General features: G+C 38.8%; 8 protein-coding genes across 13 annotated transcripts; 5 read left to right on the forward strand and 3 right to left on the reverse strand.

Annotated features, from left to right (window-relative positions):
• The first annotated feature begins 1,605 nt into the window (after positions 1–1,605).
• Positions 1,606–19,789, forward strand: adamtsl5 (ADAMTS like 5). Of its 3 annotated transcripts, XM_060859123.1 has the most exons (15): positions 1,607–1,746; positions 2,001–2,542; positions 5,627–5,699; positions 6,532–6,598; positions 8,251–8,396; positions 8,537–8,597; positions 9,450–9,555; positions 9,660–9,787; positions 13,368–13,491; positions 14,208–14,291; positions 15,396–15,559; positions 15,709–15,901; positions 17,228–17,338; positions 17,447–17,518; positions 18,057–19,789. In XM_060859123.1, exons 5-15 carry the CDS (start codon positions 8,296–8,298, stop codon positions 18,383–18,385), a joined length of 1,473 nt encoding a protein of 490 aa, XP_060715106.1. In that variant the 5' UTR covers positions 1,607–1,746; positions 2,001–2,542; positions 5,627–5,699; positions 6,532–6,598; positions 8,251–8,295; the 3' UTR covers positions 18,386–19,789. The 3 variants fall into 3 exon arrangements, with proteins under 3 accessions (XP_060715104.1, XP_060715106.1, XP_060715105.1); XM_060859121.1 differs by lacking the exon at positions 6,532–6,598 and having other exon boundaries at positions 1,606–1,746; XM_060859122.1 differs by lacking the exons at positions 1,607–1,746; positions 2,001–2,542; positions 6,532–6,598 and adding an exon at positions 4,182–4,308.
• Positions 19,790–21,153: 1,364 nt separating this feature from the next.
• On the reverse strand, positions 21,154–36,411 carry serinc4 (serine incorporator 4). The gene is made up of 12 exons (XM_060859786.1): positions 36,140–36,411; positions 32,267–32,434; positions 31,939–32,117; positions 30,150–30,229; positions 28,319–28,412; positions 27,819–28,030; positions 25,608–25,703; positions 23,838–23,964; positions 23,688–23,760; positions 22,427–22,466; positions 22,191–22,344; positions 21,154–22,045 (listed from the first exon to the last, which is right to left on the reverse strand). Exons 1-12 carry the CDS (start codon positions 36,206–36,208, stop codon positions 21,835–21,837), a joined length of 1,503 nt encoding a protein of 500 aa, XP_060715769.1. The 5' UTR covers positions 36,209–36,411; the 3' UTR covers positions 21,154–21,834.
• A 3,186-nt stretch (positions 36,412–39,597) lies between these two features.
• Positions 39,598–43,789, forward strand: hypk (huntingtin interacting protein K). Its single transcript, XM_060859158.1, has 4 exons — positions 39,598–39,800; positions 43,066–43,121; positions 43,199–43,250; positions 43,344–43,789. Exons 1-4 carry the CDS (start codon positions 39,621–39,623, stop codon positions 43,437–43,439), a joined length of 384 nt encoding a protein of 127 aa, XP_060715141.1. The 5' UTR covers positions 39,598–39,620; the 3' UTR covers positions 43,440–43,789.
• On the reverse strand, positions 43,667–47,446 carry mfap1 (microfibril associated protein 1). Its single transcript, XM_060859157.1, has 8 exons — positions 47,258–47,446; positions 46,551–46,767; positions 46,318–46,465; positions 45,797–45,984; positions 45,102–45,371; positions 44,851–45,010; positions 44,680–44,769; positions 43,667–44,097 (listed from the first exon to the last, which is right to left on the reverse strand). The coding sequence occupies exons 1-8, from the start codon at positions 47,337–47,339 to the stop codon at positions 43,918–43,920; spliced, it is 1,335 nt and encodes a 444-aa protein (XP_060715140.1). The 5' UTR covers positions 47,340–47,446; the 3' UTR covers positions 43,667–43,917.
• A 412-nt stretch (positions 47,447–47,858) lies between these two features.
• hddc3 (HD domain containing 3) lies at positions 47,859–50,841 on the reverse strand. Of its 2 annotated transcripts, none has more exons than XM_060859381.1 (5): positions 50,713–50,841; positions 50,492–50,605; positions 50,358–50,413; positions 48,485–48,725; positions 47,859–48,370 (listed from the first exon to the last, which is right to left on the reverse strand). In XM_060859381.1, exons 2-5 carry the CDS (start codon positions 50,601–50,603, stop codon positions 48,240–48,242), a joined length of 540 nt encoding a protein of 179 aa, XP_060715364.1. In that variant the 5' UTR covers positions 50,604–50,605; positions 50,713–50,841; the 3' UTR covers positions 47,859–48,239. The 2 variants fall into 2 exon arrangements, with proteins under 2 accessions (XP_060715364.1, XP_060715365.1); XM_060859382.1 differs by having other exon boundaries at positions 50,687–50,779.
• Positions 50,842–51,002: 161 nt separating this feature from the next.
• vps33b (VPS33B late endosome and lysosome associated) lies at positions 51,003–61,194 on the forward strand. Its single transcript, XM_060859380.1, has 24 exons — positions 51,003–51,065; positions 51,933–52,055; positions 52,166–52,246; positions 52,904–52,965; positions 53,049–53,098; positions 53,202–53,269; positions 53,404–53,449; positions 53,529–53,623; positions 54,459–54,563; positions 54,644–54,734; positions 54,845–54,922; positions 56,427–56,500; positions 56,587–56,673; positions 56,795–56,885; positions 56,989–57,063; positions 57,168–57,232; positions 57,356–57,410; positions 58,293–58,339; positions 58,470–58,602; positions 59,038–59,111; positions 59,201–59,302; positions 59,422–59,497; positions 60,606–60,728; positions 60,810–61,194. The coding sequence occupies exons 2-24, from the start codon at positions 51,960–51,962 to the stop codon at positions 60,887–60,889; spliced, it is 1,854 nt and encodes a 617-aa protein (XP_060715363.1). The 5' UTR covers positions 51,003–51,065; positions 51,933–51,959; the 3' UTR covers positions 60,890–61,194.
• A 12,312-nt stretch (positions 61,195–73,506) lies between these two features.
• Positions 73,507–81,696, forward strand: prc1b (protein regulator of cytokinesis 1b). 3 transcript variants are annotated; one of them, XM_060859175.1, is made up of 15 exons: positions 73,507–73,618; positions 73,959–74,091; positions 76,031–76,153; positions 76,452–76,685; positions 76,773–76,943; positions 77,031–77,180; positions 77,273–77,420; positions 77,498–77,634; positions 77,763–77,858; positions 77,967–78,113; positions 78,952–79,062; positions 79,233–79,346; positions 79,446–79,619; positions 80,465–80,496; positions 81,030–81,695. In XM_060859175.1, exons 1-15 carry the CDS (start codon positions 73,608–73,610, stop codon positions 81,076–81,078), a joined length of 1,830 nt encoding a protein of 609 aa, XP_060715158.1. In that variant the 5' UTR covers positions 73,507–73,607; the 3' UTR covers positions 81,079–81,695. The 3 variants fall into 3 exon arrangements, with proteins under 3 accessions (XP_060715158.1, XP_060715160.1, XP_060715159.1); XM_060859177.1 differs by lacking the exon at positions 79,233–79,346 and having other exon boundaries at positions 81,030–81,696; XM_060859176.1 differs by lacking the exon at positions 80,465–80,496 and having other exon boundaries at positions 81,030–81,691.
• Positions 81,175–101,448, forward strand: ttc17 (tetratricopeptide repeat domain 17). The gene is made up of 26 exons (XM_060858829.1): positions 81,175–81,212; positions 82,373–82,622; positions 83,162–83,251; positions 84,510–84,679; positions 84,780–84,891; positions 85,285–85,416; positions 85,784–85,893; positions 86,578–86,725; positions 86,826–86,965; positions 87,634–87,794; positions 87,976–88,088; positions 88,815–88,961; positions 89,123–89,238; positions 89,618–89,771; positions 90,359–90,430; positions 90,656–90,880; positions 92,934–93,120; positions 94,315–94,440; positions 94,583–94,836; positions 95,044–95,200; positions 95,292–95,412; positions 97,295–97,454; positions 97,567–97,650; positions 98,213–98,332; positions 99,640–99,783; positions 99,871–101,448. Exons 1-26 carry the CDS (start codon positions 81,175–81,177, stop codon positions 100,000–100,002), a joined length of 3,663 nt encoding a protein of 1,220 aa, XP_060714812.1. The 3' UTR covers positions 100,003–101,448.
• Positions 101,449–104,083: the final 2,635 nt, after the last annotated feature.

Below are 104,083 nucleotides of genomic sequence, written 5' to 3' on the forward strand. Positions count from 1 at the left end.
CTGTGAATTCTGTTGATAAGAATCATATTAGTCTGAATGCGTGCTCGTTGAGGAGCCTAAAGATGTTATACACTTGCTACAGAAAACGTCTGTGCAAGCTGGAACAGGCCAGAGGAGGCCCGGGTGTCTCAGCAATCACTCTCTAGTGAAATGCTTCAAGCACTTAACCTTGTTTTTGGAAAAAAAGGGCTTTCTGAGGATTGACGTGACAATGCTCATTGTGCAGTTGATGGTGAATTAAGGCTGATATGGTCTATTTTAGGAATGGTTTCCATGGCTGGAGATCAGGCATGTCTGAGGATTTGCTGGAACAGCTGCCAAACACTGCCCACTGGCCGGGCCATTGTTGTGGTGTTTACAGTCAGAAGTGAAATATATCAGCCAGGCGTGTCACTGATTTCTACTAATAGCTACTGACTATCTAGGAAAAACACTGATTCATAATAGTGCCTCTCCTTTGTCCTTTACCAGATTAAACTTTCTGGGAAGTACAGAATGTTATCTTGTGTGTCAGATTCACTCTTTAGTTCACATGCAGCAAAAAAAAAAAAAAAAAAACAGTGCTGAGCTAACACAGTGTTCAGCATGAGACAAATAACCATAACAATAAACTGTAAATAAATAAAATAAGTACAATAATTAGTGGCTTCTGATCACGTGCTTAAAAAAGGCCACTATGTTCAACAGTTTCTGTAATACTGAGGTTTTACTTTAATATATGGAATTAATTTATTACATCATAATTGTTCGAGTGTTCAGTACTGAAGTGTCGTTTGGATTATTTTGGACTCTTGTACGACCCAAAACTCCATAAAAACATATGATAAGTAGAATGGATAAACACAACACACCTCGTTTCTCTCGTTAAACAATACCGTTTAAACGGGGCGTGCTTAGTATCGCCGAGGTTGCCAGATTGATATGTTTCCTCTTGATTTGGAATATGTTTAATCACTTGTTGAAAAAGACTGGAGACTTGTCTGTTCTGTCCGTACTTCAGAGGTGTTATCCAGGTGCTCCAGTTTCCTCCGTTAGTCTCCGCTGGACATGCGCTGTGGGCACATTGGCATCTCCAAATAGTCTGCAGTCTCTCTCTCTCTCTCTCTCTCTCTCTCTCTCTCTCTCTCTCTCTGTGTGTGTGTGTGTGTGTGTGTGTGTGTGTTTGCGCGCGCTCGCGCACTGTTCACCCTGTCTGAATGGATGGATGAATGGAAAAGACTCATCTCTGACTGGTAGTCTCTCTCTCTCTCTCTCTCTCTCTCTCTCTCTCTCTCTCTCTCTCTCTCTCTCTCTCTCTCTGTGTACACTGTTCATCCTGTTTAAATGGATGGATGAATTTAAAAAAGACTCATTTCTGACTGGTACAGATTCATTTGTTAATTTATATCATGACAACACTGGCTTCTCCACCTACCTGTATGGGAGATAAGAGAAACCTGGATGAAATGTATACAGACACATGGAAATCCTACACACAAAACATCAGATCCATAAATATAAACATAAATTAATGAATAAAATGTCATTCCTCCCCAAGCTCGCCTTTTAGTTCCTGTGTTTTACTTCTCTTCTAATTTTAACTAAAAAACTATCGCGACTAATGACCTAATCTGTGGTTTGCACTGTTTGTGTCTCTCATAAGGTGAAACTTTTGATATCTGGCAACCCTGAGTCGAGCAGAGTGGAAGTGAGCGGAGTCTCAGGTGAGGAGCAGCGGCGCAACAAACCGCGTGTCACAAGCTGCAGGTAAACTTGTACAGATTAAGCGTTTACAAATGACTTTGTCAGAACTTTCATTGCTTTATTTCTATTATTAACTCCTGTTGAACTCTTTTAAAGCATTTTTGTTAATGATTTTATACGAAGTTTCTTCCAGTTCCTCATTAATTCCATACATCTCTAAAATATCTCTAATATTTCTATGTGTAAATAAATGTGTTACTGGATTTTTAATTGTGCTGTTGTTGTTGTTGTTGTTGTTAACGTCTCATTTCCACAAGTGATATCCATAAGCCAGTCCCAATGAGCATTATAAAGAGAATCAGCTTCTTCAAAGCACCACCAGATCCATGTGGTGATCACCAGGAGATCCACTGGTGATGATGGAAAGAGATCTGGTCGTGCTCCATTTAAAGTCAATGTGCCATCGGATTTCTATAAATCACCTGCTTGTTGTCAGTTGAAGGTGGAATTTAGAGTTGTACTGCCTGGATAAAGAGCATCTGGAACCCCTAACCAAAAAAAAAAAAAAAAAACCCACAAGGATGGTTTCCTTCTAAACACTTTCAGCATAGACCCTTGTACTGGATTTTACACATTTCTGTGCACCCCAGATGTGCGAAGATGTTGGACTTTGGGTCTAGACCATAACCATACAGAAATAAAAGTATTTCACCTCTAATGGGTCTGTTATGGATGTAATGAAGAACACTTTGTGCTTGAGAATAAACACCACTGGGGGATTCCTAATTCAGATGTGTGGACGTTTAGTGACTTTGTGATTAACCCGACGAGGAGCTAGGATGCCAAAGCAGCACCGCAGGTAAGTGTATTAAAAAGCACTTGGGATTTGATTGTACTTTAATTAAATTGCTTTGAGTGCATAGTGAATAGAGGTGGAGCACCGAGCATCAATCCAGGTGTCAAGATAATCTTTGTCAGGCCAGCACATGTGCCTTCTGTTGTACCGTACATTTTATGAATTGAATTTATTCCTCCAGTGAAGGTCACAGAAAGTGTAAATGGAATTTTTTTGTTGTTGTTCCACGTCTATATTTTCCATCCTCGCCTCAATAGTAGTGTGTTCTCAAATTGGACAGACTTTATTTTTTTTTTTTTTGGAAAAGATCAAAACTCCATGAAGTAGCTCATGTATGTAGATATTCAAGCTACTTAAAGAAACCAGGCAACTTTTAATTCCTGAAGTTTCCCTTAACAACACACATTAGGTCCAACCTGACATTGTGTAATTGTGGTTGAGTTTCCGAAGCACTTATGATTTATATTAAATGCGTTCCTGTTAAGTCACCAGTCAAAACAGCTAATAACTGTAAGAACTCAGAAATAAGTATAATAACTTTAATAACACTGGGTTATTGATTTCAACTACTATAACAAAATGTTTAAAAAGCACAAAATATTTTTTTGAAAATACTTGGACCTCATTTCCACATGCATCACACAGTTGATTGTCTGTTGTAAAAATGCTTGATCATTTGTAGGATGCTGATGTTTATTCCCAAAAAGCTGGAACAAGTTACTTCTCTCAGTCGTGCAATGTATTTAAACCAAATGAACATTTATGAAGTGGCAATATAGACAGACAATGCACACGGTATTAGACTGATCAGAGATTTCACTATAGAGTTCTACAGGTTCGAGCGAGTGCAGAGGTCACGTATTCACCTGCTCTCAGCATGTTTGAACAATGCACTCTATGTTAACCTCCGTGGTTTATGACTTAAACCTCGTCATAGCCATTTAGCGTCGGGCCTCTTGACCCCAGGAAGCCTTTGACCTCAATCCAGTTCAAATATGCAGGATGTTTCTCTGCGTGCTGCTATGTGCTGCCTTTCGTCTTGAACAGAACATGCTGTGACCTTCTTTGGGTGCCTGGTGCACTTCCACCAATTAACTGTTGTGTAAAGAAATCAGTGGAAATCTGCAGTACCGATTTATTGCTATGAACATAATCCCAAAATGTAAATAATAGGCTTATTATTTAAACGTAATAATATAACAGTATGCTACTAAATGTTCCACAGAACACAATACTATTAAAATTATCGTTAGATATTAGATTTAAATCATTGAGGTATGGATCAAGCCCATTCAATTAAAGTGTCCTTTCAATAACTATAAGTAATAAATATAATAACTGAATATGTTGGCTTGTAATTTCCACTACTCTTTAACAAAAAATCCAGGCCCCTTGGCTATGTTTCACAGACCCTTGGGCGTCCCCGGGCCCCGTGTCAAGAATCGTAGAGTTTGAAAAAATGATTTGAAAAATCATGTATTCCCCAAACACTCTGAAAGTGTGGATAAACAGCGACTACTCAGATTAGCGTCTGATCACTAGAGTGTGTGAGGGAGATATGGATCGTGGGTGGCTCCCGTTCTGGTACACAGCCATAATGAACCGGTACAGACTGTCTGAAATGATAAAAAAAGATAAGCACAAGATGTGAGCATAAAGACTCTTCCACAGAGAATAAGCTGTGATCAGTCTCCTGAGACTTAAAATCAACTATTTCTTTAGTAAGAGCACAACATTGCCAGGAAGAAGGACAGAAGTTTCCCCACACGGTGAGGCGTTCATGTGGAGATCTTAATTCAGTGAGTCAGGCTTAGGAATTACAGCATCACACTGAATCCGGATATGGTTTCAGAAGGACTCGTGCTTAGGAAAAGATTGATAGAGTCTTTTAGATCTATATATGTTCACAATTCAAATTAAATCCACACCGGTTGGATTTATAGACAGTGTGTAATGTATAATGGCAGGAAAGTGTGCAGATGCTCTGAGAATCAGTCTTCTCTCTGAATGCAGAAGTTAATGAGCATTCTTATAGAGTATAAGCAGGAATTCCTGTCCTTGGATCCTTTACACATGGGACATCATTGTCATGGCAGGTCAGACAGAATCATTTGCTGTTATTAATGGTGTCTCTGTGACCCAGGGTCAAAAGGCCATTGTTAGTGACGCTTAAAGATTCTCATCTATTTTGAATTGATTTTGCCTTCTAGCAGTTGCAGCGTCCAATACGAGACAACACAAAAATGTGCCATTGACAATCACTTTTATCTGTTTAATAATTAAGCAGGAAGCATTTACTTGCAGCAGTAATGAAATCTTTACTAACCATATTTTCACTAGATGTGCTTCATTTTTTCATGGCATGCTGTCATTAGTAAAGCAACATGTTTGGTACAATATGTACATTAACCACATTGTTGGGCGAAGTGTAAACATTTAGATTATTGCTTTGATTTTGCTTGAACAGCCATTAATCGAATATCAACAATTATAAATTTATTATGCAGTTATTATTAAAAAAAAAAAAAAAAAAAAGAAAGAAACATTATTGGGGGAAATGTGGTAACACATTACAGGATGTTATAGAAGGCTAAAAAATTCTATCATATTGTAGCAATTTCAGTTGTATTACTAAATATCGAAATATCGAATGTCCCGAAAACATGTTGTCTACCATTGAAGCCTGAGGTTTATACTCCTACTAAAACGAGTTGTTTTATATCCCATGAAATATGTATTAGAGACGTTTTACACCAAAATATTGCTTTATTTTTAAATGACGTAGCAATCTGCTTTGGTTTCTAAAAGCTCAAAGCCTAATAAAGTATAAAGTGTATATATATAGCTGATAAATGGAAAAAAGTTTCCAATAGTTTTATAAATAAATGTACTAAAGGAGGTCTATTCATTCACCGAGAGCTCATTCGGTTTTCTATATAAAACTCAGCAGTGTAATGATGAGCACTTATGATTACTTGGATTACGGTGTTAAGAGGTTTCAGTCCAGCATGCCTGGTTATTAATTCTCCATAATCAAGGGCTGAATTGTTGTAAAAGGCTTACACTGTTTGTTTGGTCTGTCTCTAGGAAACTGTCTCTGTTCCAGGCACTCACCCTTGTTATGCTGTTGACGTCCCCGGATTGCCTGTCATCCCAGCAAGTAAGACAACACCGGTTCCTCTTTTCCGTCATACGCTTCCTTGGTTAGGAACGCCAGTCATGTCATGGTGCAGTATGACACTGAACAACAGCTCTATTCCATGCCAGCACAGTTTATCCCCAGACTGCACAATTACTCTAAATTACACTTCATCCCTGATCTTGTCTCATTTACAATAATTGGGTCCAGCATGTAAATCTGGTTCCTTCAGAAAGCCTCAGTCGGGACAGTTTTTATGATGACGTTTTAAAGTTAAGCCAACAGGACTGCGGGTGTAGTGCTATGTGCGGTAATAGTATATTCTGACTGCCAAGTTTCCCTGATAGAACTGTAGTGTAATACTTCATCAAGGCATCACTGCCGTCTTTCATCACTGATTGTGGCTGTCAGAGTCAGGGATCTGCTGCAGAGAAAAAAAGATTCTGCTTGATTGTCAGCAGGAACGTACAGGAGGAGTTTAAAAGATTGACTCTTTTTTAAATTCTTTGTTCTTGAGGTTTAAGTGGCAGGTGTGGGACTGTCCGCCTGTTGAGGGTTGAATTTATTGCCCTTCCCTTGTTGTCCTCTGGCCCCCACACACATTTTCTCCTCTCAGGCCTTTTTAAGCTTTAAGTACCAGACATATTTGACTTGTTCTTAATAAACACTAATGTGCACATTCTGCTTGTTATGGATTTACTGTATAATCGGTAATATAAAACAAAACTAAACCTGAAGTTAAGTCGTGTATATGTATGAATCACTTCTTAAAAAAAATCACACACATTAATCATAAAATAACCATAAAATTAATTTCTTACCAGACCTTGGTCACATTCAAATTCCTTCTCAGCAGATCCAATCCAAAGTCAGGATGCCTCCAGCTACATTGTCCCAGGGGGAAAGCAACCATTCTGAAGGTTAAAGGTCGATTTCATTAATCCAGCTTGCCCACTGGCCCCATGGCGGTTTGTTATCAACACTAATTTGAGTCTTTGGCACTTTAATGAGGCCATTCGCAGGTCACTCTTCAATAGGAAGTCACTGAATGCAGTTATAAATCTCAGTGCTGGTTGTGGTAATGCAGTTTCATGTCATTACCTGCTTTCCCAGAGAAGGCTATGTGCTTAAATCACTCGTTATCAGTGTATTATACTTCACTGATTAATATCTAGTTTAGATCATTGAATCATCCTTTAAAAGATTTAGTTTTAGACTCCACCTACCTTTGGCATATTATTTAGTCATGTCATGGGGTTATTGATAGATTTTTTGGGTGTGAATAATTGAAATGTTAATATATAACGTGATTGAGCATGTGTGAACATCTGCATAAAACTCTGCACTGACGTATGACGGTGCCCAAATTTTAGATACGTCGCCATTGCTGCCTTTTTATACTACATTCCACACAGTTCTCAACATTCTTCATATTAGATTTATGAAGCTTTCTGTATTATTTATAGTGAGAAACCAACTGCTGTGTGTGAGATTTTTGAGATTTTGGTTTTAATTGACAGACGTAGCAGGGTGTGCACTCCTGACTTTCACACTCTTCTCACGTTAACACACACAAATATGCACGTGTGATAGATTCAGAGTGGCCCCAGGGACCTGATGAAAGCTGCTGTCTCGTCTCGCTCTCCCTCGTTGCCTGTTTGTCTCGGATCCAAGCCAGAGACGGATCTGAGAATGGCACTGTAACGTTATCCAACAGGACGATTAATTCACCTCTCCAGAGAGACGCAAGAGCAGTACTACGTAACTAATTACACAGGATGACACAATAGCTAGCTGTCAGTGTGGCTTGCTTTGTCTAGTGCTAAGAAAATATGTAGATGTCAGAGATCCTCGAGCTATGCAAATGAATTGGAAATGATTAATGATTTCTGCCTGATACTCGATATCCTGCATACTATTGTACCATGTTCCAGTATAAATTGACGCACATATTAGCCTACATTTCAGAAATTCTTGGTACACTTAAAGACCATTCATAAAAACTAGTTTAGAAGGAAAATATCTTGCTTGGCCTAAATATTATTTGGAAGAAATAATTCCTCGATGTATAAAGTTCATCTCAAGCACTTTGCTCAGCTGCGGTGGGTCTGTTAATTCCTGACGATCAATTGCAAAATTACACATAAACTGTGGAATACCTTTTCTCCTTAAATCAGTCCAATTCCCTCCCATCAGCCAGCGCTCCTCTATCGTATATCAGCTATCAGGCAAACACATTCTTTCTGAATGTCGGCCAAGCGACAGCTTCTCGTCAAACTGCTGCTCACGCTCCATCACATGGCAGTGTAACGCACTCATAAGAAACTGCAGTCTGCCATCTTCCACACACAGGAGTTCACAGATAACCATGATTGGCTAGAGTCACTGTGACTAGCAAGACCGAGAGTATGTCCCCACTACCAACCCAAAAAGCTCAACCAATTTTGCAATATCCTTAATGTTTAGTTTTGACCTTTCTATAGATTTTAGATGTATGCAGAGTGCACTGTATTTGACTCGGATGCTGTTTCATCCAAGTCTTACACCCAGCACCGGTGTCTCTGTTTGACAGACTTGGGGCAGACTTGTTGGTCGTTCATCTCGAGTGCCACGGCAGATGTTTTATAAGAACGAATGGGCTTCTTGGGGAGTATGGTCTGAGTGCTCTCGCTCCTGTGGAGGAGGAGCGTCCATCCGCAGACGGACCTGCATCTACAGGTACGGCTCTGGTCTTGCAAGAATCACAGATATATGATATGTAGCAGTATTTTAAATTCATTTAAAATAAAGAAGCAATCATAGAAGTCTAATAGATGCAATGTGTAAAGCAAAAAGTTTTCTGCTGCTTTTTTGTTCAGGAACCCAGTAGGAGGGCCATGTTTAGGAGATCCCAGGCAGTATAAGATCTGCAACAGTAAGGTACAGAAAATGCTAATAAAATGTGGTGCTTTCCCTTATTGATGAATTATCCTGTAGGGCATTAGCTCTTAAACAGCGAAGCAGATGTCTGGTGGTCTGGATGAAAACTCTTCATATTTAGACATTTGCACTGGAAGACAAGCAATGCACTGTTTATCAGCCTAACGTGATCTATACAGAAATCCTGAAATTAATAGAATTATTTTTATTGTTTTAGTAAAATATATATCCAATTTCTTAAAATAGAGATCTTAAAGTATGTTATAGGCAGGAGAATACAATCGTATTCGAAACTTTTGCCTGTGAATTCAGCCACAATGTCTTCTGAAGGGTTTTCCCAGTTTGCCACACAAATAGTTAAAAGCCTTGTAAGGAAAATATTAAACAATCGATTTCCATAGAATTAATTTGCTTTTGAAAGCTAAGCTAACTTTCACACACAGCTATTTTAGCACAATTTGCAAGATTGTTATAGTCATTGATTAAAATAATTAATTTAAAAGAATTCAATGTCCAGAATCTTTAGTTAAGTGTTAGATTATACTTCAGCTGTGGGGCGTTGAGTTGAGTGTAGAAGGAGTGTAGATAATAGATCACGCAAAATGTCAACTGTGTATAGAAATAGGCTTGGAGATTAGAAAGTTTTAAAGTTGTCCTCTGAGCTTTCACAAATCACAGACTGTGTGTCCTTCATTAGAAAGTCTGTCTGCATGGTGACTCAGTATGAAAGATGGAGAAACAGTTGATAGAGCAGGGCTTAGCTAGTTCTTAGCATGTACAGACAGGCAGGCTGGCTGTGTGTGTGTGTGTGTTGCCCCTAGCTTTCAAACACCTCTGGGCCTTCTCCATCAGGGGTGTCCTCCTGGATCTTTAGACTTCAGAGAACTACAATGCAAAGCTTTTGATGACCAGCCCCTGGTTGCTGGTAGCAGTTACCAGTGGACTACTTTTCATGGAGGTCAGTGAGACAAGCATGAAAACGTGTGTGATGTGTACATTTTCCCCTCGAGCTGGACTTAAAGTGACCTCATCAATGTACTTTGGATTGTTCCCCTGTCCCAGGCTCTGACCCCTGTGAGCTCAGCTGTTTAGCCCTGGGGCACAATTTCTACTACAATTTTGGGCGAGTCCTGGATGGCACACCCTGCCCAACCGATCCCGGGGCCATATGTGTGAACGGGAAATGCCTGGTGAGGAATGACCTGCACTTTAATACATCTATTTCTTTACTTCTTTTCTTTTTTAGCATTTATTCTCTTTGATAATGCAGAATCATTTGCAGTTTTATGAGTGCATTAGTGACGGACTCAGTCCAGAGATTAGTCTGAGGTTCCACAGCTGTGCTGTGCCATGTGGAAAACCTCGGCTCTTCACGTGCACCCAGTTAATCTCTGTAACATAACATTTTCATGATCATGAGAGTGTTATACCTTTTAAGTTCAAATATTAAGTGCTTTAATTTTCCTCCACGATCCCAAGCCCCCACTTCTGGACTGTCCCATGTGGAGAACAGATTTAAACAGCAGAAACTCTTTAGTTTTGCCCATCTCTCTTCTACGTGTTTTATTTAAAGCATGCTTCAGGTATATTTAACGTTTGTGTGCATGAGTCCAAAGCGGCAAGTGACAGTACGGCTTCTCAAGCAGACACCAAGTTTTATTTTTATTTATTTTATTTCCTTAAGTATTTCAAACAGCGTGAATCAGGTTTTGGCCTAAATTTTTTGTTCTGCCTGTAGCTATAAATTGACACCACAGTAGTTCAGTTTACAGTCACGCACAGGCTGTTAAACTGTCTGTAATGCTTCTGCTTTACAGTTGATACTTTTCTGCTATTATATTCTATGTTTAAATGCATATTTCTTAGTTTTTAGTTTTGGGCTAAATATTGTTAAATGCAATAACTTTATTTGTGGTTGAGATACATGTAGAAGAGAAACGTAGAGTGTTTCAGGTCAGGAAAGCCTTTAGTTTTCAGAATTTTGTAAAGTAGAAAATTCAGACATTTTGTGTCATCTGGGATGCAACACATTTATGGTAACAGAGTAACAGATACAGAAAAGCCAGCCCTATGCTTGGGGATTCACCTAATGACAAATGGGTGTGCAGGTGGAAGTTTAAGTGTAAGAGAGAAAGGGAATTTAGTGCCGTTATCTGAAGACTATATAAACGCGTAGTGTGTTCGGTTTGCTACTTATAGTACCGCCTGAACACATAAATAAAAAAGAATTATTGCATGTATTTTATGCAGATTTTTCTTTTCCATCCCCTGAACTGGAGAACTAGAGAATCTGGTCACTTTTTTTTTTTTGCATAGATTTTTTTTTAAATAACATTTTAATGTTTACATTTACAGCATTTGGCATTGTGTGCTTTAACTCTCTTCATTTGAATATATTGTCTTCTGGTAAAGTAGGTTCCTGACTTTTGTATACTATCTGCTTAACTCACTTTGTTCTAGAGTTGTGTGATTTGAATTTTGTTATATTCTATAACATTGTTGATCTTATAGTGTTGGTCTTTCTTTGTTGATCTCTCAGCTGATTAATCAGGAGTAGTTTCAGTCTCCCTTGAGGTGTGAATTGTGGGCAGGGCTTACTCATTTCAATTTTAATGTTAATTATGAAAGATGTGCTGATGTAATGAACACGGAACAGAGCGGACCCAAACAGGAACAGGAAAAAAACAGGAACACAGACTCGAGACGGGACTAAACAGAACTAAGACCACAGTAGATGCCGCGCTGCACGAGGCAACGCGGCACAGTTAAATACAAAAAAGGACAATGACACAATAAGGATCAGGTGTGATGACAGGGAGGAGCAGACGAAGGCGGGGCAGATACGTGACGAGAAACGTAAACAAACGCACGTGGCCAGAGTCCGGGCAGAGTCCTTACAGCTGATCACATGAAGAAAAAATTCTTTCCATTTTTTTTTCTCCCAATTGCACATCCTCTCTACTAACCCTTTAAAATGTCCCATGTGAAGAAGATTTCTCCTCAGCAGAACCCCATCACCTGTAAGGTTGTGTCTCTTACATTTTTTCTCACTTACACCATAATTCAAGCGTTCAATTCCTTTTGTGTGAATGAGGCCAAGATCTTACGTCTCAGCGTGGCTTTTCCAGCAGACCCCAAATTCAGGCTTTGCTTTTAAAAAAAAAAACAAAAAAAAAAACGTTTTCTAAAGATTCTTTGACATGGCACATTTTACATACATGTGAAGGTGAATTTATGGGCTGTGAGATGAGAAGTGTGTGAGTGTTTTAGGTAGTTGGACTGAATAAAGAAGAAGCAGGTGGTCTAATGGTGCAGGATAGATTGAGTCCAGATTAGAATGTGAAAAGAAAAAGGCGAGTATACCTTGATGTGTATTTAAGGTATATACCCGAACGGCCCCAGACGAAGGTGTGGAGCGTTTGTGGATGGAAGGTGTGTGTGAAAAAGGAATGAAAGATCAGCTTTCTGACTACTGTTCTCTTTGAGTTTATACACAAGTGCGTGACAAGCTTGGTGTGAAACAGAAAGCGAGGTTTAATTATAGGCCAATGGAGTTGCTAGGGAGAGTCTGTTGTAAATACCTCCCTATGGATTTGATAATCCCCCTCTTCTAATTTTCCTGAGCCCCTCCTCCTGACTCGCCCTTGCTGAGCCTGTGAACTTTACTCACAGTGTTTTTCCCAGCCTCATTTGATTCTGATATAAACCGAGGTCATGCTGCAGACCAGCTCTTGTTGCATGACCATGAAAAAAACCTCAGGTCTTTAAACATGATCAGGTGCTTATGGTTTGCTCCATAAGGTCCACATCAATCCTGAAGGTTTTGTTCCTAATAATGGATGTTACGGTTTGAGGTCATAATAGATATATATATATATTTGCTCTTCTGGATACTTTCCCAATTTTGTGCAGGATTTAGTATTTTAAATGTATCTCCTGTTGCAATGCATTTTCTCTAACAGACTCCAGGTTTTAATGTTTATGTCTAAACCGTATATATAATCGTTAAAATCTTTACTAAGTTAAATAAAGATTTTTTATTTTCTCATCTTATCTTATTTTCATCTAAATAAGTGTTTTAACACGTTTACAGCCATTTGTAACATCGCTTTATTTAAAAAAAATCGACATAGAAGCACGAGTTACATGAATATGGTTTATAAAAAACTATTTTATAGTCAACAAAGAATTGTTTTTAGCTTTGCTACAAATTTAGAGTGAAAAATTGCAAAAAAAAAAAAAAAAGTTCAGTTTATGTTCAAGAAATTTTGTAGTTTAAGGACAAAGTGTGTTTTGTGTACTTTGGACTCTTCTTTTATAAAGAAGTCATAGAACTGATCATGTGTCAGGAAAGGACCTACCTTGTGGGGCAATTTGTAGTTCTTCTCCCTGCATGCTTTTTGAGGAACCCGGAGAACCCAGACAGAAACCTGAGATCAAGATCGACAAGTGATCCTAGAGCTGTGAGGTGGAAATGCTACCGGTTGCATCATCGTTCAACATAAAAACACACTATTAAAGAATTATTTATTTGGGAAATAACCTCTCATGGAAAAAGCAGTGTGCTTGTATTTTTTAAACCTGACATTTGTTTACGAATATGAATACACTGGTACCCTATAAAATGCTTTGTTAGTGTAAACCTGTGGGGTTGTTTTATGAGTGTTCTATGTCCTGCTGCTAAAGTGGTGTGTCCTGATAAGAGGGGATGGTTGGGTTTCTAATCATTTGTGTTTGTGTGTGTGTGTGTGTGTGTGTGTGTGTGTGTAGAAACCAGGGTGTGACCTGATCTTTGGCTCCCAGCAGCAGGAAGATGCCTGCATGGTGTGTGGAGGCCAGAACACCACCTGCCTTCATCACCGCAGTGTGTATCGGAATAACGGGCAGGAGATCGGTCAGTAGCGACTCGGATATCTGTGATAGTCATATAAACCTTCAGTTTGTATGTACAGTAGGTGGTTACAGTACTAGGAAAATATCTGTTGAAAGCTAAGATACATTTATGGTGGTTGCCGTTCAAACCTCTGAATAAAAGCAGCCGTTGTTCTGCCTCACTTCAGACCGACTTTAATTGTTGAAAGTTTGAACAGCTGCAAATTGTTCCTGTAGGACAAACTAAGTGTTTACAGGACACATAAGCTTTAATATCACAGATACATCGTTATCACAAAGACCGCCCCACAAATACAGAATACCTAATACTAATACCTTAGACATTGAGTTCCACCTGTTGGAAAAAACATCCTCATGCTGGTAAAGTGAAAATGAAGAAGGCAGCACTTGGAAAAATGGAAGGAAAAATAATACCAGCTTTGTCCTCTTGGATTTGCATTTGGATTTCTGCGAGTATGTGAACAGCTCAGAAACCACCACTGTGCTGCTTTTGATGGCGAGGTCACCGGCTAGCAGAGAGGAGAAAGTCATAATTCTCTCGCTTTATTCCACATGCAGAAACTGCAAAACAAGTGTACAGCATGGCTACAGGAAGTCAGGCTCAGGCACACACAAATAGTGTACATCGAGTGTGTGTTCTAATGATAAATGTGGACTCAGCATGGTGCTCATATTCCTGCAGTGTTAAAACTTTTCCCCTTCTTATCTCTCCTTAAGGGGCGTTTGGGTACAATGAGGTCACCATGATCCCAGCCGGAGCCACCCACATCAGAGTGACTGATAACAGCAAAAACTATTTAGGTTTGAGCAAGGCCATTTTTCCTGTTCGCTTCAAGATAAATGTCTTTTTCTTTAAAAAGTAACTTACATAATTGTTGTTACGAAATAACTTAAAAATAGCAAGAGTTAAGCAATTAAGGCTTGTTCTCTTTATACCTTGTGTGGATTTAAAGTCTTAAAGAGGTATTTAAATACTTATATTTTTACATAACTAGTGTGTTTGCTTTAAATCATTGTTTTTCCCTCACTAGATTTTTCATTTGCCAGTTTGCTTTCACTTAGTTTGTTCTTATTTGTCCTTTATCTCATTTGTTTATTTCAACTCACTAGTTTGCTTTTTTGTTTTACGTACTGTGATTACTTCTGCTTCCAGTTTTTGCTTTCGCTCACCAGTTTGCATTCGCTCATGTCTCTGGTTAGTGCAGCGGGTTTAGATTTTATTTGAACGATTTGTATGATCAAATATTGTGAAATCAAACCAATTAAATTCAAATATAAATAAATTAAATAAATTACATTTTTAAAATATCTCTGGTAGATACAAATAAACTGAAAGAGGGCAAGTGGAATTAAAATACAGAGCTCATGCACACGTCTATCCATAAGAACATTAACTCAGAAACCAACCATAGGTTTTTGCTCCAAACAATGCAGACACTCCCTCCAGGATTAGGAGATCTTGTGATTGTAGAAATGAATGCAAAATCAAGCAAACTCCACAATATTCGGAGGAGATTGCAAACTTTCAGAATTGCCACAGAGTTTCTTAAGATTTGGACCAAGACGCATCGAGACATCATCAAAATGCACATTCAGCCAAAGTCCTGAGTACAGCTATCGTCAAAAGTCATTACGTATGTGTCTTCACTGAAGAATCCTGTGCTTGTGTATTCAAGCAGGGATCTTCAAAAAAGGCACAAAAAATTATGTTATTTTAATTATATTATTCTAATTATATTTTGGTTGCAACAATCACAAAAAAGTCCAGAAATTCCTGGCTGGACTGATTTGAGTATTCAGTCAAGATATCATTTAATAAAAATTCACAGTTGAAAAAGATTTTTCTCCTATTTTTTTATTACAAAAAAAAATTTGCGTAAAAATGTTCTAATTTGAATGAACCAGCTCTTCAGAATGGACGTTCCCAGTTTGTAATTAACGGCAACTGGAAGATCAGTGTTCCAGGGGAATATAACGTGGCCGGGACCAAACTGTTGTACCGTCGCTCTGCTGATACATGGGAAAGCTTTGAGGTACAAGGGCCAACACAGGAGGACTTGCACATTATGGTGAGTGATTCAATCCATCAATATTATTAAAGCTAGTAACAAATAAGACTACTAGGTGAACACTTTACACAGAAATTTGAACATCCTTCAATCCAGCAGTCCAATTATCTGACAGATCCTGTTGACTGAATCCTGTTTTGTGTTTGCAGGTTCTGTCCACTGATAAGAATTCTGGGATAGAGTATGAGTACTGGCTGCCTCCTGAGCTCTACGCCCTGCATCATGGAAGGCAAAATCCTTATCGGCATCACCACACATCAAACTTCCTGCCCTGGGATGTGCCAGCTACCACCACCACCACCACCACCACAAGACCTCCTGCTATCACACAGCCTTCATGGGGTGAAAACCAGTTACTGTTATTAAACTGTTGAACTTGTATAAAGTCCAGGCTCTCGATCATAAAAATCACATCAAGGTCAGTGACAGACCTGGAAAAGGAAGAGTTTGCGTTTTATATGAAATTTAACAGGAAGCTAATGTAGCTGATGAATTTTTGGAATATAAATTTACAGAATACTTTTATATCTTTCGTGTGCTGTGGTTGAATTTCCTAAGTGCAGGGGTAGGGCAACATGGCAGGCACATGCGGATTAATTGCCCCCAGTGAATTGAGTCTCACCGCATCAATCCGACCTCAAGTCTCTGAGCCTGTGCCCAATGTAGCCTCGGCTATCGGCCTGTTTTTTTTCCTGACAGGAGTGAAATTTGATGTGGTCTTCTGCTGCTGGAGTTCATCTTGTTGAGCCAACCATGTTGTGCGCTCTGAAATGATTTTCTGCTCACCACGGTGGTGAAAAGTGTTAATTTAAGTTAACATAATCTTTTATACTTCCCGCTTCTGCAAAGTTTTCTTTTTGTGTGTGAACTCTAGAAATCAGAAGTTTCCAAAATACTCAAACCAGCTCACATGTCACCGACAACCACTGAGGTCACACTTTTTGTTCTGATGTCTGTTGTGAACAGTAACTTAATATTTTGACCCGTATCAGTATGATTTCACTAATTTGGTTTTTTGGCTAACTGCATGAATGAGCAGTAAATGTATAGCAGAAGATAGAAAATTTGGTGATTAAACTCGTTAAAGCTCCTCTTCACACCATGCTTAGAAGTCCAAGACACACCGCTAATTGCTTATATCTGCTGGATCAATACTGTTCTGATGATTCATTAGTATATCTGGTGACTAAATGCTGCTTTACCTACAGTTCATTTTGCACTTTACATTAAATTGCATTATATTAACCTGAAACCAGCCGCTGCATTTTCTCTCAGGTTAAATGATTGATGAGCTGTGTACAGAATGATCCCAATACATAAAAGTACATTCCTTTCTAAACAGGCATGGAAATGGTTTTCTGTGTCATCCTGAAGCATATATCTGTACATACATGCCTGACGGGACACTGGAATGCATGCAAGCCGCTCCCTTCTCCTCCAGCATCAAATGCATTATGTGATGTAATGCGAAGCTGAGGTCGTCTGGTGTTCGTGCCTCGGGACGATTTACGGAGCATTTTATTAATCTAATTTGCATTCGACAACGCATGACGGGAAATCTAAATGCCTTTATAAGGAGGTGCACTGCAAAAAAACGTAAACGTTAGTTTTCTTGATTTAAGGAAAATGTTTACAGGTTTATGACTTAAAGCGGCTGCTTTATGTCAGGTCCTGCAGGTGGACGAAGACCTCCTATGAGCCCTCCCTTTCAGCAGCAGCCTCTGCCTCGTCTGGAACGAGATGAGAAGAGTAACTACCTGCCCCGTACACACAGCACAGGTCAGCACACGTTAATCATCACCGCTGAACACTGTGTCTGTGAACACGATTCTGACTCATCACATCGTCAAAGTTTGAATTGGAAACACGGCTCTGATTTTCTTACAGGTTACTGCGGTAAATGCAGGAGGGTGAAGGGACGAGGCGAACGGCAGAGGCAGTACTGCCAGAAGGATTACGGTGAGCTAAAAACAGTACAGCAAGCAACTGAGAAGAGGGTTTTAAATTGCAATTTGAGATTTATTTTATTTAGTATTATTTTTCATTATAACATTATTTTTTTTGTATATTGCTGCAACTTGCTGTAAATCTGTGGATTGACACCATCCATTGTTAAAAATACTATCAAAATTTAATTGGATTAAACTGAAATAACAGCAAAACAATCAATATTTTATAATAAAATATGAGTTCATTTATTTCGATTTTTTTTAAACATTTGGTATTATATTTATAACAAAGTCCATTTTTCCATTTTCTCACTTTAGATCCAGAAGTGCAAACTTAAAGGAATATTTTTGTGTTTCTAATTTTCGGTTAAAGGGATGCAAACCTTTGCATTGACCCATGAGCATGAAACATTGTCATATCAATACGCTTTAATGCAAACAAATAATAATCGTCTGTGAAATGAACAGCTTCTTGACAACATGATTTATTGTTTATCCACACTTCCTTAATAACATATTTATTTATTTATTTGTTTTTCCTTCGACAGTCTTCAGAGCCAAAATCTTGGGGAAGGTCTACATTGGCGAGGAGACACGGTACGACGTGCAAATAATCCACACGTATCGCAACCGCTTCCGTCTGGAACGACGGGAATATCTGTGGGCCCCGAACCGGTGCGACTGTCCTGCACTGGAGGATGGCTATCAGTATGTGCTAATGGTCAGGCGGCATGTCAACCATGAACAGACACTCGATCGCATTCTACTGGAAGAGGACAGCTACGCGCAGCTTTACCGCCCGCGTGAGGACAGCCTACTGCGCCCCATGGAGGATCTTTGCAGTAACAGGGGCCTAAGAACTCACCAGAGAGGATAGAGAATGTGGACTAGGACCCTGTTTGGCTGAGTTCATTGTGCACTTATTATATTTAATCTTGCTTCCAAAAAATACAAACGACAAGAAAAACTACCTGCAGCTGGCTTTAAAATGTATCTGTGGATATTACAGAAACCCTTGGGAAGAAAACAAGCCCACGAGTTCCAGAGCTATAGAGTTATACCAAAGCTACTCAGTAAATGAAGCACTTTAGGTGGATGTTATAGCCTACCTTTAAAAATGCATATACCAAAGAAGAACATACTTTTTGTATTATTATCAGACTTAAATAAACATAAATATATATATTACAAACACACACACAACCACACACACATACACTCACTGGCCATTTTATTAGGAACACCTGTGCAGCTATCCAATCAGTGAATCATGTGGCAGGTGAAGAGCTTCAGTTAATGACTATATATAAAAATAAAGAAAAAAGTGATAATCGTGACAATATATTGTGGCTGGTTTGTAAAACTGCTGATCTTAGATTTTCACATGCATCAGTCTCTAGAGTTTACGCAGACTGGTGCGAAAAACATAGTGAGTGAGATTTCTGAGAGTGGAAACACCTTGTTGATCTGAGAAGACAGAGGAAATGACCAGATTGTTCAAGCTGCCAAATAAGCACTATTACAACCAAGCAGAAAAGTAAAAATAGCAAACCTTCAGTTGAATAGGTTCCTCCCAAGAACAGAAAGCGTGTGTGATGTTTCCCAGAAGTGACTAAAGCTCCTGATCTGCATACGTCTGCTTCTGCTATACATTATGCTGCTGTCACATGTTTGACTAATAGGTGTTCCTGTTAAAGTAATCGGTGAGTGTAATATATATATATATATATATATATATATATATATATATATATATATATATATATATATATATATATATATACACACAAATGTATATAATATGTCAAAATGTATCTCATTTCTGCTATTGTTTTTTTTTACAATTATTGTTTTTTAAATATATTTATGATATTAGTACACATAGAAAATATACCTACATTTATGTATGTTTTTTGCATTTTGCAATTTTTTTTTTAAAATATATATTATTTCTAACAGTTTATTTCTTGCCAGTGATGCAAAAGGTTTCTTGAATACCTCAAGCAGAAGAATGACTTGATTGTTGTCAAAGTGTTTCACTGAGATGATCCGTTTGAGAGTGAAACATTTCAGGATGAGATAACGATGCTGTGTCCTGAACCCTGACCTTAAATCTTTTCCACTGTATAATCAAACTCACTGATGTATTTAATAACAGCTTTCTTACACCATCCGTTATATTATTTATCCAGAATGCACTCCACAATGCACATGTTTCACACACGCCAGTAATTTTACCAACACTGTGTTTAATTTTCAGATAAATTAATGACTGAATGTGCGTCCCTGTCAGTGAAGCATGGGGGCACAACACCGTTCAATAAAAACTTATTATAAGACAATGGGACCCTGAAGAAACAGTTTTTTTTTTTGCTTATCTATGAGTATGATTAGCTGAACACTTTGCTCTGCTTCTCTGTAGAGTTTTAACTAAACACTAAATACCGACTGCACCCGATTAAATCCAAATGTAGTGCATCCAATTCTAAAAAGTATTTTAAACAGCCCATGTCTGTAGAGAACGTTGTTACGGCTGGCTCTGGGCCATGTTCGATTGTTATATTTAATATCTGGCACCAAGGTGGCAAAGACTCAGATCAAATCAGGTTCAAATTCATGTCACAGCTAAAGCCTATATATAAAACCCTATGATTTTTTTCCTAAATGAATGTTCCACAATGCTGTATTATGCTCATGGTACAGTATTTATGAGCAAACTATTCCTACTATTCATCACTATTCTTGTCTCTGCTTGCACTCTACATGCAATGTACTGTGCATTGGTCTTAACTATTATGTGATCAGAAGCATATCTAATATTCTCTCTCGCTCTCTCTCTCTCTCTCGCTCTCTCTCTCTCTGGATCACTCAAGGTTTCATCATCATATCATTTAAATTCGCCATGTATATTCACAGTAACACTCATGAACGCAGTAATGGTAAACTTTCTTTACTAAAGTGTGGTTCTTTGTATGGAATGCAACCTCCAAGTGCTGCTCAGAGCTGTGACTGGACAGTGATTGTATTTCAGTGGGGCATTACTACAACACACTGATTAAAGTGTAATGCAATGCAACATGGATTTACATTCAGTCAACATTTACCAAAAAAAAAAATCCGATGCTGAATGTTTTTTCAGTGAAGAGATAAGAATAGCAATGTAAGAGGAGTACAATACGGGTTTTGCTTTTTTGTTGTTTTGCCAAGTTGTTCTTACATCACTAATGAAAATCCTATGACAGATTCCAGCTGGCATGCAGTCTCCATATTTTATGACCACCTTCTTGGTTAAACCATCTATTGACATGTTTGTTCGTATCTTCATTGGTTAACTTGGAAGGCAACTGGGTTCTAACAGCGCACATGCCCAGTATGTGTCTGGAATCTGCTGACAAGATCATTGACCTGAATTTAGCACAAATCTGTATTACTGATGTGACTGGCAGGAATCTTTCATGACTGCCATGGTCATCTGGGCCAAACACGATGGTGTTAGATAAAGCAACTGCAGCAAAAATGATGGGCTCGTTTGGTAAAACAGAATCTGAGTATCTGTTGTACAGGTCATGTGTCTTCATACAATAAAAATGATGTGAACTGACATTTAGACAGAGAGCAACACAGCTTATGGACTTTATAAGAATTATTTTTTCCTATAAAGGCATTTCCATGAATAACTTCACAAAAACAGCTTATTATGTGTGGTTTGTTAGAAATATATTTACAAAAATAGCTTGTTTTTCATGACAGTGACATAAAATGCTCCAAATTAAACCTGTAATTAGGGTTAGGTTGGTCTAGTAAAATGATTACAGTTCAAAGCTTGCATTCACACTACATCCAGGAACCGGATGGACCTATTGCCTGCAGCATATGGCTGCCTTATGTGCCAGAAACAGATCACTGAGCAATAACGATAGCAAGTAACAGAACAAATAACATAATCCACATAAATAGTTATTCAAAGTTTTTGTTAAGAAAACTATATAAAGTTCTCGTGAACAGATCAGGGCCAGTTATTGTCTGATGTCTTCTAAACAACAGTCCACTAGACGAGGTGTAGAAAGTGGACATTATTCCTATCTGAAAAAGGGACAGGTATCTTGTTCACCTTTGTAATTCCTTTTGGCAAAACCGGCGACTGCTCGGTCGTCGTAATCGTAAACATATAGATTGTTCTAGCCTCATCTTAATGCTCGATAGAGTCCAGTTATTTTTCTGAAGCATCAGAATGCTTGTAGTAAAATTCTGGACGTGCACATTTCTTGCTAAGATAAAGGCTCTTTCTAAGCTGCACCCTGTGACACCGTGAGATCTGAGGAAAGCTCACACACTGACGCTCACATGGCACTGGGAAGCCATCCGTCTTTTGATCCGTGAGCGTTGTGGCTGTTTGGGATCAGAGCGGCAGTGGCACAGAGGGCCCAAGAGGAGCCAGAGGTAGAGCAGCACGCAAGCCCAGCATGAGGACAGCTTCACATAGAAGGTAGAGTAGCTGCCATGTGTGAATGTGGTCTCCAACACCGCTGTCTCATAGCTGCAGGAGGAGGTAATAGATCATAGTATGTTAACCTTCATTTAGCTCTAACAACAATCACAATTCCTTCCCACTCTAATCCAGATATTAATTCTCCTTAAAACTAATTGATATCTAATCCGACTTTAAGATCTTTACCGCCCACCTGAACCAATTGGTGAGGGTCATCATGACGTACAAGGAGGCGAGGAAGAACACAAAATGGAAGAAGAAGTAGCTGTAGGCCACACGGTGACTCTCGTTATGGATCACTTTCTGGCAGCCTTTGGTCTCGTTGTCAACTACAAACTCTTCCTTTGCTGAAAATGCAAATGGGTCCGGAATTTATTGGACCTCGAATTTATTATTAGGTAGTAATTGTGAAATATGTTCTGTTTTTACCTTCCTCTTGTTCGAGGCAGCAGAAACAACACGTGGCTTTCTGTAAATTCAGACACAAATTATTGACATTGTGGGACTGTAGTATTATGGGTTTGTGTATACCATAAACCAGGATGTTAAATTGACCTTTTATGCCAATTTAGAGGCAGAACACAGTGACACTCACAGTGAATTTGTTTAGTGCTTCAAATATCTGGCTTTATTCCTTAAATAAAATTTCCAGAAGTAGAAATTCCACAGTCTTAGGTACTCTGTCTTAGCTACATCACTCAAGAGACACTGTATTTAATCTCACTTATACAGTGATTATTTAGTTTACACACGCCCATGTTAGTTGGGTGTATTTCCTAAAATATAAACAAACTACTATCTTAATTTAAATTCTGCAAACATGAACAGCCAGTCAGGTTTTCGTTTGAGTCTCATATCTGACCAAGTCACACGTGTTGCAAGTCACACTGTAAGTCACACGTGCAAGTCACAAGTAAGTCTCAAGTCATGAATGTCAAGACATGTTAAATCTGACTCGAGTCGAGTCCCCCATCTCTGAATCATTTAACTCAAGTCCCAGTCAAGTCTCAAGTCATAAATGTCAAGTCAAAGTCAAGTCAAGTCTTTTTTTAATATTTGTCAAGCAAGTCTCAAATTTGTGACTAACTCAAGTCAAGTCATATGACTCAAGTCCCCCATCTCTGTTAAATACACATATTTGAAGCCTCCTGCTCTTGCATGGTTTTTGACATGTCTTTCGTGATCCCGAAGCACATCTTTAGTCTCAAACAGATGCCCAGCCGCGTCCAATCTTATACGGAAAGGGCCGGTGTGGGTGCAGGTTTTCATTCCAAGCAGAAGTCACACCAGAGTCTAATAAAAGCCAAGAACAACTGATTAAACAGGTGGAATCAGGTGTGGTTTCTGCTTGGTTGGAATGAAAACCTGCACCCACACCGGCCCTTCCCGGATAAGATTGGACACCGCTGCCCTATGAGATGCCCTAAGGATGCCTTTCGGGCAACTTTATAAAAACAAACAAAAAACAGATTTGTATCTTCGTTTGTTTGTATCTGTTCAGTTCAGTGTCCTTTTCTTTATGATACCTACCAGATGGACCAAGTTTAAACTTTTGACAGACCCTTAGACAATTTTTGTGACCTAGCTATAAAAATGCATATTTTACAGTTTCATGTTATGCTACTGTTGTTGTTAATGGTGTAAAATCACTGAGATCTACAGTATAGGATAAATGGGAGCTTCAACCCACCTGGAACTCATATCGATAAACTTTAATCATCCAGAAAGGTCCAAAAACTTCAGCCAAGTAAGAAGCCTCATTACTGCAAGGGAGCATTAATTGTTAATGAAAATGCAGAAACACTGACTACAGTTGATGTGGATATGTAAAAATAATCACCATGCAAACAGCACACAGCAGTACATAATGGCAGCCCCGATGATAGCAACAGCATTTCCTTCATTTTGAATCTCGTCCCTGCCCACGTTCGGGTAGCAAGCGGTCACATTCACACCCTGGTACAGCACTGAAAAACATACACAAAGCAGATACATTTTCATGCCTGTTTCTGTGTCTAAAACGTTCATTTTATTGTAAAAGACAAAGCAAGTGCTTATGTGATCCACTTCTCCCTTTAGGGTTTGTGATTCAGTTATATAGGAATTTAAATCAGGCTCCAGTCAGTGGAATTCTGTATAATCTTTTCAAATGAGTTTAAAGCTCCACTTTGCTCTATACAGTATTCTTAGAGGATACGGCACCTGATGCTACAACTCCTGAGTTGCTAGTTGTTATTAAAAAGGTAGTAAAAGTTCTATTATTGCAATTAGGTTTGTGTGTGCTGAAAAGCTATTTTATGTTTTATAGCAAGCTGACTGTGCATATTCATCAAACATGTCACAGCATAACCCCATACCGCCTGGAGACAACTTAGAACCATATTTTACACACAATGTCATAATGATATAGTCTAACACCTCAACAGACTCCAGTCCTTTATTTTACTACTAGTAATACTAATATTTTAAAAATATTAAATTTAATTAAAATTAATTTAAAAGCAGGGGGCACGGTGGCTTAGTGGTTAGCACGTTCGCCTCACACCTCCAGGGTCGGGGTTCGATTCCCGCCTCCACCTTGTGTGTGTGGAGTTTGCATGTTCTCCCCGTGCCTCGGGGGTTTCCTCCGGGTACTCCGGTTTCCTCCCCCGGTCCAAAGACATGCATGGTAGGTTGATTGGAATCTATGGAAAATTGTCCCTAGTGTGTGATTGTGTGAGTGAATGAGAGTGTGTGTGCCCTGCGATGGGTTGGCACTCCGTCCAGGGTGTATCCTGCCTTGATGCCCGATGACGCCTGAGATAGGCACAGGCTCCCCGTGACCCGAGGTAGTTCGGATAAGCGGTAGAATATGAATGAATGAATGAATTTAAAAGCAACTCCTTTCCTTTATCAGGTGTAATTGGAATTGGATTTAATTAACACATCAGACTCCTTTATTTTCTAAAATCAGTTTATGAAACAGTGAACTGAAACACATGGGATTATAACCTAGTAGTTTTCACTCCCTGATCATTGCACCATCAATGGTTTTGTAAAATCTCAGGTCCACTAAGCTGCCAGTGCTGGGCCCCTGAGCAAGGCCCTTAACCCTCAATTGCTCAGTTGTATAAAATATAAAATAGGTCGCTCTGGATAAGGGCATCTGCAAAATGCTGTAAATGTAAGACCCCCATACCCCAGGTCCAGAACATAGCAAGGGATAAGAAACTGTGATAATCAATCATCAGTCTGATCACCTCAGAGAAACTCCTGTTGTGTTCAGATATTTGACAGCTGCTTTATCCATTTTTTCCTTACATTCACTGTCAACAAGCCCTTGTTGTTCCCATGACAGGTTGAGCCAGATTATACCTCCACTCCAGTAACACATTGCCTAACAGCCCCCATCATGCATTACTGTGTAAAGTGGATGTCATTCAGTGCCTTTTAGGAATGCAATGTGGGCTTTCTTATGGCTATGGATTCTGATGATGTATGGAATGGGACAGGTTTATAAACACAAAAAATGGACAAGATCATTTCTTATAATAATGGTCTGTTCTAAATGTATCATGTTGCTGTGGGATAGGTTTGCTTGCCATGTTGGGTGTAGGTGTGTTTGCTGCACCTTTCTCAGGTGGACGGCTGGACAGTGCGGAGAAGGTCAGGTACATGACGTAGCAGCTGATGATGGAGGCCTGCAGAAGTCCTGAGCGTGGCTGTCCTGAACACAAGGAAGAGACCAAAATAAACGTACTGTATGTGTCAGTACAGGAGCGCAAATATCAAGTACATGTGTAATGTTGATTAAACACTCAACATATTTATTTTACAGTTTCTGTACATTGTCTATGAAGGTTTTCAAACGTCAAGGTTTATTTTCCGAAAATCCTTGTTTTTCATTAAACGGTACAGCAAGCTTCATATTTTACTCTGTCTCACTCTCTCTCTCAGGGAAGATGATCTTAACTTCGCAATGCTTCAGAGAAACTCAAGCTTGGTTAATTTGGAATTTTGAATAGATGTAGTGAATCGTGTCTCTTCCTGAGTATTTTGAAATCCTGTGGTGTCTCCACTCCTGATTCATTTGTAGTGTGGTTACAAGTTACAGGAAATGTCTTCAGTAACTCACTCTGTCCCTCTGTGTTTATTTACAGGTCTTCAGTGATGAATTCACACATGGTTTTGTAATTTTGTAAAGCAGCCAGCTTTGCTAAACCAGAATCTTACCACAAAATCAGCTACATTTACAGTAAAGTAATGTAATATGCTGTATTCTAAGGTAATGACTATAATACAGTATATCTCTGTATATAATCGAATACATTTGCACTTAGATTTGCTTGTTTGGCTGATGTTTTTATCCAAAGTGACTTATAACTCTGTGTTTATCTAAAATAGTTGTTGCTAAATTAAAACTCAAAGATAATCTTTATTGTTCTTACTCCAACCTAATAATGTTAGATATCCTAATATACAGTGCATTACATTTACTGTAAACCAGGGCACAGCTATAATTCCAGGCTATAAATCTCCAGCACATGTCAGTGAACAGTCGCTTCCATGCTAACAGCATATATGATCAATCGTTTTGGCTAAATTGACTATTTAAATACACAAATGTCTGGAATCTTTACCAGTCATCTAAAGGTATAAGCTTAGTTTATATATTTTTTAGATATTATATTATTAAATTATTACATCTCAGGGAGTTTTTCCTTGCTGACGTCACCTCCAGCTGTCTCATTAATGATAGGGATAAGATATATAGTATTTTAAATTTTAAATTCTCACTCACTCACTCATTATCTACCGCTTATCCGAACTACCTCGGGTCACGGGGAGCCTGTGCCTATCTCAGGCGTCATCGGGCATCAAGGCAGGATACACCCTGGACGGAGTGCCAACCCATCACAGGGCACACACACACTCTCATTCACTCACACACTACGGACAATTCTCCAGAGATGCCAATCAACCTACCATGTATGTCTTTGGACCAGGGGAGGAAACCGGAGTACCCGGAGGAAACCCCCGAGGCACGGGGAGAACATGCAAACTCCACACACACAAGGAGGAGGCGGGAATCGAACCCCCAACCCTGGAGGTGTGAGGGGAACGTGCTAACCACTAAGCCACCGTGCCCCCAAATTTGAAATTAACATTTTTAAATTAATTTTAATTATATACTTTCATGGTATATTTATTTATGTATTTGTTTGTTTGTTTGTTTGTTTGTTTGTTTGTTTGTTTATTTATTTTTCTTCTTTTTATTATTATATATTTATTTCTTTTTTTTCTCTCTCTCTCTCTTCGGTTTCCATACTTCTCTAAAGCTGCTTTGAGACAATGGGAAATTGTTAAACACAAATTAAATTGGAATTTGAATATTAACACAAGCACAAGTGCACTCTGCTTGCCCATGACAAATGTTGCACGTAATAAACTATCTGCAAATGTAGGGAAAGATATTTACTGTTGCTTAACTAATTATCTAAATGTTTTGTAACACATTCAGGATCAGTTAACAGTCAGAACATTTTTGTCAGAAGGTTTTGTCAAATGTATCACCGACTTTAATATTTATTACAATAGGAGATTTTATAGCTACAGTACTTATTTATTTTTTAATCCAGGGTTTTTATTGTATCAAGCAATAGTGAGAAAACAGAAAAGTGCGTCTTTTTTGTCTCTGATTTTGTCTTTACGATTACGATTCAGATTTTTAGAATATTTAAAGCATGTTGTCACTGTGTATCGTGGACAAGAATGAACACAAATCCATTAACCCCGACTTACTACATATTAATAGACTACATGAGGATTTGCTGTAACTGACTTTGCTGGACGCAGGGAGTGACAGCGATGAAGGACATGACTGTGCACAGGCCCAGGTTGGTAAACAGCAGTACTTTGTTGAGTTGGCACGCAGCCGGGTGTGTGTAGTACTTGAACATGAAGGTAAAGGCTGCAGTGGTGATGGTGTAGAAAAAGAAGGTGGCACACATGACTGCCACATACCACTTCTTATCTTCAGCTGCGCCAGTTAACCTGAGGAAGAACAGGGAGACATGAGAGTGGCGAGGTTGACTTTAGTCCGGATGTTAACACAGTAAGAGGAGTGTTTGTACTACTGTGTGTTTTTCTTGGACTGATGCCATTTTCTTCAGTGGTGCATTTCTTTTTATGTAGCTACAGTCCTGTCATGTCTGCTGTGTTGAGTAAGTGATGCCTCATGCTGCCTGTTAGATCCCACAGACATCTGGGGTAAAGCTGTGTGTGAAACAGCAAGGCAGAAGAACGAGGGAGTACGAATGTGTGTAGATGCCCAGCACTCACCAGTTCTTATTCCAAGTGTGAGCGAAAGCAGTGATGAGGATGAGCTGAATGAGGATGAAAGAAAAACCTCCCACTACTCCGACATAGTGCCAGGCTAAAAGAGATCAAGAGGAAACAGGGAATAATTAATAAATAGTGAAAAATATTCGCAGCCAGAATCTCTTTAACTTGCTTTTTAGATCTGAAAATTCTGACAAAAATAAACCCAACAAATGATCAAAGTTGGCATCATTTGCTTCCTTTGTTTTCTTTACTATTAGCACACCTGATTGAGCTCCTGATGAAGACTACTAATCTGATCAGGTGATGATGTGTGCTGGAGAATCTGTTTCAGTTGGCAGGTAAAACAACAAGTACATCACATCTCTAGAGTACAGCCAGTCTCCATGAATAACATTTACTCTCTGCAGAAAATTGATTCAAGCAAATTTCATTGGGTGCCGACAGAAATTCTCACCGTGGCAATAAAAAAAAAAAAAAAACAGTCTGTAAAGAAATCTGTGGGCCAACAGCGCCACCTTGAGGAATTTAAGGAGAAGTGTATTCATGTACAGTACAGAGAAAGTAGTACTTGTATGTGCATTTACACACTGAAAACGACCTTTGTCTTTTAATAGGATTATTAAAAGAGTCTCTCTCTCTCTCTCTCTCTCTCTCTCTCTCTCTCACACACACACACACACAGATAATATAAGAAAATACTCATCATACAAGCCCCATTTGAGTGTGTGTGTGTGTGTGTGTGTGTGTGTGTGTGTGTGTGTATGTGTTATTAGTACAGAGATTTTGTGTTTGTACACTGCCGTGTGCTTGTGTGAGTGAAAGTGTGAGTGTTACTGGTACTGTGATTTTGTGTTTGTGTACTGGCACTGTGTGTGTTTGTTACTGGTATTGTGGTTCTTTGTGTGTTAATGGTACTGTGATTTTGTGTTTGTGTACTGGCACTGTGTGTGTGTGTGTGTGTGTGTGTGTGTGTGTGTGTGTGTGTGTGTTACTGGTACCGTTCTGACTGTACATTGTGGTTAATAAAATTCTCAACAATATAACATATTATTGTGTCCATTTCAACATTCTAAAGCCTTTTATTCCAATATAAAGCAAGGTCTTTTTTTAACAATTAAACCACATGGTAGGATTTTAATCTTTAGCACTTTATATTTTGCACACATGAACACACTAATGATTTTTAATATAAATGCAATGACTAAAAACTGCATTGACATACACATTAGAGATCTAGATGGGCTTTAAACTGGTCTCTACTTACCCAAATACAGATAAGCATTAAAGAATATTATACAAATTAATACACTGACAAAATGAATACTAATAGTTATGTATATATCTGCTGCGGTGTAATCATTAGAAGATGCTTCTAAAAAATATCAAGGCTCAATGCAAAATAAATAAGAAAAATATCTTCTAATTAAAGTAGGTAGTATTGCAAAGGATTTCTGGCAAAAAATGTTAATTTTAAATGTTCAAACCTTACAATTGACTATTGTTAAGTACATTTCTCTACAAAGATTACCAAGCTACTTGTAAGACTTTACATCTTTGGTTATTTCTTTGAAAACACACAGTTAAGCACATATCCTGCTGAAAATGTGACACTTATTTACTCATAATGACAAAAAATGTTGAGCAGTGCAGAGAGAAGTGTATTGTGTTCTCATATGGTAAGAGCTTTTATTATTTGAAACTTTCATCACATATCTTATAGAAAAGGTTTTTTAAATCCTTGTGTGAGCCAACAGGGGACAAGTGTGCAGTAAATATCGGATAAGTGTGCAGTATTATATATATGTATTCTGACCACCTTAGGACTCACCTTGCAGGAAAGAGTCAGTGGGAATGAAGAAGGCAGCTGCGACCATCCCAAGCAGTAAAATAAACTTCAAGAACCAGAATCTGATAAAAGTACAAAAGAAATTGAACTGTTGAATTACAACACGTGTAAATCTGTAAATAGTGAACAGATGGGCAGAGTGAGTGTAACATCTATTTAAAGCTCACAGTGAGCTTTGTCTCTGTGTCTCTCAGCTCAGTTTAACCCCCTGGCCAATGCTCTGTCCTCATATGTAAGAGCTTTAGCGCTGATAACATGGTGTGGCCCTGTTACACTCACTAAGAGCCTAATCACTGGAAGTCCATTCTTCAGATCCTGTGCCATAGTGCAATTACAAAAGACGAAAAGAAACTAATTGGAATCAAATGTGACACAAAACAGACTGAAAATGCTTCATATGACATCAGATATTATATATATGAGCATGAACATGAGCCAGGTGTCCAGCTTGAGTATAATAGTGTACATTAGATTAGACATGCAATAGCTGATTTTATTGTTGCTGTTACTTTTATACTTTTTTTACTTGTTCTTTACAAAGCCATACTCTAAAGGTATTGTGGCTTTTCATAAAGTAGAGAGGAGAGTGATTTGGTGCAGTTTGGTGAGTTTAATTACTTCCATGTATCCTGCTTCTGAGATACAGTAAAGAGTGTGTTAATGATTATATTTTATATTTTAATGTCAATGGAAGGATTCTGTCTGAAATACATTAAATGTGTTTATATTGAAATGCTTGTGATGTGCTTACGATGTTCTAATATTTTCCGGACTATGAGCCGCAAGTTTTTTCCCACGCTTTGAACCTTGCGGCTTAAATAATGACGCGGCTAATATATGGAAATATTTTTCCCCGCTTTCAATTTTTTTTTCTTTCAAAAAAACACATTCTGTGACGTGCTCAGTTTTTTTGGCAGAATGAAGCTTTCATTAGACCAAAGGTAGGGTCTCCGATGTTTGAGAAATGCTTCAGAAAACTGAGTCGGTATGACAAACTAAAAATCAAAACAATGTGCATGTGTGACATTAGCAGAAAGCGGTTTTAACATTGACATGGAGGATAAAAACAAAGAAAGAAAGCGAAGAAAGGTTTACGATAAGGCAAGAAGTAGGACATGTTAATATAGGATCAGCTTTCCAGCGCTGGAGAGAACTCAAGGAGCGGGAAGTTGGCGCATATTCACAGATTAGAGTTTCCCGAGTCAATAACTCCTGAGCTAAACGCTGTTACTACACAAAACTCCAATCTGTGAATATATGGCCAACTTACCCCTCCTTCTGTTTCAATGTAGTACCTGTAGGCACCTGCAGCTTATAGACATGTGCGGCTTATTTATGTTCAAAATAATAATAATAATTTTTTTTTTTTATTCAGTGAGTGAGGCTTATATTCAGGTGCGCTCAATAGTCCGGAAATTACGGTATGTGGTAATATGTTTTTTCTGGTGCTCTATTTTCAGATGTTAGGGTTTGTGTGAGACTCTGTCACAAGGAGACATTCATTCATAGAAGAAAAATGAATAACAGTCAGGTTTAGTTGTTAGCCCCTAAAAAAAAAAGCAAGAACTTCTTTAGTCACTCAGCAGGCAGCTATGTATATGACGCAGTTGTACTGACGTGAGGTGGAGAATCTGCTCGGTTCATTTGCAATTAATAATGTAATGTAATCGCAGGTAATGTTTCATCAGGTAACTGACCCTGCTTGTGGCATTCTATATAGTGCACACACACAAAAAAGATTAATATATGCAAGATGTTTTGACCCACTGACCCATTGTGAATGAGAGCTCTGAAATCCTGGCTAGACTTCACATCCACAAGAAGAAGAGCCATCATCAGGTAGAAGCAGGCTGTGCCAAAGCAGACCCTGTAGACTGCAGAGTATCCCACCAACATCTCACAGTTTCCTCCACCATGGGCCTCATCACAGACCACATTAAAAAAAGGCACCTAAAGGGGATGAACAATAGCAGCTATGTGATAAGAGGTTTCAGTGTTTTTCCATTGTGTTCTCAGTGACTGTATGTCTACAGCATACTCATGCCAGTTTGACCTTCAAACAGAAAGTAATGGAAGACAGGGGGTATTTATCAACTCACGTTCTCTCTCACAGCCTCAGAGACAGTACGAGACAGCATGAGGCATGACACAGTGCAGGCTATGATGTGGAACAGAGTGTACATCAGACGGGTGCTTGTGGACGACCTGATGGGTGGACAGAAGGAGCAGCACAGCGAGCAGGGAGCCGGACCACAGCAGCAACATATCTGCAGTGAAGAAAGAGGCACAGACTTTTATAGAGTTCATAGAAAAAGCTAATATCTGACTTTGTTTTTCCTCATGGCACTAAGAGAATGGGAGTTCTAATGATTTCTACATTAACATACAGTTAAAAATTGACACGATGTGCTGTTACAGAAAAATGAAGTTCAATAATAGCACAGCATGTGCTATATACAGCATGTGCGTGTATACTCATCTTAAAAGCACAGCATTTCACACACAAATCCAATTTTTATTGTTACAAATACAAATTATATAACGTATAACATTTGTGAATCAAGATCATCCCTGTTGTTACCTTTATTATAGCAGCCTGCTTTTTCTCTTTCAAAGTGAAACACGCACATGCACACACACACACACACACACACACACACACACACACACACACACACACACACACACACACACACACACACACACACACACAGCTTGTCCTGTTACTGAGATGAGAAACATGATATTACTTTCAGAAAAACCTAGAGCTAATCCAAGTTCGGACTCTGGACAATCTCCTGATAAAACTTCACATCCACAATAACACATGCTTAAAAAATCTGTTTGCGTTAACTTGTATGTTATTCGTCACACTGTAAGTACATTAATATAGATTTTACAGCTGGAACTGCAGTCCCATGTTTTGCAGTTATAGAAGCAAACAATCAACAGAGTATATGAATTTATAATTTCTAAACTTTATTAGACCTATGATAGCTGTTTTTAGTGTTGCTATTACTTTTATACATGTTTTCACTTGCTTTATATCTTGCATGTGATCTGAAGGTATTCTGACATTTCATAAAGAGATGAGAATGATTTGGTGCATTCTGTGTCTAATGTCCCTAAAGCTGCATACAGGCCTAATTTACCAGCCAAAGCCATATGAATATCTACTGCATCTGAATAAACAGGAAACATGTCGAGAGATATTTGAGTTCATGGTTGTTCCAGCGTTTGGGATGAAGAAATCTACACCTTTTCTTTCAGAGGTTAATTGAACCTGCCCCAGCTGACCTAAAAGGGTAGTCACGTTTGATGCCGTTATGGTCTGCAGTGTATATTGACTACAGTTTGGTCACTTGTGTACAAATTTGAAGAAGTATTCTGTTTTTTTTATTATTCCAAGGTTAGTCTGATGTATGTATATGATCAAGTCTACCGGTCTACATTCAGCTGTGTGTGTGTCTGTATTTGTGAGTTTACGGTGAGGGTAGGGCTGCTCAGATTGGGATTAATCCATATAGCTCAGGGCATCTGGATTTTTATAATGAATCTAGACTGGTAGGTTGCACAGAGGTCAGACTGTTTTTTCATCCTGAACTGACTGCATTGTTTGAACTAAAGCTACATCAGTTCACGTTTGTGATCCCACATTTCCTCATATTATAAGTAATAAATGCACATATTGATTTGTCTATTTCTGAGCATATTGTGAAATATGCCAATAGGGTTATATATATATATAACTTGAAATATATAACTTGAAAAGCTAGGAGTCTAGTAAACATAACTGGAGCAACATACAGTCACGTTCACTGAAACTGTGTATTATCAAACTCCACAGAGGAAAAAAAATCAGTAGAATCAATGAAATGTGATTAAAAGCTAAGAGTGCAAATAGGCAAATATTTGAGCCATTGAGCCAGTTAGATTTAACTGAGGCTCTCTTGCAGGTCTGTATGTTTTTAGGTGTTTCTGAGTTACTTGAGTATGACGTGTGTATGAATGACGCTGTTGATAGTTTTTAGGACCCAGATGCTTATATCATCTCAGTGATATTTGAGCATAAATTTTACCAACTAAAATGAGCATTTAGAGAGCAAACTAAAACTTTGCTCTCTAAACGATGTTCCTCTTGAATTTAATGAACTTTATTTTTTCCTCAGAAATCTTGATTAATATTCAGTATGAATGATGAAATTATGTATCAATAACTGCTTCAGCTGAGCAAGAAAATTAGGAGTTTCTTAAACAGTGTGCTTAATTGTTGGTTTGACTGAACACTAAACAGTTCATTTTTGAGTGCGAAGCAAAAACTTAAAACTTAAAATTTATTTGTACCATTTTGTATCTAGGCTAGACTTTTTACACCGGGGTAGCCATGTTGACATGACTTTATTGGGGTGGAAATCTAGGGTAGTTTATAAGACAAGCACCTAAGCAACCTTTGTCTAATAAACTACATAAATACATTCTTATGAACCATGTTGACATCATGGAGTCAATAGCACTTCATAGTAAAGAACTGAAGAAATCTGATGTTGTGCCTTCAAATAATGTACATAGCTCTAAATAATGTAAGGGCAGTTAAACGTCATCGCAGTCCCTATGTCTAGACATCATGCAAACTATGCAATGCTAGCATGCAAACTATTCAAATTATTACAGGTATTTTTAAAAGACATGTAAAATATATATTATGATATACAATTATCTCATCAGCATATGTAAGTACATGATTTGAATCATTATACAGATAGGAAAGGGATAGATATCCAGAGCTGACTGGTTCCTCGGTTCCTCATCGGATTTATTTTTTTTATAAAGTATCGGATTTTAATTTTTTATTTACAAGCACAAAAGTCACTACATTGTGCCACCAAATTGGCCAGGTCTGACTTGTAATATGGCGTCTTCTGCTTTTATCTGCTATATGGATGATTAATAAGTGTGCACACTGTAATGGAAAATATGGATTAACTGTCTATCTCGACTACGGAGGCTGTATTGAGCTTTTCCAGTCCAAAATGCATCCATGCGAGGTTTATAGGTTGAGACACTGGAATGGAAACACTATAGCGTTCACAGGAAGAGATGCAACTGAACATAAGGTTATTTAAGGACAGTCACTGCGCAACAAATGCTTTTACATTGGTCCAATCAACCCGTGTAATATCCCAAACATGAGAACTAAACCACTGAAGCAAGTAGCTTGACCTTAAACAGAGTTGGTGTTTAATATGCTTCAGTTAATGTTCAGAACATGTTTTTCATATATTATAGTGTCTAGAACAAGAGTGTCCAATCTTTTCTCCAAAGGCCCCGTGTGGATGTAGGTTTTTATTCCAAACAAGCAGGATCCACACCTTGTTCCATGTCTTCAATCAGTTGATCTTGGCCTTCAGTTGTAGCTACTACATGGTTGGAATGTAAACCTGCACACACACTGGCCATTTCTGGATACGTTTGGACGACCCTGGTTTAGAATTCACACTAGAATTGAATCTGGTCTAAAATTGAGCAAAAAATACAAAATACATCCAATGACAGGCTTGTTGCTAAGAGAGATCAAACAGGAATGAGCTGACAGAAAGTACAATAACTTTTAACCACGCTTTTAAACTGTACACTCTTATAAAAAATACATCGATCGTTGACGTGCATTGGTCTAATTTGTTAAAAACTAAAATGACAGTCACCCAACTATTACATTGTAAGCAGCAAAACATCCCTAAAAATATTAAAACAAACACTTTTAACATGCTAGATATTCTGCTATTTATATTAGTTTGCTTACAACATTGCTTTAAATGCTGCAGCATCTTCAGAACCTGAAGGGAATTCCTATTGTATATTGTAATGTAAAAAGAAGAAATTATTCAGGTGTCTGTCTCAAAGAAGACTCAAACAGACTCTTTAGCGACAGCCTTATAGCTATCTGATCTGCTTTGCATTCAAAGCTCTCTCACCTGGTAAGCCACCATGTTGAGAAAGTAGTTGTAGACGCCTTTACGGGTGATCACCTGGGCAGTCGACATGACTACTAGTGTGATTCGACTCGACCAAAACCAAATCTACAAAATTCCAAAGAGCGATTGATGATGTTTGAAAATGTGATGATTAAAGTTAGTATTGAGAGATCTAGAAGATTCCAAAGATTTCTCCTGTGATCCTGGTAACTTCACTCAAGAGTCAGCAGCAGATCTTCACAGAAGATCCCCACTGAGCACAGGTTCATCCTTCAAACCGCAGAAACCCCAACAGAAATAGTATCCAGTAAACTGTTTGATGGCTGTGAATGGTGCCAGAAGAGTGACGATCAAGGCTGGATCTCTGATAGTCCTCCTTCTCTTTACCCAGAGAGATTAGCGAGAAGGGGGGGATTTTATATGGGTTAGTCCATCTGTCTCGCCCTTCCCCCAGGCAGAAACACAGCAATGGCATAAAAAAAAAAATCTGAAGCTTAAATCAGTTTGTGTCGAATAATGCAAGTAATTGCAATGCTGTAATAGTAGCACAATCTTTACAGTCAAGATGCTGATATTATTCCAGTTAAGAGATACCCAGAGTTACCGCGTTCTATAAGCTGAGGTGGAAGCTACATACATAATCCAATCATTAGACCTTGACCCAGAAAGGCAGAGAAGAAGAGCGACAGAAGGAGAACTCACATTCCTCTGTATGAAGTGTTTCCAATAGCAGGAGAAAGAAAGAGGAATTTATAAAGAACTTCTTAAAGTTATCGTCTATGTGAATGAAACATCATGAAACATGAGACTTTTGTATTATTCAGTATGGCACTGACTTAACTTAAATGTATACAAATCACAAGAGTGAAAGAAATATCATGAACTCTATATGATGTTTTTAATATATGTATATAATATATTTTCTAGAGTAATAATTATACAAACAAAGCTCTGATTTATAATGAGACCAAAACAGCCCTGACTCGCACAATGATAATATCATGACCGTAATATCATGTAAGACGATGCTGCTTTGCAACTCACTGCAACACAAAAACAGGCTTTACTTTACTGCCAGGGTCAGTGAACCCAGAAATGGTTCTACTTTTTGTGTTTTAATATGTGGAAAAAAAAAACTCCTAGTAGAGCTAACTAACTTCTCTTAAAATAGCAGCAAAATATTCTGTTTAACTGAATGCCATTACATCAGACAGCAAGTAATTTCTCTAATGCAATTAGTGTATGTTAAAGTAAACAGGTCATAAACACAACAGGCCTCCATTCTCTCTCACGCACTGGAAATATCAGATGGCCAACGGACCTCAATGATAATTGGGGGCTTTGTGAGAAAAAGGGGCCTCCGTGTGAAAAGCATGTTTCTCAGCATGTAACAGGTTTTCATTATAGTTCAAATTAAGCGCCATGTTTTGAAAAGGATGCATCGGACTAAAGTTATGTACAGATCATTTCATAGAGAGAAAAAAAATTATGAAAAGTCTGAATAATTCCCAGTCTTCTTTATTATCTTACTTGTGCCCAGCAACAGCGCCAACACGTCATGGTCAGTAATCCAACTGTCAGGAGGAGCTCCAGGTCCACAGATCAATCATACAGTAGGATGAAGATGTTTGTGATGATGGAGTAATTGCACCTGTCAAACTCCTGAATCATTTCTCAAGTGCCACAGGTCAGGATAAGCTCTTACACTGGCTTGTAGATGTTGTCTTTAAACTTGGAAAGCTTTCCTTTTTTTGTTAAGCTGATTATGGTTAAGATGAGGGATTGGTTTTGCGGACAGGACGAGGCAACATGAACACATTAGGTTTTTGTAAACATACGGAAATTTTGATTCAATTCAATTTTATTTATGTACCGTTTTTGACAATGGGCATCGTAACAAAGCAGAATTACAGAAATACATTCAACTATTTCATTTAAATGATTACAATTTATATTATTAAAATGAAATGTTTCTAAACCATTTTTAGTATTGAATGAAAAAATATATGTACAATACATATAACAAACACATTCTAACACACACACAATAGAGTTGTGTGTTGTTTTATTTAATAATAAAAAAAAAAACTATACACAAAAACATAGGAACTGGAGTGATGAGAAAAACTTGAAATATTTGTCTGTAGCAAGAGGCAGGTTGTTGTATCAAGGGCTGGAGAGTGGTACAATAATAAGTGTCTCCAAGCCTGGTAGAGGATCCTTGCAAATACAGGTATGGGGCTGCATTTCTGCAAACTGTGTTGGAGATTTGTTCAGAATTAATGCCATGGTGTCATTAATGCTGAGAAATACACGCAGATACTCAACATTATTGAGTCTGTCTAGGATTACATGGAGAGAGAGAGAAAGAGAGAGAGAGTGTGTGTGTGAGAGTGAGTGAGTGTGTGTGAGAGAGAGTGAGTGTGTGTGTGTGAGTGAGTGAGTGTGTGTAAGAGAGAGTGAGTGAGTGAGTGTGTGTGAGAGAGAGTGAGTGAGCGTGAGTGAGCGTGAGAGAGAGTGAGTGAGTGTGTGTGAGAGAGTGAGTGTGTGTGAGAGAGAGTGAGTGAGTAAGAGAGAGAGCGAATGAGTGTGTGAGTGAGTGTGTGTAAGAGAGTGAGTGAGTTTGTGTAAGAGAGAGAGTGAGTGAGTGTGTGTGTGAGAGAGAGTGAGTGAGTGTGTGTGTGTGTGAGAGAGTGAGTGAGTGTGTGTGTGTGTGAGAGAGAGTGAGTGAGTGAGTGTGTGTGTGTGAGAGAGAGAGAGAGAGTGTGTGTGAGAGTGAGTGAGTGTGTGTAAGAGAGAGAGTGAGTGAGTGAGTGTGTGTGAGAGAGAGTGAGTGAGTGTGTGTAAGAGAGAGAGTGAGTGTGTGTGAGAGAGAGTGAGTGTGTGTAAGAGAGAGAGTGAGTGAGTGTGAGAGAGAGTGAGTGAGTGTGTGTAAGAGAGAGTGAGTGAGTGAGTGTGTGTGAGAGAGAGAGTGAGTGTGTGTGTGAGAGAGAGAGTGAGTGAGTGAGTGTGTGTAAGAGAGTGAGTGTGTGAGAGTGAGTGAGTGAGTGAGTGAGTGTGTGTGAGTGAGCATGAGTGAGCATGAGAGAGAGAGAGAGAGAGAGAGAGAGAGAGAGAGAGAGAGAGAGAGAGTGTGTGTGAGAGTGAGTGAGTGTGTGTAAGAGAGAGAGTGAGTGAGTGTGTGTAAGAGAGAGAGTGAGTGTGTGTGAGAGAGAGTGAGTGAGTGTGTGTAAGAGAGAGAGTGAGTGTGTGTAAGAGAGAGAGTGAGTGAGTGTGAGAGAGAGTGAGTGAGTGTGTGTGAGAGAGAGAGTGAGTGAGTGAGTGTGTGTGTGAGAGAGAGAGTGAGTGAGTGAGTGAGTGTGTGTAAGAGAGTGAGTGTGTGTGTGTGTGTGTACGGAACGGAAATAGTTACAACACTCTCCTTGTGTGTTACCTTAATTTGTTCTCGGGTCGTTTCCGTATTATCTTACATTTGTTCCGGATGCGGATGGACGCGAACATGGCTGCTGAGGGAGATGTGGATTTGGATCTGGAGGCTGAAGAAAACTGCACTGGGAAGCCGACAGAAAAACCACGCAAACACGACAGCGGGGCTGCTGATTTAGAAAGAGTCACCGATTATGCAGAAGAAAAAGAAATTTCCAGTTCCGACTTGGAAACGGTGAGTCGAGTTCACTAGATGCTAACACAGATTGCTAAGCTAACCGTCTTGGCTAACAATATGCTGAGGAAAAACATCTTTTTCTTTATTTCAATAATAAAATGTTACTATTCGAGTTAAAGTGTTTTATTCAGATTTGGAGGGATCAGTTATGAAAGAGAAAGTTGTATTTATAATCGGTTTAATTAGCTCTGGATAACGTGTGGAACATGCTAACATGCTAAAACTAGGAGTGTTAGCATGCGTGCTGTTTGAGGGCTGGATGCTAAACACCTCCCTAGTGGACTTGCTCTGTAAACTTCATGAATTACTCCTTATCCTAAAAAGTGTACATGTATAAAGATTAGCAGCGTTTTATATTCACAGCCTCAAATCGAAGCGTTTGAGGAAAATACAGTGCGAGGAGAAAATGACTGGAGTAAAAATTAATAAACAAATAAATTAAAAGTACTAAATAAAATTCGTGTAGAATTTTACAAAAGAGTTGAAATGTACTTCAAACCAAAAAAAGAGAAAAGGCTTTGTTCTGGGTTGTATTTATTAGTTAAGTACAGCATATCATATTGTACACTTATTTTTCTTCTTATTATTATTATTAATGTTCTTTACCTATTAAAGTATTTTAAATATTAATCTCTGTAATCTCTCTATCAGGGTGGACGCTTGGATTATTCCTCCATGAACCTCCATGTCTATTACAACCTATTAATCATGTGTGAAATGTCTAACACTATACTGCAGGGTTGTCAAACTCAAATTCACAGTGGGCCAAAATATAAAACTGAGATGCCAAACTGAATATTTATTGAAAAATTAACTGCAACTGATACGTAATGTTCATCCTTTTTCATATGGAAACACACTTTAGTTTTGCTCGAACACAGGATTTGGAACAACCAGAGCTTGATATTACAAACACATAAGAAATTAAATTTGAAATAAAAGACATCAGTGGTGTTCATTTCTTATGTAAATAAATAAAATAAATGATGCCTCTCACTGGATCATTTTGTTCCTTTTTGAAGTGGATCTTTTTCAAAACCAACAACAAAACAACCAAAAATAATAATTTCATTCAATGAAAATCCAACTTTTCGACTATAGTGTCTTCTTATGTTCTATTCTTTCGTTACAGACACGTTTAGCTCCGTTAGCACACAAGACAAACAGGTCTGTCCTTTATATTCGTGAACAGATAATCTGCCTCCCACCTGTCTTGAAAGCTCCTATTGTCCATCTTTCGTTTGGCCATTTTTGTGGAGGGTGGAATTAATTTGCCCGATGTGACTGTAGCATGGTTGTTAACGACTGTCAAGAGAATGAGGGGCGCTCGCTGTTTGTGACTTTGCGTCAATACGGTGGCAAGGCATTCTGGGATTTGTAGTATTAGCGGCGCATGCGGCTAGCCAGCTGTAACGCACATTTGATATGATCTCGGGCCTGAGTTTGACACCCCTGCTATACTGGATATCTGCTCCAAAACTTTCATTATAGTCTCTCATGCTGTATTAAAGCCATGTCAGTAACCTGTCAGTAAATTTCCTCTATGAGCTTGAGCCACTTCAATGTTCAGGCAAGATCTGGTTTAGTTTTAATGTCGCAGCAGTAGTGCAGTGTAAATACTGTCATTTAAATCTACACCAAAAATGAATCTTTGTATGAAGTGAGTCCTCCACATTGCTCAGGCAAACACTGAATTAGAATAAAAACAAAAACTTTGTTTTTTAAACTAAAGCACCTCTGTGTTTTTATTTCAATTTAAATTAGTGGCAATGCAGGATGTCAGAGTGTAACGTCAAACAGTACAACAGAAATAACACTGACAATGTGATGAATGGGGTTTTCTACCATCCCTGTAGCTCATACAGCTGTTGTATCTCAAAAACCAAACCTGCACAAACCCATGGTATAGTTTTTTTTGTTCGGTTTATCGGATAGAGTGCGAACATCTAAGACATTAATAAGCCAAACCCATCACCTAAACCAGCTGTATCTGATGCCTCATGTTCAGTCTGCTGTAATTAGGGGTCAAGCCCCGAAGGGGCGTAGACACCTATTGTTATCGTTAGTTTTCTTCTTCTTATTATTCTTCTTCCGTCTTCCGCCATTGAAGTCAATGGCAGCCCATAGAACCGTACGTAGGAAAGTTATGAAATTTTGGCACACATGTAGAGGCCAGTCTTAGAAGTTACTGTAGCAACTTTGGTGTGTCTAGCTCAAACCGTCTAGCGCCACCAACAGTCCAAAAACCCAATTTTGTGCTGAATCGTAAGGCCTAGAGGCAAAATTCTTGCAACATCAGAATCACAAAGGTCTTTATTGCCAAGTATGTTTAGGCAAAATTCTTGCAGAATCAGAAAGGTCTTTATGAGGGACACACACATTTACACACACACACTTACTCACACACACACACTCTCACACACACAGACTCACACACACACACACAGACACTCACTCTCACACACACACCCTCTCACACACAGACACTCACACAGACACTCACACACACACACACACACAGACACTCACACTCACACAGACGAGGAACACACACACTTACACACACATTTACACACACACTCGCACACTCACATACTCACACACACTCACATGCACACGCATTTACACACACACTCTCTCACACACACACACTCACACACACTCTCACACAGACACACACACACACAGACTCACACTTACACACACATTTACACACACACTCGCACACATACTCACACACACTCGCATTTATACACACTCACACACACTCTCTCACACACACTCACACACAGACACTCACAGACACACACACTCACACGGGGTCAAGCCAATCAGATGCGCTCAGAACATGTCGCTGATGAAACATACCGTTTCCACACTCACATACTCACACATTTACACACACTCACACACACACTTTATTGCCAAGTATGTTTTCACATACGAGGAACACACACACTTACACACACAAACACACTCATTCACACTCGCACACTCACACTTACACACACTAACACTCTTGCTCACACTCGCACACTCATTCACATACTCACACACTCACAGACACACACACTTTGAATTTTCACGTCAAGTTCAGTATTTTACCAATACAATGCCATATAGCTACGAAACTTGGTATGGTTCATCAGCGACATGTTCTGAGCGCATCTGATCGGCTTGACCCCGGTATCGCTGCTTGCAGCTATATTTAATTGTTGTAGTTGTTCATTCACCTCACCTTATATTTCATCTGCCTTTACAGGCCATGTCCGTGATCGGTGACAGGAGATCAAGAGAACAGAAAGCAAAACAGGAAAGGTGAGGAGATAGTTACATGTTATGTTTAACATTTATCATAGACTTGGCTAAATGCATTATTTGCATGTTTTCCACAGAGAAAAAGAATTGGCCAAAGTTACAATTAAGAAGGAGGATGTAGAGCTCATTGTAAGTATAGACAGAATTTACGTGTACATAAAGCTACTGTATGATCAGCACTGGCTGCATCTGCTGAACCCTGATACCGTTTTTGATCCACAGATGGCTGAGATGGAGATTCCACGCATTGTGGCCGAGCGCAGTTTGAGGGAACACATGGGGAATGTTGTGGAGGCTTTGATTGCACTGACCAACTGAACTGTTAAGACCCAACTGTGACTGGTAGCATGGGCATCGGGGTGCCTCTCTCTCTCAGCAGTGCCTCTGCTTCACACCGCATTCTCTTAACTGTAATAAAACATCTTACCTGTTCTACAACGCAGTTCAGACATGAACACCTCTCAGCTTTTCTAAAGACTTCCTTCATTTTTAGTAACTTTTTTGTACAAATATTCAGTGTGTGAAGACCACAGCATGTCTTGGAATTACTTTTCCCGTTATAGTAATTTATTCACAATTACAACCTAGATTTTTACAAAAGGTCTCAGCAGAGCTAAATTCTGTCAAGGAATTCACCAGATGTACAAAATTAAAATGCAATAAACCAATATTTGTTGCCATGCTGTAACTACTTTCACTTGCAACCCCCCAAAAAAAGACAGATGTTGGTGGGAAATATAATATAAAAACAGTCTATTTCAGCTGCAGGTGAGCTTGTATACATCCAGTACATAATTTATGTCTTCCTCTTCTGTACTGTTGGCCGGTCGAACACGTCTCTTACACCCCCTGCCTTCTGTTTGAAGAACTTGATGTTTTGGGCACTCTCCTGAGCCCAAGCAGAGTCAAACGAGGTGGTGTCCTGATCCACCAGATGTGTGTACTTGGTGCGTCCTGAACGACCAAAGTTCTTGACCTGAAATAAGAGAATACAGTTAGTTCATTATACTGGACTATAGTCTTGAGATATAGCAGTCAGACTTGGAGAAGAAAAACAAACATGTCTGTGAAATTCCCTCATTTTCTATAATTATCACCATTGCCAGTTCCGTCTTCCCTGAAGCAGGACAGCTAGAAACCAGAGTGACTCAAGATATTTGAAATCTAAGATAGTCATCACTGCAAACAAAACAAATCTGGAGGAGGAGATGAATCTGTTCCTGCTTCTAAACACACACCAGCCTGGAATACACCTGTTTACATCCTCTGGGCTGCTTTGACATTTGGTGTGTTTACATCGAACCCTAGTGCTCTATTCTCTGTTGGAGCAGTTAGTTTAAGCAGGAGAGAATGAGCAGTCACATCTGGATAGAGTGTGAAGCTGTATGAGTGAGCCTGTCTTACTACAGTTCCAAGTGAAGACTATAGAGTCTACTCTAAATGAACCCTCCAATGAATTTTGGAGAGTCTATTATAGTTAATTAGAGTCTATTATATCTAGTCATACAGCTGTCATAATTCCAGAGAGACAAAGTGTAAAAACTGAAGCTGAACCAACCTGCATAACTTTAGGAAGGATTGTTTTGTTGAAATGATCCTCCAGTGTTGGTGCACTGAAATCTCTCTTGAACACGTCTTGTTCTTCATCCTTAACAAAGAAGCGCAGAAACAGATTAGCAATAAAATCTGGAATGTAATTAATTACTCGTCATCGTTAAGCTTCACTCACCATGAAGAAGGCTCCTCTGTGGTAGTACTTCTGCAGGAACTTGTATTTGCCCTTGGTTGCTTTATTGGTGACCACTTTTCCGTTGACGCGGAGCTCAGCTCTACGCTCCTCCTCAGTGAGATTGCGGAATCTGTCGATATCGGCTTTCTCCTTCTCGATCCTGGAGATCAAAAGGGACATAGACAAAACTAAGACATAGAACCACACGAGAAAATATTTTACCTTTTTCCGAGAACAAACACAGAACTTACGCTTCTCGAGCCTCTCTGTCCCTCTTGATTCGCTTGAGCTCCCTGACCTTCCAGGCCTCGTACTCCTCTTCCTCATTTTCTCCGTCCGTGTCCAGGGCATCCAGAGCAGCCAGTGAGCGTTTTTTCTCTTCAAACTCCTTCTTAGCTTCCTCCTCTACGATCTTCAAGGTGTAGCGACGCCTTTCCTCTGCCTGCTTCTTAGCCTCAATTTCCAGCTCTTTCTGTCTCTGCTCTTCAGCCTCACGTTCAGCCACAGTCACCCTGTCCTTCCTGACACACAGACACCAACATGTTACACTGTATCTGAGCAGATTATTTCAAATTGGGGACTTACAGTAAAGGATTGACAACAAAATGATTAAATGACATCAAAAGTTAGTGAAGCAGCTGGTAGGAACCCTTATAAACATCACAACCAAATATTTTATTATTAAATATTTTTACAATTATGACAGGTTTTCTAGTTGACACAATGATCGTGTGTGCGCATATCTATGGGGTGACAGTAGATGAAATCTCTTCATTCATAACTGGCAAATCACCCGCAGTGCTTACAGTGCTTTTAAGACTTGCAATGTTGCTGTATGTAGGTTATTTACTGTCCTGCTGTAAAGCAGACTCCATGAGTTTGGCATGCATCATCATCTTATCATGTAACTTTGAGCCTGTACTGACAAAACAGAAACACTCCTTACTTGCGGATGAAGACCGGTTTTAAGCGCGGTTCCGTTTCATCCTCGCTGTCTGTGTACTCCTCATACTCCGATTCAGACTCTGAGTCTTCTACAGACTTCCCTTCTTCCTCTACCTCCATCACCTCCATCTCCTCATTCTTTCTCTCCTGGGCCCGCTGCCGCATCATCGCACGCCGCCTCTCGATTTCCTATAACAGGGGTTTAGAACATGTAACTATCATCCTGAGAAGACACATCAGACCATTCTGAGTGCACAGATCATCCCGTTTCTAACTCGGATGCCCACGGGGACATTCACTGGTGTGTGTATTTTACCAATCCCATAAGTAATTAGGTATTATCAAAGAAGTGCATGCCTCTGGTTGTACAAAGACAGACATGCTCATCTAGATTTAGTATTGATTATTGGTTCAAGGATGATAACTGGACTGAACAGGACACACTGCCTGTCTCTTATTGATGTGAATGTCCGCTTATTTTCCAATATTCAGTTTTAACAGGAGTATTTTCAAACTCTTCACCTCATCATCCACTTCTTCCTCCTCTTCTTCTTCCTCTTCTTCATCTTCGCTGCTCTCCTCTCGTTCTGGGTGCCAGGTTCCCTCATCCGAATCCTCACTGGCCTCAGCAATCAGCTCAGGTTCAGCGATTTGTCTGTGTCGTGCAAGTCTGAGGAAAGAAAATTGCATGTTAAAAAAAAAAATCCAACTGCATTTAAACATACAGAACACAAGAACTGATTAATAAAAGACACCTTTCTTCAACATCTTCTGACACACGGTTCATGAGACGGCGAAGACGAGGGTCCGATACGTCCTCCTCTTCCATTTCCAGCTCTGGTTCTGCATCCTTGGCTTTCTTAACAAACTGGAAATCTTCTTCTTCTTCATCTGAAGACTCCATCGGTGCATAATCTGGGCGCTTTCCTGAGACATATCGCTTCACCTTCACCTTTTCCATAGAAAGCTCACCTATAAAAAAGGTATGGAGGGGAAAAAAAAACTCCATCAGTTGGTAATAACCAATAATTAACAACATTAAAAGAACGCACAGGAAGATGAGGTCCGGATGTTAATATATTTTTACATTTCTTTATTCCTATTTAATCCTAATTCGCTCAGTACCCCCTTACACATGTCCACTACACAGTGAACACCTGCATTAAACAATAAATATCAGTCTTTGGGCTAAAGTGGTGACTCATTCTAGCATATTAGCCAATGTTAGCTACTCTGCGTAATAGATCGTGTTCGCAAACATTTTGTTGTGTTGTGTCATCTTTAGCGTTATTTAAATTATTTCCATATTAAAATCACCAGGAATTAACAAACAAACAAATAAATAAATAAATAAATAATCATAGTTATCAACAAAAAAAAAGCAAAACGACTCAGAGTTAGAATTTAGCTAAGCTTAGTTCGGCTAAAGATTAGCATTAGCTTTCTGATTTTGCTAACTCACCTTTGTCATTACGCACAGGTACAGCTCCTGCCGTAGACTGAATAGGCGGCTGTTTAGCATTAAGTAGGCTTTGTCCAGACATGTTGGACAAATAAATTGTCTTTAACCGGCTAAAAATTCAGAATTTATATGGCTGCTAATTCTCCGTTAGCCGTTTGTTTACTGTGCTGAAAGATAGCAATCGTCCGGAAACGTTCTTTTCGCCCCTTCCGGTACAACAAATCCCGCCTCCTGAGCTAGGATTGGCTAGTATATCCCATTCTCTACTACTATTGGCTGTTACATTAAAGCTAATAGCAGTTTGCTAATCAGAAAGTCAGAATCTTAATTCGATGTCCGTTCGTATTGTTGCGCCACTGGAAACCTTAACAACTATAAAGTTCCACATTATAAACTGGTTGAACTTTAAATTATGATTTATGGTCGGAAAACTTAACTGAATGAAACATTTTAATCAGGTTTTATATCAAATGTTTTTATACCCATTTTGTCATTTTTAAGAGGAAGAAACCCACACAGATGGTGGCAAACTCCAATATCAGTAACCCAAGTTCAAGATAAAACCAGACTCTTCAAGCCATAAGGAGACACCAACATGCCATCCTGTATTAATACTCCTTTAATACAACATATCTTTTTTTTTTGTACATGCACATGTTATTTTAGAAGCCATCGCTCAATACATAGTAATTAAATCATAAATCTACTGTGCGTAAAATATTCAACATTCACATGTTCTGCTTATACATGTAGCCAGTCTATACTGTTAACATTCTAGGGGAAGATATAAATTTTTCATTTTATTTGTCAGTGTCAATAACAGCACATTCATCTAATGAATGTAATCATAAAAAAAAGAATAATCCACTGTAATCCATAAAAATGCTGATCCATAAATTTTATGGATTGAATCATATATACAGACACACTTAATCGTTGAATGTTTACAACAATATAAAAGCTGCAAGAGGTGTAAAAGGTTTCATATGTCCACATCTCTCTCCTTGAAGAGCTGTAGCAGCTTTTCCTCAAGTGCAGCATTGGTTCCACGAAGCCCTTTCACTACCTGAGCCGCCCATACAAAATACTCCTGAACACGCTCCGCCGTCCAGCCTGTCAATAAACACAAAGTGACTTTTTTTTAATAGGAATAAAATAAATAAATAAATACAGACAGAGAGACTGGAGCGCTGTTCCTCATTACAAAACAGCATAACAGAAACATACCTGTAGGGGTGCAGCGATTGAGGTCGCGGAGATTATACAGTTTGTCGGCCAGTTTGACTAGTTTGGCTTGGTGGCTGCAGTGGGGTGCATGATTCACCTGCAGCAGTTTTCTTTCATGTTTAGGTAGCGTTTTGTCATCAGTCACTTCCTGGACAATCCTAGCCACTTTATTTCCAAATATAGCTTCCAGTTCTTCAAAAGTGGTGTCTGTGTCTTCTACAGTATCATGAAGCAGTGCTGCCTGAATTAGGAAAGAAAAGAGCCCACTGCAATGAGACATTTTAATCACAATCAAAAGGACTAAGAATAGTTTCCCAAGAATTTCCTTCCAGCACCTTTGTGTTATATAGCACAATAAAGATCATCATTTTAGTTATTGTACCTTACATCACTTTGGTGAAAATTTATTTGCACAAAACAATATCCATTAGGAATAAGGAGTACAACACAACTTAATTAAAAAAATAGTTCAAGTTCTCATCAGCTTATAGATATGTTTATTGATGTAGTGTTTCTACATTTTTATCAGCTATAAACAATCATTCACTTCCATTTCCCTAACCTCTCTCTCTCTCTCTCTCTCTCTCTCTCCTAAAGTTACAGGGAAAAATTAAGTTTACCAAGAAAGTGTAAAGCCTTATTTTTAAAGATATCTTAAAGAACTCTTACAAAGCCCTGATACTAGAGACCTTTTGTGTGTGTAGCAAGAGTATACAAGTACAGGACTTGGATATATATGAACTCGTCAAGTAACAAGAGAACAATGTTGCTTTATAATTAAATCACCATTCTGATTTATTAATTAATCGATTGATTAATCAATCGATTAATTTATTATTCTTCAATTCATTCTGTCTTTGCAAGTTGAATTCAGAGATGCAAACTGTCATAAAACTCCCCTTTTCTCGCACAAGGAATTCCTGGAATATTAACGTGCTCGGATCCAAACTTTGACCTTTAGGTCCTTGAGTAAGTCTTACTCAACATACTGTGATTATGTGGACACCGATATTGATCTTGGATACTATGTACCATGTAATGGCGTACATGGACTCTGCAACATACTTTTAATATGTTTACGTGAATCATCTGCCATATACGTCTCTGTGTTAGCTGTTATTATAGAATCCATAGAACAGTTATAAAAACCTGTGAATTCTTTGAACTGCTGATGTTACAGAAAATTAATCCATATTTCTGATCAATCAGAATCTAGAAATCAACAGTGCTGTTGGATAAATCAACACAATATATCTCTCAATATATTCCTCTCCACCGCGTCTCTCTTTCTACCCATCCCGAGCCATCCAGACATTGTACCTGCTCCGTTTGTCTTTCGTGCGATCAAGATTTTGGACCTCCACTGAGATGAGGCTGAATCTGTGAGGATCCTGAGGCATCTAGAGATTTACCAGCTCCAGTTGGACTTCACTATACTAAAGAGGAGACACCAACTCCATGTGGTCTTTTAGGACAACAATCTCCACACCAATACAACATTTATCAGACTGTATATTCATAATCACACCCTCCAGTGTCACCCAAACAAGGATGAGGTTCCCCTTTGAGTCCGGTTCCTCTCAAAGTTTCTTCCTTTACCATTCAAGAGAGTTTTTCCTCCCCACAGTCACCTGAGTCACCTCAGACTCACTCACTGGGGATAAATACAAACACATTTAAATATATCTAATATCGATCTTGAATTTTTGTATTGTATTAATCTTTATAATAACCTTTTTGTTCCATGTTTATGTTCTGTAAAGCTTCTTTGAGACAAGGTCAGTTGTAAAAAGAGCTATAGAAATATATATGAAGTGAATTGAATATCTAACATATATATCTTTGTGTTTTGGGAAATAAATAGTGGTCTCACTTGCAGAACTTGCAGATCTGTGATTCCACCTTCATGACTCAGGATCCTTGAGACTCCTGTGAAAGTGTATCATGAGTCTCAGAAAGCATCAGATGTGAGAGTTGTTTATAAAGAAGTGTTGGTGTGTTTGGTACCTATGGGGTGGTTGATGTAAGGGGTTGCATCTGGATCTTTACGGCGCTGATTTCGGTGTTTCTCTGCAGAGAAGTTGATGGTTTCTAACAGGATCTGGAGCTCTGAACTCATGTCTGAAAAAGAGCACAAATATCATTAAAAACATAAACTTTAACACCACCAAACCTTATTCAGGCTTTTGTATAATCACCTACTTGTGTATTTGAAATATAACACCTACTTCAAATAAACTCTCCTCTTATTCTTGATATGAGCGTTTGAACGTTCTTGTTATTATTTTTCTTGTTGCCACTTCCTCCTTGTGCCTACCCGTTTTCGTAACTAGTCCCGCCTTCTATACCATGATTCATCAGCTCGTATTCAGAAAAAAAAGTGCAATATTTTCAGAAAAAAAGTTAAACATTCGTTCGCGACGCTAACATGGTACACATATATTCTTATTCTTTTTTCAGCGCTTTAATTTTTTTTTCTATGGACATAGAAACCTACCTGTTTTGCGGCTTTACCGGAACATGATCAGTGTGCATCCATGTGATTTGTCCGTGCTAATACTTCCGCAATCAAGGAATTGAGGTATGTAGGAAATGTGATTCATTGTTTTTATCCCCTCGATGTTATGGTTTCAGTTTGTTTTATAGAAACATAACCTTTCTCATTCCGGCACTGTCATGTAATTTGTCATGTAATCAGGATACAAACTACCAGCTGCTTTTTCTCCATCCGGTCAGATTAGATGCAAAATACATGTTCAAAGCCAATAAAATGCAGTTGATCCAGATGATACAGAATCACATCCTGTAGGTTATAGGGAGGTTATAGAAAAGATCCTGTTTAGAAACTGTTAAAACAGTGACAAGTTTTTACTGAGTGCTTGAGGCTGTGATTTACAGCTCCAGTTAGATTCTATACTATAGAGGAGATGTGAACTCCATGTGGTCTTTTGCATTAATATAACATTTATCAGACTGTATATTTATAATCAGACCCTCCAGTGTCACCCATATGAGGATGAGGTTCCCCTTTGAGTCTGGTTCCTAGGAATTTGTCTTAGTACAGAAGCTCCACAGTGTAACAGAATGACATTGACAAGACACGAACACATATAAAGACAGTTTGTATGTGCAAGTTGAAATATACTGTAAATAAGTATGTGTTTTAAGTAAATAATGTAAGAATAGTGTTGTGTGTTCTGTGTATGTCAAGTGTTCATCTGAGTCACCTCAGACTTGCTCATTGGGGATAAATACAAACACATTTAAATATATCTAATATTAATCTTGAATTTTTGTATTCTATTAAGCTTCATATTATTCTTTATAATAACCTTTTGTTCTATGTTTATGTTCTGTAAAGCTGCTTTGAGACTGCTGAAAGCTGCTATACAAATAAAGCTGAATTAAATTGAATTTGAATCTGAATTTGAATGTCGTTGTTTGTCAGATAAACCGAAACACAGCACGGTCTCACATGGCTCACACTGGCAGAAAAGATGCTCCTGAACTTCCGGACTTTGCGTTGCTTAAAAGACTGGCCAAAGATCAGCTCGTCTATCTTCTGGAACAGGTACAAAGCTCTGTGGATTCACAGTACAGCTCACAGGTTGCTGCAAGTGTTGGACTGTGTGGAAAATTTCATGTCTTGGTATCTTGAATGGATGTCTTTTAATCCATCAGCTCCCAGGGAGGAAAGACTTGTTTATTGATGCAGATCTGATGAGCCCACTTGACCGAATAGCCAATGTTACTACACTTAAGGTAAGATATGTCTAAAGTGGATTTACATGTATACATCTTGCAGATACTTTTATTTGAAATAAGCCAGAGTGGTTAAAAATTGGCGATTACAGCTATTATATAAAAATCTAAACCAGATTATTTGCTGTTAACAAATGTCTTAAATGTCTGATAACAAATGGATTATTTCTGACTTTGTTGGTTGACAACTTATAAATTGTTCTTTAAGTTTATGCAATAGTTTACCTTACATCACCGTCATTAAGTCGTCCATGAAACTTCATGACACAGTGTGGTTGCTCAGCAATGACATTTTTATTATATTGCTTTGCCAATATAATAGATGTTTAGATATAAATTAACACAAATTCAGGAGCTCAAACTAGAGAGGAAACAAACCAGCTTTGCATGAATAACACATTTATTAGAGAATTTATTCCTCCTTTATTACTCCTTCAAACCATTAACATTTACATTCATCATTATCCATTTTGTAACATGAAGCTTAATGTTCTCTACAGTATGTGTGCAAATGTGTGCCTGTATTTACAGGAATGATCTTGGCTGAGATAGACTTAAAAACAAGTTAGAGACAAGCACATTTTAACGTACAGCTGTTCTTATATTTATTTGTGATGATGAGATAGTCACCATGTTTTCTGTTTGTGTTGTCTATAGCAACATGAAGTGGAAAAACTGTATAAAGTTGAGCTCAAACCAGTCGCCAGTGTTTCAGATCAGTAAGTGTTATACAGATCCTTATACAAATAAAAAGTCAAAAGGTAACTGCATTGTGGACGCTAAAGCACCTTTACTTTTTTAGACTCTGCTTCCTGATACGTCCTCGAATCCAGACAGTGAAGTGGATTGCAGGTCAGTGCAATTCTATATGCTGTATATACATATACGCTGCACGACATGTACGAGCTGATTTCACGTATACAAAAACATTAATGTTATTGAGTGTTATTTGCAGATATAATAAACTCTGACAAGGCAAACGGAAGATTCCGAAGATATAAAATCATCTTTTCGCCTCAGAAGGTCTTTTTTGCTTCTACCGTTTTAACTTGTTTTTTTTCTTGTTGTACATATGTAGTGGTTTATTGTATAAGAATATCAGTGTTTCATTGCTACTAGAAAATGAAAATGCATATTTGTTTTTCTGCGTGTTGTAGTTCTATGCATGTGACATTGTTTTGGAGGAACAAGGTGTTTATGGTGGTAAGTGCTCTACATTTTCTTGTAAACTTCAGCTTCAGAGCTGGTGAGCTCTTGTGATTCCCAGTATACTTTTTTGCAGATGTGACATCTGATGAATGGGCTTTCTACCTTCTTCCACTTGATGATGACATAATCAGTCTGGAACTTCCTGAATTCTTCAGAGATTATTTTCTGGTAATGTAATGATATATTCTGAGTGTGTGTATGTTCAAGCGACAAGGTGCTATCTATGTGACAAATAATAAAATAACACTCTCTATTCATAACAATAGGAAGTTGATTTGTTCCCGTAGCAGTAGTAGTTTTGTATCATCTATACGTACATTAAAGCCCTCATTCTAAGCATTATCCTTTCTATAGTAACATCAATTTCAATTTCATATAGATGATAATATAAATCTAATATTTAAATGATTAAACACATTATTCTTTAACAAATACACCCTATGATTGTTGACATAGCAAAGCCTTTTGTAAGGAGACGTTTAACATTTTTGTTAACAAGTCTCCAGCGTGGGGGACACAGTGGCTTAGTGGTTAGCACGTTCGCCTCACACCTCCAGGGTCGGGGTTCCTTGTGTGTGTGGAGTTTGCATGTTCTCCCCGTGGCTCGGTGGTTTCCTCCGGGTACTCCGGTTTCCTCCCCCGGTCCAAAGACATGCATGGTAGGTTGATTGGCATCTCTGGAAAATTGTCCGTAGTGTGTGATTGTGTGAGTGAATGAGAGTGTGTGTGCCCTGTGATGGGTTGGCACTCCATCCAGGGTGTATCCTGCCTTGATGCCCAATGACGCCTGAGATAGGCACAGGCTCCCCGTGACCCGAGGTAGTTCGGATAAGCGGTAGAAGATGAATGAATGAATGAAAAGTCTCCAGCGTCAGAGCTATTTATATGTATATATATATAGATAGATATAAATAGATAGATATATACAGTATATAGTATGCAATATATATTATATGTGATTATATTTTCACTATCAACATTACTGTGGCTGTGAAATCATTAGGAGGGAGATCAACGCTGGGTGACGACTGCAGGAAGTGCATTACATCTGTTACACTCTCTATACGGCCCCTTCACAAAGGTCTATGGGATCGGACGATGTGCCAAGGTGAGACCTCTGCATGTAAAAAATGAAGCATATTTGTACTCAGTGACTGAACATTAAAACCATTGTTTGGCTTGCTGTAGATGGTGTATGAGTCATGGAGGGAGCAGGTGGAGGATGGAGAGCAGAAAGCACGGCAGCCTGAGATTGGTAACATTTTCCTCATTGATCGAGGTATGTTAATCTTCCAGGGAATCTTGATAATAAAGCAGTGTGATGTAATTATTTGGCTTGTTTGCAATACAGAATGTGACTTAATGTATGATTCATTTTTTATTTGTTAGATGTGGACTTTGTCACTCCTCTGTGCTCTCAGGTGGTCTATGAGGGACTGGTGGATGACATTTTCAGGATTAAATGTGGTAAGTGGAACATTTTTTTTTTTATGTGCATGTATCTCTTTTTGGAGCTGATGCAATGTGCCTGTGGGATGTACTGTGTGAACGCTAATGTAAAAGCAGTCAGACTTTGACTAACATGCACAGAGGCCACACCCCTTTTATACAGACTAACATGCACAGAGGCCACGCCCCTTTTATACAGACTAACATGCACAGAGGCCACACCCCTTTTATACAGACTAACATGCACAGAGGCCACACCCCTTTTATACAGACTAACATGCACAGAGGCCACTGATGTTGTGAAGACTCGGTGCACTATAGAGTGCGTTAAAAGTAGTGTTCATACCTTAAGAGTATTATAGTTGGTATCGTAAGATACATGGGAATAGATCCCAGATGTTATAATAAGACGAAGGTAATATATAATTAATGCATAAATAAACCACACAAGACTCAGAAGGTAGAAAAGGAAAGAGGAAGTTTATTACAAATGAACTTAATAATAATGGTAAGACCCAGAGCTATCAGGCCTGGGAGAAGTAGGGGAGTAGTCTGGGGACCCAGGCCTAGGAGAGGGAGAAGAAGGGACAAAGCCTGGGGAACCAGGCTCAGAGATAGAGGGAGAAGAAGCCAAATTGGGGGAGAGAGGGCGAATGTAGGCGAAAGGAGGAGATGAGATACGAGGAGGGGAGGCAGGAGTGGTCAGCCTGAGGCAGCAGGGTTCAGCATGAGGGCAGCCATCAGTTTGTGTCCTTTGGTCCACAAGAATAGGAGGCGGAGGTGTTTGAGTGGGGAAAGAGTGAGTCAGAGGCGTCTGTACAAAAGCGAGAGAAAAGAGAAAGCGCGAGAGGCTGCTCAGGGAGTGTAGAATTGTAGAAGTGTAGAAGAGTGAATTCCTGAGTAAGATGACGCAGGTGATAACGGCGATAACTGGCCAAGACCTCAGTAGGGACTGGCCTCCGATAGGGAGTAGGCCGAGAAATCCAGATGGTGTGACCAGGACGAATTGGCTGACCCTGAGGTTGATAATCTAATGGGAAAAAGGGAGTAGCTTTTTTTAATTTATTTTTTTATTTTTTATTTTATTTTTTTATACAGACTAACATGCGCAGAGACCACACCCCTTTTATACAGACTAACAAATCTTTTATTCATAATTGATAACGGATAAGCCACATCTTCTTCACTGTTAACGACAGTCACACAGAACAAAAGAAAGTGAGAGAGAGACACACAGTACCAAAGAAAACAAAGTTCAGTACATTTTTAACTAAGAGTGCACTATAAATAAAGAGAGCTCTGTATTGTGTCAGGCTTTACTGTTTTGAACACACATCGGTTTGAATCAATACAGACTGAAACAATAATACTGAAACTGGAGCGTAGTTTCAGATCTTACCAGCAGTTGCAATGTATAACAATCCTTTTATCGTAGTAAGAAAGATCACATTTTATTTATTTATTTCACCTGCTAATGCGACATGTTCTGAATGTAAATTATTCTCACTCTTTACATATTAAGGTTGTGTGGAGTTTGGGCCTGAGGTCACTTCCTCTGACAAGAGTGTAAAAGTGATGCTTAACTCTCAAGATAAGGTAGACGATAGAGAAGAATTTTTCAGGGATACAATTGCTTTATATAAACTCCATGCATCTATTAACTCCATGCATCGTTTCATCAGGTGTTCAACGAAATCAGAAACGAGCATTTTTCCAACGTATTCAGCTTTCTGAGTCAAAAAGCCAGAAATCTACAAACGGCGTATGACGTGAGTCTCTTTTTACTTTGCACACTCAAAGGCACTAAAGCTAACATTTCTGAGTCAGTTCATTGTACAAAAACAGTCAGTTATGTCCTTCATTTATACATCTTATCTGTACTTGTGCTAGAAACGGCGTGGGATGGACATTAAACAGATGAAGACCTTTGTTTCAGAGGAGCTAAAAGGCCTGAAACAGGAGCACCGTCTTCTCAGTCTGCGTGAGTTACACAGACCTTCATTAGTTTCCTTAACTTTTATTAGTTGCCTAGATATTTGTAAGCAAACACTTGTTTTCTGAGTAACAAATGACTTCATATTTAGATATTGGTGCAAGTGAATCCATAATGAAGAAGAAAACGAAGCAAGACTTCCAGGAATTGCTGAAGACCGAACATTGTAAGAAATGCTATTTCATGTGAAATAACTATAAAGTTGTTTATTCACTGAGCGCTGGTTGTAAGGATGGCACAATGTTGCCTCTAAATCCTTTTTCTCTTTAGCATTACTTGAAGATTTTGAGGTTCGTCAATGTATTGGCTTCATTGAAGAACACATTAACAGACAGGTGTGTTACCACAAAAGCTTGTATATGTATATAAAATGTACTGTATATGTGTTTTCGTTATAACAGCCATTTATTTATTCAGTACAGTCTTACCCTAAACTATTATAATACTCTATCCTTCAGGTGTCTATGATTGAAAGTCTGAGACTTCTTTGTCTCTTGTCTCTTACTGAAAATGGTGAGTATTATGATTAATGATACAATTTTTTTTATACATTTTATCCCATATTTTAGCAGTTTTGGGAAAAAACTAAGTAACGAACACGTGCAAGTAAAGCTTGTGTGTGTATATTTTGGAGTATTTAAAACCAAGATCTTAAGATTTTCTGAGATCATATTTACCTCGAATGCAGGACTGGAGTCTTCAGATGTAGATCTAAACAAAAACATAGATCTTAAACACTTGCATGATGTATACGATGTATATGATGCATGATTATATTAACATGAGTCAAAATAACAAGGGTTATTTAATTTAATCTCATTAAATTAAGTCTCATTAAAATCTGAGGCTTACCTGTTAATAAATCCATAAATGTTTAGTGGTACATTTTGTGTATGTTTTTATGAATAACTCCTATTCTAATAGTAATTTAATTCTAGAATAAATTAAGAAAAGATTAAATTTCAAGCTGAATTAAATGCAGTTACACCAAACCCTAAAGCTTGATTTTTTTTGACTAAAGACTATATCATTTGAATAAGTAGTGGAACTTAGTTGAGATATTTTTGTACTTATTTTTAGAAAAAGAATGTATGCAATTAAGAAATAAAAAGTTTTATGTCTCAATTAACATTGTCACTGTTTACTTCTTCAGTTACCGTAGTTATCTGAATGAATCCTAGAAGTTATTATTGAGGTTATTTTTTATTTATAAAACAATGTTCAAAACTAAGTGGTGTAACATTAAATGGCAGGTAACTGTAACTAAATCTAACTGTTAAATGTTATTAGATACTTAGCGGTAATAATAATGGTTATTAACTATTTAGTTGGCTGAGATTATGAGCTAGATTAGACTTCTCACATTTCTGTATGTTTTATCTTCTTCTACAAAAGGACTCCTGCCGAAAGACTATCGCTCTCTAAAAGCTCAGTACCTCCAGGTGAGATGGTGCCATAATGTAAATGTAACTTGAACATAATTATTGGCTTGAATTCATAAAATACTTCACATTTTGGTATCCATCTGGTGATTGAGAGTTAATGGTTGTACATCCTGGTTAATTGGTATAGAGTTATGGCACAGAGCACCTACTGACCTTTGCGAACCTGAAGCAGATAGGACTGCTGGTGGAGCAACAACCTGGAGAAGCTCTAACAGCAGTGGAAAGCAAAGTGGGCAAACTGGTCAATGACAAGACAGCTGGTGAGATGTGGGATTAGTTCACAGTATCTACAAGTCTCCAATTTCCCTATCTTCATGCCATGCATTGATGTGTGTATATATACATTTGAGGTCATAAGTTTAGGTACACCTTCACTTGTTAATAATGTTAATAAATGAAAAAATTGTGCAGGACCTTGAAGAGGTCTCAGGTAACAACGAACAGTATTATGTGCATGTAAACTTTTGAACTGATTCATTTGTGTAAATTCAGTTAATATTGTGTCTTTTGGACTATATGCACACATCTGTTATGTGAACGTCAGGGCAGTATTAGGTAAAGAAAATGTACTAAATTTTAGTACTTTGAGTACTAATCAAAATGCAACTGTAACTTTTAGACCATGGAAATGTTCAAGGATGCACAAATGCACAAAACAAATTTCAACTAAATGCTTTTCCAATTTTCTTTTTCAGGAAAGCTGACTGATGCATTCTCTTCACTGGCCAAGAAGAGCAATTTCCGAGCACTGAGTAAAAAACTGATGCTTGTATGTAACTTCATACCTCCTCACTCATTGTGCATATTAGCCAAAACTGTAATAATCACAGCATCTCTGTTCTGTGATTGTCCACACAGATCCCTAAAACAGGGGACGAGTATGACCTCCGCGTTCCACGGGACATGGCTTACATATTCAGTGGAGCTTACATCCCTTTGAGCTGCAAACTGATTGAACAGGTTGGTGTTCCCAAAACAAGTTCACCTCTAAACTAAAAGGAATACATTTTCTCGCTTTCTTCTGAGACATGTTTTCATTGGATATATTAAATAACATTTTTTATCTGTTTTTGGTGTAGGTATTAGAAAGAGATGGCTGGACCGGGCTTGAGGAAGTCACACGCCTTTTAAATGGACATGAGTTTGCAGTCACAGGTCCTGAAACCCTTTAGTCTTTAAACAGGTCATGGCCATAGAAAGACTGTACTTAAAACTAAACTTTAAATTTAAACTAAAAACAAATTTACATACAGGTGATTGCAAAGTGTGTGTGTGTGCGTGAGAGAGAGAGAGAGAGAGAGAGAGAGAGAGAGAGAGAGAGAGAAAATCACATTAATCACTGGATTCCCTCAACACAACAGCTTCCACACTCATTATACAGCCTCACACACAATAGCACTTAATCCAGCTCTAATTTTTGTTCATTATTTTCCATATTCTAAATTTCAGAATGACATATGAGGGATGTGGTAGGTCAGGGGTTAATATAGTCAATTTTGCAGTTTGAGGTGAAATTAACAGGTTTCAAGGTTTCAGATTTCAGGTTTCTCTGGAATCCCCGTCCCACCAACTCATCTCCACTCCAGATGTGTTTGGGGGGATACTTTTCCCAATTACAAGTGCTCAACCTGTAACATTTTCACTTTTAATTTAAATGCTTTGATTGCTATTGTTTGAAAACTTTGGTGAAAAAATTACATTATACATATATCCTTTCTGATATTTTATAAATTCATAGGCAGCTATAGTTTCTGTTTGGTTCAGAATGGAAAGATTAAAGCTTCAGCCTAGTGATTTATTAATTACATTATATGGCCAATCATATTTAGACTCTAGATATATGTAGAAATTCTTTCTTATTCTTTCGCATAACCCAACTTTAGAGGTAGGGGTTCAGATCGCAGGGTCAACCATGATACAGAGCCTTGGAGCAGAGATGGTTAAGGGCCTTGCTCAGGGGCCCAACAGTGGCTGTTTGGCAGTGCTGTGGCTTGAACCATGATCTACCGATCAACCACCCAGAGCCTGCTATACTGCCTTCACTCTTCTGAGAAGGCTTTTCACTTGAAGCATCCAGACGTAGAATAAAATTGCAATGAAAAGATTAAAAAGAAATTTCAGTATGCTCAATTTTAGATGCTTAACTCTTCAGCAAAATGTCTCTACTTAATTTTTGATTCTTTATTTTTAAACATTGTTTTGAACTTAATTCTTTGAACAAACCTTGTTTTCATTTTAGCATTATTTTATTTTCCATTTCTAGGAAGTACCAGTGTGTCTGAAGCACGAATCAAAACAGACCCTCAAAGGATAATTCTAGTGATGTTCCTGGGAGGATGTACCTTCTCTGAAATATCAGCCTTGCGCTTTATAGGTAGAGAGAAAGGTGAGAATGTTTTAGACCCAATTATTAACTGAATGTGCAGCTCTAATGAATTAACATTTAAATAATTCTTCCTTATCGTAGGCTATAAGTTTATCGTGGTGACATCAGCGATCACAAACAGTGCCAGACTGCTGGAGGCGCTGCTGGAATATCAGGTCTGAATCCTCAGAGATTAAAGTCCACACAGTGATAGCAGGCTATCAGGGCAGACTGGCCTGTGTACAGGACTGAGCTATGCGGAGAAGAACTTTTTTTTATTTAATTACAAAGGGACATGAAGGCCATCAGTAAAGACAAAAACACTACATTATGTCAGTTGTCAGTTCAATGAATGTATGTTTGGTTTGGAAACAGTGTTTTATTGTAAAGCTGCAGGAATACTGTGGCACTTGATAACATTTCCATGCTCTGTCCAGATAACACCAAGCAGTCTATTGTGGGTAATAAATATATATTTGTTTTTTAAGCGGGACTGCATCATGTGTCTCAAATTTTCATTCATTAATTAATATCCAGTAATTGCGTTTTTCTGGTCATGGACACTTTCAGGCAGAGCTTATCCTCTGAATACTTGTCAGTAGGTTTCACAGAGATATATTTATTTACAGACTTTGACACCTTGGATCAATTTAGCAATCAAGTCAAGTCAAGAAGCTTTTATTGTCAGTTCAACCCTATTTAGCTGTTGGAGTACACAGTGAAATGACACGTTTCTCTAGGATCTTGATGCTACATAGAACAAAGAGTATACAAAGGGGGGCTGTGTTGTGTTTGAGTCAATAATTAAAAAGGTATTTTGTATTTGCACCCCCTAATATTAAGGTCTGTGATAATTGCAATTGGCATTAAAAAGACGTGTTCAAGACGAGCTCTGACTTTAGTTTCTGTCTTACTGTTGTGTAAGTGCAAAACATAACAAAACTGGCGACGAGATTGAAAGGAACCCGTCGTGAAGCAAACTAGAGACTGGAAGCATTTTGTGCCCTCCTCCGGGCGATGATCAAACTTGCTATTCCCCAGTGAAAATGTGCCTTTTGAACAACTTGTTGATCCTGTACTTTTGTCCTTAAAGTGATTCCTCAAGCACGTGGAGCGTAGGGGTGTGATTTAAAACTGGGATCCCACTATTTCAAAATCTGTTCCCTTATTACGCCTCTCGGAGGTTCCGATTTCCCCTAGACTCGGGGCGTAATATGGGGCCAAAAACATACAACCTCTTGCGCAGTATAACCGCGCTTGTGAAACCAGCACAAAAAACATTTAAAGAAATGCGCAGCAAATGACGTGCTGCAAATGACGTGCTGCAAATGAACCTGAATCCAAAACCCTTGATAATCGCGGAGCGTTTTCACTTCCGTCAGCGTAATCAACAAGATTACAATAACAGTAAGACAGAAGCAGTATCGGAGTATATGGCCGAGCTCCGGATGCTCGCAGAGCGCTCACAGTTCGGTGATGGTTGTCTGACGCGCTCAGACTTGTTTGCGGTCTGTATAGTGAGAGCACGCAAAAGAGGATACTGACTGAGAGAAGACAATCTGACCCGAACATTAGAGATCAGCTGAGTGTCACGTAAACAAATTTGCAACAAAGCGAAGAAAAGTTTGATATGTTTCAGGGCCTTTTTACACCTGGTCACTCACTTCATGTGATTTCTCTGAGCCGATAGATGTCTAATTTGTTAAAACTGTCCATTTACATTAGGCCACATAAATGCGTCTTGGTGAATCTCTTATCAATCCGATCTTTCTGCTCCCGCCGATTATGCAAATATATTTTACCTCATTTCCGGGGTAACTGAAATGGAACACATTTCGGTTGCTACAAAAAACAGCATTTACTGTTTGCTGCATTTTCGCTGGCGGCAGCAGTGCATTTTAAGACCCATCGAGACACCTGGGTGAAAGATCAGAGCAGCACTGGTGGGAAAACATATTTGTTTCTGGCGCGATGCACGACTCTGAGAGACCTACGGTGGCCGGGAAGTGCAAAACAAATTAACAAAACCCAAACCAAATTAACAAAACCCAAACCAAATTAACAAAACCCAAACCAAATTAACAAAACCGAAAACACATTAACAAAACCGAAAACACATTAACAAAACCCAAACCAAATTAACAAAACCGAAAACACATTAACAAAACCCAAACCAAATTAACAAAACCGAAAACACATTAACAAAACCCAAACCACATTAACAAAACCCAAAACACATTAACAAAACCCAAACCACATTAACAAAACCCAAACCAAATTAACAAAACCCAAAACACATTAACAAAACCCAAACCAAATTAACAAAACCCAAACCAAATTAACAAAACCCAAAACACATTAACAAAACCCAAAACACATTAACAAGTCAGACAACCCGGAAGCGGTTGGTATAATTTGTTAATGGAAACTTACCATCATCGGACGAGACACCTTTCATTCACCTGTATATCTTTAATGACAGTCGTCTTGTCCAATGATCGGTAAGTTTCCATTCACAAACTATACCTACCGCTTCCGGGTTGTCTGAATCGGTGCATGAAACACATTAACAAATCAGAAAACACATTAACAAATCAGAAAACAAATGAACAAATCAGAAAACAAATGAACAAATCAGAAAACACAACGACATTTCAGACAACCCGGAAGCGGTTGGTATAGTTTGTGATTGGACAAGACACCTGTCACTCAAAGTATACATGAAGTTCAACAGTCTGCCACAGGGAAAAGTTGGAATGGATGGATGGAATGGATTACTGTGGATTAATTCTGTTATTTTCTTGAACGGAGAACTTTATTTAAACGGAGAACTTTACACATTACACATAAGATTCCATACCTGTATATCTTGAGTGACAGGTGTCTTGTCCAATGATCGGTAAGTTTCCATTCAAAAACGATACACTACCATTTCTGGGTTGTCTGACTTGTCGTTGTGTTTTCGAATTTGTTAATGTGTTTTCTGATTTGTTAATTTGGTTTGGGTTTTGTTAATTTGGTTTGGGTTTTTTTAATTTGGTTTGGGTTTTGTTAATGTGTTTTGGGTTTTGTTAATGTGTTTTCGGTTTTGTTAATGTGTTTTCGGTTTTGTTAATTTGGTTTGGGTTTTGTTAATGTGTTTTCGGTTTTGTTAATGTGTTTTCGGTTTTGTTAATTTGGTTTGGGTTTTGTTAATTTGTTTTGCACTTCCCGGCCACCGTAGAGACCAATCGCATTTGCATCTAGGTCTAGGTCACTCTTGCCTGTCTTCAAAACTTGAGAGCCTGTGGTTCATTAAACTTCCACCTCTGGATAGAAGAGGAAGAAGCTGGAAAGTGACAGGAAAACAATAGAGTAGAATTAAGGAAGTTAAGTTGAAAGATGAAAGATAAGTATGAGGTGCCGTAAATAAGCTCGTCTGTGGTCAGAAAATGGAGGTGAAAAGACGTTGGTTTTCTGAAAATCCTGATTTACAGTATGGTTTGTGCACCATGACCACTGACCACTGTGTGTATATATATATATGAATGCACATATATATTACATCAATAATTATTTTTTATTTTATTTTATTATTGACCTTACTTTAGTAAAAGGCTGGATGTGTGTTTTGGGTTTTTTTTCTAACTGAAAGAAAGCTCAGCCTAAGACTTTTGAAAAGCAAATGAAAGGACAATTTAACACAGGACAAGTTTTCAAAGCATCAAAGGTTTCACCTTCTTCATAGCTCCACCCTCACACACACACACACACACACACACACAGTTACTTTCTGCAAAAACCAGAAGAACTTGGTGATTAGAAGGAGAGAGAGACACGGAGCTCTGAAGACCAAAAGAAAGACTGAATTGAAAGAACAGAATGTACTTGATCAGGAAAGTACCTGTCTGCTGTAAGTACAAACAACATTATTCAGAGCTAGCTAACGAAATGAAAACATGACAGAATTCAGTCTGAAACTGAAAACATCAGAGAAATAGACATTTATGTCCAGCACAGTAACTAAACATGCATGTGAGACTTTCCTGTTCTCGTCTCTCTGGTATTCTCCTTCTATGTAGGTATGCTGTTGTTAATGAAGTTGATGTTATGGATGAATCCAGCTCTAACTGAAGGCTCTCTATTATGTTGTTATACCATCCTCTCTAACGGCTCAGTGAATTACACACAGAACATGATGGTGAACTTTGACTATTCCTGGAACAACGGCGTGAGACCACAATACACTTATAACTCTTAATACATATAGTTTCAGTAACTCATTGTAACTCTTAACACACCGAGTTTCAATGACAAGACAATGCATGAGGAATTTTTCATTTTTGAGAAGGGGACCCACCCCGCTAGGGCATTAATGTGGGTAGTAATGTGTGTGTGTGTGTGTGTGTGTGTGTGTGTGTGTGTGTGTGTGTGTGTGTGTACAGGCCATACCCCTTTCAGATGAGCAAGGCAATGCAAACAGTACCATTGTCCTCAACGATGGAACAAATTGGATTCTTCTAAATAAGTTGTACTTTAATGTTAACTTCATGTCCACGGCTCCAGAGAGTGGGGTGAGTTAATTAAGAATTGTTCATTAACTCTAATATACAGTATAAACACTGCATATCAATGTTATACACTCAAACACACTTTTATTAATACTTTTAAACAGATGAAAAGTCCAATTCCATGTACAGGTATGATCTTCTTTTTCTTCTTCTTCTTCTTCTTCCTATTATTATTATTATTATTATTATTATTATTATTATTATTATTATTATTATTATATTTTCTTCTTAGACAAAAATTTATCAAGAGTAACTCGTCCTAGGGCTTTCGAGCCACATGCACCAAATTCGGATATGTCGTAGACCCTGGTCTGAACTTTTCTAAGCGATCGGAATTCCGGCATTCCCGGTACGGAAGCTCAAAGCGCCCTTTTTTCGTATCCACTTCCATTATAAACTTTGGAGGTTTATAACTCGGCAAGTTTTCGAGCGATTTACACCAAACTCGGACAGGTTCTTTAGGACGTTACTCCGGACGAAGTTTTTGTCTCGGCGTTCCGACGGAACTTTCGGTTTTCCCGTAGTCGACGATGGAACGTCCCATAGACTTGAATGGGGAATTCCTAAAATTCCTCTAAGCTTTCACACACGCAGCGTGCGCAGAGCTCAGGCACGGCTTCTCTCCTGTGTTCTATGCAGTATAATAATAAGTAGAATCCCATAATGACTGCAGTATTGACATGAAATGTCCAAACCCTCAGTAGCCACTTTTTGCCAAAAGTATTGGCACCCCACCGGGTATACTGGTGACATCACGTGACGTCACGTGACGTCACGTGTAGCCCCGCCCCCAGAATAAGCGAAATCAAAAATGAGCACAATATGGACATGTCATATATCAAAACACTCAGCCCAATGAGGGGAAGTGCCTCACGTGTATTTTGGTCACGTCACGTGACGTCACGTGTATAGCCCCGCCCCCAAAATAAGCGAAATCAAAAATGAGCACAATATGGACATGTCATATATCAAAACACTCAGCCCAATGAGGGGAAGTGCCTCACGTGTATTTTGGTCACGTCACGTGACGTCACGTGTATAGCCCCGCCCCCAAAATAAGCGAAATCAAAAATTTGCACAACATGGACATGTGACATATCAAAACACTCAGCCCAATGAGGGGAAGTGCCTCACGTGTATTTTGGTCACGTCACGTGTCGTCACGTGTATAGCCCCGCCCCCAAATAACGAAATCAAAAATTTGCACAACATGGACATGTGACATATCAAAACACTCAGCACAATGAGGGGAACTGCCCCACGTGTATTTTGGTCACGTCACGTGACGTCACGTGTAGCCCCGCCCCCAAAATAAGCGAAATCAAAAATTAGCACAACATGGACGTGTCATATATCAAAACACTCAGCCCAATGAGGGGAAGTGCCTCACGTGTGTTATGGTCACGTCACGTCACGTGTCGTCACGTGTCATCACGTGAAAATAAAAAATTAGCACAACATGGACATGTGACATATCAAAACACTCAGCACAATGAGGGGAACTGCCTCACGTGTATTCTGGCCACGTCACGTGACGTCACGTGATGTCACGTGACGTCACGTGAAAATAAAAAATTTGCACAACATGGACATGTGACATATCAAAACACTCAGCACAATGAGGGGAACTGTCTCACGGGTATTCGGATCACGTCACATGCTCATGTCCGCTCCAAAAGTATTGGCACCCTAGCGGTCCAGTAGCTTTCACAATCTTTCTGTCCACTTGCCTCCAAAAGTAACACTAACCCTTATGTCCACTCGCCTCCAAAAAGCACTGGCCTTTGCGAATACTTGCACCGTCAAAGCCAACATCAAAGTTTGTGTCGACGAACTTTACGAATCTAGTTAATGGTGCTTGCAAAGCATCATTATTGTTATTCTGCATACTTATTATTATTATTCTTCCGGACACTTTTTCGGCGCGTAACTTGTCCCGCAGCTTTTGTTCTAGACCCATGAATGAGGTGTCAAATCGACCGGCTCATTGAGTACAGGTGTGCTATGACTTTTATAAGCGATCGGAATCCCCGCTACGGAAGCTCAAAGGGGTTTTTTTCCCATAGACTTGAATGGGGAATTCTTAAAATTCTTTTGTTCTCTCTGTAGATGTAAAGTACACTCTCAATACATGTAACTATCAACTCCACACTATCAATCCAATGTTTCCACAAGTATTGGACCCCAGTCAATACACTTTTGTCCAAAAGTATTGGCACCCCACCGGGTATTCACGTGACATCACGTGTAGCCCCGCCCCCAAAATACTGTTCTATGCAGTATAATAATAAGTAGAATTCCATAATGACTGCAGTTTTTACATGAAATGTCAAAACACCCCACCGGGCATTCACGTGACGTCACGTGTAGCCCCGCCCCCAAAATAAGCGAAATCAAAAAGTTAGCACAACATGGACATGTCATATATCAAAACACTCAGCCCGATGAGGGGAACTGCCTCACGCGTGTTTTGGTCATGTCACGTGACGTCACGTGTAGCCCCGCCCCAAAATAAACGAAATCAAAAAGTTAGCACAACATGGACATGTCATATATCAAAACACTCAGCCCGATGAGGGGAACTGCCTCACGCGTGTTTTGGTCACGTCACGTGACGTCACGTGTAGCCCCGCCCCCAAAATAAGCGAAATCAAAAAGTTAACACAACATGGACATGTCGTATTTCAAAACACTCAGCACGATGAGGGGAACTTGCCACGTGCAAGCACCATTCACATTTTCTTCAGGAAATGTACATTCTAGTTATTATTATTCTTCTTAGACAAAAATTTATCAAGAGTAACTCCTCCTAGGGCTTTCGAGCCACAGGCACCAAATTCGGATATGTTGTAGACCCTGGTCTGAAGTTTGTTGCTATTACTTTTCTAAGCGATCGGAATTCCGGCATTCCCGGTACGGAAGCTCAAAGCGGCCTTTTTTCGTATCCACTTCCATTATAAACTTTGGAGGTTTAGAACTCAGCAAGTTTTCGAGCGATTTACACCAAACTCGGACAGGTTCTTTAGGACGTTACTCCGGACGAAGTTTTTGTCTCGGCGTTCTGACGGAACTTTCGGTTTTCCCGTAGTCGATGATGGAACGTCCCATAGACTTGAATGGGGAATTCCTAAAATTCCTCTAAGCTTTCACACATGTAGCGTGCGCAGAGCTCAGGCACGGCTTCTCTCCTGTGTTCTATGCAGTATAATTATAAGTAGAATCCCATAATGACTGCAGTATTGACATGAAATGTCCAAATGACATGTGACATATCAAAACACTCGGCACAATGAGGGGAACTGCCTCACGTGTATTTTGGTCACGTCACGTGATGTCACGTGTAGCCCTGCCCCCAAAATAAGCGAAATAAAAAATTTGCACAACATGGACATGTGACATATCAAAACACTCAGCACAATGAGGGGAAGTGCCTCACGTGTGTTATGGTCACGTCACGTGTCGTCACGTGAAAATAAAAAATTAGCACAACATGGACATGTGACATATCAAAACACTCAGCACAATAAGGGGAACTGCCTCACGTGTATTTTGGTCACGTCACGGTTTTCGGTGGACGTCACGTGTAGCCCCGTCACTAAGGACGTCACGTGTAGCCCCGCCCCCAAAATAAGCGAAATAAAAATTTTGCACAACATGGACATGTGACATATCAAAACACTCAGCACAATAAGGGGAACTGCCTCACGTGTATTCTGGCCATGTCACGTGACGTCACGTGATGTCACGTGAAAATAAAAAATTTGCACAACATGGACATGTGACATCAAAACACTCAGCACAATGAGGGGAACTGCCTCATAGGTATTCGGATCACGTCACATGCTCATGTCCGCTCGCCTCCAAAAGTATTGGCACCCTAGCGGTCCAGTAGCTTTCACAATCTTTCTGTCCACTTGCCTCCAAAAGTAACACTGACCCTTATGTCCACTCGCCTCCAAAAAGCACCGGCCTTTGTGAATACTTGCACCGTCAAAGCCAACATCAAAGTTTGTCTCGACGAACTTTACAAATCTAGTTATTATTATTATTATTATTATTATTATTATTATTATTATTATTATTATTATTATCACACCTCCAGGGTCGGTGTTCGATTCCTGCCTCCACCTTGTGTGTGTGGAGTTTGCAAGTTCTCCCCGTGCCTCGGGGGTTTCCATTTTTTAAAGATTATTCATCGGAAAATAAAAATGAGAACGGTTTCCCAGAAAGCCAGACAAAGAGAGAAAATATCTCAGAGGCTTTGTACATACCCACGGGCACTCAGACAAGGCACGTGATTGGCTCCCTGTATCTCGCCACTCTCGTTCACGCTGTCAACTGTGTCTCGCGTATTGTGATTTCAGCCCTTACAATGCCTCCTAAGCGCCGTGCGCTTGCAAAAGATTCCACTAGTGAGCCCAAGAGGAAGAGGAAGATTATGACCATAATTGAAAAGGTCAAACTAAGGTTTTATAGTTAAATAGATTTAAGTAAATTTTTCACCTATCGCGAGGGGTTCCGGTCCCCATTAACCACGATAAACGAGGGATCACTGTATTATTATTATTATTATTATTATTATTATTATTATTATTATTATTATTATTATTATTATTATCATTATTCAGTGATGAGTTCTGGACTCTGATTGGTGCTCAGGTATTGATTAATTCTTTCTAAAAGCAGCTCTGACTGAAGCTCAGGTTCATATTAATGCAAGTGCTCTGACCTTCTGATCTCCATTCTGTTTTTCTTCCTACAGAACCGTGTGACTCTGGAAAGATTGGTCCTTATGTGGATGGTGAGACACATTACAGTTTCATCATTTATTGCTTGTTCATTAAAACTTCACAGTAAAACTTAATGAATTAATCTGGCACCAAAATGTATTGTAATGTAAACTATAACAATGCAGAACTAACTTTCAGCAACGATACCTGTGACAGACAATAGCGACCGTGACAAAGGACATGGAGATCATGGAGGTGACGAAGGACATGGAGGTGATGGAGGTAAATATACCACACTTATGTGTTTTTCAAAAGATAGTCCAGTACAGAACACTGAAACTAATGTAAAATTGTTAGTGATTGTGGTGGAAATTTTTACTGAAGTGATGTTTGTAAGGCTCTGTCCTTCTATGCTTGTGACTGGTAGTGGTTTGTGACTAGACGGTGCTTATGACAGTAATTGCTTTTGTAGAATATGATAAGGACAAAGGGGACTGGAGATGAGTTGGTGGGACGGGGATTCCAGAGAAGGCTCATATTAATGCAAGTGCTCTAGCCCCTGACCTACCACATCCCTCATATGTCATGCTGAAATTTAGAATATGGAAAATAATGAACAAAAATTAGAGCTGGATTAAGTGCTATTGTGTGTGAGGCTGTATAATGAGTGTGGAAGCTGTTGTGTTGAGGGAATCCAATGATTAATGTGATTTTCTCTCTCTCTCTCTCTCTCTCTCTCTCTCTCTCTCTCTCAGTCCCTGATTCCAAGGATGCCAGCGTAGCTTTCGTCAGCGTAGCTTTCGTCAGCATAGCTTTCGTCATCCTCGCCATCATCATATGGAAATCAGGATGTTACAGGTTTAACATCCTATTGTGCAAAAATATAGGAATCTGAACAAAGAGTGTTGCTGTAGACCTGGATGTATGGAGTGTTTGAGTGTGTTTTTCATTTTGTACAGTTCAGTACAGTTCACACAGTTGTGTGTGTGTGTGCTCAGTCAGGAGGAGGGAGAAGAGTGAGTGTGAGGGGTGAAGTGTGTGTGAGAGGGGTGTGTGGGGTGAAGTGCGTGTGTGTGAGGGGTGTGTGGGGTGAAGTGTGTGTGTGTGAGGGGTGTGTGGGGTGAAGTGTGTGTGAAGGTTGTGTGGGGTGAAGTATTTTTGTGAAGGTTGTGTGGGGTGAAGTGTGTGTGTGAGGGGTGTTGGGGTGAAGTGTGTGTGAGGGTGTGTGGGGTGAAGTGTTTTTGTGGAGTTTGTGTGGTGTGAAGAGTGTATGAGGGGTGTGTGAAGTTGTTTACAATGCTGTTAGCTTTGCAAATGCAGTGTGCGGCAATCAGATAGAAAGTAGAAAAATGTTTGCATTATATTCCTTGTGTAGTGCACTAAATAGGGAGTAGGGAGCAGGGTAATAAATCATTTCCTGTGTAGTGCACATACATGTATAGTGAATATAAATGCACATCTAGTACACTGCATACGGTGTAGGCAGCTAGGGTACTGCTGTACTGTACTATAGAGCACAATGTTTCATCTCTGTATGTTTCTGTGTCTCTCTTAATTACAGGAAATGCTGTGCTAACAGACCTGAAGCTAACCATGCTAATGGAGGGTTCCAGGCTGTAGGTGGATCAACAGGAGTCCAGCATGTGATCTGATGGAACCTGATTTAGAGTCTCACTGGCTGTAGATCATTAGTGCTCTTTGCTTTATTTCCTTTGTTTACCTGTGATGTCGCATACAGCTGTGCACAGCTGTAATCTTGTAGAAGAATGATGAGTGAATCATCAGTTTGTTTCTCAGAACAGCTTCAGTAGCTCTTATTCTTTTACACACTGTGATATAAACAGTGTCTATGTATTGTGGAAGGTATTATATTATATTATATTATATTATATTATATTATATTATATTATATTATATTATATTATATTATATTATACAGTACTGGTGTGAAGTCAGTACTATATTTGAGGTTAATGGACAGTTTATTTCACATCATTTAATGCCATTTTGAGATTTTTCTTTTTTCTTTCTTTTGCTTAAGCTTGGCCATAAAAGTGTGTAACTCTCCTCCGTGTGTGTGGTTTATTTTTATTTAACACTACATTTATCTCCATCATTAAAAACAATAATATTTCAATTCCTTCACTTCCTGATCAGTAGAGTAAAGACCACTGAGCTAACAGGAGCTATGTGTTTAAACTTTATTGCTTTATTTCTCTGTACATTAGCAAGACAAGTTCCTCTACTTCTGCTAGCTGAAGCAATCTACCACTCTACTGAATCATCAACAGTGTAACAGTGTCTGTTTTGTGATTTTAGTACAATATCAGTGTTTTACTAGTATGTCTAACCTCATTTGCCTTTGTGAACACTACTAACACTGGAAGAATGAGAAGAAGGTCATTTGTATGTGGCTTAAAATCGGGAATTACTAGCTTACATGGGTTTGTAATTAAGACATTCATGCTCTTGAAAACATCCAAATACATGATACATCTATCACTCTCTGTGGAATTTGTGACCTGGTACAAGGTAATAATAATAATAATAATAATAATAATAATAATAATAATAATAATAATAATAATAATAATATAATAGCTCAGCTCAGGAGTAGGGTATTTGTTAAATATTCTGTAAATATGTTAGAGATTTAATCACTTATGTACGTCGCTCTGGATAAGGGCGTCTGCCAAATGCTGTAAATGTAAATGCAAATGTATGTGTTCTGTACTTTACACACTGTACTCTCTCTGTCTCTCTCTCTCTCTCTCTCTCTCTCTCTCTCTCTCTCTCTCTCTCTCTCTCTCTCTATCACACACACACACACACACACACACACACACACACACACACACACACACACACACATGTCTGGATCCTAGATAAGGAACTCTTTTGTGGCTACCTGGGGGGGGTGGGGGGGGTGGGGGTGGTGTTGGGGGGCTGTATGTGTATGTGTGTGCATATGTGTGTATTGTGTGTGTGGGGGGGGGCTGTATGTGTATGTGTGTGTATGTGTGTATTGTGTGTGTATGTGTTGTGTGTGTTGTGTTTGTATGTGTGTGTATGTGTGTGTTGTGTGTGTATGTGTGTGTTGTGCTCAGCTCAGACCACTGGCATGTATTTAGAGATAACAGCACAGAAACCAAACACAATAAGAAGCCCAGCAGTGAATCAGATTCAGATTTATTAGTGTTTATAAAATGAATCTAGTATAAAAATCTGACCCTGAGGGACTCTTTTTAACATCACTAAATCTGCATGAGAGGAATTAGTTTGCATAATTGTGCTACATCAACATTTTCAAAGAACAAGTTGGATTTGTGTAAGAAAAGAGATTTATGTTCATTTATGTGAGATTTATGTGCACTCAGAGACACCGGGGCGCACGAGACACGACTGACCGTTTCTGACGTAATCAATTCAACGAGTCCAGTTTTGACGCCCGACCCTCACGCATGCGCACTTCGCACCTCCGCTGGCCAATGAGATCCGCAGCGCTATTTTGATGCGTATTTTGAATCAACAGAAACGGCTGCGTGAGACTCAAGCTGAGATCCTACACGTCTTCCACCCACTAAACAAACCATCAAAACTTGCACTGTTGGCGCCATACGATGAGGAAGAGGTCAGTAATGGTCATATATTCGAGTTAATTTAACGATAAGACTTATTTATTTAACTACGAATGGCTAACGGTTAGCTTATGACAGGTTAATTGATGTGTAATAATAATATGCTAGCTAATATGCTAACTAATATGCTAACTAATATGCTAATATGTCAAATCAATGACCAGACTTAATAGCACCAATCACTGTGAATCTCTTGAAACATTTTTAAGCAAGATTTAATCATGATTAGCGTGTTAAATCATTTGCATTGTCTATGCTGTCTCTCTAAAACTCTATAAACCTGTCATTCCCTTCTGCCTTGTTCACATGTCCATGTTTTTATTATGTATTTAGTGAGGTGCTTGCTGCTGAGGCAGTGTCATGTCTAAATAAAGCTCTGTGCCACCTAAAGGACATCTGGGAGGAGATTGGCATCCCTGAGGAACAGAGACTTGAGAGAACAAATGTGGTCAAAACTCACATCAAAGTGAGTATGACGTGGATATTGCACATGTACAGCATTTAGCAGACGCCCTTATATCCGGAGTGACTTATATTATCTACGTTTTTTATACAACTGAGCAATTGAGGGTTAAGGGTCTTGCTCAGGGGCCCAACAGTGTCAGTTTGGTGGACCTGAGATCGAACTCTCAACCTTCCGATTAGCCACTAGGCTACCACACGCCCCAGGATATGTTCCTTAAATCAAATATAAAGTAATTAATCTGTGAATTAATATGGCATTACATTGTAACTAGATTTGTAAAGTTCGTCGCGACAAACTTTGATGTTGGCTTTGACAGTGCAAGTATTCGCAAAGGCCGGTGCTTTTTGGAGGCGAGTGGACATTAGGGTCAGTGTTACTTTTGGAGGCAAGTGGACAGAAAGATAGGGTGCCAAAACATTTGGAGGCAAGTGGAGACGAGCATGTGACATCATCCGAATACTCCTGAGGAAGTTCCCCTCATTGGGCTGTGTTTTAATATGTCACATGTCCATGTTGTGCAAATTTTTTATTTTCACGTGACATCACGTGACGTCATCAGAATACACGTGAGGAAGTTCCCCTCATTGTTCTGAGAGTTTTGATATGCCACATGTCCATGTTGTAAAAAGTTTTTTGATTTTGCATATTTTGGGGGCGGGGCTGCGGGACAACCAAAAGGCCAGTCGGTACACCAATTTAAAAGTTTGTTCAGAGTATCACCCTAAAGGAGCCGAGTTTGGTGTAGATAGTTCGAAAGCTTGCCGAGTTATAAACCTCCAAGGTTTATAATGGGAGTCTATGGGAAAAAAGGCCACTTTGAGACCCGGTACCGGAAGTACCGGTACTCGGATCACTTAGAAAAGTAATAGCAACAAACTTCAGACCAGCGTCTACAACATATCCAGATTTGTTGGTGCATGTGGCTCGAAAGCCCTAGGCCACATTAAATTTTATAAATTCTTGTCTAAGCTTAAATAGGAAAACAGAATGTTGGCTTCTATAAAGCCAACATAATAAATATATACTATAGATTTAACAGTAATTTACCTGCAACCTAGGCTGCCAATAAAGTACTGTAAAAATGTTCGGTACATGTGGTAGGTTGCAGGATACAAGTGAACTCAATGACCCAATCAAGGCAGATTTCTGGTGCTGGGATTTGAACAAACAACAAATCTGTGACATGAAACCTTATCCAATGAGCCACTTCAAATCAGCTCAACTAGCTTGCACTGATTCTTTGCAGTCATTTAGTGGAGTTAATTTGGCTGTTAATGCGAGTTAATTGCAGTGTTGTGGTGTAGTTGTGGTGGCTCAGTGGTTAAAGGTTTAAGACAAACATTTTAAACCATACACACATTCTAGCGTCTAACCATGACCAGACTGTCGCAAATCCCTTAATTTCTCAGCTCAATTGTTTTCTACATAAGCCAATTTAGTATGTGGTTATCTCAGTGGTTAAGGTGTTCGACTACTGATTGGAAGGTCATTGGTTTGAGTCACAGGTCCACCAAGTTGCCACTGCAGGGCCCCTGAGCAAGGCCCTTAACCCTCAATTGCTTAGGTGTATAAACTGAAATAAAAATGTAAGTCACTCTGGATAAGAGTGTCTGCCAAATGCTGTAAATGTAAATGTGTATGTATACCAGGTTATGTGTCATTTTACAGAGCATTTAGATATAACAGTATTTCAGTGTAATTATATTTTACAGTTTAATGTAGAGTTTACAGTACTTTACTGGCAACCAATGTTTATAACCAATAAAAGTTTTTTTAAATTTATTTTTATTTATTTTATAATTTTTACATTGTACATATACCTATTAAGTAAGTGGTGTTTCAACCGTAACGCTCTGGACTACTGATTAGAAGTTTGTGAGTTCAAGTTGCTTTGGATGAAAGTATCTACCCAATGAATAAATGTTAATGTAACTATTAGGGTCTTCTGGACATGATGATTGCTGAAGAGGAGAGTCTGAGAAAGCGTTTAATGACCAGTATCGAGACTTGTCGCAAAGAGCTGGATAAAGTGTGCTTGGAACTGCAGCTTCCTCTGTATCGGGTAAGTGAATAGATTGCGTGTTGACCCTAACCAGTTAAACTTGCTTGTCAACAGTCAGGCTCATTAATATCACCGAGCCTCAAAAGCTGTAGAAAGGTAGACACTCATTGATTAACACAGTTGCTTTCTCATGTGCAAATATCTTACATGCATTTTCATTAATACTAAGGCAAGAGTTAGTGCTTGGTACAGAGTGATTTTGTCCTAATGAAATTTATAACCCAGGTGCCTGGGCTACTGATTTGTCCATGCCTACTGATAATCTTTATTGTAACATTGTCTGTTTACCTGTTTTTAGGAGGAGAGGGGAAACACAATGCTCCAACAGGAGAAAGATATACGAATCTTTCTTGAGGTTATGTTGAAACAGAAAGGACAGAGAATGCAAACACTTAAAACTCTCATAGAGCAGGATCAGGACCTCTGTGACATTCTCTGCCTGGAGCCGTTCTCAATCTCTGCAAGTGCAGTTCCTTCCCTGGAGCAACTGGAAAACTTCCAACAGCATATTGCACAACTGACAGCAGAAAAGGTGGAAGATTTCAATCATCTGTCCCTAATGTAGTAACATCTTAAAGTTATATATTTTTAAGTACCTTTAACTGTCTTTTTTTTTTAGGAGCAAAGACACAGCAAGTTTGTTGAGCTAAAGTCAAAGATAATACTTTGTATGGACAATCTGGATCAACTGCCTGAGACTAGTTTTGAAAAGGATATTGTCTGTGAGGATGAAGAGGCTTTTTGTCTCTCCCAAGACAACCTTGAGTCCCTTAAGGTCCTCCTCCACCAGGTAAGAGTGGCATAGTTTTCCCAAAGTTGTTAAGTTTTTCATAGAAGTGCTACACAATACAAAAGCTCACACATTCAACCGTTTCAGCTTGAGAGCAGGAAAGCTGAGAACGAGCGCATCTGTATGTCATATCGAGAAAAGATCCAGGAGCTATGGGACAGGTTGCACATCTCACAGGAGGATCGAGATGCTATTGCTGAGCACATGACCACATCTAAGAAGAGAAACATGGAAGCAGTATGTAGATCCTAACACCTAACAGCTTGGAAAATGTGGTTGATACTTTCATATTTTTTGCTTATTCAAATTTTCCTTCTGTTTGTTCTCAGTTGCAAGCTGAAGTCAATCGTCTCGAGGAACTGAAGCTCAGAAATATTCAGGATCTTACGAAGGCTGTTCGAGAAGAACTTGCGTTTTTCTGGGATAAGTGCTTCTACAGCCCTGATCAGCGACAGGCTTTTCTACCCTACTATGATGGTAAATCTCTGAAATTCTGTTTTATACACTGCAAATGCTTTTGGTGTGTACCAAGTCAAATAATTTGTTCTTTTCAGATCATTTTAGTGAAGAACTTCTGAACTTGCACGAATCTGAGGTTCAGCACCTGAAACAGCATTTTGAAGATCATAAAGAACTTTTTGAAGGTGTTCACAAATGGGAGGAGAGTTGGACACTTTTCTTGGAGCTTGAAGTAAGTTGGACAAACCAGAGATAGAAAGCTGACGATAATCATTAATATCAGTATTAGTAGTTGTATCAGGAATAGTTTGGGCTGATTATTGCTGTTATCGTTTCATTTTACTCATTTAATAATTCCAGAAAAAAGCCACAGATCCATCCAGATTTACCAACAGAGGAGGAAACCTTTTAAAAGAGGAGAAACAAAGATCAGATCTTCTCAAAGGCCTCCCAAAGGTAATTAATGCTGTTTACCTCCTAGCATTTTTGATTACCGTTTGGTCAAGAAGATTAAAATAACGCCTGAACAGACAAAGCTTCTGCAACTCAATATGTCTCATTTAGCTGGAAAAGAAGCTGAAAGCCCAGATCGAGGAGTGGGAGCAAGAACAAGGTAGAGAGTTTCTGGTCCAGGGTCAGAAGTTCATGCAGTTTGTTTCTGAGCAGTGGGATCTCCATCGTCTGGAGAAGGAGCGGGAAAAACAGGAACGGGTATGCTTTTCTTAAGAGAAAATGTTAAGAGTAACTAAATTCATTTTAATTTCATTTCATATTTCATATTATTTCATATTTCATATTATCATATTCATAAGCAGACATACAGTATAATGAAGGTGGAAGCCATATCATTTATATTTTTTATAGCATGTATTAAATTTGGTTGAAAGGATAGTGTTTGTGTTTGCAGTCATTGGTATAGATGATATTGAAAAATCCCATTTCGGACACCTTTTAAAGGTATACACCTGTATACACCTATAATTTTAATCATCTGACAAGCTGTACCGATTCAATTACATCAATTTTTTCCTGTGTCAAAATTGAAATATCTTTTGAACGTAACTCATAGGAATAATTTGCCAGCTCTGAGTACAGTCCATGGTTTCTAAATTGAATGAAAATAATTTAGCACAACAGTGAAATACACTGGTTAATATAGAAAAGTATAATATCTGTATGTAAGCAAGAACCTGTGATGAATTTGGGTACTCTACTTGCCTGAGTATGTGCATGTCAAACCAGGACATTCTGACGGCGTGAGAAAAAAGCACATATACTTTAATTTATGGCTCAAAGGAAGATGCTGGAGACTGATCCAGCTAATGTCTCTGGTTAGAAAGACTTGTCCACTGGACAAAATAATGGACCAGTGTTCAGTAATAGACTGCTGTCTGTGGTGCTTTCTGGTCGGTTTCCAAAGCAGTATGAACATTTGTTACATTTTAAGTTACAAAGCGAATCATTTTGTTCCCATCCCACTACCTCATGAGAACTCTTGTCATGTTGCTATTCAAATTCTTCAAATTCATACGTCTCCTATCTTTGTTAGCAATTAAAAAAGAGCAAACAGACAGAGGAGGACATGCTGTACGGTACAGCTGTACGGTCTCCGGCTAAACGAAGGTTTTTGGGCAGTATGACCCCTTGCAAGACTCGGAAGGTAAAAATATTAAAAGAATTTCACTTGGATTTCAGGCTGTATCATGCATATATATTTAATGCTTTATATGTACATGCATATAAGTTGTAATGCTTTAGCTACTCACTGCATCATAACTAAACTTTGAGTGAACGCATGTATTATACTAACTCTCTTTACGTTTTCTTCAGCTAAACGCTACCTCCAGCACCGCCACTGGCACCTCTAACAGCACTATGCGCTCTGTATTTTGTGGAACTGTCTGCCACTCACCTGTGTCCCGCCCTCCAATATCAGCCAGTAAGGTTAGTGCAGGGCTGATTTGTTTTTGCCTTGGGTGCAAATTAAGTATTGTCTTTTATGCAGATAAGTGAAAGATGTTTTTATCTTTATCTCAAAAACAGGGTAATTCTTTGAAGACCCCTATTCGAGGGAAACCTCCTCATGGACTGGCAGAGCGTAACAAGGAGAACGTCTGTCATCTTACCTACACTACAGGCGGTGTGTTGAAGACTCCAGCTAGCCCACAACGTAACTTCAGCATCAACTCTGTTGCCAGCACATATTCTGAGTTTGCGGTAATTTGATCTTCATTTTGTAATTCCTGTTCATCCCAAGAAACACACAGTTTACTCAAAGAGCAGAAGGGGTTCAAAAAGCAATGGAAGATTGAGCTAGTTAGATACATAATAGATCAATGATTCATGGTCTCATGTGCTGGATATATTTCTGGTGTAGAATACTTAATAAAGTACTGTATTTTTTTGACAATACTTTGCTAAGCAGTTTAATAGTCTGCTTTGAGAAAAAACACAACAGCAAATCAGAAAACCAACAGCATAATCAGAAACATGTCGTTATCTCTAGACTGAAAGGGCGTGTCCTTACTGAACAGTGTAACACCGATAAGTGTATAGACACAGTTATATTTACTGCGTTTTGCACCCTAAACATGCTCTTTACATTGCATTAATATGCAACTTTACATTGTATTAGCATTAGTCAGTAAACAGAAAAAAACTTATAAAGTGCTTTGTTTTCATAGTCGTGTGCTGTGTCCAATCAGCAACAAGTATGGAACCAACCCTTCTTATTCTGATGTTTGTTTTTTCTATGTTTGTCATTTAAGAAACTATAATTACTATAACTATAAACTATAATTACACTAAATATTTTGCCCTTTTCAATGCATTAAAGACACAGTAGGTATTTCAGCTCTAATGGTGCTTGGAAAGAAAATTCCTCAGAGAAGAAACTGACAAAATTGGCCTTGACATAAACGACTATTTACTAAGGAATGATCAAAAAAAAAAAAAAGGTCATCAACATGAATTATGAAAATATATGACCATTTGTTTTGGCTTAAAATCTATTTGTTGGATTGTTCTTCATCCCTGGTTAATTCTGACATTTGTTTTAAAAGGGAATAGTCAACGTCGAATGCAGTCAATCAAGGTTTGTTTAAATATTAACACTTATTATAAGTGCATGTTTACATTAACACACTTGCTGCAGCTCAGCGACTTGTTCTCCTGTGAGCTGAACTCTGTGAATTTGTTAGGAGACTTTATGACTAATTATTGTGTAAATCATAAAGAAAATCAATACTAGAATGGATCACCTCTTAGTTTAATAAATATAGTGCGTTTGAAACGTTTTATTTTATTTTCATGGACTTTGGTAGGCTTCTACTACTTTTTGAACCCTTGTCTACTCATGTAGCTAAGCTGCTGCTCGCACCCTCTTTCACCCAGTGTGACCTCTAACAAATTTTTTGAGATGTTTAGACCGTGTGTATCTCAAACCTTCTTTTCACCTTGTAAAATCTTTGACCTATTTTTAAATTTAATCTGCTGGCTGTTACTTAGATGCCATCAAATATCCCTGCAACTATCATTATTATTATTATTATTGTTATTATTATTATTGTTATTATTATTATTATTATTGCCGTTGTACTAACAGACCTGTTGATCTTTCTTCCACAGAGAGACCTCTCCAAAGCCTCAAAGTCAAAGTTCACGCCAGAAGTCTTGAACTCAACCATCACACACCTATGATCACTCACACACACTCACATACACACACACAGAAGGAATACTGTAAAATACTCTAAAACTGTCACAGCTGGCGATGGAAACACTGCATGACCTGCTCACAAAAGCTTTAATGTTAACCTTTTCAATGTCTGAACTTTTTTATATGTAAATGAGGGTTATGTATATTTAATATTTCTTAAAGAATCTGTATCTTTATTGTTAATATGATTAATACTAATGTTAATGAAAAAAATAACATAGTTATTATATGTTAATATTAAAACAAATCAGCTCAGTCTGTAACATTTTTAAATGTAAGTTACGGTAGAATGGTGATTGGGTGTATGATTGATTCTAGGCTGTAGCCAGCAGTATTAGCAAATGTATCTTAAAGTCTATGCCTATCATGAATGTTTTGCACAATATATCGTTACAGGTTTTTTTTTTTTGTCCATTGTACTTTTATGCTATGGTTCACTACATTAAAATATTTTTCAGCACATTACTCACTCTGCATCAACGTACGCAATAAACAATATGCTACATTAAATATATTACCTTTCATCTAATTAAACTAAATACTGCATTATACTAGATGTTCTAGGTAAATTTTTCAACCAGAAAGTATTCAATTATTAAATAAATAATATATATATATATTTATTCATTCATTCATTCATTTTCTACCACTTATCCGAACTACCTCGGGTCACGGGGAGCCTGTGCCTATCTCAGGCGTCATTGGGCCTCAAGGCAGTACACACCCTGGACGGAGTGCCAACCCATCGCAGGGCACACACACACACACTCTCATTCACTCACGCACTCACACACTATGGACAATTTTCCAGAGATGCCAATCAACCTACCATGCATGTCTTTGGACCGGGGGAGGAAACCGGAGTACCCGGAGGAAACCCCCGAGGCACGAGGAGAACATGCAAACTCCACACACACAAGGTGGAGGCGGGAATCGAACCCCCAACCCTGGAGGTGTGAGGTGAACGTACTAACCACTAAGCCACCGTGCCCCCCTTATATATATTTAATTAAACATAAATATAATTTATTTTATATATGTATATTAAATAAATAATACATATTTACGTTTAATTAAATGAATTCTTTTCGTATTGTGATACTTTATTAAAACGTGTTTTCGAACTTTTATTTTGAAATAAAAGATTATACTTTTATATTGATAATAAAAGTATTCACACGACCGGAAGACGGTCGTGTAAATTATTGGGATTTTTTTGTTTGTTTGTTTCTACCCGTATTCCCACTGGTAGTATTACTTTTAGTGCAGGAGGCAGGGCTTGTCGGAATACGGGTGGAGAAGAATTACGCCGAAAGCTAGTCAGAAAAATGGCGGAAGTCCAGCGACGTAGCTTAGGGAAAGACGCTGTCTGTTTTAGTGTATTATGGAACGCGTCTGTCCGAGCAAAGATGTTTATTATGATTATTTGCATTCTTTTAGTCGAACCTGGACGAGCTACGACTCACTGGGTCGTGACAGAGGACGGAAAAATCCAACAACAGGTCCGAAGTGTTTGTGTTTTGGTTATTTAGCTAACGTTAGCTTCATGTTCCTTATCTAACTTAGCTGAGGTGGCGAGTTTGGTTGCTAGGTAATGTGCTAGGAGGTCCAGTGTTACTTTAGCCTGAAGCTAATTCTTACAGACAGCTTATGTGACTTTATGTTATTATGTTAAAACAGCTGTTAGCTTCTGGCTGACAGCTGCACTGCATTAAGAAGTGAGTCTTGGTTTGGTTTCCCAGAGGTCAAGTAATGTAAGGCGTTTTCAGTACTCAGTACTCAATACTCAGTACATTGGAACCTTTAATCTTATTTCCATTCTACATTTCTGATGTATAGATTTGTGTTCTATTTCTTCCTGACTTTTCTGTTTTCTCTGACACCTCTCTTCATGTCCCTGACCAGTTCATGTTCAGTTAATGGTTCATAACCTGGTGACATTGTGATTGTGATATGTTTCAGCTTGTAAAATGACCTGGTATTTAAATTATCTACACATTTCCAGCTTCTCTGACAGTGATTCGTGCTCATTTGTTTGCAGGTGGATTCTCCGCTTAACTTGAAACACCCACATCATCTCGTCCTTTTCATGCAACAGGAGACTCGGGTCAACTACCTCAAAAAGTTAGAGGTGATGTTCAGACTTTAATATCTGCCGGTTAAACCATGACTTTAGTTTTGTGCGATTCTATATAGCTAAAGTGTCATTTTCAGATAATGGACATTTGACATTTCCTTCTATAATCCAAACCTACGTGTTGAAGTTCATTCAAATCGATATACTCTCAAAATAAAAAGTCTCTTTTTTTCCCTGGCTTTTTACAGACACTGATTCATCTGCCTTTTTCATTGGGGTCTTCTTGTCAAATATGATTACGGACATTAGGAAAGTAATTATTGAAATTATGAGTAAAAAACGTAAAAATACATATCAACAAACTAACGGGGTGTGTGTGTTTTTATTTTATTGCCGCAAGCCGCAATTAGACGTTCCAGCGATGAGGGTGTGTATAAAATACACCATTGTATATGTGCATCATATTGTACAAGATGAAGAAGAAACAGGGGGGGCACGGTGGCTTAGTGGTTAGCACGTTCGCCTCACACCTCCAGGGTTGGGGGTCCGATTCCCGCCTCCGCCTTGTGTGTGTGGAGTTTGCATTTTCTCCCCATGCCTCGGGGGTTTCCTCCAGGTACTCCGGTTTCCTCCCCCGGTCCAAAGACATGCATGGTAGGTTGATTGGCATCTCTGGAAAATTGTCCATAGTGTGTGATTGCGTGAGTGAATGAGAGTGTGTGTATGCCCTGCGATGGGTTGGCACTCCGTCCAGGGTGTATCCTGCCTTGATGCCCGATGACGCCTGAGATAGGCACAGGTAGTTCGGATAAGCGGTAGAAAATGAATGAATGAATGAATGAATGAATGAATGAATGAAGAAGAAACAGCGTGTGGTCTTTGCCACAGATCTTGTGCTCTCTACGGTCTTCACTCTCACTGCTAGTCACGCTAGTCACATTTGCATTTAGCTTTATCCAAATAAAACAGCAAAAACTTTTGTTGCCATCTCTCACTGAAAGTTATAGTTCTCTGTTTGCTTTATGTGAATGTAGCATAAAGTGCCATAACATTATTCATTGTCAAATTGTACACTTAATTTTTATTATTCTCAAGCTGTCTATGTAGAACTCGGACAGCTAAAAGTAGGAGAATCAACTAATCTCTTTTGATGACTTTGTTGTGCTTAATTCATTTTCAATCCAAATGTCACATGGAACCTTATAATTCTGAGGTCACTGAATGTCATTTCCTCCTGATTAAAAACACTCTCCAACATCCCACAATTTAATGCTGACTTGCGGTTTCTTTTGTTCTTCTCTGCCCTTTATAGAAGCAGCTAGTTGCTCAAAAAATTCATATTGAAGAAAATGAAGACCGCGACACTGGATTAGAACAACGTCACTATAAAGAAGATGCCGACTGCGTCACGGCTAAAGTTCCTCTCGGGGATCTGGACCTCTATGACGGCACCTTTATATCGCTGGAGAGCAAAGGCATAAAGTAAAGCAGCTCTAAGGTGTATTCTTGCTGTCTGGTGGTTTGTTTGTGATCCTGTTATGTAATATATCTTTCTTTGGCTTAATGTGTTTGTGCATTACAGTCCTGAAGACTATATGGATTTCACTTCACCTTTACCTTCAGACCTGGAAAAGCCTGATTGTACAGAAATTCTTGAGCTTCCCTACAGTATTCATGCATACCAGCATTTAAGGGTAATGCTTTATTCATTAGTGTGTTGCATAAAGGAAACCTAAAAAGTATTCAATATGTTTCTACTGAAGTGTTTGTGGACGCTGTATTTTCATTAATCCAGTGAAAGTTTGCTGGTGCCTGAACTCGCATGTGGGATTAAAGCTCTGCTGCATTGGTTTCTTCAAGTAAAGATGATTCGAGAATTCATTTCATCAGGTGCCCCAATGAGCGTGTAGTCGAGTGGCATTCTGATAGGAAACCGTTAAACAAAATCAACGAGCACAGAAATTCATTATAAAATAAATTTAGGATGATATTGAAGCACACAAAATAGTTACAACTGTTAATATGTAAGTTGTTTTGGGTAGAGTTGTTTTCTGTTTTATTTTTTCATTGCTTGTTTTGGTTTTCAGGGTGTGCAGGAGAAAGTAAACCTCACATCACCTTTGCTGTCAAAGGATGACCCGATCTTCAATACTTTATCCCATAAACTGGGTCATCGCATGGATGAGGTTGGCCATAGAATACAACAGGGTCTTCTGAGGGTGAGCATGTGACAGTGTACAGAATAATAATAACAGACATGTTTTATTTTCTGATTTGTATGTTTATGTATGTATGTGTGTGTATATGTATGTATGTGTGTGTGTGTATATGTATATATATATATATATATATGTATATATATATATATATATATATATATATATATATATATATATATATATAGATATATATATATATGTATATATATATATATATATATATATATATATATATATATATATATATATATATATATATATATATATATATATAGATAGATATATATAGATATGTGTGTATGTGTATATATATATGTATGTATGTATATATATATGTATGTATATATAATTTCTTTTTTTTGTTTAGAATTCCTCCTCCTGGGTGCTTTACAATCTGGCCTCCTTCTACTGGCGTATGAAGAATGAGCCAAGGAGAGCTGTGGATTGTGTCATTCGTGCTCTTCACTTCTCTCCCAGGTACAAGCATACCCCAAATCACTGTATGATTACAGCAGTCTTTTAAGATTATTGCACCGGTTTTCTTCATAAAACAGCATGATCAAGGCTTGTGCAGGACATGACAATAGGTATACAGGTATCAATGTACTACCTAAAGAAATGACACACTAATGAGTTTGGAGCTGGAGGAAAGAGTACAAAATCAATGTCAATTCTTCAGCATGTGTATTATGTAATAAGGATACAGGAGACTGCAGTTCATCAGCTATTTCCATCAGTTCCACATCCCTTTTTAAGCCTACCATGATAGACCTTTAATGAGACATTTTCTCTGCTGCCACAATTTAACAGTCCACTTTACTTTTAAAGCCCACATTTAGGTTACACATTTCACTACTCAGCAAGCTCAAGAATTCAATTCAATTCAAGTTTCAATTCAAGTTTATTTGTATAGCGCTTTTTACAATGGACATTGTCACAAAGCAGCTTTACAGAACATAAACATAAAACAAAAGATAAACAATAAAACAAAAGATAAACAATCTCATAAAAGAATTCATATTCAACTGAACTATTACAGTTTAAACCAGGCCGTGAACTGCTCATTGTTTTTGCCCTTCAGTGACACACTGATGTGCTCATGTCCTTCAGCATTTGACTTAAATTTGCATGTGTGTGCATACTGTACTTTTCTTTTAATAGGCAGCACAAGGATGTAGCCCTCGTCAACTTGGCAAATATTCTGCATCGAGCTCACTTCTCAGCAGATGCCGCCATCTTGGCTCACGCTGCCCTGGACCACACTACTGATATATTTACCAGCCACTACACACTTGGCAACATCTACGCTGTGAGTGCCAAATACCTCAGGAAGAGTAACTCTTTAAGGGTGGCCACATGTAACAGCTTTGATTGGCTGCTTTCTGAACATGCTTGTCTTTTTCTGTCAGATGTTGGGGGAGTACAATCACTCAGTGCTCTGCTATGAGCAGGCTCTGCAGGCTCAGCCAGGCTTTGAGCAGGCTCTGAGGAGGAAACACGCTGTCCTCTGTCAGCAGAAGCTCGAGCAGCGGCTCGAGGCTCAGCACCGGTGAGAGAAAGAGGGGGGAAAAGTTATGCTCTATGACAGGGGTTCTATAAAGAGCTGTTCCAGTCAGACTTTCCATAGACATAGAGTTTATGGGCAGGTGATGTTAGAATTAGTGGTGGCGTTATTTAATCACCATGATGACCATTTAAGCAACTTTAATTATTTACACAACCAGCATATTGGATGAGTAAACAAATGTTTTGAGGATAAAATGATCACCAAAAAGCAATAAATTGATTGTGAGCCACAATGCTGATGCCAATAATTTTTTTTTACCAGACATATTTAATCTCTCATGTTCCTGACAATTTTTGCTGCATGTAGATGCTGAATTGGATTGTTACTATGTTCTTAATGCCAAACGAATGCTTAAAACCATAATCCTTGGGGAACATGTGTTATTAGTATACGTCAATATCGGCTTACATAACAGTTTGGCTATAAAACTGTTGGAAATGTTGATCAGATTTTTTTTGTCTCTGACTAGAAATGCGGATCAAATTTTTTTTGTCTCTAACACCAGAAAAAGTGTTTCCGGAAAGCTACGTTTGAAATCACATAACAATCAGAAAAGATGAGGTCACACTTTATGAATGCCAAGGGGAAATTAGTGTTGCACTCTGTGTTGTGTGTAGGAGCTAGTGTGAGTGCTATGTTTTATTTTGCAGATCTCTTCAGCGTACTCTGAATGAATTAAAAGAGTACCAGAAGCAACACGATCATTACCTGCGGCAGCAGAGCACGCTAGACAAGCACAAGTTGATCCAGGAGGAACAGATTCTACGCAACATCATCCATGAAACACAGATGGCCAAAGAGGCACAGCTTGGTGAGACAGACTACCAGTGTGCCATTGGCGTGGTTCAGATACGCACCCACTCAAGTATTTGGATGAGTAATGTTATGCAGTGACCTTAATAAACAATAGGTATTTTGGTGATGTAGGCGTGTCAGATGTATACTGATTGTCACACAGCAACAATAACAAATGATTTTTTTTTTTGGATCAGGTAACCACCAGATGTGTCGTCTAGGTCAGCAGCAGTACAGCCTGTTCTGTCCATTTGACTTACCTGTCCGTTATCATCGAGGAGATCTGTTTGAGAACGTGCACTATATCCAGGTTAGACTGAGCAGACCTGTTTATGACTAGCTTCAAATTAGTCACAGCAGTGCTCAAATATGTGCCGCAGCTTTGAGTTGAACTTATTTATAAAGCAATTTTAAATGCAGTTCATGATCGTGACAGCTCGGAATGTTCAGTCGAGGCACCAAAATCTATTTTCAGTAATAAATTCTTATTACTTCTTCACACACATGTATATGAATTAAGGTTTTTTACAGAAATTTTTATCTATAACTAGTCTGTCTAATCGGTCTGACATACTAAGACCTTATAAATGTGGTAGCTTAGTGGTTAGGATGTTGGACTACTGATCGGAAGGTCCTGAGTTTGAATCCCAGGTCCTCCAAGCTGCAACTGCTGGGCCCTTGAGCAAGGCCCTTAACCCTCAATTGCTCAGTTGTATAAAAATGTCAGCTCTAGATATGGGCATCTAAATGTCATGTAAAAATATAAAGCAATATAAACAAATATATACTTATCGGCTGTTTTAATAGGAAGACGCGTATTCCTGCTGATTTATCAATGAACCAATCATTTGGCAGCAGCGCAGTACAGATAATGATGGGGTGTGATCTCAGTCAGTTTGACTGTGTGGCATGGTTGTTGGTTCCAGTTTGACTAGTCTAGCTTTTTATACAACAGGAACCAAACCTGTAAAAACCTTTTAAATATGAGATGTATTTTAGTGACAGTCGTCTGTGTTTATTGTGTGTACATGTGCAGTTCGGCGAGGAGGTGTCCGTAGCCGGCACCGTAGCTCTGGTGTCTGAGCTGAGTGTGAACGAGAGTCAGAGCCCACAGCCTTACTCCACTGTGTCTGGAGGAGACGTACCAGCAGCACACTGGGACAAGGAATCATCCTCTAGTGCTGTAAGATTTTGTCTCCTGCTCTCTGTATACAAACATCTGAATGCACATTTATCTTGTTTATGCTCTGTGTTTTTGTGGAGTGTGTTCACTGGTATTGGGATATGTGTCCCAGGTATTCTGTATTAGAACTCAAAAACCTGACGTTTTTCCATGTTAAATAGGAAACCCATAGCATGCTGTGGCCGAGAAGTTCAGACTGTGCTCAGCGTTTTCCCACCATTCCCTCTGCTAACCTGCTGCCCACCTTCTTTCTTCCCCCAGAGAGTCATGGCCTCAGGTGTGACAGATAAATGCACTCTCACTCAATAATACATAAACCTGTAGGCGAACATTTCACACACTTTCACAGCTTTTTATTTACTGCATTTACTTTTATTCCCTCAAGGCGCCTGTAGAATGTCTTAGTGATATTTGCATTAGTCCTCCAAAGACAGCAAAATAAAATACACACAGTTTTCCCGACGTGTATACGTAGCACATAACCACGTCTGCTGCAGGACAGATCTCACTTTCGTTCTGTAAACCTTGTGTAGTGCTGTGTGCCTTGACTTGCAAGATATTTAAATATTAGGATTTGTATTTTTATTATTGAGCATCTTACATTCTGAAACATGAACCAACTCATTCTCAAGCTTTCTGTGTCTTGCTTTGTTCAGGGGAAAGAGTAGCCTGTATGTGAACGGGAGTCCCTCTGTCTCTCTCGAGACCCCAGACTGCAGTATGAAAGCTCAACCCTTGCCCGATGACCCTCTGACCTCTGTAGCCTGGACCTTGCAGGGGAAACATCTGCCAGATCCGCACGCTACTCAGGTTTGATTGTTCATTCTTCTTTATTTACACACAAGCGTACAAAACACTGACCCACAGCCTACTGATTTTATCACTACTGAGCAGTTCGAAAATATCAATAAGTTAAAATAAAAAAAAAAAACATGTCACTAAACATAATGATTGAATTGGGAGTAGAGGTTTTGGTAGACAACTGTCTACCTGCGCCACAGGATTTGTTTAAGGAATTAATTGGAGCCAGTTGTTTGGATATGCTGTTTTATCATTTTGTACTTCATTTGCAAATGAAATGATCATTGCGTTGAAATTTAAGCTTTTGCATTGAACATGAGCCTTTCAAGTCATAGTAAAAAAAATTTCAGGTATTTTGGGAAAGGATATTTATTAGGATGGAAGTAAAAAAAAAACCTTGTTAAAGATTGTAAGAAATGGAATTATCCAGCTCCAAATGTAAAATGAATAATTCTTTATGTCCTCAGTCCTACTGTTATATTTACATATCCCACAACACAAAAAGGAGCCCCGTACAAGTGAGGTTTCACAGGTGAATTAAGTGTTAAAGTAAAACCCATGATTTTGCGTGCATGTGTGTGTTTGTTGCTATGCAGGTATTGTTGAAGCGTAGTGAAGGGTGGACTATGGAACAAACGGGTGCAATGATAGCAAGTACTCTGGAGAAGGTAAAGACAAACGACTGCTTGTAGTGATGATAAACTGTCTTGTCATGTCCTCTTTTTTGTTCCACATTAGCAGGTGCTTGGGACAAATACTGATTGGACAGCAAATTACTTCTCTAGAAAAGAAACAGTTCCAGAAATATCTAGGCTAACTATTTTAAGACGAGCTGAATCAGGACGAATGCAGGAATCTGTACTATAGTAGATTTTTGCTCTCTGTGCTTGTAGATGAGTGTACCACGGTGGCTGGTTCAGAATGAGGCGGGGCTCTTTTGGAGAGCTCAGGGAAATGGTACGCGAGCTCTGCAGTGTCTGTGCCAGGCCCTGCATTCAGCTCCACCTCAGCACAAAAATGTGCCCCTAGTCAACACAGCCAACCTGCTGCTCCACTACGGCCTCCACCATGTAGCCCAGGAGCTCCTGCAGCAGGCCATGGAGATCAACGCCTCAGAGGTACACAAGATGAATCCCCCTTGTTTCCATAGGATAGCACTAAAATAAGTGACCTGCAGTCACAGCAACTTTCATGTAGTTATTTACACACAAACACATGCTTTATAGTGCTTAGTAAGTGAGGGACAAATATGTAACATTTTACCTAACACTAGTTTCAATATTCTGACATTTTCTAGCATAAAATTTGTTCTGAAAATGACATTTTCTTGAGTGGCATAGCAAAAATATAATATTTTTGTAAGTCATATAGGTATATTATTATTTTTTGCCTCCAGTTAATACTTTTACAAGTGATAAAATGCCATTTAAAGATTTGCTTCCAATTCATCCATTGAAAGAAATGACTTTTTCTATATTTAAAACCCAATCTACTTATGGTAATACAATATAACTGTCAAATTTCATTTACAGTGATTAATGGGTTCTCAAATGATTATCAGCGTTACCAGCATTTTTCTTATTTTGGTAAATAACTGTATATTGTTGTCACAAAACAAAATGATCACAGTATTATTTTTTAAGTAAATTGCAATAATATATACTACAGTATAATACAATTATTACTAAATTTCTGTAATAATATGATTGTGACTGTATATACTGTATACAGTGTCGCTTGAAAGTTTGTGAACCTTTTAGAAATGTCTATATTTCTGAATAAATATGACCCAAAACGATATCAGATTTGCACACAAGTCCCAAAAGCAGACAAAGTGAACACAATCAAACAGATCAGTCAAATATATTATACTTTATCATATCTTTTTTTATTCAGGAAAATGTTCCAATATTATATATCTGTGAGAGGCAAAAGTATGTGAACCTCTAGGATTAGTATTTACTTTCAAGGTCAAATTAGATGTAATGGATTTCAGACAATGAGATGACAATCAGGTCTCCGAGAGTGCCATATTTTATTTAAAGAATAAATTCAAGAAAGTCTGATGTTCATGCTGCGTGTTAGTGGAAGTGGATCATGGCAAAGAAAAAAAAAAAGATTCTGTACACATGGATTAAATTTAAGACTATTGCTACTCTCACCAGAAGCGGCCAACCAACAAAGATCACTCCAAAAGCAAGACATGTACTAGACTGTTGGGTCAGAAAGGAATACAGGGTAACTTATAAGCAACTAAAGGCCCCCTTTACTTTGGCTAATGTTCATGAGTGTGTGAAAGGCAGAGTAGCAAGGAGAAAGCCGCTACTCTCCAAAAAGGACATTGCTGCCCATGAAGTTTGCTAAAGATCATGTGGACAAGCCAGAGGACTATTGTGAAAATAATTTTTGGAGGACTGAGGCCAAAATAACACTTTGTTTTAAAATGAGAAGTATTCTTTTTGGTGAAAAGAAAATACTGAATTCCACCATAAGATCTTTATACCTTCTGTGGAACATGGTGGTGGTAGTATCATGCTTTGGGCTAGTGTTGCTGCATCTGGGCCAGGACAGCTTGCCATCATCAATGGAACATTCATTCATTCATTCATTCATTTTCTACCGCTTATCCGAACTACCTCGGGTCACGGGGAGCCTGTGCCTATCTCAGGCGTCATCGGGCATCAAGGCAGGATACACCCTGGACGGAGTGCCAACCCATCGCAGGGCACACACACACTCTCATTCACTCACGCAATCACACACTACGGACAATTTTCTAGAGATGCCAATCAACCTACCATGCATGTCTTTGGACCGGGGGAGGAAACTGGAGTACCCGGAGGAAACCCCCGAGGCACGGGAGAACATGCAAACTCCACACACACAAGGCGGAGGCGGGAATCGAACCCCCAACCCTGGAGGTGTGAGGCGAACGTGCTAACCACTAAGCTAAACTATTCTAAAGGAGAATTGCAGGATGTCTGTTGCAGTTATTGATGCACCAGGGCTCACAACAGATACTGAAATCAAAGGTTCACATACTTCTGCAAGTCACAGATATGTAATCCTGGAACATATTTCTCAATAATTAAATGAAGAAACTGAATTCTGAAACTGAAACTGAAGTCATTGTATATTTTACTGACTTTCCTAATCGCTCGTTTCATTAAGCCTCACACTCTGCTGAGCATGGTGAGTGTTCAGCTCTCTCGAGGGAACCTGACTGGTGCATTGACCCTGTTCCGACACACCCTGTCTCTGAGTGGCAGCTGTAGCCAGTGTCATGCTAGCCTGCCTCTGCTGCGCTGCCTGCAGTTCTACCCTTTCCTCTACAAGCTCCAGCACCAGACCTGTCAGCGTGAGTTCTGTTGCCACTAATGGCTGCTAATTACATTGCTGAAAAATAGGCAATAAATGAATAAATGCCAATACATGTTCATTAGATCGTTCAGTCAGAGAAAAACTTTAAATATACACTTAAACTTTCAATATTGTTTCTACGCTTCTGTTAGTAGCGTATTAGCTTTTATAAATCTTGCCTTGCTCAAAGGTGAAGTTTATATTAACCTGAGTTTACCCCAGACTGCTACCATATTGCACCATCCACTTTTCCCTGTCTTGCAGTCTCTTTGCTCTAATCCCTTGTGTTTCAGCCTCGGATGTGTTGTGGGTCGAGGTCTTTTAATAGCTCAGTGACTGTAATCTCTCATCTGTTTTTAGCTCTCTCTCCACTGCATTTTCTATTCTGGGTTTGCCTTCTCTTCCACCTCCCACTCCTTTTTTTTTCTTCTTTTTTTTTTCTTTTTTTTTCTTTTTCTTTCCTTTGCATCCCCTGTAGTTCAGCACTCCTTTCCCCTGACGCTGTTCCCCATCAAGCCAAAGGGCTTTGAAGTGGAGCAATCTTGCACTCAATAATTCAACAGGCTGAAAATAGCTTAAACTTTTATTTAGAGACTGTTCTATTCTGCAGAGAAAAACGAATTCATTGTCCTCTCCAAATTTGAGGGAGACACATGCAGTGCTATTGATTTAGGTATTAATAAACTGCTGTAGACTTGAGTGGATTTGTGTTTTTAATCTCAAGCTTCACCTCTCCCTGTGTGACGTTTTGCTCTTGAGGACAATTTTAACATTAAAGGAGGTATATTTTGATAAGTATTTGCAAACTTTCCTCTGATTGGCATATAGAGGAATCAAGTGCGGCTAATTAGACATAGTGTGGTAGTGAATTATACATGCGAAAAAAGAACTTAAAGAATAGTATTGTTCCTGCTTAAAATAATAACCTTTATTGCTTCCATAAAGATAAACTCACCATAGCAGGTGAGAACCATTTTCATTTTCAACATTTTCAATCCTCAAACTGTTCTCATTTATATTTGGGCATTCAAAATATCAATTTACTAAAGGAAAGAGAAGAAATCCTGAAAACATTGCTTAAAAAGAATTCATTGTCATATTTTTTAAGCAGTTGTCTCAGTGTATTATGGACATGTAGTAACTAAGCAGTAATGAAGTTAGTGTAAGAATATACAGTGTGTTTGGTGTGCAGATGGTTCAGGTTGTGAGAGATTAGAGGACATTGAGGTGGAGGATTGGGAAGCTGAGGAAAGGCAAGAAAAGGGAACCACCGATGCCATGCCTGGATCTGCATTAAAGGACTCACTCCTGTTTGAGAGTATGTATTTAGTTTGTCTCATATTTAGTGTCTCATATTTGAGCCGTTATTGAGCATCACAAAATCACTTAATTTCTCTTTCTCTCATTTTTGTCCCCTTCTCTCTCTCTCTCTCTCTCTCTCTCTCTCCCCAACTCTGTAGAGGTGGTGGTGGACAGTAATGGCTCAGGAGAGGTGGGCCAGCAGGAGCAAGGGGAAGATAAAAAAGGTTTGGAAGGAGAAGAGCAGTGGCACTTGCATGAGGAGCTGATGGGAGCATTTGAGGGAGCACTGGATGTGAGTGGGAAGCGCGGGGACCTACGAGGGATCCGTGTTTTAAAAAACGACAAGGTGATGGGGGCCAATAGCGACAGTGCCTGCTTTGGCAACTGTGAGGATGATGATGGAGCAGAATGGGTAAGCTCTTGACTGTCAGAAAACAATATCTCTGTAGTTGTTAGGCTCTTGTGGTTCCAAAAGAAATTAGTTTATCTTTGTTATTTTTATATATTTATAGTAGTTGCTTTTTTTTTTTCTTCTTCTGAAAATGAATGTCCTATGTCTACTAAACACTGTACAAAATCTATTCACTGTAAACTTTTATTTATTGTTCTGGATTTCCAGATCACATTCCAGGTAAAGCGAATGAGAAAGCCCAAGTCCGAGGCCGATGTTTCTGAGAGTTGGGCAGGTGAAGAGGATTCCTCTCAGAGCGACTCCTCAGCCGCAAACTCCATCCTGGAGATCAGCGGCCCCACCATTCCATCCCCTGGACCATCAGGTTCTTGCCTTATGAACCGACTGCTTTCTTTCACGTGCAGTATTATATACAGAACACAGAACTTTTTTAATGACAGCTGTGTGTTTTGCAGAACGGTGGAAGGACTACAGCAGTCTGGGTTGGCCAGGACCAGAGGAGTGTCAGCGCACGCGACGTGTAGACCTCACTACTGTGGCAAGCACATGGCTGGCTGTGTCTGCCAAAAATATTGAGTATGCTTATTTATTGAATTTAATGAACACATTCATATCTTTTAGGGTGGGTTGTTTTTTTTGTTTTTTTTAATACAGAAAATGGTCTATAGGTTTTGCTTAATCACATGTTACAACAAATAATATACTGTCTGGACTAATCACTGACGACAGGTATACACATACAGTACAGGATTTATGTAGTAGACTCAGAATCTGTTCCAGTGGTGACACAGCTTACTTTCTATAATATACAGATTTGGCAAAACTTAGCGGTAAGTGATTATATATTATATCGTCGCTGTCGGGCGGAATCCTCGTATCTCCAAAACCATTATTTTTCAGGAAATTAAAAAAACGGCGTATTTTTTTGAGTTATTAAACATTGTATCGTTAAAGTTGTTATTATATCTTATATTGCTATCATATACTGTTGTGTACCAACATTAACACAACGTTTTCCCAAAGTCACGTTTTATCGCAGGTACAAGCTTTATGACTTGGGAGCAGGGAGATACGAGATTATGCTGTCATTGATAAGAACGGTACGGACACAGACGTCGCTGCTGCCAGCAATGTTCAATAAAGTCTGCGGTCACGTTGAGCCTTTTGACAAGAGACAAGGCTTCAATAGTTAACCAAAGCTAATGACTGTAGTTACATTCATCTTCCTAAACTCTATTTTAAAAGTTTAAGAGCTATAAGTGATGCAATACAAAACACGATAAGCTGATTAGGCTGTCTAATAGGTGGAAATTAGTCTAATCTGCTCGCAAACTTACCTTCGTGGCTCACGGGTTTCTTTCTGCACAGAAGCATTACAGCTATCGATTTTTAACAAAACAGACCTACTCATGTATCTACCCTAACTATTTTCACTTGTTAGTGTCCAAAAAACAGTGTTTTACATGCACAGTGCCAAGAGAGGCATTGTCTATAAGTAGGCTGACTTAAAGTCAGTAAAATAATAATAAAAACAATAATTTAATAGTGGTATCCAAAACATTCAATTTAATTCAAATATTATATTATAAAAAAACATTTTAAAACGTCAATGAACATGTATAATAAGCAGTAATAAATAGATATTTAAAATACATCAATAACACAGATAAACATCGATAAAATCATAGTTAAAGGGATAGTTCACCCAAAAAATAAAATTAATAAAGTTCAAATTATCTTTTCACTACGTTATACGGCATGTTTACGTATAATAACGAGGCAAAAAGCCAGCCAGCTTGCTTAAAGTGATGAGCATGACGGTTGAACATAACGGTTTGCCTTGACATTGTAAGATACAATCCTATCTTATCTGCAGTGCACAGGGTTTAGTCTGCGTTGCAGTGGATTGTCTTGCGCTAAATTCCTGTCCTCAGACGAGCACCAGAACTAGCGGGGGTCAAGTTTTTTTTTCTTTGAGCCCCACTAAAATCACTTTAGATATCACTTTAAGACGTGTTGATTCGTTGTGACTCTTAATCTTGAGGAGAAATATGCCAAGCAGATCTCCCGCGGAGTGAAGAAGAGGTGGAGTTACGAGATTTCTTGAAGTTTGAAGTGAAGTGTCCAATGGAGTTAAGAGATTTGCGTTCAAGCTATTTTCAAGACTTTAGATTGGTTAATAACGTAAAAATAACAGACCCACGTGGGGACTGACCAATAGCATCGATATGTGAAAAAATATGAAATTGACCAAATTTGGACCTACGAGGTTTCCGCCCGACAGCGACGATATGTTATTAACACCCATAAAGATGGTCAGAACTATCAGATTAACAGGCTCCTAAAATGTGTTTATAAAAAGGGCATGTGTTCCTCCGATGTCAGAACTCCAGTAATGTACGTATGTCCTTTGCTTATAATCTTTGTCTTCTTTATTTGCTCCATGTTCTCTGTGTAGCATCACAGAACATATAGACTTTGCCACTCCACTGCAGGAGCCTGCTGCAGAACCGGTGTGCAATGCTAATCTGCCTGCCAGCATGCACACGCTAGACCATCTGGGGGGAGTGGCAAACCGTGGCAGCATCCACTATACTGGAGAGAGTCAGCTCAAAGAGGTGTGTGTGTGTGTGTGTGTGTGTGTATATGAAAGGAATTCGGGTTACTGCATGCGGTCTCTTACTAGCAGTCTGTCACTCAATCAGCTACCTTACTGTGTGTCTCACTCAGGTGCTTCAAAATTTGGGAAAGGATAAGTTTTTGCCGCAGCCCTTTGAGCAAGTGGGAACCCGCTTGGCCAAAGTCTTGGAAAAGGTATAGTCGGGGATGGTTGGTCTTAGAATTGGAATTTCCCAGTACATAAGCTACATCATGTGTTTATTTTGGCTTAATTCATTTTTAATGTAAAGCACTGTAGCAATATTTTAGCTTAAAAATTAAACTTATCACAAATGTATTAATATACTCGTATAATAATTATATATTGTAGCTAAGACCTATTTAGCAGAGATGGACAGATAATAATAAATTTATTACCTAGACCACAAGGCAGGTGGAAGTGCACTACTTTTAATAAACCTTGTTTGATTTGCAAATTTTAGTAGCAAGAGATTTAGTTTGGTGTTTAGGAAGGATAAAAATGACATGGCATCTGGTCCACAAACAAATATTATTCTGCTCGTCTTGGGCATTTGGACTAGATACTGATTTGTACACCACTGATTCTGAAGCTTCCTTCTTTATTTTCCACAAAAGGTAGTACACTGTTTTAAAGTACATGGTTATCTTTGATAAAAGCTTGTATATGGCTATATGTTTGATGTAATTATCTTGTGTATACTTATTTTTGTATGCTGTCTTTGGCCTCATCCATTAGAACCAGACCTCATGGGTTCTGTCCAGTATGTCTGCTCTGTACTGGAGAGTGAAGGGTCAGGGGAGGAAGGCCATCGACTGTCTGCGTCAGGCTCTAAACTCTGCACCTCACCACATGAAGGTACCAACGGACTAATTACAATTAAAAATTAAGTTATAAACAGTGTTTCTCTTGTGACTATCCGGTGTCTCCTCAGCCTCTGCTCCAACTTTTGATCAGTTTTATGGCTAAAGAACTAATTTATTAAGAACTGAATAATTGTTAGGTCAAAGAACTCCAAGAACTCGTGTTTATATGGCAAGATTCCATTTGTCATAACCAGTGTTGGGCAGTAACGCGTTATCAGTGTTGGGCAATAACGTGTTACTAGTAACGTGTTACTGTAACGCAGTTACTTATTTTGACAGTAACTAATACTCTAACGCGTTACTATTTAAATAAAGTAACACCGTTACCATATGGTGCGTTTGTCCGTTACTTTTTTAAATTAGTTAATTTAAGGCTGAAGTGTGGCCTACAGACAAACCTGTTTACAGCAGCGACGCATTGTAGGATTGGTGGATGCCAAACACTGTAAACATGAAGCATCTACGCACTGTGGGCGTGTTTCCGTTTATTCAAGTATGTGCGGCAGTAATGGCGAGTCAATGCGAGAGCAAGACGAGTTTCTCAAGGTGGAAAATGCTCATTATTTCTTTAAAAAAGTAACTAAAAAGTTACTTTTAACATTAATGCATTACTTTATGGTGTAAGTAATCAACAAAGTAATTGAGTTACTTTTTGAATGAAGTAACTAGTAACTCATTCATTCATTCATTCATCTTCTACCGCTTATCCGAACTACCTCGGGTCACGGGGAGCCTGTGCCTATCTCAGGCGTCATCGGGCATCAAGGCAGGATACACCCTGGACGGAGTGCCAACCCATCGCAGGGCACACACACACACACACACACAATCACACACTACGGACAATTTTCCAGAGATGCCAATCAACCTACCATGCATGTCTTTGGACCGGGGGAGGAAACCGGAGTACCCGGAGGAAACCCCCGAGGCACGGGGAGAACATGCAAACTCCACACACACAAGGCGGAGGCGGGAATCGAACCCCGACCCTGGAGGTGTGAGGCGAACGTGCTAACCACTAAGCCACCGTGCCCCCTTAACTAACTAGTAACTGTAACTAGTTAATATTTCTTAGTAACTAGCACAACACTGATCATAACTGAATTATTTTTTATTTATCTTAACCTATGGGTGTTTGGTTGCATTAATTGCTGTACACATCATAAAACATGCAATTAGATATTTTCATATAAATCATATATACATGATCATTTTCATATAAGTCACTGTGCAAGTACTAAATGTCCTCGATTTGAAATCCTTTTAAATAAAAACCTGATGTTGTCTTTCTTCCTGCAGGATGTTCCGCTAATCAGCCTGGCTAACATTTTCCAGAACGCCCGTCTGTGGGAGGACGCACTCACCGTGGCTCGCATGGCTGTAGAGATCGCTCCTCATTTCGTCGTAAACCATTTTACCCTCGCTAATGTATACATAGCAATGGTGAGGTCTTGCACTTGACCGTCATTGAAAGAAAAGCTGCCTTTCTTCTTCATCTTCCTCACCCTTCTGCTCTGCTCTGTTCCACAGGAAGAGTTTGAAAAAGCAATGCACTGGTATGAATCCACTCTAAAGCTCCAGCCAGAGTTTGGACCTGCCAAAGACCGTCTTCGTACCATTCAATGCTACCTTCTGACTAAGAGGGACAGGCGAGCTCCATAAAGACACACACACACACACACACACACACACACACACACAAAAACAGTGGCACATACTGTATATGCACACACATACATATAGCTCTATTTAAATAGAGAAGTGGGTAAGGCTTTATCTTTATCAGTGTTTATTTTTGCCACATATCATCAGCGGTTCAGTTAAACAGAGCGGTTTGGGAAAAGAATCTTGTTTTCCAATGTTACAGAAAAGGTTGTTGTAATTAATAGATCAGTATAACTTTTTTTATTTATTTATTTTATGGTGTCAGTTTGTTTTTTTTTTTTTGTTTTTTTTTTTCTCTTCTTTCTTCAAAATTTGAAAGTCAGCCAGATGTTTGCTTGACACAATTCCACTCCCGAGCACAGCATGGACAAATTCAGGTACTATTATGATGGTTCGAGAAATATTCAGATTTGTATGCCATGAAGAAACCACTTCTGATGTATTAACTACAGCCGGAAGCGTTGTGTGATTCACAAAATTTTCTATTATGTATAAAAAGTATATTATGCACAGTAAATATATCGGTCCCGGAAGAGAAATAAGGTCAATAAATGCCCTATTTGATTGACAATCCACAACGTAATGATGAACATATACGTCATAGAACATAGTGTTTTTAAGGTTAGTTTTATATCGTCAGAATACAAGGAAGATTAAATCAGACACTAAACCATTAGTGTGTTGTACTTGAATCAGCCATTAAAGTCATGTTTAGTGTTATATTATATTTTCCATTGCTTCACTGAATAAGGTAATAATGATGGATCTTAACCAACCTGATAATTTCAGATTTTTTTTAAAGTGTTTTAATTGTTCTGCTAACTGAGAAAATGTTGTCTCTGGATGTAGATTTTGGTCTATATTCTTTTCATTGTGACTGTAGGTACACTATTATACACTACAACAATTTTAAGGAACATCAGTAATCTATAACAGATCCATTCCAAATACATCTCCATTTACAGTGCCAATCATTTTTAAGTACAATATAATGTTTTCATACACTGCTGTCTTAATGTTTAATTTTTATTATATTATGTCGGGACTTTTTTTTCTTGTTGTTTTTAGTCAAACTCATTCTTGGAATTCATGACGAATGTTTGCTCTAACTCTACACATGCACACAACACACAACACACACACACAAACACACACACACACATCTGTGTTTGTAAAATGTAATGCAGCCTTCCATGACTTCTCTCTGTTCAGCAAATAATGTTACTGGTCTTAATCCATTAATAAACGCACACTGTTGATGATGATGACTGATGATGATGATAACATTAATATTCTTCATCACAAGTGGTTTAGGTGAACCTGAAACAGGAACTTTAATTCAGAAAGACTGATGGAATATGTATTTTTTTAAACTGAATCCTGTGATGGAAGGTTTAAGATCATCCTCATGGGGATAAGTGAATAAAATTCTTTTAAGGACAATTTTGGACTTGTGTTTTGTCTACTTTCAGTCTTCTGAAGGATGTCTCTCTAAAATGGCTTAAAATCTCTTGTAAAATTTTTGCAACAAATGGATCATAGATCATGCAAATTTTCTGTCATTTAGAGACACAAGCGAAGTTGAATTCTGTGTCACTTTAGTGCGATACCTCCTTAATTCCTGAACATCTGGTTCAGGTGTGGCTTAAGTTTATTATATCTTAATGTTCAAAAAATGTTTTGATAAGTTTTTCATGATTATGTCTAAGGAACTTTTCATACATATTTTCTCTTTACATGTCACTCTTATGCATAATGTATTAGCGCATCAGGAGAAAAGAAAAAAAAGATTACTTTCTAAACATTTATTTTGCAGATAACAATATTATTTGGTTGTTTATGTTAAGTTCTACTCTATGACCAAAGGGTTGTGGACACTAGACCATCACATCCACGTACAAACTGTTGACACAGTTGATTGTGACACAGTTGATTCAGTTATTTGTACATATTACTACACCTTCTGTATAACCTCATACCCTTATTTATTACACTGCCGCTTGTAAATAAGCTATTTATGCACTTCTGGTTAGATGCTAACTGCATTTCATTGGCTCTGTACATGTACCTTTCACAATGACAATAAAGTTAAATCTAATCTAATCTAATTGCACACATCTGTATAGGATATCATGTTTTGAAAGTTTGGAGTAGAAAAACTCTCACACACATTCTGCACAGATCCCTGACCTCAACCCCACAAGAACTGTCTCAGAAGAGTGGAGGATGTTCTAACAGTAAAGTGGGACTAAATGCGAACTGGCATGTTCAACAAGCATATGGACGTATAAGTGTGATTTGTCAAGTGTTTACAAACATTTGACCATGCAGTGTAATTATATAGTGACGTAGTTGCATAGAAGGCTGGAACAAAGTACAAACAAGTTTCTTTTTATAATACTGCATGACTGTGTACCTGAGAGAATTTAGGCACTTTTAAATGCAAAACCAAAATATGTTGCAAGAACTTTTCTGATGGTTTTGAAGTTTTACGAACATTACCGTGTATAGAAATAGACAGATAAATTGATAGATAGATAAAACACAATACTGACAAATGTTGATGCCTTCCACATTTACAAATGCCTTTTTATTTATCTAAATGGTTTTGTCTTTTGAAGTATTAATACCAGCCACTAGAGGGCTTTGTGTTTAACTGAACCACACTCTGACTAGGTGTTTCCCCAAACCAGCCATCCTTGGAAACACCACACACACATACAGAGGTGCAGCTAGAGAGACAGGGTGATTCGAGGTAACATGGAGTCCCTCACTTCAATGTTTCAATGCTTAACCATCAGTCACTGCTTGTGTGCTTCAATTATGTGGTGTTGTTTTTTTTGTGTTTTTTTTTTTCCATTTCTGAAATCTGGATCCAGTGTTGATTTCAAACTGCTCTCCATCTCTGGGATCCTTCTGCAGTCGTGCACAAAGCTGTGCAAGGGCAATATGTACAAAAGGGGCAAATCCTGTTATGCATTCTGGATCCTGGGAATTGTTTACCAGTAATGTGTGCTGATGGGAATAAAGACAAGGAAAAATGGGTAGTGATGAGTATAGAATAATATACTTTACACTAGAGGATTGCTTTAAATAAAATTGTTGGGAATTCTTATATGCATGCGATCAATTTTACTAAATTTCTTTCCTACCCATTGAAAATCCTCCCCTTCACCTTTTTTTACCCCCCCCCCCTCCACCCCAAGCTGAATTAATTTGATGCTATTTTTGACCGTCTGTGTTTCTAAGGGATACCTAATGACGCAGTGACGTCAATGCAGGTCAGCCGCGCGCCGATTGGCTGATGATTCCGAAAAGGGCGGCGCTTAAAACTACTGTGGAAGGCAACATCACGGAGGCTTAAGATGGTCCAATTGCTGGTGAAACGAGTGCGAGCACAAAACAAATACTACTATGACTAATAATAAAATCTAATAAAAATGATACCGATCCAAAGAAGGCAGTGCTTTCTTATGCAGAATGTGGCATCCTTGGAATAAACACTAAACCCATAATATAATGATTTTTTATAATTAGAAATGCTTGGCTTGGAATAAACATTTGGAATAAGTTCGTAGCGTGACACCCCTCTTAGTGACCCCCCAACACACACACACACACACACACACACTCTCTCTCTCTCTCTCTCTCTCTCTCTCTCTCTCTCTCTCTCTCTGTCTCTCTCTCTCTTTCTCTCTCTCTCTCTTTCTCTCTCTCTCTCTCTCTCTCTCTCTCTCTCTCTCACACACACACACACACACTCTTTCTCTCTCTCTCTCTCTCTCTCTCTCTCTCTCTCTCACACACACACAAACACTGAACACACACAGACTCTCTCTCTCTCTCTCTCTCTCTCACACACACACACACAAACACACACACACACACACACACACACACACACACACACACACACACACACACACACACACACACACACACACACACACACACACACACACACACAGGGGATGTCGGGCTTCCCGTTTAAAGTGTGTGTTTGCCTCATTGAGAAAAGCGAGCAGAGCTCAGAGCTCATTCACGCAGTAAAGCTCCACAGTGGCTGAACTCCAGTCCA

The sequence above is a fragment of the Tachysurus vachellii genome, chromosome 23 (assembly GCF_030014155.1).
Source record: "Tachysurus vachellii isolate PV-2020 chromosome 23, HZAU_Pvac_v1, whole genome shotgun sequence".
In the NCBI taxonomy this organism is placed as follows: domain Eukaryota; kingdom Metazoa; phylum Chordata; class Actinopteri; order Siluriformes; family Bagridae; genus Tachysurus; species Tachysurus vachellii.

Coding starts and splice junctions, on each gene's coding strand:
- adamtsl5 (XM_060859121.1), top strand. CDS start 2,523: ATGCCAAAGCAGCACCGCAG. Junction 8,397..8,536: donor AGACGGACCTGCATCTACAG/GTACGGCTCTGG, acceptor TTTTTTGTTCAG/GAACCCAGTAGGAGGGCCAT. Junction 8,598..9,449: donor ATAAGATCTGCAACAGTAAG/GTACAGAAAATG, acceptor CTTCTCCATCAG/GGGTGTCCTCCTGGATCTTT.
- serinc4 (XM_060859786.1), bottom strand. CDS start 36,208: ATGTCGACTGCCCAGGTGATCACCCGTAAAGGCGTCTACAACTACTTT. Junction 30,230..31,938: donor AGAGCTCTCATTCACAATGG/GTCAGTGGGTCA, acceptor TACTTTTATCAG/ATTCTGGTTCTTGAAGTTTA. Junction 25,704..27,818: donor CACTCCCTGCGTCCAGCAAA/GTCAGTTACAGC, acceptor CCTTGTGTTCAG/GACAGCCACGCTCAGGACTT.
- hypk (XM_060859158.1), top strand. CDS start 39,621: ATGCGGATGGACGCGAACATGGCTGCTGAGGGAGATGTGGATTTGGAT. Junction 39,801..43,065: donor CCAGTTCCGACTTGGAAACG/GTGAGTCGAGTT, acceptor CTGCCTTTACAG/GCCATGTCCGTGATCGGTGA. Junction 43,122..43,198: donor CAGAAAGCAAAACAGGAAAG/GTGAGGAGATAG, acceptor TGTTTTCCACAG/AGAAAAAGAATTGGCCAAAG.
- mfap1 (XM_060859157.1), bottom strand. CDS start 47,339: ATGTCTGGACAAAGCCTACTTAATGCTAAACAGCCGCCTATTCAGTCT. Junction 45,985..46,317: donor AGGAAGAAGTGGATGATGAG/GTGAAGAGTTTG, acceptor CCCCTGTTATAG/GAAATCGAGAGGCGGCGTGC. Junction 44,098..44,679: donor TCCTTCCTAAAGTTATGCAG/GTTGGTTCAGCT, acceptor CTCTTATTTCAG/GTCAAGAACTTTGGTCGTTC.
- hddc3 (XM_060859381.1), bottom strand. CDS start 50,603: ATGAGTTCAGAGCTCCAGATCCTGTTAGAAACCATCAACTTCTCTGCA. Junction 50,414..50,491: donor TTACATCAACCACCCCATAG/GTACCAAACACA, acceptor ACACTTTCACAG/GAGTCTCAAGGATCCTGAGT. Junction 48,371..48,484: donor CAATCGCTGCACCCCTACAG/GTATGTTTCTGT, acceptor GTTTATTGACAG/GCTGGACGGCGGAGCGTGTT.
- vps33b (XM_060859380.1), top strand. CDS start 51,960: ATGGCTCACACTGGCAGAAAAGATGCTCCTGAACTTCCGGACTTTGCG. Junction 53,624..54,458: donor TCTTCAGAGATTATTTTCTG/GTAATGTAATGA, acceptor TGAAATCATTAG/GAGGGAGATCAACGCTGGGT. Junction 59,498..60,605: donor ACATGAGTTTGCAGTCACAG/GTCCTGAAACCC, acceptor TTCCATTTCTAG/GAAGTACCAGTGTGTCTGAA.
- prc1b (XM_060859175.1), top strand. Junction 76,944..77,030: donor TTAAGGTCCTCCTCCACCAG/GTAAGAGTGGCA, acceptor CAACCGTTTCAG/CTTGAGAGCAGGAAAGCTGA. Junction 77,421..77,497: donor TTTTCTACCCTACTATGATG/GTAAATCTCTGA, acceptor TGTTCTTTTCAG/ATCATTTTAGTGAAGAACTT.
- ttc17 (XM_060858829.1), top strand. CDS start 81,175: ATGGAAACACTGCATGACCTGCTCACAAAAGCTTTAAT. Junction 86,966..87,633: donor CGGCTCGAGGCTCAGCACCG/GTGAGAGAAAGA, acceptor TTTATTTTGCAG/ATCTCTTCAGCGTACTCTGA. Junction 88,962..89,122: donor AGGAATCATCCTCTAGTGCT/GTAAGATTTTGT, acceptor CATGTTAAATAG/GAAACCCATAGCATGCTGTG.